This window comes from Pleurodeles waltl, chromosome 2_2 (assembly GCF_031143425.1).
Source record: "Pleurodeles waltl isolate 20211129_DDA chromosome 2_2, aPleWal1.hap1.20221129, whole genome shotgun sequence".
In the NCBI taxonomy this organism is placed as follows: Eukaryota; Metazoa; Chordata; class Amphibia; order Caudata; family Salamandridae; genus Pleurodeles; species Pleurodeles waltl.
The window spans coordinates 996,045,302-996,183,574 of record NC_090439.1 but is presented as its reverse complement, the minus strand read 5'-3'; the positions used below and the strand labels follow the sequence as shown (position 1 = coordinate 996,183,574).

Genomic DNA, 138,273 nt, shown 5'->3' with positions numbered 1-138,273 from the left:
ACTACTGCTATTTCACAGCATACCAGATCAGACTGTGTCAATTTGAAGCTGGTCTGTATTAAGTTATTATCTTTTTACTTTTCTTCTTTCTTTTTTCTTTTGCTTCTTTCTTTTTCTCTTAACTTTTTTCTTTCTTGTCTTCGTTCATTCTTTTTTCTTCCTTTCCTCTTTCCTTTCTTCTTTCTTTCCTTCTCTCTCTTGACTTCTCTCATTCCTTCTTTACTCCTCTATTTTTTTCTTTCTTTCTTTCTTTCGTTCTTTCGTTCTTTCTTTCCTTCCTTCTTTGTTTTCTTCTTTCCTTTATGTCCTTTGTCCCTTCTCCTTGTCTTTCCTTCTTTCTCCTTTCCTTCTCTTGTTTTTTCTCTTTCTTTTTGTTGCCTTTCATTCCTATTCTTCTTTTTCTCTCGTTCCATTTCTCTTTCGATCTTTTTTCTATTCTTACCTTCCTTTTTTCCTTCTCTTTCCTTCTCTTTGTTTCTCTATTCAGCTTTCTTTTACTCTCTCCTTACTCTTCTCATTTTTTTCTTTCTTCTTTCATGCCTTTCTCTCTTCCCTTTTTTCTTTCCTTCCTTTTTTCCTCCTTTCATTATTTCTCTTGCCCTCTATCATTCCTGTTTTCCTCCTTTCATTTTTCCATTCTCATTCCTTACTTCTTTCATTCCTTTTTTTTTTCTTATTATTGCCTTCTTTATCGCCTGCCTTCTTTCCTTCTTGCCTCCCTTCTTTCATTCTTGCCTGCTTTCTTTCTCAAATGACAGATTGATTGACTTTTTTAGGTCTGTGTCAGCCAAGACCTTTCAGTTTTTACTAAAATTATGTGTATGACATAGTTACTTATAGGAGTTTCAACCAGACTTCATTCATTCATAGGTATGTTGTTGGTGCTATTCACATTTTTCATCCACCCACTCGAGCATGATTTAAGAGGTATTGTATTAGCCAACTTCAGTCACTGGATGACTTCACAAGTTAAGACACGCTGCCCTTTCATGTGGAACACATCCACACTCCAAAGTAGTTATTTTCAGTGACAGAGAGTAGTATGAGAATGTGTGTGTGTTTGGGGGTATTGAGACAAAAAAACCCATTTTGCCTCTAGTAAATGATTGGTTTTTTCGATTGACGAGAGAACGTGTTTAGCAAAAAAACACGACAATGCATAAATTGCCAGTTTGTGTGCAATGTTTGACTAAGATTCTGAGCAGGAGCTGTCCTGACTGCTTAGAATGTAGAATTCTGAGATAACACTTTTCCAGCCGATCAGAAGACATGCAGTCTACTGATGGTGTGCTGCTGGAATAAAGACTTGTATATTATTGTGGATTTCTGTTATTTAACAATGATGATCTGAGAAAATGTCCCTACGTAAGGATGTGTATGTTTCTATGAATACCAGAGACAAAGCGTTACAACTTTTACCGGCAACCTATCTTGCTGCAGCCTTGAGAGAAGCACAGAGTGAAAGAAATGTCTTGTTAAAGAACGCATTGCTAGCCTAGGCAAAGAACAGCTAGATAGAGAGAAATAAAACAAGACCGCAAATGTGGCTATTGTTAAAATAATAAACAAAGCTGAATAAAATATATCTAGGTTAAAGTCCACAGTGGCAGGCCTAGTGTGCTAAATAACATGCATGGAGCTATAACTAAAATGGCTGCACACACCCTCCCCTTGCCGGTTTAAAGGTGGTTCAAAGCCTAATTATGTATAAAAGCTACTAAAATTCAACTTAAGGCATGTGTATAAAAATGACAAAATGACAAGTTAAAAAGACACTTGAGCATGTGTAAAAGGACAATTTAAAATGGTAACTTGTGGCGTACAAAAGGCTGAATTTCGAGAGTCCGAGTCATTTTGGAAGTTGCCAATCGAATCCGGGACAATTGAAGACAGGAAATCTTCCACTTCGGCAGGTGGTAAAGTAAGAAACTCATTGCCAAGAAGAACCAAGGAGCATTCGTGTTCCATAGCCTGAGCATCAGCCGAGGCAGCAGCATTCTGTGGTGTGCCCAATAATGAGTTCAGAGCTGCATCCTCCATGAAGAGCAACTCATAAGCAACTTCCCGTAGCAAACACATCCTCAACCCGCATGTCTAGTAATGAGCCCTCAGCGAGAACATCAACAGATCAGTGTCCAATGAAAGCAAGCGCTGCGTAGAAAGACAAACTTTCAATGCATGTTCAAATGAGCACCAGAGGCACCGAAACATGGGCAGCACACAATGCAAAGCCGGTCTGAATGACAGAGACCAGTCACACTCCAATTGCTCCAGGAGTGTTGCTCCGAAGTACTGCCTCATGCGTTCACGACACAGCTGCGCTGATGGGAGCGCTTTCATCCCTCCTTGTTGCTTCGGGACAGCCATAGCGCAGAAAAATTAGCAATAGCAAAATGCCACCTATAATAACCAAAGTTATTGGAAATCCCCCCAAATTGCTAGAGAATATTGAGTGGATGGCTGATGGTATAAACCGAATATAGAGGAGAAGGTGTGAACGAAACCAGAACCAACAGCCTTAAAGAATTTTGTGATTCCAGTAGTACTGGACGTATTAAATATTTGTCCAATGAGCTCATCAAAGTGTCTCGGAAAGTTAGTACTTAAAATGGACTGTGTCTCTGCTGATTGCCTTGCCACCTGAAGTGCGTAGATCTTGCGTGCAGATGTGAGCACCACATGTTTTGGGAAAAATAAAGCCTTGAGTCTGCTCAACTTGCCAAAATTCACATAAGAAGTAGCAATATGGGGCCAAATCTCAGCTACTTCTCTCTGTCCTGTAGGAGGAAAAAGTATGTTCCCGCAGCATGTAACAATCTTAGAGACTGAAACAACATAAACTATTCTGGCTCGCATCCCACAACAGTTTTCACTACTGAGGAGAACATAGCTGCCGTTTGAAAGCACCTGGAACGCAGGGATAATCAAGAGGACTGGAACTCCCTTCAAATAATAAGCCAAGTTTGCTGCTGAAGCGTTACACACCCCTTGCAAGGACAGCTGTTTACAAACCATCAAATGGCTGACAGAAGTCTTGCATTCACTACCACTAAGAAAGACCTCTTTAATGCCACTGAGACATTTGTATGAGAATGGCAGCTCCCACACCTCATGGATGTAACTATCTCCCATCCTTTCATATCTGCCTACTGGAAAGTGTTTTAAACAGGACGTGAATTGGAGTGTTGAAATAGGCAGATTAATGAGCCCGTGTATTAACCACTCAGCAGATGGTATATCAGTCACAGTAAAATGCTACTTTTCTAACTTTTCGATATTTACCATGACATAAGTCGCCTCTTTCTTAGCCATTAGTTGTTGTTGTTGCGTTAAATTAAATGTGGAAAATATGTCCCTTGCTCTTACATGTTGCCAGGCAACCCGACCTGCATTCATTGTTTGAAGTGTCCAACCCAACTGCATAATGGACCTTAGTTGACTCTGTCCATGGTGTAAAGAAGACATGTCACTTTGTATTATGTCTATTGTAGAAAAAACAATGTTATTTAAGGTGTATATCCGGTCGGACAGGATACTAATCCCATTATCTACAACAGCTAATGCCTTTTGTAAGTTTTCCTGGTCTATTTCCCTTAACCAGGCAGCAGCTTCTTGTTGGCTCCGTATAAGATGCGCTTTCTGCATTGTTTTTTGGGGCCTATCAGGAAGTCCTGTAAGTTAGTGTTATTAGACAGTAGACTGAGGTGTTCTCTAACAGCATCTGTGAGTGAGGAACTCTTCAACCATTGCTGGCATAGTTTCCCTACACTGTATGTTGTTACTATACCCGCATGTTAGGAGGACACATAGCGTGGGTCCGGCCTACTAGTTCTAACACCCCAAGTGGAGTTTATAAAATGTTTGAGACCCATTGGTATCTATTGGCCACCATAACCACCCACCAGGACGTGACAGTGAAGCATTAAACGTGCCATTCTGGACCCATTCATCGAGCTGATCTTCAGTTGCATTTATATATTTTTGCCATTTGTAAAATTTTGCAGGGGCAGGAATACTGGGCACATTCAATTACTTAATCTTTGCTAAGCCTAAACAACTAGCTTGTTGTACAGTTTCATGTAAAAATATTTGAACAGGTATCAGGCATGCTCTGAATAAAGCTTCCTTTGCCCTTATTTGCCAATTTCTAGTTCCCCACACCCTTTTTAAGGCAATCGACTTCAGCCAATATTCATAGCCTTTCTATTGCCAACCGGGAAACAAAGGAATTCGAATAAATGAATTTCGTGTCTGTCAATAATATATGTACATTTTCCATTGATGGCAATTTAAAATAATATGACTCAGCATTTTTAACATTGTGCCCAGAAAAATATGCAAACTTTTCCGAATATGTTTTAGAACTCCCCTGTGGTGGAGTTGGGTAATGTTCCCATTGTGTAATTAAAAATGCCCATAATAATTATAGCAAAATATATCACCATAATTCTCTTTAGATTGATAAACATCCACATTTCCAAATACAGTATACTACTGCAATTCAGTCATCATAGAATCAACTGTTTTCACATCCCAGTCATTGGAAACAACTCCGGGTATTATTACATCGTTCATTGTAAGTTTAAACACATGGTATTTGGATGAACTCTGTCGGGCCGTATATATCAAATGTTACTTTATCCCAAACAATCCCATCAGGAATTGGTACAGCGGAAATGTTCCCGAAAGACAAGTCTCTGCGGACCTTGTGAGAAGAAAAATGGGGTTTCGGGACCTCATCCACCAGTTCAACTGTTGATCTTTCAGGAAGAAAATTACCATGTATCAATAGAAAGAATGTTATAACAAAGCCAATCCAAAGGATAAAAGCGAATACAGTCAAGGAAAGCCACAGATAGTTCCATGGGAAAATAAGATAATTTTTTTAAGCCAGTTTATCGGCTTGTGTGTTTTTGACAATTCAGGTGTAGAAGAGGCAAATGAGTCTGAGAAAGTGTCGTTGACATCGGCAAAGTATCCAGAGGCAGTTTGTGCAAAAGCTGGAGGCATATTTGTAGGAGGAGAACTGGTAGGGGTCTCCCGCGGTGGTTCATAGTAAATGACGCCATCCGTCTGTGTGGAAGTTGTGTCAAATCGATCAGTACTTTCAGTATTGTTTGTTGTAACAGATGTTAGTGGAACTAATGCAAGATCTTTTTCCACCCTCCCCAAGCTCGGAGAGGTGTCAGCTTTGCTGCTCAAAACTTGTTGAGGGACTTCTTGACGAGTAGTGAGAGGGATTCGGGAACTTCTGGTTGTTCCTCTTTGTCTGCTGTGCAGGATCGGCCACATGGTGTAACTTGACATTGTCGACAGACACAAAAGTTTTTCTTTAGCACCAGCCAAAGGTGGTAGAACGACAGTTCTGGTACCATGTGTTCCCAAGACTGGTACTGGTACACGATAGGAAGGACCAAACTCCTTTTTCACAGCAACTTTTTTACGTACTAGGGGCCAGATGTACCAAAGGATTTTACCCATTCTGTGTCTATGGGAAAATGCTTTAGTACATATGGCCCTTGATCCCCAACTTTAGGAATTCAGCCGGTAGGTGTTATTGTTACATCCTTAATTCCTGTGGAGGGCGCATTGGCACAAGCGTTGTCGTCACAGAACTGTTGTAATTCCTGCAAGACAGTGACACGTTTATTTGTGTCAAAAGGTGTTTCTGCCACCGCCACGCCAGGACCATCAAGATCTGGAACATACATTTGAGTTCCAAACAGGCACTCTTATGGAGTACGACTCCCTTTGCCTGCCCCCCCCCCCGGGACCTTCTACGCAGATTAAGTGCTCTCTGGACTCTATACAGGTGATTAAGCCTACTACGACCTGTACCTAATACTCTGGCTGTTAAGGACTGCTTTAATTCACGGTTTTGTCGCTCCATGACACTATTTCCCTCGGGATGTAACAGAGACGAGTAATGGAGTTGGACTCCTAGCGAAGACATGACGTCCCTGAATGCCCTTGATGCGAAAGCAGGGCCTGTTCTGAGTGGAAAGCCAAAACTGCATATGTGCCGATAAAGACTTGCAAATCTTTAATAACAATCCGAGCGTCAGCTGAGCGTTGTGCACACACATAGAAATCTGGAGCAAGAGTCGACAGCGACTAAGATGTATTTGTATGCACTGTCCGGTGTTAGGGGACCACAGTGGTCCAAGTACACACATGGTAATGGTTCATTGGAAATTAGGAGGGGTGTCTGCGGTGGGCGTTTGACGGTGGAACTCTCAATTTGTTGGCAGATGTCACAACAAGGGACTTGGCCTGTTTGTATAGACCTGGTCACCAATAATGTGCTTGCAACAATGATATTGTATCCACCACACCAGAATGGGCAGATGCTACCCCCTCATGCGCTGCTTTAATCAACTCTGATCTTATGTCTTTGTTGGGAATCACTCGAACTCCCACACCTGGTATCTTTACTGCGGCGTCTAGTCAGCCTCCCATTCGGTAGGAATATTTAACAGGAAATGCTTTTGGATAGGGCGTGCCTACAGCCGTAGCTTTCACGGCAGCCCATATGTCATCGTCCAGTTTCATTCCTGAACGGGTTACTGCAGCAACAGCAGCCGTAGCTACTGCTGATTTTGCAGCTTCATCAGCCACTGTATTTCCAAAAATGTGTATTCTAACGCGCTGGTGTCCAAGTGTATGTACAACATGGACATTTGGTAGCGTTTCCTTCAGATCCTCTACTTTCCCCCACAGAAGTCTTTGTTGAATGGTAATCTCTGAACCCATTCTGGCGCCAGTAATGCAGGTATTCATTGAAGGGCTTGACACAGTAGTACGAATCACAAACAATCAGTGTTAACTGTGAAGGATCCGTATGTTCCAGTGCCATCACCAGAGCCTTTAGTTGGAGACAAAATTTATTTTCCTCCATACAGCCACTTACGACTGCGCAAGCAGCGGAGTATTGATGTTTTGTGCTACTTGCAGGTTGTGCTGAGCCATCGGTGTACATGACTCTTTGATATTGATCAGTAGGCAGTGTATTTGCTGGAGCTGGGTATTCTAGTTCATATTGCAAAAATTTGTGAGTTTGCAATTTTGGGTCAAAATGTAATCTGCATCAGTGACTGTCAAAGACTTTGCCCATTGAATCCAACGTGGATGTATTGCTTTGGTGTTAGGAACGCTGGCTTTGGTAACAGCCTCAAGGGCTGGGATTGGAGAGAGATCAATAATGCATTTGCCTTGGGCTAGAAGTCTTTAATGACGGCCATGTGAACGGCAGTGAGAATTTTCTCAGTGGGAGCAAAGCGTTGTTCTGCTGCTGAATACAAATGTGATTTGTATACAATTGGGACTCTCTCCCCCTCATTGAAAGTTACATAAGTGAAACCAATGGCACCAGCAATTACTCAGATGACCAGATGTTTTTTGTTGTCTCTTGTGTGTACGTGTTGTGCTGCAAGCATGTCTGTTTGCGAAGCTCTGAGAATGCGTGTGTTCGACTGTCCAAAATTGACTTGAAATGTCAGGACATATTAAGTCGTATAAAGGTTTTTATGCGTGATGCATAATTAGGAATGTAAGTTCTGCCAAAATTTAGGAAACCCAATAGGGGTTGCAGTTTAATTGTATTTGGAGGTTGTAACTGTGTGCATTTTTCCAGGAATTGTGGCGCTAGGCTATTTCCTTCACTCAATAACTCATATCCCAAAAACAGGAAGCTAAGGAAGGCTATTTAAAAAAAAAAATGTATTGAATTTTTAGCCCAACTCGGCAAATCCCGCAACAATGCGGACTACCCGTCTTAAATGTTGCAGCAATTCATCATCCGTAAGATAGATATCATCTACATTGGACAGTGCTTCAGGGTCAATGTCGAGCAATATTGAAGTCACACGAGCTGCGAACAGTCCTGGACTGTTCTTGTACCCCTGAGGTAAACGACAGAATTTATTCTGGTAGCCTAGTTAGCTGAAACTTGTTATGTCTCTACTCTCAGGCGCTATATTTTGGCAGAAGAAACCATTGAAAATGTCCAGTTTTGTTTTGTATTTTTTACACACTATGTTGTTCATGAGTGCTGTGCTATGTGAGTTTTGTATAGCGTATGTGCGTGTATGACTGTTTAAATGTCTATAGTATAAGACTATTCTGTAGAAATGGTCCTGTTTAGCTACTGGGAATAAGGGATTATTCATTGGTGAGACACAGGGTTAAATTAAGACCGGGTACTCCAGTTGTGTGAGGATTTCCCTCACAGGTGCTTTTGCATCATGTTTTATTGGATATTGGGATTGATTTTTATTAGGGATTACATGGTAGGGGGAGTCTTTATCCCATCCTATGTGGTTGCAATATAACGCGGGTGTCTGCACCAATGCCCAATCGATGGCGTAGGATTCTGCGAGTTCTTCAGGAACAAGGGGCGAGAAAGAAGGTTTGATAACATCTTCCCCATATGGGCAGGTACGGACAAATTCAGATGGCCAGTCCCTTTCACCAGTAGAATATCATATATGTTTACGACGGTTGTGCGCTCAATGTCTACTTCTAACTGTAGCGTTACTTTGTACACCCTATCAGGCGTGGAGACAGGCATGTCCGCAGTTTCTACTAATAGGAAGTTATCAGTTGCTTTCACCTCCAGATGCTCTAGAAGATGCCGGCGAACGATTGTGACTTCTGCTGCGCTGTCTAATAGCGCTAATGCCCACTTCTTGTTCTTTAATAGAGCCCTCTTCTTGAGTGGCATGTCAAACTGCAACTGCTGCCACGTTTTTCTTTTTTAATTGGTTTTTTTTTCGGGGAAGTTTCTCTTCTTTTTTAACAGAAACTTCTGTTGAGCGTTGTGATTCCTGTCTCGGTTTCACGTACTCAGTTCTTCACTCTGACCACCCACCTCTCTCACGTTTTTTCAGTGAGTCCTGAAAGGAACGAGATTGACGTGTATCAGTATATTGATATCTGTCAGGCGTTTTTATGCTATCTCTATTTCAGAGATTATATCTATTCTGTGGGGTCTCCGCATGCGGAGATTCTCCCCTTTCTTTTTTAGGTGTTTGTTACTTTTTATCCCTGCGTTTCTTAATACCCTCAGGAGCTTGCTTGGTAGAATCTTTATTAGATTTATCTTGGAATTGTGGTTTTGTTGGTCTGGCCCCCAGGCTATCTCGACCAATGCTAGAGTAGGTCTCTGCAATAATCTTTGGCAGCTCGCGTTCTTGATCCTATGGAGGAACATCCCGGAGCCGCATTTGCACCGCTAGTGCAACTGCTTCCCCTTTAAGGTTACTAAATATAATTGAGGCTACTGTGGCAAAGTTGCCCATTCAAGCTCAGGGCTGGGGCTGCCCTTTATTGATCTTGAATTTGTTTCAACACTTCCGGTAAATTGGCAAGTGTCGGTGTACTATGTGCGGTAGTATAGAACGTGGCAAATACTGTGCCCCATGTATTGCAGTTATCTATAGTGGGAACCATCCCAAATGGCAATCACATAATTAATATTCTGTGTTTATCCTGAGGTCCCATATGGGGAAATACTACTTCCAGTGCGTTTATTTTTTGAGCTAACCAAAACGTAATTTCTTCTCGTTTGGCGGGTACTTTACCCATGATCGAATGTACAGTCACAGGATTAATGCCTGACGTCACTATATGTGGTTGCTCAGGAGCAGCACGTGCTGGGTTTGTATTTAACGTTTGCATTACAAACTGTACTAATAGTCTGTATATTGCCTTCAGATCAGCATATAAGCGAGGGACTTCAGCTACCGGCCAATAAAGGCAAGGTTGGATCATCATTACTGAGAGGACCTAACCTAACATGTAAAATTGTGTGGGGTAGGGTGCCATCAAGCCAATTATTATGTTCTTGGTGAGATGGAGGTATTTCTAGATATGCATATGCTCTGTATTGTGCAGGTACGTTTGCAGGTGTATAGTGATGAAATGTATTAGTGTTCCCATCAACTGCTGGAAATGTGACCCAAGAATAAAAAAGTTCTGTTGTATAGGCTGGGTGAGCCTCAACGACAAATGTGACTGGACCCCCCCCTGGGCCGTTAGGCCATGTGCCAGTAAATGTGCAGTAGGGGATGGTGGCATATTGACTGCAGTTGCTACCTGTTGTGGATTCGCCATAATGAATGGTACATTTTGTTCAGAGTTATGCACACCAAATGTGGCTATTGTTAAAATAATAAACGAAGGTGAATAAAATATATCTAGGTTAAATTGCACAGCGGCAGGCCTAGTGTGCTAAAATAACGTGCATGGAGCTATAACTAAAATGGCTACACAACATCATATTGCTTCACTTGCCCATTGTCAAGTAGTGCAAAAAGTGTGGCGTGTTGGGCACTTTGCATGCATGTGTAAAGATTTAAAGAAAAATACTGCATCACAAAGAGGGAAAGTGCTAATGAGGGTATTGAGATAAGACACTTGTGTGAGTGCAATGAACTGTGCAAATATTTCAGATTATATCAGAATTAGGAAACACCAACAAAGCACATTTGTTTTGTAATTCTGAAGGGTGGTGGAAACAAATATTTTATTACGATCAAAACAATTCACTAGGTAATGCCATTTCTACACATTACTGTTTGTGTTCTGTCTAGGTTATCAGTAAAACTGTATGTGCAAATGTAATGGTCATTTCAACTGAAAATGTGTTGTCTGTAATGGCAGTGAGCTACCACACCCACTAATCCACAGCACTCTACTCACCACTATGCTATGCATCTCAACTCTACACCACTCTAATCTACTCCACTTTACTCTACACCAACTCTACTTCACTCTACTCAACACTACACCACTCTATGCCACTCCATTCCACACTACACAACTTTACTCTAGGCTACTCTATGCCACTCCACAATACTCTACTCTGCTCTATTACACTCCACCCCATGACACTCTACGACCTTCCACTCTCAGACACTCTATGCCACTTTACTCTAGGATATGACACTCCAATCGGATAGAGACCAGGAGAGCCCATAGAGAACGGAATCGGCATCAATCAATGTCGTTCTGGCTCCGGGTCGTCAGGTATGAGTATGGGATCGACGTCGATTGTGTGCCCAACCGGCGTCAGGAGCGGCGACGTCTGACCCGACGCCTGGGAAGGTCGCCTTGGCATGACCGGCATTGGGACGGTTCTGCAATTGATCCGGAGGGGCCCTCCGGAGCCGAAGGCCGAAGCTGACCGCTTTGAAACCAAAAGGACCCCAACCGACTCACCTGTGCCCGCAGGCTCCGAAGGTAGGTCGGACCGCCCAAAAATGAGGAATATGGCCTCCTAAAACTCTGAGTTGGGCGGGGGTGGCTCCAGCTTCCGGGAAGTTGGGGAATCGCAGAGCTGACCCAGAAGGAGGCTCCGTTGACGGAGGCCTAGAGCGTCGACGCTCTTCCCGCGTCGTATCATCCGATTGACGGGGTGAAGTAGAAGAACGCTTGTCTTTCTTCAACTTCTTCTTTTTGTGACCCGACTTTCCCGATGACTTGGAGGACGAAGAGTGGTGGTGACTCCGCGGCCGATCTCGAGACCTCCTCTCGAACGGGACCGTGAGCGCTGCGGAGTCGAGTGTCGATCCGCCATGCACTTTTAGGGACCGCTCCCTCAAAGCCTTCGGGTTCATGGCCCGACACTCGGAGCACAACTTCGGGTCGTGATCGTGCTCCAAACACCATAAGCACACGAGGTGCGGATCCGTCACCGACATAGTTCTGTGACCGGAGTCTAAAGACTTAAATCCAGTCTTGTGGGACATCCCTCGACGCATCCACAAACTCGACAAAAATGTCGACGTAGTCAAAAAATGACTGAGGTAGCTCTTCTCTAGATCTGCGCTTAGGCTGGTGCGGAAAGAAAATAACTGACGTCAGCGCGCCGGAGTAGCGCCTATATACAACCCCGCCGTCATAACATCGAGCACGACGCCAGTGACGCCCACGGAGTCGACCGATGCCACCTGACGGCACGCAGAGGTACTGCTCGAAGAAAAATTCTGCGGATCCAGTCTGACGCCTGGGGAAATTCAAAGGTAAGGAATCTGCACCTAGAATATGTCTCTACCAGATATTTTGTTACCAAAGGTAAGTAACTTGTACTTCTACGCCACTCTATGGCACTCCACTCTATGACACTTGACTTCTCTCTACACTATGCCACTCCATGCCCCTCCACTCTGACACTCTACACCACGCCAATCTTTGCCCCTCCAATATACATCCCTCCACTCTTCCACAACACTCTGACACTTCTCTCCATGACAATCTATGTTACTCTACTCCACGACACTCTACTTTATGCCACTCGATGACACTCCACGACCCTCTACTCCACGACTCTCCCTTCTACAACACTTTACTCTGACACTCTACGATGCTCCACTCTACACTGCACCACACCACTCCTCTCCACTCTATACCACTGTATGCCGCTCCACTCTGATACTGTACACCCCTCTACTTTGACACGCTACTCCACTCTACAGCACTCTGTGCCCCAACACTCTACTTTGCTGTCTCACTCTTTGCCACTCATTTCCCAACCCTCTACAGCAACTTACTCTACGACACTCCATAGCAATCTACTCCATTCATCATCTCTCCACTCCCCTCCACTTTGTAACTCTTCTCTATAAAACTCTACAACATTCTATTCCACTCTGTACCACAACACTCTACGACACTCTACACCACTCCACTCTACAGCAATGTACTCCACTAATAGCCTTGCTGACCAGCACCCACTCCGGTGTAAAACATGGGCAAAACACATTGGCAAAGCCAATTGCTCTTGCATTGGCTAGACCTGTTAGCTTTGCCAGTGCTTGTTGGATTAGCTTCCGAACCATTGGTTTTTCAAAGGGCAATGTTTCACATATTCAAGGATTTTGCTGGTTTTGTACAATTGTACCAGAATCATATACTTCTTTTTAAAAAAATAAACAAGAACTTTTGGCACTCATTAAAAAAGTATAAAAAAGATTAGACAAACATGGACTGACTTTGAAGGGACCTAGAGGCAAGTAGTTTTGTAGTTAAGTAGGGTATTTATATCACATTGTGTGGAGTTGCGGTGGTGCCCAAAAAGTTGCTTGTTGATGCTATCATCAAGGCACAGCATCAGACAATAAGGAAAAGCTCCTCTCTCGGTTGTGTGAGGAATATGGCAAATATATGAAGGATTTTGCAACCATAATGGAATCTTTGAGAAAACTGATGAGGAGAAATGCTGAATTTGAATGGTCAGCTACCTGACAAGTGTTCCAACACATTAAAATGAAAATTGTGGAAGGTCCTACGTTAAGACTATTCTGCATGAACAAGGGTGGGGGTCATCATCACTGTTGATGCAAGTTTGTATGGTATTGTAGGAGTGTTGTCATAAAAGGCTGGAAAGGAAGAGTGCAATACAGTGTTTGGTTCAAGGACCCTTAATGATACTAAGAGATGGCATATTATGATTGAGAAAGATGTAGGCATATATTTGGGATATTGAACATTTTCAGAACTATGTTTGGGGGATGTAGATTCACGTTGATAATTGGATTGCAATCCTCTTGTAAATATATTGTCACCAGGAGGTGGGTGGAATGTCACTGCATGCATTGCAATACTTACATTAAGGTTGCAGGAATATAGATTAAAGGTTTAATTTGTACCCAAGACTAATGTGACAGCAGATTGCTTATCCAGTCATTAAGGATAATGATACAGAAGATGTGGACACAACTGCCACAATAAAGGATTTTGGATCTGGTAAATTTGAAGAGATAACTGAAAAGAAGTGGTTGGGAGTGAAGCTAAGGATGATTTATGGCAAGGGGTAGCATAAGAAGGAGACAGTGACTCCTAATATGTTACTATTTTGGAAGGTGTTTAAAGTGAACTGGAGGTTAAAGGAGGATCACTATTTAAAGAAGGTAAGTGTGTTCCTTTGGTTATAATACAGGAAGTGGTTGTGTAACTGGCTCATGAAAAACATCCTGGTATGTCATACATGGAAAGATTTATTAGATCATGTTTTTGGTGGGCAGGTTTAGAGAGGATGGCGGACAGAGTTGTAAGGGAGCATGGAGTTTGTGATTACAGTGAGAAAATACTGAATTACACCTGCACCGTTGAAACTCGTTTTTTTCCATGGCCCTAAGTTCTAACACGTTAGGAGCAAAGCCATTGTCTGTGTCTGTTGCAACTCTGAGGAACTCATTCTCTACCCCTATTCATATGGAAACCAATCTGATGAAAATTAGGAAAGCCTTGAAATATTGGTTTTACCCTTACTAATCCTCTTGTCAACGGTTCAACAGTGACTTTAGGGGGCTATTCAAAAGTGTAAAGTTACCACAAAGTTCCGACCCCTTGGAAAAAGGGTCAAAGTCAAATTTACAAGGGTCAAGTTACTACTGCCAAAAAGGAGAATTAAGTCCAGGACCACACATGGTCAACCACTGATTCTGCAACATCCTCTTATAGAAAATATGATGGTAGGTACTTAAAGTAAAACCCCAAAGGAAATAATGTATTTTCTATCATGTTTATTTTTGTATTTACTTTGCAACATTCCATCAACAGTACAATAACATCTTCCTGCTTGGTTTTTGGGACTATGCCCAACAGGCACTGTCGGGCAGTTGTCTTGAGTTCAATATGTGTGACTATCAGTTGCTTGGTCACTCCAGAGCATGGCATTCTAAGGTTCTAGCCGGGTTAATATGTAATATAGCAGGCATCAAATAGGTGCAGTGGAGGTAGCTGAAGTATGCCAGTTTAAAGCGCATATTAGTCGCCATCTCCTGCACTTGTGCACAAGCTGTTGCCCACGCTGTATCTGTCAGTGGGGATGACAGATCTTCATCCGAGGCCCATCTAGCTTGTAGTGTGGTCAGGGATCTATCGTTTTTTAGTGCTGCATAGAGTTGTGACACTAATCTCTTTCCCCTTCCAGTAGTATTTCCAGGGTTGCAGAAGGGGCTAGTGTCTCCAGGAAGTTTGTTCACACATCCAGAGCTGTGCTCACCAGCTTAGCAAACTGTAGGAACTGCCCCAGACCAATCCCAAACACCTTGTGGGCCTCCTTGAACATTATGAACTTTGTCCCCGGGTAGAGGTCGCCCAGTTCAAGATATCCCCCATCTGCCCAGGCTGCTAATGACATTGTTTCCTGTATGCACGTAAACAGTTGTAGGCTGTCTATCAAAAGTGCTCTGTTGAAGGGTGGCCGTTTCATCACTCTCTTAACTGCTGCTTCCCAGACTGAGGCTGCTTTCTTTTATCAGTCGAGTTGTGTCAGTGGGCTTTTGAGCTCTACTCATCAGGTAGCTCGATAGGGCATCATCTGGGAGTGTGTCTTTCATTAGCGTGGCTTCCCAGTGTGGGTCCCCAGAACACCACTTCGCTGCCTGCTGTAATTGTGCAACAATGTAGTAGAACTCCAGGTCCGGAAGTCCTAGGCCCCCATCCACTCAATCCAACTTCAGTACTGGTTGGCCTACTCTACTTCTCTTGGCTGCCCAAACCAGGAGAGTTAGCAACCCATGCATCTTCCTGAGTACAGGCCGGTCAAAGGGGTACATTGAATTCTGCAACATATATAAGCAGCATGGTAGAAGAACCATTTTTGCCAGCGCCACACTGCCCATCACTGAGAGCAAGAGGGACATCCAAAACTGTATAGAGGCTCTAAGCCAGTGCAGTTGCTTAGCCAAATTGGGTGCATAATGTGCTGGTGCTGCCGTCGAGGTAACCTAGAACCCCAAGTATCTAATGGTTGCACTGTCCCATTGAAGGCCCAGATCAGGCATCTGCCATTGCTCCACTCCAGCAAATAATGTTAAGTAAAATTAGGTCATTTAAAATAGTTACAGATAGAAATAATTGAAAACAAAATCTAAAAATTAAAGAATTTCTATTTTAGCACCTTTTCGTAAAAAATAATGTAACACGTTGAAATAAAACACAGCCAAATTACTTTTATTTAATTCTGAGGTTTTAATAATTATTAATACATAATACAAAATATTTGTTATTTTTTTGCTGGGAATTATTTATTGAAACATCTACAATTTTTTTTATTTAATACATTTAAAAATAATTAAATATCTAATTAAAAATGAAGTGATATAGCATTTTTTTAAATTTGTTCTACACTTAAAATAAATAGTTTAATAATATTTTATAAAGTGCAATTTGTGACTAGGCCCCACAGTTTGCAATATCTAGACTTATAACTACCAAAAATACAGTTCAATTGTCTTTGTGGATAATAATGAGAAGTGGCAGGGTAGACGTTTCAAGGTGTAGAAGGGAGGTGACTCCTGGAAAGTTTGAGGGCTAGAAGAGTAGTGGACGGCTGCAAGTCCCCTACTGATTGGTTCAGCAGGCGGATGTGCTGAGTGTTGTAGCCTTGTATCTATCACTAGACTGTCAAGGATAGTTAAAGGCGGGGTGAGGGGCTGGGGTGGTAAGCCAGATGTCTGTGATAAAAAATGGTATCAAGTTGATTAGTGATGATGTTAGCAAAGTCTGCTTCATACATGACTGTAGCATGGGCAATAATTTGCATAAGGGGGAGTACATATTTAGTATAGCAGAGGGACGACAAATGTATTAGATGTGTCTGAGTGGAGTGCAGGTTTACGCAGGCATGTGATTGTACACACAGATGTGGAAGATAGGCACATAATTTCACTCTAGTGGAGTGTTGTGGTCTGGCTGGGAGGCAGTAGGCCCTTGTGAGGCCTTGTTACTTTTGAGTAGGAGATGCTTTGCCAGCCCTTGCCTGATGACCCATGGGCAAAGAGTTTGAGTGGCCATCGGAAGTAGGGATAGCTGGGATGGGATTGGCTGGAGCAACAGTGTGCAGTAAGTAACATGATGCCTTCTAGGGTTTTCTGGGAGCAGGCCAAGCCTCTAATTAGCTAATTTTGTCCTTTCAGGAAGAAAGGGCATTGGGCTGTGTTCACGTGGAGGAGTGATGCATGGAAGATCACGACTTGAGAGCCACGGGTCTTCTGAGGTATTCTGGCAGTCAGCCTACCTCTGATTGATGATTTTGTGTTTGCTGATGATAGAAAGAAGGGGCATATGGCTGGGATTGACTCAAGCAGTGGTGCACATTGTCCTCTCGGGCACTGAGGTAGTCTTAACGTATTGTGTATTTATCAAACCTCACATTCCTGGGTGCACATCGAATGTGTACTACATCTGTGGCAACAGTATTGTACTGAATACTGGCTCACCCTCACACCACCTGCCTTGCGGTAAGCCTTTACTGCTCAATCAGAATTACTGCAAGAGCCATAGGGGCTTCTGAGGCAAAGTTTCCATCACAGACTAAGGGCCTGATTTAGAATTTGGCGGATGGGTGACTCCTTCATAAACATGACAGCTATCCTGTACACTGTATTACGATTCCCATAGGATACATTGGGATCATAATACGGCAGACAGGATATCCAGTATGTTTGTGACAGAGTAACCCGTCCACCAAACTCTAAATCAGGCCCTAAGTACAGAGTGTCCTTAGTGGGGGAACACCTGCAATCTCACCTCAATGTTGCCAGATTGTTCATATGATTGCAGAGAATTGGGAAAATTCTGAAGTCCTATCTGAGAACATTCACTCACAGAGCTTCCGGAGGAAGAGAGCTCTTCAACGTGCAAATCCTGGGTCCATCAGATGGTATTTAACTTGAATTCACTGAGACACTCTAAAACATTTTTCTAAAACCATGTTGCCTTTTCCAGATCACCCAGCTGAATCATCTGAAATGATACGGGTAAAGTTAGCCATTTAAGGAAAGTGAGCCTTAGTTAAACATGATGACCCAAAAAACTATGGAGCACAAGAGTAAAAATATCAGCTACAGTGAACTTTGAAGCCCTTACACTCTGCAGACTACATCACAGATGCGAAAAGGAGAATGTGACCTGCAATTGTGCATGTCTTAAGACCCATATATCAAAAGAAGTTCAAAGGAGTGTAACTGTTATGAGTGCCCCCCACAAGCATATCCATATAAGTAGACATTATAAGGTTTCCTATTACTAATCTCAATGGTACACTATTTTGTGACTACCAAAGCATTGCTACCAGCCTGCTGGGAGTTTAACCTTTGCCCTGCATATGTGTGGGCATGCAGAGGTCCTTGCCAGTCTAGGCATTCGGAAATGGCTAGGTTACATGCTAGTAGTCTTTTATTACTCCTGGAGGTGGTTCACCTCATGAAGTAAGGAAGGGGACGAGCAAGCTGACCTCGGAGGTAATTGTATTCTTGACTGGTTTTCTTTGGAATTTAGCGCTAATGCACATTACATTAAAGCACTGGGAGTGGGGATCATCTGTTAAGGTCGAAGTACTAAGAATGATTCTTTGCGATCTATATAGCATTATGTACTCTCCAAGCAGTCAATGACCTGCTGTGCAAGGCCACAATCACACATGCAACACGATCGGGCAACTGTAGGGCCTATGCCGTATTGGGAGCCTACATGAAAGCCTTCATATTATAACCAGCACAGGAATTTCTGGAATGAATTGCTGAGACATACGGTGACAAGTGTGTCCTGCAAGACAACCCACTGACCACAATATCTTAGACTACATCACTAAGTGAAAGTAAAAACTATACGGCACCTAATGAAGCGCTTATGAAACACATTCAAACAAGTGAACTCAGCCACAAATAAGAATACAAAGCAGAAATAAAATAATATTCCGATGTACTGTGAAGACATTCGGAGTGACCAGAAACCAACTCCTCATCCTTGAGCTGTCAGCGTAGGCTAGAAAATGAGAGGGATTCTTGACATTTTAGAAGGCTGTACACAAGGAAAACCTAATTTGAGGATGACAATGGTCACGTTTCTTCGGCTTATATTTGCAAATAGATTTTCAAGAAAAATACTTTTCTGAAGGAAATTATTTAACGGGGAGCAAATGGTATGTATATAAATGGCTACTTTATTGTGTAAAACTTAAAAAAGTTGTCAACGGCAAAAATACCTAATGGACATTGCAAACACTGCATGCATGAACCAGTAATTTCAGTTTGATTACATTTTAATTACCAATGCTGTCATTTTTTATCTATTTATAATTATCCGAGTACTGTATTGACATTGACTGGCTATATACATCAAAATATTTTGGGACACCATGTACGACGTACAGAAAAACAGCATCCTTACTGACATATTGATGGGTGGAGAGATTTGAAAGGCCCCAGTATACAGCAACTTGAGCCTAGAGCTGCTAAAACAGAAACCTGGATGTTCTAAGTTTTCAATCTCTATTCGACATTGCACAAAATATAGTCTACAGAACCATAAAATGTAAACTCCTGAGCACCAATAGCAGCAAAGTGGTTTGAGCATATTTAAGTTATTTTTATTTACATTTCAGAAATGTGCCTCAGTGACGCCTCAGGTTCTTTGCTCCAGTACCTTGTGGCAAGTCTTCGCTTTAGTGGGATGTTTGAAAGCACAGACATATTAAGGTCACAAATCTGCCTGGTCAAGAGACAAAAACAGAATGCACAGCTTTTTTTCTTTCTTGCCCCTTTCACTTCTGATGCAGCATAGAACACTTAAAAACGCATAAGCATCCTCCCAAAGCAGCCCACGCGTGCGAAGGACCATACAGGCCTAGGACCATACAGGCATACTTCCATTAGTTTGAGATAAATCTTTTTATCCTTTGAAGATGAAGCGTACGCAGCTTAATGGCTTCTTAGTCCGCATTGCTGCTTTAAATACTAAGGGTCATATTTGTGGAAAAGTGGTTTATCATTCATGATGCATCGCTTTTCTAGTGCCCCACTGCGTCCCCAAAACGACACAATGTGTGCGCCGTAATCATGGCAGTCGTGTCCACATTAGCGTCATAATTTACGGCGCTAATGTGGCACTTTGCTGGATTAGTGCCAAAATAATGCAGCAAAGCACAGGGAGGTCCATTGTTTTCAATGGGAGCGTCATCTTAGCAGGCATTAATAATGACGCTAAAAATGCCGCAGTGAAATCTATTAAACTTCACTGCCCTATTTTTCTGGGCCTCCCTATGGGGGAACGCCTCCCTTGCATACATTATGCCTGCCGCAGGCATAATGTGGCGGAAGGGTTTTCAAAGTGGTGCCGTGCTTGCATTGCGCCACTTTGTAAATATGGTGCGTGGGAAATGCCACCTTAACGCCACATTTGCGTCAAAAAAATTACTCAAATGTGGCGCAAGATGGCACTAGGGGCATCATAAATATGCCCCAAAGGTTTTAAAAGCATCTTACAAAATTCCCTCTGTAGCAGAGATTGCATTATGCGCTGTGCTTTTGTTTCAAAGGCCTGTCCCCATAACACAACTTACAGGGCCGGTGATGTTTTCTTATTACAAAAAATTCACAGCTTAAATACTTTGAAAATATATATGAAGGCATAACAGAAAATGTGCATTGTTTAAAGTAGGCTAAACCAAAAATACAGTAGGCAAAACAAGTAGGACATAAATACCAAGAGCCCTGAAAGAGGAAAGTTGTCAGTTTGTAAAGCAAGTCGATTAGTAGTACTGCTTCAATGTATGTAATCCACGTAAACAGCACATTTTGCTCCCCAATAAGCATACCGAGTGATGGGTCACTCTTACTGTTTTAAATATTTACATATTTACAACACTGTTGAAAATACACTTATTCAGGCAACTGAAATACCTTCACTTTTGTATATTAAGAAGTTTTCGCTCAGTTAAAAATTTAGAAAATTGAACTGACAAGATGTTGAAGGCATGGGGGTCCTGTCTGTCACCTTTCATTTCCCCATCAAATTTAATAAATCAAGTACTTCATTTCCGAGTAGATGAGAGGAAACAAAACCGAGCAGGCCTTGTAGAGAACAGCACCACTTTTGTAAAAGGCTCGTGGTTTTGTCGGCCATGGTTCTGACTTAAAGCAGAAATACACAGCATACAATGCAACAGCGAAGAAATGTCCAATCAGCGCCAATGGTTTAGGAGACAACCTACAAGGGAACACAAACAGAACAATTATTCAACAAAAATGTGTTTCGTTCAATTGCTGTTCCATTTTAAATGCATGCACTGTCCTATAAGTATGGATCCCCCAGATTTGCACGGGGCCCTAGATAACACTCACAACTGATAGTTGGGACTCCACAGTAAAATGTCCCTCTTTTTTAACTCAAATATTTTAGTGAAATTTCAAAAAGATAGGACAGGTAACAACAGACACCGAGTGAGTGTCAACATGAATAGTACCTCCACTGCCCCTTCCCGCAGGACCTCCCAACAGACCGGTTTGTCATCTTCTCAGCTGCACATACATGCCTGTATATAATGTCCGTCCCTGGGTGGCCCTCTCCCATAACCCTCCCCCGAGTGCGCACAGACAGGGTCAATTGTGGTACACAGATCATCACTTTACATGAAGATTTACAAGTACCCTAAGCTTAGGCGGAGTGAAGCGTTGATGGTGCACTCTGGATAAATCCTGAATTAGCAGAGATCAAATTGTCCCTTTAATATTCATTGTGGTGACAGGTACATCTCACCTCACGCCCACTGCCGTTGTCTCTAACAGTTAACTCTTACCAGCCAGTGTGCCCATTGCGCAGTGGTCCCCTGAGTCAGGAATGTATCACAAATCCTGCTGGTCCACTAAGGAAGATATTTAGAAAATTATCAGGGGAAGCCAGAGTGGCAGTCTGCATAGGTCACACCCTTCATTACTTAAAGTGTCCTACCCATAAGACCAAAGACAGCCTATGGGTGTTGAGTTCCCCTTATCTATTGTTTTATTCACTTGGGAGTCAAAGACCAGCTTATTGTCAAATATAACCCCCAAATTCTTCTTAGTATCTGCTGGGATGGGGAGCTGACCACATGTCAGAGGGCACCACACACAGGACCATATGGAACTCTGTGTCCCGAACACTAAAATCTCAGTTTTTTCAACATTTAGCTTAAGGCAAGTTTCATGCATCCAAAAACCAATATTCACCATTCATCCCTTAAACCTTTCAGCAACAGCCTCAATATCATCAGTTCCTGAAACACTAATCAGAGTATTGTCAGCATACGACTGTACTTGAAAGCCAAAAACACCACACCAGGGATGCTAAAGGAGTCACATAGATGTTAAATAATGTAGGGCTTAATGAAGCCCACATGGAAGCCGAAAATGGGTGGGGCTGTAAAATTGCCAGAACTGACTATATGAGTTCTATTGGTAAGAAAATAACTCAATACTTTTAGTGCGGAGTCCCTTACCCTCAGAGGGTGCAACCTATGCAGCATGCAAGTTGGGGACACCGCGTCAAATGCTGCTGACAGATTAAGCATCAGCAGGATGGCGGTTCCACTCTGGTCCACTTGAGTCTGAATAAGATCTGTCGGAACCACCAAGGCCGAATCCGTACTGTGTTCACTATGGAAACCATTTTGAGACACATCTAAGATATTCCGTGTGGAAGAGAATTCCAATAAAGTCTGGTTCATATGGTTGTCATAAAGTTTTGTCTGGGTAGGAAAGAGTGAAAGGCGTCTTATATTTTTTAGATCATCCACTATGTTAGGCTTTTTCTTTAGAGGGATAACTATAGCCTCTTTCCATAACTGAGGAAAGGCCCCAGACCTGATCACCTGAATGAGAACTGTAAGTAAACATGTAGTAACCAGATCAGTGCAAGTTGGAATCTTGTTGGAGAAGTTGGAGCATTCAAAACATCAGCTATGATGGGCCTCCAAAATTCGATGCTCGATTTAAATAGGTCCATGGGGGACCCCTTCAGTTCCCAGGGCCTTAAAATATGGTTTAGCATTTATGGCATCCACAACAATCTCAAGTGAAAAATTTACGTTTGGTGGAGAGAGCATGGTGACCTCCTACATAGCAGCATCACCATCCACACCAAAAGGTACATGTGGCTAAGGAGCTCCACCTAGCTATTGGCGCTAATATTAGTGCCATGGCCATCTGATGTGTCACATCCTCTTTTGTTGGCATTCACAATTATCCAGGAAACACCAGGATCTTTGTCTTTACAGGCCTTAGTCAGGTTTTGCTAAATATGTTCCTTAACGTCTGTTTTCCATTCCCTAATAGATGACTTATAAGTGGCTCTAGCCCCAATACTATTTTCCAGGGTCCCCGCAGAGTGCGTTAACTCATTCAAAAGTTCTGGGAGAAAGACATAATCTATAATTGTACCCTGTCCCCAGCCTACAAAGTTTGCCCTCTAGCTTCTGCTGTATTCAAGAGGCCGAATTCTAGCAGATATCTTCATAGCCTGTTACCCCTGCTATCTGCTCCCGGTAATTTATTCCCTATCCCAGATAAAAAAGGGGTTAATATGGGTAGTGTTAATTCCAGTTTTGGCTTTGACTCCCGCCCCCCCCAAAAGAGAACATTAAAATCATTAAGCATTAAGGACAGCAAAGGGTCTATTTTTTTAAGGGAGCTAAAATACAAAATAGAGTATTGATGTCTAACTTGTGGTTCTGCATATTGAATGAATTATAAAAATGAATAAGGTAAAAATTAAAAATATTGTGGAGTATAACCAAAAGAACTGGGATTCCCATATATCTGAATGCAATTGGTTCAATTTTGCTGTCTAATGGGGCCTGTCCACTAGTAGATATTATAGATCGTAACGGGGATACTGAAGCTTTGATAACCGTTCTAAACAATATCTTCAGTAGACCACATTTCCTGGAACATCACAATATCATATCTCTCAACAACTGATAACCAATCATTTAGTTGCTTGGACTTCAATCCCGAGATGTTCCAGCATAGCAAATTGGTCACCAATTTTACCATATGTGTAACTAAGCTCATCTGCACCAGTTTGGTTTTCCGAGATCAAAGTTGGTCCTTCATGTCTAAAAGGATTGTAATTCAGGCAGTCTAGTTCATCCAGATTGGCAACCACAGAGTAAAGATTTGAAACTGTAATATGTGCAGATTCTATATGGTTGGGTCTTTGGGCAACAGGAATAGATAGTTGATTAGCAGCAGGTATATGGTGCATATGGAAAAAGCCAAGTGGAATCAGGTCAGTGTCAGAATAAGGATTAATATTTACTGTATTGCTCTGAAGTAGTTAGTGTTCCAGTTATGGAAACTTAAAGGTGATGCCACACATTCACCTCAAAATTGTTTGGTACTAGGGCGATCCTTTCAACCCTTCGAACAAACAGTTTTTTACTATAGTCACTAAGGGAAAGGTTTGTGTTCTTATATAACTAGGAGCTCACTTTGGTTCTTAACTGAGTGGTAGATTCTCCCTCTGTTGCCGGTAAAGGGGGAACGTTAGGCAGAACAACCATGTACAGGCAGCATTCATGGGGGAGACTGAACTGATGAGTAGAACGTGAATTGATTCTACCCTTTAATTCAGGTTGATTTGTTTGTATTTCAGTGTTGCCCATTGTGGCTTCAGGTCAAGCTGTTGTTGCCCACCACTGGCACGCCAAAGTTGAGCTGCTAGCTACCCCCTGGTCTTTACTAGTGTGAGAGGATGTAAGACCTCCTGAAATACTGGAATTTCCACTAGTTGGGGGCACTGTCTCTGCACCATCAGGTTGAACTTGTCTTTCCACCAGGGGAGCTGAGCAAGATTCCACTACTTCCTTAAGTTTACCTGCAAGCGTTTCCCAAGCTGAATTAATGGAGTCTCCCTCTAAGCACTGGGTCGAGATGTCTTGCAGATTTTTCATAAGTAGCTCACTAAGCTCCTGCATGGTTGCTTTTACAAGCCAGATGTTTGGACCTTTTTTATTTTAGCTATGGGGCCACCATCACTACAATTAGTTTTATTCATATAGCTAGATTCTTCCTACCCAGGCTAACATGGTTAGGATTAGACTCTCACTGGTGCAAGTGATAAACGTCTCTCAGCTAGGTCAATCTCCTTCGTAATGACTCCCATAGCCCTAACCAAAAAGGGAAACCAAAGTAGAGTTACAGGGTTTGCTGGTGGTTACGGTACTTGGGAGCCTTCTTTTTCCCATATTGACTGGATTGTTCTAATTGTAGTATGGATAGTATGGAGGCGGATATTGTAGTAGATGTGGGGAACAGATTTATTATAAATACGTCACAAATGCTTCTGTAAATTAATTTCATCTACAAGTGTCTGGCTAGGTAAAAGAGGTCTCAATTTCCACGGTCAAGACGGGGCCTAGCCCAGCCTTGTCTGGGCGCAGACAGGCCCTTCCCTTTGTCCGGTGTTCGTCTGTGCACATAGAGATGGGAGAACAAACTCAGCCCCTGGCGGCAAAACAGAGCAGTGGTGGCTATCCCAATGAAACTCGCAGGTGGCCTCAGAATAGCAGGAAGGAGAGGGCCTCACTGGAGCACATGGAGCGGTAAAGACGTGGCGAGGAGCTGAGGTGACATGGCCCACCCCCTAAAGTCGGGGTTAAAACTTCAGAGATGAAGATGCCCCGGCGAACCACCACCCTCCTCTTCAGACAATAGCTAGAAGAAACCTTCTGCACCATGGGGAGGCACTGGAGCAATTGGGGGCCATAAGACACCAGGGAGGCAGTAGATGACTGCACCAGGCCACAGGAGATCTTGGGCATAGTCTGCCTCATTTAAAGTGGGATGGAAATCCAAAAAGAACCTGATGCTCACAAGGGACAAACCTAGAGGAAAAGCACAGTGGGGCAGAGGGAAACACATTGGGTCGTGCAGCCCTGAAACAACCCTATTTTGCACACTGAAGATCTGGCAGCTTAAGAGGTCCTAAAACAAGAGCAGACATTAGAAGTTAGCCGGCGCCACGCTGGGGACATTGTATGGGACTGACGCCCCCACCTGCAACTGCCACTCTTACGCAGAACCAGTAGAAGACAGCAGAGAAGTGAGCACCTGATGGGACTGAGCCCTGTAGGGGTGATGTGTAGGATGGGGAGCAGCAAAGTAAGCCCTGAATCTCTGGCATTACTTCACAGCAGCAAATGCAGCAGCGTTGCAATCATGCCACTTAATCATGGGCAAGCATGACAAGCAAACAAAAGCCAAAGATACTGGTGCATCAGGCCTGAACCCGTGGTACAGCAGGGCGGTGAATAACCTTCTGTCCCCAGAAATAAGAATGCAACAAACTTAAATAATGGCCATTACACTGGCCTTCTTTGCTTCTACATGGAATCCCCAGTGCATAAAATAGATATAATAGCGTTAGATTTGAAATTACTGTGGGGCAGCCAGAGGAAAATGGCTGACAGATTGTCTAAAATGGAAGAAATGTTTAATAAACTAGCAACACACACAGGCAAGTTACATATGCATGTACAGCCATGACTGAATTCAAAGCAGAGGACCCCGAAGCGAGGGCCAGACTTAATAACATTGGGATAGTAAGCCTACCATATAAAATTGAGGACACTATGGGCCTGATTCCAACTTTGGAGGACGGTGTTAAACCGTCCCAAAAGTGGCGGATATACCACCTACCGTATTACGAGTCCATTATATCCTATGGAACTCGTAATACGGTAGGTGGTATATCCGTCACTTTTGGGACGGTTTAACACCGTCCTCCAAAGTTGGAATCAGGCCCTATGTATTAACATTCCCAGAGAATTGGCTCAACCAATCAGTGACGCAGGGAGGATTATCTTCAATCTTTGCACTGGACAGAACCCACAGAGTACCAGAAAGACCTCCATTGCCAAAAACAGGTAGTAGCAAGGCTGCTCCACTTCCGGGACAGAAACCATAGACTGAACAAAACATACAGCAAGGACAGCTTGCAGTGGAGTACAGTACGTTCAACAGCAAGATGCCTCATTCACTGTAGCGAAGAAGAAACTGTAAGCTGGGCGTTACGTATACTCCTGCCAAGCTCAAAATAATGTCAGCAGAAGGAACCCTGTTTTTCACTGATCCATAAGAAGTGTGTCGGGGAAGTGTAATAATAGATTGAAAAGCACTAACCTTCGAATGAGTGTAGACGCAAGAATACAACTCAGACGGCCATCACACCTGCAATACCAACAGAGAGATAGAGAGCTGAAGCATTAATAGCAGCACCTACCTTGAATTGTGGATCTCAACTGAACAACGAAACAGACACTGAGGGAAATGTAGTCTTCGAATTCCAGCTCTGAGCATTCCAAATTTTCAGACCTGGAATAAACTTTGCCTAAAGTGACCCTAGGGACAGTAGAGGTCATAATCTCACTACAACGGTCTGAACTGCGCTGGAGTGGGTCCTTATTGTAAAGATCAGATCTCTACACTGCTGTCTAATGGTAGACTGACTCGTGTGTTTGGGGCATGAGGAGTTAGGAGGTGAAGGGGGAAATTGAGTCACATTAACCCACTTTTCATGGACAGAGCCCGTTTGGCCATGATAGATGGGACGGGCTAGTAGATTGAGAATGGCAAGTTTTAAAACTTTGAACAGAGTGTTGCTCAATAGCCTAGTGAAGGATAATTTGGGGGATTGTTGCTTTTTTTTTCTTTCTCAAAGGTCCAAGTGGGGTGCAGAAACGGACTAAAATAGTTCTGATCACAGGGAAGAGGAGGAAGTGGGGAAACAATAGGTATAATGTGGGTGTAAAGCCCAGAAGGATAGACATGCACATAGTGAGGTGTGGCTAACTAAATCCTCAAGGATTTTAAAAGTGCTAAAATGGGTTTTAAGAGGGATTAACAATATGAATAAAAGATATAATATGCAGGTCTATAGAAGACGCAGAGGGGCACAAGTAGCAATGACATGCATGACAAAAGCAGAGAGACTGGCCCTACAGAAACACTGGGAAGGGGTATTTTCCTCACTACTCAGCCTATGCCAGAGGTGTCTTGATATGGACCAGGTAGGTGGTGCCATTTCAACCCAAAAACAAAGTGAAAAACAAGGAAGGTAGATACACGATATGTGTGGGAGACTAGCAGGAAAGGATATACCGTTGGTAAACATTTATGCCTGAACATAGATCAACTCACCTACTTTGAGAGGCTATCGAAGCTTATGGCAAATTTGACAAATTATCCTCAAATAATAGGAGACTTCAGTTGTATTGCTGATGTAAGCATACACAGATCTCATACCCCCCTCCCTAATAGGCAGTGTTCAGAACAGCTGAAGTCCTGAATGACTGATGGGAGCAGTGGAACCTAGTGGACTCTTGGAGAGTGCACCAACCAGGTCAAGACTATTCATTTTATTCTGGGATACACAATTTAAATGTGTGCTTAACAAGTTTTTCTGCACCCCCACAAATACCGCACGAGCCCCCTAATGCCCCTCCCCTCCAAATACATAGAGAGGTAACACAACCTACTGACTATCATGCTGAAGTGGAGTAAAAATAGGACTACAATATTGAAGGAACAAGCCTTGGAAGGCCAGGTATTACGAAACACCATCAGCGAGGAAATTCAGAACTATTTTAGAGAGAATCTAGGCAGCCTCATCCAATCTGGTGGAATGGGAGGTCTTTAAAGTGGTTCTTAGGCATCAGCAGTGATTCGACCTACATTACACAAGGAAGTAGAAAGACCAGAACAAGCTTTCAGGGAATTAGAGAAGCAAGCATTTGCAATGCAACAAGTCTCGCATTTGCTCCAGTTAGAGCTATTAGCATTGTAAACTCCTAACTGGAATTTTCTAGCCACATCAATTGAAAATTAAAAGTAATACAGTTTTACTCAAGCGAGCCAAATCAAAGCGCCATGCCATGAGCCTGAAGGAGACACACAAAAGGAAAGAGAAGTTTGCTTGCAGTCAAATCTATCGGCAAAAGTGCAATTAGCCACATAACAGGGTCGATGTCCAATGATAACAAAGGATTTTTGATGGGCAAGCCCACGAACGAGCAATAGTGATGGGCGTTAGGTGGGCCTGGTTAAAAGCCCATCTAGATAACAACACGTCGGAAAAGCAGTGCTTGTGCGCTGCTATGCTCAATCTAAAAAGGACCGGACCATTCTGAATTCAAAGAGAACTTATCTGAAGAACCGGAAAAATCAGCTTGGATACTTTATTTAAGGTCTCAGAAGAAACAGATGTGGAGATGATACATAGTTATAGAGGGTGATGGGCTACAAGCTTTAACACAAGATGGCAGGAAAGCACTGGGTAGGAAAATCACTGTAGGGAAAGAAAGGAAGGTGGTGAAGGAAATGGCAGAGGGCATAGTGTCAGGATCAGATTGCATTCTATGCCACATATCCAGATCTATTGGCACCTGTATTAACGGAAAAGTATAATACTGCAAGAAGGGAACACAGGCTACAGCCCTCCATATTGGAGGACATTATGGTGCCACTCCCTAACCAAGGGAGGGATGTGTTGGAGCCAGCTTCTTATAGGCCATTATGAATGCTTAACACGGACCAAAGTGATGAACAAGATGTCTCCCTCACATACCAACTTTAATACACAATGATCAAAATGGATTCATGTTAAGGCGGAATACACCACTTAACACAAAAAGAATGATACAAAGCCTAGACTCTCTTGTAGACTTGCACCCCACACCAGTGATACTTTCTTTTGATATTCAAAAGGACTTTGAATCATAGCGTCTAGGAAAGAATGGGACTGGGGGAAAAATACAGGTCCTAGACTCAATTATAACATACAAACCCAATGGCCAGAGTCAGAATGGGACAGTGTTTATCTAGATAATATGTGGCGGAGTGGAGAGCCAGACATGGACGGCCATTATCCACACCACTGTTTGTGATGGCTGTAGAAACCTTAGCAGCTTAGTCCACAGAGGAAGGGTGTTTAGGGTCATCACCACTAGAGAGGCAACACACCTCACCTCAACATATGTAGACCGCAAGAGACTGGGGGGGGCAATGGCAGCAGTAAAGAAATTTGGTCCAGTACCGGAGTGAAATGGAGTAAATATCGAGTGTCCCAGTGAAGCAAGACTGGTCCTGGGGTAAGGTCTAAAATGGGAATAAAATACCATAAAATATCAAGGAGTAGAAATGTATAGATCTGAGTCAGGTTTACTGGATGGGGACATTAAACCAGAAGTTTCAGCTACGAGGGAAACCGTGACATTCTGTTAGATGCTACCGCTGTGTGTACCATGAAGAATAGACATGGCAAAAATAGCATCCCTGCTGCGGTTGTCCTACTTTGCCAATATTCCGCTGAGGGTCAAGAACAGCCTCTTTCAAGAAATAGATGCTGTACTAGTAGCACTTATATGAGGAATGGAAAAACGTAGAGTAGCACTATCAAAACTGTGGCTACCAGCACACAAAGTGGGAAAGGAAGCTCCTGCCTTCAAACTACTGCACCTGGCGGCACATGTACGATGGTTTGTAAGACAGGTAAAAGAGAGGCTGCAGGATAGGTGTAGTAGTATAGCTGACATGCCACAACTCACAACAATATTAGAAATATTACTTAAACCTAAAGGAGGGAACAAAGAGGAGGATAGGCTACTAGAATTTTTTTTGCCACTACTGGGCTAAGGTTGATGTCAAGGAGATACACATGCATACCATGAGCTGCGTACCTACCACTCAGGGGAATATGGTCACAGCAGCACCAGGGAGGGATGAAAGTGTGGCTGGAAATGAGGATTGAGAACACTGGTGACCTCTATGACAGGGGAATCCTAAGAGAATTTGAAGTCCCACAGAAAGATTACAACATTCCAAGAGGGCATTTTCTGAAATAAGGGATGCTCAGAGTGACTATAAAGAGGTTGGGGAAAAATGGGAGCAACAAGCCCCCGAACACCAAAGTTGAAGGAGTTTCTACCACTAGTGGGAAAAGCAAAGCAGTAACATTAATAGCTGAAGCACTGCTGAACTAGATCAAATACTTAATAGATGCACTCAAGGAAACCTGAGAGAAAGATATTGAGAGGCCTATCAAAGAAGAAGAGTTCGGCAGAGTACTGAGGAACGTCCCCATAATCTCTAGAAATACTCAATTCTGACTTATCCAGCTGTATTATGGGCATAGAGCATATGTAATGCATAAAAAGCATTGACAGTATTTATTTGAAGACACTGATTAAATGCCCTAGTTGCGCTGAACCAGATGTAGCATTGGGAATGCCTTGCCTTAACAGGCTATTGGGAGTGACAGAACTGATTAGAATCAACAGATAGGCATGTACCTAGATCTCCAGACATGTATTTACTAGGCCTGTAGCTAAGCCAAAAGATTAAAAAAGTTACAACTAGATTCATAGATCCGGCTCTTGTGTTCGCTAAGCGACAGATCACAAGGAGCTGGAAGAGCCCCGGGGATCCTAGGCACTACCCTTAGCAAAAGAACAGACAAAATAGTCAGAGGGGTAACTTAGGCATTGGGGAACCAAAAGGGGATTGAGAAATATGGAATGGAATAGTGGCCTTCATACCAAAACATAAACCCAGATAAACACCCCCAGTAGGCTGTGAAGAGAACAATGTTATAAAATACAACATATGTAATATAATTTGTAGGGGGATAGAGAAAAAAACACATAAAGCACCATGTTAACTGTCGTTAAAATCAATTTAAAAAACAGACAGAGTAAAACAATGGAACAGACTCTAATGATGAAGGTGCATGGTAATTGTCTTGGTTGGATCACAGGATGTCTGGCATGAGACCTGAGATGACATTCATACAACTATAATAAGATTTCCTGATTCTGATGAAAAACGTGAGTGGAAACTGTAGTGAAAGAAATTAACTAAAAGTCAGTAAACATTTAGAGTTCCTGTCATCAGAATTTAAAATGGCTTTACTTAGAAAATCACTCACACTCTATGTCCTTCGTACATGGTCGGACAACGGAGGATGCTATACAGCCCTCATGGGGGAATGGTAGGGGGAAACCATGTTTCTCCTCAATCTGTACGCTTCACCAGGTCTTCAGAAACAGACAGTACAAAAAGTGTGACAGCTCCTGACTGGGTTTCCAAGGGCCTTCACTATTGTGGGAGGAGATTTCAGTCTGACACTTGACACACAAGTGGATATAATGAGCACCAAACCAGAGGGCGGGGCCACAGCTGGGAAACTAGAGGGCTTCATGCAAGCCATTGGTTTGGTCGATGTCTGGAGGTTTCTACATGGACAGGAACGAGGGTTCTCCTTCTAACAACACACGCATGACATGTCCTCTGGGCAGGGTTACATTTCTACACCTAGCAACACAGTGGAGAAGTTTGTGGAGGCCAAATAGGGATATCTGTCCATTATCCCCTGCAGGTTACTCCGTCCACCAATAGACACACAGGAACCGGGGTTGGCGAATGGCCACCTGGAGATTAACCAATAAACAAGCAGCAAAAGCAATTGATACAGCAACTAAACTGTACTTTCAGGAAAATTAGGGCACAGTAGGTAGTGCATGCACTGTCTGTGAAGCATATAAGGCCACAATACAAGGGGTACTAATAGTGAGGGCAGAGAGAGATAAGAGAAAACTCCTTAAACGACTGATGCCACTGGAACACGACATCAAGGCATTAAAAAGGGAATATGCAGCTCAACCTACAGCGCTCCACCAACAGAATCTGGAGCACAAGCGCAGCAGAAACGTATCTACGAAGTTAGAGATAAGGCTGGTAAGAAAATAAGTTACTTACCTGTAACTATAGTTCTCCAGTATTGGAATCTTTCATAGATTCACATGCTTGAATCATTCCCCGTCGTCGAGATGGGAGTCCCCGGTACCTTACAAAAGACAATGTCCCCAAAGACATAACAGCAATAACATTAAAATTCTACATTTTAGTAATCTATCCAAGTCCTTATGTAAAAAAGACCAAACTTGAGCCTCAGCCAAACAGAGTGCCCCACCCTCTAGAACCCTCCTGAGAGAAGCTCCAGTACCTCATATTTTCTAAGTGCGTAAGTTAAAGGTTGAACAAGAGATATTTGAAGGTGAGCTTCCCCCGGGAGGTGGGTGGGGCGCATGTAAATCTATGAAAGATTCCAATACTAGAGAACTATAGTTACAGGTAAGTAACTTATTTTCTTACTCCAGTTTTGGAACTTTCATAGATTCACATGCTTGAATCAGACTATAAAGCAGTATTCAGAGCACATTGCATTGACTCTACATCATTCAAATTATTGAGAGATCTTTGAGCTGTCTTCAATAATATGAAAGCAGTACTTTCTACAAATATAATATCATAGATCTGTGCACATATTTATATACTATAAAAGACATATGCAAATGAAACACATTAAGATTAAACCATGCAATGTGCGTAGTAGAAGAGAAGGATGGAGGGAGGCAAAGTGAGCTCACCGTTACTGGAACAGATGTCTCAGGACTGCTTGACCAACCGCTCCCCTAGGGATGGCATCCAGACAGTAGTGCTTCGTAAACGCGTGAGTAGTCTTCCAGGTGGCTGCTCTGCAAATGTCCTGCAGGGATACACCTGCAAACAGTGCCATGGACGCTGAGACAGATCTCGTAGGGTGTGCCCTTACCAAAGAATGTGAAGGCCTACCAGCTGCTTGGTGGCAAAAGTTTACAGCAGCTATTATCCACCTGGCTATACTCCGCTTGGAAATGGCCTGTCCCTTCCTAGGGGCACAATAAGCAACAAACAATTGAGTAGTCTTTCTAAAATGCTTGGTTCGTTCCAAGTAAAATTTGAGATTTCTGTTGATGTCCAACGGGTACAGAGCTCTCTCCGCTGGAGATGTTGGGCTCGGAAAGAAAGATTTCAAAACCAACGATTGGTTAATATTAAAGTCTGATGGCACCTTTGTAACAAAGTTGGGTTTCGTACGAAGTATCACTCTATCCTGTTTAAATTGAAGGAAAGGATCTTGAATGGTCAGTGACTAGATTTCACTGAACCGTCTAGAAGAAGTAAGGGCTAGCAAAAGAGCTACTTTCCACAATAAGGCCCGTATTTATACTTTTTTAGCGCCACATTTGCGTCACTTTTTCACGCAAAAGCGGCGCAAACTTGCAAAATACAATGGTATTTTGTAAGTTTGCGCTGTTTTTGCATCAAATAGCGGCGCAAATGCGGCGCTAAAAAAGTATAAATACGGGCCTAAGTGTTTTAAATCCGCTCTGTGTATCGGTTCAAATGGATGTTTCATAAGCTGAGAGAGAATCTTGTTGAGTTGCCAAGACGGCGGAGGAGGCCTTACTGGCAGAAAAACTGGAAAGAGTCCTTTGGGGAATTGTTTGATCAATCTAGAAGACCAGAGAGATGGTGACGTTGGTGAACGTCTGAAGCGAGATATAGCCGACAAGTGCACCCTGATGGATGCATGCGCCAAGCCTGTAGATGCCAGATGGAGGAGACAGAGCAATATTCGCTCCGGCGGTGATAGTAGTGGATCAATCTGCTCCTTTTGACACCACAAACAAAATCTCTTCCATTTTAAAGAATATGATTTGTTGGTGCTATCTGCTCTGGCTTTTGCCAGAATATCTTGACACTCAGGGTGAATGTTTAAATGGGTGAACTCACTGTGTTCAGGAGCCAGGCCGATAATTTGAGTGATCTGGGGTCCGGATGTAAAATCTGAACCTTGTTCCTTGTTAGGAACTGTGGTGAGACTTTCAGCGGAATGTGATCCGCCTCCGACAGCAGGAGGAGTTCCGAGAACCAGTGTTGGTAGGGCCAAAGCAGAGCTATCAGGATGAGTCTGCAATGCTCTTGTTTGATCTTTGCAAGTACTCTGGAGATTAGAGGAATGGGTGGAAAAGCGTAGGCAAATATTCTGCACAATGCCATCGAAAACACATTCCCCCAAGAGCCCGGATGGTGAATTCAACTTGCGTAATATCGACATTTGGTGTTCTGCGGAGTTGCAAAAAGATCTAGTTTGGGTTTCCCCCACCACCTGAATACCTGGTTGAGTACCTCCTGGTTCTGCTCACATTCATGACAGGAGGACGTCAGTCTGCTGAGAGTGTCTACTGTCTTGTTCTGCCTTACTGGTAGATGTTCTGCTCGTAGACTGATGCCATTGCGAATGGGCGAATTCCAAATAGCCTGCGATTCTCGAGATAGAAGAGATTTTGTTCCCCCTTGCTTGTTTAAATAATTGCATTGCTGCAGTACTGTCTGTTCTTATGAGTGTTTTATTCTCGGGAGGAAAGCCTGCAGGGTCAGGGAAATCGCTCTCAACTCCAGGAAATTGATGTGATATTTTCAGAAGGAGTTGCTCTACTTTCCGCTGATCTGAAGGTCTTGAAGATACGCTCCCCACCCCTCTAGGGAGGCATCTGTGGTGATAACTAATGGAGGGCGAGGAGGTAGGAAAGGAAGACCTACTGTGATGTTCCCCTGGTCTTTCCACCAGTGGAGCACTTGAACCATTCAAGGAGTTACTGTGATTAAATCATTGAATGAGCCCTCTCTCTGTATCCACTGAAGATCTAGTTCCTCCTGCAGAGGACGCATTCTCAGTCGACAAAAGGGGACTAACTGTATGCGAAAAGACATCATCTCCAGAAGCGATTTGTAGGTGCGCACAGAAAAATATTTTTTTCTTTGCACTCTGCTTGTAAGGCAAATGAGTTTTGCTTGCCTCTCCATTGAAGCAAAAGCCCTGTCTTTGATGGTGTTGATTTTTGCCCCTAAAAAGGTCATAACTATAGTTGGCAATATGTTTGATTTGTTCCGATTCAGAGTGAGGCCCAGCTCGTCGAATAATGCTATGCAAGCCCTTGTTGAGTCGTGAGCTGCCTGGGATGACCGTGCTTTTATTAGCCAATCGTCTTAAGTAGGGAAAAATCTGTAGTTTTTTCTTTCTCAGGGAAGCCGCTACCGGAGCTAGGCACTTTGTAAAGATTCTGGGGGCGGACTTCGGGCCAAATGGAAGAACCCTGAATTGGAAATGGCTGCCAGCTACTGCGAAACTGAGATATTTTCTGTGGGCAGGTGAAATCGGAATATGAAAGTAAGCGTCCTGTAGATCAAGGGACGGCATATGATATCAGTGATTCATGCGGAGAAGAATGTCTTGCAATGTGACCATTCGAAAGGTTTGGCATTTGAGGTATTTGTTTAGGTCCCTAAGATCCAGAATGGGACGCCAAGATTCCTCGTTTTTGCACACCAGAAAGAAACAGAAGTAAAAACCTTTGCCTTTTTCTGAAGAAGGAACCCTCTCTATCGCTCCCTTCCTGAGCATGGTCACGACCTCCACCCGGAGTTGTTTTAGATGCTTCTGAAAAAAGGTATGAGGAGGACGGGAAGGTGGGCATTGAATGCACTTTAAAGTATAGCCAAATCGAACAATGTTTAAAACCCACTGTTCTGATGTTATTTGTTCCCACTTCCGATAGAAGTGTGATATCCTTCCCCCTATCTTCTGGCTTTGTGGTAAGGTTGTAGCCGGAGCCTGGAACATGTCATTGACGTCTGACCGCCTCTTTGATCTGACGCGGTCTACCCCTAGGAGGGGTTCTGGAATAGGATGCCTGAGGCTGTTGCCTTTGGGAGTATTGCGGTCGGAACTGCTGTGTAGCATAGGAGGGGTAACGAAAGCTCTGGTAACCCCCTCGATATGTCGAAACTCCTCGACCTCTGGAGGCAAGAAAGGGCCTTGCAGTGTCTGTATCTGTTTTGATGGCTTGTAGGGCCTCATCAACATGCTTGCCGAAAAGAGCCTCCCCATCAAAAGGGAGGTCCAATACTTTTATTGTGAACCTCTGGACGAAAGGAAGACACTCTAAGCCAGCCCTGACGCCGCAGCACTGCCCCACCAGCTAGCTGCCAAAAAGCTGTGGTTGCTATATCCATGGCGCAGTCTATCACCTCAGCCGAGGTGCGCTCTCCATCCAAAAGGATTTTCTTCACCTCCACCTTAGAGTCTTTCAAAAGGTGGTCTAGATACGGGGCAATATCAGCCCACAGAATTGCCAATGAATTCACCCCTGTGAGGTCTTTTTGAAAGTTTTTGAGGGTTGTTTTGAACCCTTTTCAGAATTAGGTGATCTTTACCTCTTTTGTGACCTCTTAGAAGACCATGAAGACTCCTCACTGTCAGAGTCTGAGACCGTTTTTGTTTTTTTATTTAAGCTTCTGGAGCCATATCAACAATCTCCCCTCTCTATCCTTTAGAGTCTTTGAGGAAAAGGTACGACATACCTTACAGTCTGTAGCAGAATGATCAGGATAGAGGCAGTATATACAACTCGTATGAGGGTCTTCTGAATGGAGCCTTTTCGTCCCACACGTGCTGCAGGCACTAAAGAGACTTTTACTTTCTCTGTCAGACATTATGCTTGTATAACAGGCTCCAGAAAGTATGAGTGTAAATCAGAAACATTCAATAAGCAAATAGAAATTCAGATACAGTGACTAAATCTTCTTCCACAAGAACAAACTGAGCAGATCTCAGAGGAGACTCCCTAGCACGACGTGCGGTAGAAAATCTGAGGGACTGTAGCTTCTCTCAGGAGAGTTCTAGAGGGTAGGGCACTCTGATTGGCTGAGGCTCAAGTTTGGTCTTTTTTACATAAGGACTTGGATAGATTACTAAAATGTAGAGTTTTAATGTTATGGCTGTTTAAACTGTTTATGGAGGATGCTAGGAGAATTTTTTTGCATAGTGTTTCTCCTGCGACATTAAGCCTTTACAGGCACAGTTAGCTGACATATTGTTATTTGGCTTTCTTTAGCCTAGCAATGCCATGCTGTGGGAACAGTTAAAGGGTGCTTGTTGGCCCATTTATCCTTTTTATGTCTACCTCATCAGAAATCTCTTTTCAAATCACCTGCTGTGATGCGTTTCTTGAGAGGGCTGATTCATATATTCCCGTCAACACCATTTGTGATGATGCAGTGGGACCTTAAATGTAGTTCTCACATTCCTTGTGTACACTCAATTTGAACCAATGCTGTTCCCTACATCTCTTAACACTGACAATAACATTCCTCACCGTCATTCCTCATTGAAATCACCTCAGCTTGTCGTGTGAGTGAACTACAAGCTTTGACTCTGCAACAGAGTATACCAGCCTCTACCCAGACAGGATTGTTCTTCAGACAAAAGCTGCCATTTTATTGAAAGTGGTTACACCCTTTCTTATAGGAAAGTCTATTCCCCTACCAGCTTTCTTTGGCCTATCTCAACCCTCCAAGGAAGAAGAACTACTCTGTTGTCTCAACCTGAAGATGGCCCTTAGCTCCATATTGATTGACTGCACCAGGGAACATTGAGTGGATGATCAGCTTTTTGTGGGTTTCTCGGGAGCAAATAAGGGCAAAGCAGTACAGAAGAGGGCCGTCTCCAGGTGGATTGCCTTGTGCAAAAATATTTGTTAGGGCCTGGCCAAGAAACAACCTCTGCACGCTCATTCCAATATAATAAAAACTGCTACCACTATGTTGGTGCACAGTGTGCTAGTCTTGGACATCTCCCAGGCTGCAAAAAGGGTGTAAGTCCCTACGTTCCTGAAGCACTACTGCCTAGCTAGCCACATCGGCAGGAGCATATTGCCTGGTCTGTCCTGCAGGATTTTCTGGTCTAAGCCATTCTCAAACCTACTACATGGGGAGGTACTGCTTTGGAATCTATTAATAAGGTGAGGAATCTGTGGTTGGAAGTATCCATCAGATCATACGGATTCTTCACAGACCCTTCCTTCTCCCACTTCTGTGGAGTGGACTCATGTAGTCCATTTTAGTAAGATTCCAATATAGAGATCAGAACACTGGCACTATCTGATTGCTAAAGACTTTGCATCCAATAGCACATATAATAGAAAGAAACTAACATCAATGCGCAGAAGCGGCAGCACATCAAGGGGCCCAGACTTCACGTCCGAGACGGGACGAACCAGATGCGGAGCAGCACAACGCCACATACTGACGTGCTAGGGAGCTGCTATAAAAATCTAAAGATTCAGTCTGGCACATGGGAATATTCAAAAGGTGAGGAATCTGCGGTTAAATGTAGTATCCACATGAATGAGGAGCCACATTGGACTGAGCTATTACAAAATAGAACTCAAGTAGGATCAACCATCCTGGAATGGGAACCTGGAAAATTCGAGAAAAGGACTGGAAAGAGTGCAAACACAGGTGGACAAAAACTGCTGACTTCTTGTCCAAGCCTACTGCCCCCAGCAGTCAGGTTCTGAAAGCCCCATCTTGCCAAAAGGAAACGCCAGGTCCAAAGTGGCAGAGACGCACCAAGTCCTGGTCATAGGACATGCAAGTGTGAATCCAGGGCTTGAGGAGAAGACTCACTACTGGTACCAAAAGCTAAGAAGGCAGAGAGTGCGACCATGGCCTCTCGACAAGGCTTGATCACAGGAACAAGCTGAACTTGCACATGCAATCCATGCAGTAGATGTGATTCCTCTTGGCCCTGGGCACATGACAGTGGCACCTCTCCAGCCCATAATTCTCCTCTGCCCAGAAGTTACAACATAGTCAGGGGGAAAAGTTGTAGAAATACTTTTCTTAAAGCACCCCGTTTCCTTTAAGGAAATTGGGCTGCAAAATTTTAAAAAGTATTTTTAAGAGCAGTCACAGGGATGATGGTCTGCTGACCCTAGCAGGCCACCATCTCTGTGATTTTGCCCAGTCGGAGTAACAATGGGGAGTTGGTCATGCCAACAGCCACAATAAGTCTCTAAACATTATGGGCCAGATTTAAGAAAAGTGGTGCTACATTACATGTAGCGCCACTTTTCTTGAGCCCCTTGCGCCTCCCTACCGCCACCATGTGAGCGCCGTATTTAAATTGTAGCGCACCATCGCGCAGGGTAGGGGGCAATAGCTAATGATGTACTATTCAGGGTTAGTGTCAAATTTTTGGCGCTAACCCTGAACAGTACATCGGGGCCCACTGAAAACAATGGCATGCCCCCTTTTAACGCCTGCTCTGAGCAGGTTTAAAAATGCTGAAAGTAATGACGCAAATAAATCTTTTAGATTTGCGCCATTTTTTCGGACCCCTAACAGGGGAACAACCCCATTGCATACATTATGCATGGCACAGGCATAATGTGGCGCAAATGGTTACAAAGTGGGGCAAAGCATGCATTACGCCACTTTGTAAATATGGCGCAGAGATTTTAGCGTTGTTGGGCCACATTACCGTAAACAAAATGATGCCAATGTGGCGCAAAGAGGTGCTAAGGACTCTTAAATATGCCCCTACATGTAAGGCCTTCCTAGCAGCCACTTCTCAGGATACCTCTGTCACGTGCCACTGACCGTGATAAAATAATTGAGAAAACAACTTAGATGCAGAGCAAGACAGACTAGGCATAATAGAAGACAGGGTAAAATAATACATTATTTTAGAGACATTAATCAGAAAAAGGCAGTAACACAGTAACCGCAGATTCGCAGACAGCAGAACAAAAGCCTTCTGGCAAAAACTAGGATGTGGACGGAAGAGCGATAATACATGTCAGGGAGCTTTAGATTTTTAGGAAAAGGAAAACTGCATAATGCATAACATTTCACTAAGACCGTAACAAACGTGTCTTTGGCTGAAGCTGATGGACTGTGCTATTGCCACCCAGGTAAATACTGTTAGATCTCCTTCCCTTCATCTGATGTAATATTGTTTTTAAGACTTACACAGACAATAAGCCGATAGGGCCTGACACACACTCTCCTCCGAGTTTGAAGTACAAGAAACACGCCTTCCTTAGCTGGTGGAGAGAATCTGCGAAATAAAATAAAATGAATTCAATAAACCACTCAAATAATCAAGGCGAGGGCAGAAAGGGACATTCTACATACTGTCTGTATCCGGAAGCCTTCCGAATGGTATCTTTAGACAAGTCATTTGGTTCTGGCTATTATTGTTCTACTTAAGATTCGACAAATTAATTGTTTTAGGTTTGGTTCTACAGTGCAGCTGTCTCCAAACTTTATTGCTACCAATACTTTCAAATATTCATAAGTTGGGCTTTGGCTTGGCATGAAGCAGCACCTATGCCTCACCTCATGTTATTTATTAGCAGTTTAGTGTGTCATACCACCTTCTACGGAGTGCTTGCACTGTAGTAAAAAAGAGACTATTTTACGTCTATAAAATAGACTGATTAATTGCACACTAAAGTCATTTTTTTGCCGTCTGATTCACTCTTTATGATTGCAAAAAAGTTCTTGTGCATGCACCAAACCCATTTTAGGAGTTGCTAAAGCTTTACCAACACCTAAAATGGGTGTATGACTCAATACCGAATTGATGTGGAAGGAGGCGTGTTCTGGGCATTCCTTCCAAACAGCGATTCGGAATCTGAATTCCAGTTGCAAACCACTGCAGCTGACATCTCCCAACTTGGGGGTGGTAAAGTATTCGCAAAAGGAAGGGGTCCCTCTTGGAACCCTTGACGTTTGTGTTTTGCTGTAAAATTTTCAGTGCGACCAACGCAGCGTGCCTCAGTTCCCGAATTTGGCCTAGTATAAGTGGGAGGGTGATTTCTCTCCAACCTGTGGGTGTGGCGTAGTCTGGGTGAGCTGGAGGGTGGAGGAGGGCTTGTGCCACGGGTCTGTATTGTGCTATCAATTGACCCACTACATGTCAGTTGCACCGCATTATGGTGCTGTGTGCGAGTGTGTTCTATACGAACCTGCCTGATCTCCGGGGCACTGCATATCGGTGCTGAGTGATTGCGCGAGTGTGGGAGTGACTGCCTGAGGACTGCCGGTTAGCAATTACATTGGCCGGCGGTGTTGCCTTACACGTTGATTTCTTGCCAAAGGAATACTATGTTTGACATTGGTTTTACCTGTGCGGCCTTAGCCCATGGTGCTGCTTAAAAGTGATATCACTGTGATCTGGGATGCACCCTAAACTGTGTGGTATTGCACTGTAATAATTGCCAGGGTGGTCCCTGGGTTGACAATGTTACGCACTGCATAAAGGTGATGGGGGCATTACGTAGGATCTCTCCCCGGTGTGCATACTACTGATGTCATTTTAACCCGGTTTGAGCCTAGTATTGCTAGTAATATTTCTGAATGTGATATATGCCCAGAAATTCACGATATTCGTATTGTGTTAATTAATGTGTGTGTTGATTACAATCTTTATTTCTATACCAAAGGTGTGAAGTCTCTTTTGTGATGTTCAGCATATTTATTGTGGGAGTGCGGTGCCAATGCTTTACACATTGCCTCTGTAATAAGCCTGACTGCTCAGTGCCTAGCAACCCAGGGGTGAGTGCAGGTTATACAGTGAGTGTAATCACCCACCGCTGGTGGGAGTGGTAAGTTCTGCCTGGCTGGGGCACAGCCACACAGACCGAGCTGCTTCCAACATATGGTAATCAGGACGCAAAAATGCAAGACAGGCAAGCTGGATTTGCCAATGCTTGTTTTCTAAAATTAGTGACAGCTGTAATGGCGGCAGCAGGTATCATAAATTAGGACTGCCCATAAGAAATGCACTGGGTGCAGTGCAGCATTGCTCTCTCTGTTCCTGAGTGGTAGGCTGCCTGCACATAGCTCCATTCAGTTTAAGAATATGGGTCAGTAACGCAGATGAGCCCTCCACCAGCATGTCAATATCTTAAAAATAGAGGTGAAAGTTCCCTATTTTCGAAATTCATGAAGTCTGCAAAGTGTCCTGGTTAGGTCTGATTTGCCGCCATAATATAAAAAAGTCATTTTTATGTCTAACAAATGCACCCAAGATGCAAAATGGACGCAGACCATCGGTGATTCACAAAGCCCCCTCCCCAAAGAAGGAAGGAAACCCATGCATATACTCATACAGCCCTACACTCACTTCGGGAGACTGTCCACTGGAGAATGTCCACTCCATCCACGGGATTAAGCATGGCAGAACCTGCTGTGGCACATTTACCTGCTTTTTTTTTCTCTACATAGAAACTATCTGATCTAGAACTACCCATGTTCTAATCGCCCTATTCACCAACATAGTTTTATCTGCCTATCTGCAAATTTCTTGTGCAATTGTATTTGGTACCCGAGCGTCTATATGTTTTTAAAGCGCTGCCTAGAAGCACTTTCAAACACATACACAAGTATAAGGTAGCAGAAGCAAACTGTATGTGGAAAGGCTTCTAGGTAACAAGTGGTTTCGAAGTGCACTGTGGTAACTGCCAGCAGGACGCCCCGCTTTCTTACCAAATGTCTAAACCGCTACGCAATAACAGTCATACAGGTTGTCATAAAGGCTACAGGTAGCAATGCAAAGCCTGTATGGGCAGTGGCTGAGTGTTCGCAATCACAAATGCAGGAGAGGTGAGTTACTGCTGAAACAGAATATCTTGGGCTGTAACACGTGCGCTATACCAGGGTCTCCAGCATTTTTTGTTAAAATATCTACTTATGCTCAATGAGAATCCTCCCAAGCTAGTAATATGTGTTTAATAGTGACCACATCAGAAATGATTACATCAGTGGCCACCACGTGCAAGAATATCAGCGGTGATCATCTTGGTGTATCAGGCAGGGTTGCCAGCAGGACTGTAAAAAAGGCTCAATCAATATGGAATGACTCTGAAAAGTTAATACACAGCTTCCATGTACCAAGGTGATAATAAGTCTTCCCGACGCTGCACTGTTTATCAAAGATCAGCTTTAAGTAGAAGAAAACAAAATGTGCATTTATAAAGAGCATGTTCACCCTGAAGGATATCTTGTCTCTGAAATAATATATGTCTATCAAACCCAACTCCGTGGTTAGAATGGTTGAATTGGAAAGTCACCCATTTTTCTCCAAGCATCAGCTTATGAGTTCTGAAAATACACACATTTTAATCTCAAATAAATGCTTTTCAATTGTGGTATACATATATTTAATTCAAATAAGCAAAAGCTTCTAAATGATTAGGCTGGGCTGCACACAGTGGAGCTACTAACAGTTAGCCGGAGGGCTACAAGTAGCTCACAAGCTACTTGTTGGTGATGCCTGAGCTATGTTAATGTGCATGGATTTTTAGGTCTGACTTGAAAAGCTAGAGCCATTGACACCTGACCTTATGTGATTGAGAAAAAAGAGCTTTCAGAGTATTACTGAGAGACAGGCTGGAGCTCCATCCACTTGTTGGTTTTCCCTGAGTACAGGATTTGATTAGGCTGAATTTGTGTACTTCCACAAAAAAAGACGTCTTGCATCGCACTTCCTTGCTTGTGGAAAAACTTATACTCAGTACAGCAGGACTGAGTTGGTTATGGGGGCCAGCCAATGATCATGGTTGTAGGGCTGATCTGTTTTTTTTATCATGGAGCTTTCCTTCTCACTGGGCCTCCTTTGCTTCAACATAAACTACAACTCTTTATTCCACCTAGATCTTTATGCTCAGCTAATGCTAACCTCCTGAAGGCTCCCAAATTTAATAAAGCTCGAATGGGTGGCGGAGCCTTCTCTGGAATAGTCTGCAGATTGAGCTCCATGCGATGAGAAACCTTTACACCCACCTTGAACACCTGGCTTTATAAACTCTAGGTTTCGGCATGTGTCAGGATTTTGTTTCTGATAGCTAGCACCAGGATGATTTTACAAAGTGACAGTTTGCCCTATAGAAACCATATTTAATAACAGTTATGAAATGTTAAAGGAAATGATAAAGGCAAAAGGCCTGGCATATTTATTGCGAAAAGCTTATTTCAAAGTCAATAGCCTCCTTTGTTATATGGAATGTCTCAGAGTTCCACAGTACGGCAATAGTTTTAGTGTTGGTTACACTGTGTGACAAACCATTGATATAGAAATTTTGCTCTGTGAGAATCCTTGTTAAGCCCTCTTAGAAGAAACAGTATCTAGCTAAGCCAAATGTAATTTTGTATGCCTTTCTAATTTTACAATTAAGCTTACACTCAAAATTGTAGGTCTGAGTTGGTGTCGCGCTATAGGCCTTATTAGTATACTAGGAAACATTATGTCCAATGCAATAGATCTGGTATACTTATTATGAAACGTTATGACAAGGGCAGTTAGTCTAGCCTATTAATTGTGAGAAGTATTTGTTAAACTAGTAAGCAATTAACAGTTAGATGTTATCGCCTGGTGTTACAGGCTATAGACACATATTTTGTTATGTATAATCTCACAGATTACTACAGTAAGCAGGTGGTTATGCCTTGGCCACCCACTCTGACACATCTTGGGGGTTTTCACTGTGATGAGTTTTCTGAGGCCCTGTTGAGGCCCTGTTGAGAGGGATAGTGTAGTGTAACTGCATTTTTCTACATATTTATAATTTTACAACTCTATGCAAGATGTTTGCTAGTTTACAAACACTTGACTAGGTGGTGGTGGGTAAAGTGTAGAGCCAGAGGGTAAAGGCTTCACCAGGTCACTGGGAAAAGTAATGCCAAGTTTCAAAAGTTTAAAAGCATGCCCGAAAGATAATAGGCTTCTTAGGATGGATTGCTATTACACTGGCTAAAGTCTGGAACAGGTATTTTGTTACATGGAATTTCACAATTTACCATAGTAGGCAATGAGTTTGATAATTCACCTGAACAAACGGTGGGGGGTAGAAGATATGCACTACAATAGTCCTTGTTAAGGTCTCTTAGGAGAGATAGTATTTTACTTTACCAACTGTAATTTTGTACACATTTGTACTTTTATAACTGAATGGTGGATGGTTGCCTTTCACAAAGAGTATTCTCAGTACAGTAGGCTTGCCTTGGTTATGACAAGCGAATGATAAAGGTTGCAGGCCTGATTGTTTATTAAAAAAAGTTATGATAAAGGCAGTCAGCCTGGTAAATTGATTGTAAAAAGCATATTTTAAAGTCAACATGCATTTATGGGTGGACTGTTATTATTGTGTATTAAAACCTACAGATAGGTATTTGGTTACATAGCATCTCAAAGAATACCATAGTAAGCATCAGGATGGTGCTCGCTACCCCCACTTACAAACAGTAGGTGTAGAAGATTTGTACTGTTAAAATTCTCGTTTTCACTTTGCATTAAAATTCATTTTGCATCTTGTGTTTCACCTTGGTGTGAGTGAGAAACTGACCAAACGGGGTATTAGAGGTTTCCATGACTTCCATCAGGAGTCAGAGTGTCATGTTGAGGTTGCTGCAATCACCTTTTACCCGAACAGGCTTGGAGGTTCAGGTGAGGCATTGTGAGCTAGCCAGGAGTTATGCCGACAGTTCCCAGGTGGCATGGGTTGTACCAAGTCTCCTGTTTTTGGTGGTGCTGCTGTCCTAAACACACAGTCCTATTACCAAAAATGCATAACAAGAGGTTTGAGTGGTAAATCTAGTCAAGGCTCACTTGGTGAAGTTTATGCTTCTGGTGTTTTTTCAGAAGTAACTTTGGCAGTAATTTCACACTGACAAATGGGGCACACTTTTTTCTTCTGATAGTTGACTCTTTGACTCATTTTCAGCAGCGTCTTTTTTGTTTGCACCCTAAATATGCACCAGGAGAGGTTAGCAAGTATCCCACACTAAGCTGGCTCTCCTGTGAAAAGCTCAATTGTTGCAAGTGGCCAATCAATGGGACTTGTAGGGGTAGAAAAAGTTAACCACGGAACAGCAGAAAGAAGGATGCTGTCAAATTACAGCCCAATATTCAACCCTGTCTGACACTCATTACACACTCCATAACATTGGTTAATGAGGATTTACTCAGGAAACCAAGAGGTTTATCTAGAGTTTGGCAGATTGGATAATACATCGAAAACGTGGAGGATTACTTATCATCCATATTAAAAGTGCCATACTCGATAATGTACTTAAAATAAGGTGGACAGAATATCCACCATATGTGTGAAAGAATATCCCAAATGCCACACTTTAAATAAGGTCACAAGTCTAGTGCTTCTATGTATTGGTTTCTAGGATCCATGCAGCTACTGCAAAAAGAGAATTGGTCTTGAATTGTTTCCAAGCCCAGGTTTCTGCTGGAGTAAACATAAGCCCTGTGTTTGTTTAGTTTTACATAAAATATTCCAGCATGAGACCTTAAGTTCTTCTTCAGAAGTTTACTTTTTTTCTCTCTCCACTCCTATCTACGGTAGGTCATTTTCTGACTTGGGCTAAACAAAACTGATTTATTCAAATTTACAAAGCTGGTAATTTTGGGACCTGTAATACTCACAGCTTCTGTGACTACAAGTATAAAATGCTGCCACAGTTCTGAGCGTTATTCACTTAAACTCTTCCAATCAGTTATGGTAGAACTACATCAGAATTTAAGGCAAACTCATGTTATATTGGAAAGATGTAAAGAAACTCATTGTTCCTTGCTGTATCCCACACAGAAATAAATTTAGGCTTTTCCCATATTAAGTAGAGAAGGTATTTCTAAGTTATACCTACCGTCAGTAGCAGCAAAGAGTTCGTAAAGAGCCTGAGCAAGGACATTAACGACAAATGAATGAGATTTCTTTCTTGACCAATAGAATGCCTTTTTAGCCTGTGAAACAAAGCAGAGGTTTCAGTTTTTACTATAGACAAACTGGAATGTATTCTCATTAGTAGGCTGCAGAGAAGGTTTTCTTACACATAATCTCAATGGGCAGGACCATTCAATGGTTATGATTTCAATGGAGATCCCCAGTGAAGCAGAACTATAGATTTGCACTACTCTCGATAGATCCCTGGTATTACATATTAACACTATCTGAAAGGTTGGATTAAAAATGACAGCAACAGTACAATTTTCTCCTACATCTTCTTAGAGTACCTTATTCTTCTCTATTACTTTGCACATTTTTATACTATCTCATAATCATACATATAGGCATGCTCTTCTGATCTCTTTTGATCTCTTTTATGTTTTCCTGCTACAATAGTGAATCAGGCGCCCAATTAGAGACACTGTACCAAAGGGACATGCAATTATGAAATCAAAACAAATCCTGTGCACCATTTTATATTCCCTCCAGATATTGTATCCATCTGTAGGCAGGTAAAACAGTAGGTATCATAAGCAACCTGAGTAGACACTCAGGCACACTGGACTGCCAGCACACAACCCTTTGGTCTGCCCCAGAGTAATAAATCAGATTGTGTTTCTAGGGTGAACCAGTGTGAGTGACATGTAAGAAGAAATGGAGCCCCTGGTACCAGACCTGCACAACAAGAATTGCGCCAATTGTAAGGATTACTGGAAGAAGAGAAGATGTGCAAGAAATGCTTTCCTCCAAACAATGAAAAGGAAACAATACAGAAAACTTCAGTGACTGAAGCTGGATGCATTTTACTTTTTACACCTTAGTGAAAAATCATAATGCAATTTGTGAGGTTAGTCAGAAGCCATTTTATTTCCTGTAAACTTAAATCTTTGGAGGCTCTGAAGGGATAAATCACATGCTGCACATTCCAGAGAGAAGCCTATTTTTGTACACTGATCATTCTTTGACAACTGGGAAGAAGAAGTTACTTACCACCTGTAACAAGATTACTGATGGTTCCTCTATTTAACAGCAGATTCCTTATCTCCTGAATATTCCCCAGGGGTCAGACTGGGTCCAGAAACGTTTAAAGCAGAGCTCTTGCTCACCATAGGTGGTTTCATGTGGCTCTGCGCCAATGTGATTCCACTCCGAAAGTGACAAGCAGAACCGCATATAAGCACTACCCATACACTCTGATATCAGTTGCTTTTTAAGGCTAAGTCACCAGAAGCAGAGTCCATCGCCAACTTGGAATGACCAGCTTCCACATCTCTAGAGTGGGACCTTTTTAGATGGAAAAAGAGGCCAGTTCACAGACTGGGGAGGTGGGAGAGTGGGCAAGGATAGTGTAACCACCGGAAAGATTGTTACCGAAGGTAAGTATATTGTTCTTTTGATGGATACTTCTAGCTGAAGATTCTTCACCTTGTGAATAGATAACAGAAAGTTCTGCAGGACCAAGAGGGCAACATGCCCCTCTCGACACCTGACTGTGGAGGCAGTAGTACTTTGTGAAAGTATTACCTAGCACCCATGTAATCTTTTGACAAATGTCAAGGAAATGCATTCTGTCTGTAGCGGAGTGATAGCCACCTTAGCTCTGGCATTTAGAGATCCGATCAAGTGGTTTACCACCAGAGAAATTGTTTTGAGATCCATCCACTTCTAGAGGGGGAGAGCCTCCTGACACAGGAACCAAGACTCCACCTCGTCCTTCTTTTTGCAGTTCCACATAGCAGTCTTGTTGTATGGAAGCACCTGCACCAGCCTGTCTTTTATGGTAGGCAGGAAGGCCTTCAGTGCCAAGGGAATCATCCTCAACTCCAACAAATTGGTCTCTGGCAGAGACTTGACTCCACATCAGAGGCCTCTGATCTCCGCCTCTTCCAGATGGCCTTCCCTATCCGAAGTGATGCGTCTGTCACCATAGTTAAATCAGGTGGGGAAGGAAAAGGGATCTGCCACTGAAGATGATTTTTTGCAGTCTCCTCCAAAATCAGGACCCAATCCGACAGATTGCCCTGATGCTGTGCCCACTGAGACTTGAGGTCCCACATTAGAGCATGCATGTGCCATATAGTATGATTCACGAGCAGGATGCAGGAGGCCAACAATCCCATCATCCTCAGAGGCATTTGTACTAAGATCCATGGCAGAGGCTGAAACAACAGGATCATAGCCTGAATGATCTGGACTCTTCACTCTAGGGAAAAGACACAAGAATCTACTGTATCCAACATAGCTTTGATGCATTAGTGCATCTGTGGATTCAGGAGTGACTTTGGCACGTTGATAGTGAACCCTAGGACTATCGCCGTTAGGACGAGGTGGACAACTGCCTGGGGTAAGCCTGCATTTAGCAGCCATTCACCAAGGAATGGGAAGAGTGGTACCCCCTAATCTCTGAATGAGTGCTCATCTCGTTCATGAACACCCACTGGCCCTGTAGAGGCCAAAATGGAGAACTGCAAACTGAAAATGCTCCTGGTCCACTGTGAATCGTAGCTAGCACCTGTAGGCCTGCAGGCCCAGTCGGGGATATGGAAATAAGAATCCTGCAAGTCCAACACCACTATCTAGTCTCCGGAGTCTAGGACATACAGGACCTGACCTAGCATGATCATCCTGAACTTGTCCTTCCACACGAAAGCATTGAGATGGCAAGGATCTAAAACAGGACAAAGCCCTCCGTCAATTTTCGGCACAAGAAAGCAGCAGGGTAACACCCAGTTCCTATTTCTGAGGCCAGAACCCTCTCTATCGCCCCATTTGGAGAAAAGGAGACGTGCTTCCTACTGCAAGACAGAAAGGTGGTCCTCCGTCACCCGCCCTCATGGTGGTGGAAGATGTGGTGGGGTAAAGGAAATGGAAGGACGAAGCCCTCATGTACAATTTGGAAGACACACTTGTCTGAAGTCATGGACAGCCATCCCTGATGGAAATACTGGAACCTGCCTCGATCAGGGTGGCTGTGTGCTGGCAAGGACACAATGACGAGGTTTTGCATATCGGGATACAGGAAGGATGGTAGATTGAGCTCCACATTGTTCCTCCTATCCTAGGAGTTTTCTTTGTGATACACAACCTCTGCCACAAGAGGGCTGAAATGTCTGTTAGGCTGATTTAGGGGTCTGGAAATGACAAAATTGCTGAAAATGTTTCATGGGGATAGAAAGACCCAAGGATCGTGCTGTACCACTTCTTATCTTAAACCATTCAAGGGCCAAATCTGTTGTGTCACCAAAGAGGTGAGCGATATCAATTGGCATGTCCATTATGGGTGCCTGAGATAAGCAATGGCCCCTACAGGGTAAAAGGGGCAGGTCATAGAGTCACAATAGTTTGGACTACTCAATATATGTAATAACGGAATAAATACCTCTCAAAATTGTCACTAATACAAGTTACTTTAAACAATGATCGTCAAACATTCTTCATTATGAGCCTTTGCTAATCAACTTGAGGAATATTTTTCAAGACGTACTTTACAACAAACTCATACACATGGACATAATACATGGTAAAAGCAAAATAATGAATTACATAAAAGTGTAACGTGCATATTGGTTGTATTCTTTTACCAAACAAAGAAGGGAAACAATGCAGGAATTTTCAATAACTCAGAGAAACCTAGAGTTTTGGAAATGGAACAGCAGTCTATTTGTTTTGACTCACTGTCAGGTGGGATAGTAGAGAGGACGCTGGGAATTACCTTAACTGGTGGATGCTTGCACCACCAAGCTCTCTAATGTAGGGTGTTGCGTAAGAAAGGCCTGGTCTTCTGGCCAATGGCAGCAAGGGACCTGCCTATTAAATGGTGGTAGTGCCCAAAAGGATATCCGTGAGGGCCTCATTAAATGGTAATAGACACATTGAAGGTGATTGACCAGGCTCTAGTACCTCTGTAAGAACATTAGTCTTTAGTGCCATAGTTAGTAACATTCGACCTAATACTTCTGCTGCCCTGTGTATAACTATAGCAAAATAGGTGCTTTCCTTAGTGGGAGGGCCAGGAAGAGAAAGAAGGCCAGTATATGGAGACGTTTGTAAGCTACTGGCACCTTGCAGCTCCTCATACCAATTTTCCTCATCATATTTGGGTATAAAATCATCCCCTTCATCAAAGTCATTGCTATGTGAGTCAGAGATGAAAAGGTTATGCAAAGTTTGGGTCCTACAGTGTCGTAAGGGCAAGCAATCAGAATCGGAAGAATTACCAGTTGGTGTCCCCCCCTAGTAGAAGTTGACCTTGGTAGAAGTTGTGGAGCAATCTGCTTGGAGCCCGACAGCACAATAGGCTGCAAGTCCTCCTTCGGTGTCGGAATCTACATCGATGCAAGGGGACTGGTGCAGAGGACAGGGAAGGAACTGAAGTTGGCACTGGAACCAGTACTGAACTCGATGCAGATCTGAGGGGCACACACTGTTCTGACAGAGGCCTGACTGGAGGCCATTCGGATCCTTGCAGCCCAAAGGCACATCAGGGGAAATTGGTAAAGTGCCAAAAATGCACAGCATGGCCTCTCTGAAACACTCTACTTGCTGCAACCTCACCATTGGACAGGGAAACTCGGGTGGTAATGGGAATAGACTTGAAATTGGCTCAGATGGAGTTTGTGAACAAGATCATGTGGCATGTTGACACCCTCGGACCCTATCTCTGGAGTCTGAGAGTGGCAAAAGAGGGCCTACTCCCGCTTTAACTTCTTATGCTTTTTCTAGGGCTAAACTGAAGAGTTTGACCGCAGTGATGATCTGTTCTGATGATCTGCTGGAGGAATGACTTTAGGAGCAGAAACAGGACCTCCCTTTTGTCTTCATTCATGGTGTGGAGTCTTATGTTTGGTGACACAAAGCTTCACTTTCAGATTTATATTGGTGCATTCATAATAGGTTCTGAAATCGTGCTCTGACTCCAGGCACTAAAGACATGCTTTATGAGGATGCATCACAGATAGCTGTGTGCTATGGTCCCTACACAAATGGAACCTTACTGTTTTAAGGGCATCCGTTTTCCTTTGCACGCTGGAAAAGTTTGATGAAAAAGGTGGTCTTGAAGACCCAGGGTGCCAAGGACGTCAGCACATTGGTGGCACTTATATGCGACACAACTTACCAGCACACAGGAGTAATGCTTTAGAAATTTCTGGATCCATTCTGACACCTGGTGAATAGTCACAATGCAAGAATCTGAGGTTAGAAGTACCCATTAGAAACCCTTGTATGAAACAGTATCCTATAATTGCCAAATGGAGATTATTTACTGACATATGAACAGGCAGAATTAAAACCTGGGAGCAACCATTCTTAGTAGTAAAACATTAGTATGAATCAATGACTCATTCAGAGTCCAGAATTCTGACCTTGAAAAACTCCTACCTAAAGGACGTCAGCCTAGGAAGCTGGTGTGACTGAATCCCCTACAACTGGTGCCTTGTTTTTGTCACTGCTCTAATAAACAGAAACAGGAGTTTAAATAGACTCAATCAGGTTATTTTAGTTCCCTCATAGCAGCACCAACTGATTGTACAGATCCCTTGGTAACAATTTAATCCTATGCCAAGCCCAGTGTACAACAAGAATGAGGCCAACTAAGTGAAACCTAGAAGGTCAAACCACAGTGTGCAAGCATTCTGTTTGATGTACTAAATAATGATTGAGTACCGATGTCTTATAGATGCATCCTTTCAGAACGCATGATAGCTCTCACAATATGGAACCTGGCAGACAAAATCTACATTTTTGTAGATTAAAGAAAAACCTTACATGCTACTAAATTCAAAGAAGTTATATGTGGTTTCCAGTAGAAACCTTTGACATGGCTGAGAAGGATACACAATCAATGTTCTATATTTTCTTGCTTTTCATGTGTCAACTTGGTGGGTTGTTGTTTTGGGTCAGGTGATCCCCAAACTCATTTCATATATTTCAAAGGCAACCACCATCCAATGTAACTAAATGTCCTGTGGAACTAGAGGTACAAACACTTGAATCACAGTGCTAGGTTGCAATGAGTCATTGAGATTTCCTAGAGACCCTCTGCAGATCAAGAAGGTGAATGGTTTGTCTTTTAAACTCATCACCATTTTTTACAATAGCGTGGTTTGTTACCTGTAATGTTAGTTCTCTTTCAGGGGAATCTCCATTAAAGCCAAAAGCACTGAATAGTCCTACCCACCACGTTCAGAGATCCAGGAGCACTTCTTTATAATATGTCTTCGTAAGTGTAGATTTTCACCTTTCTTCAGTAAGGCCTGGAGAACACTTAAGACATGAATTTCTGCAGTCTACAGTCAAGGCAATATTGTCCAATTGCTTCAGAATGTATTTAAATAAGGGTAATAAATATGTACAAAATACAGGCAAAATAACTGAAATTGTGATGTTTACCTGTTTAAATCTTTCACTTTCACAAACCCTTTTTGTAAAACAAGAAGAGGATGAAGGTAGAGGTGACAATGTAGTCCTCTGTAGATGTGAGAATAGCGTCTGCGCCTTTAGGTACCCAGAGCCCTCTAGTATCCCATCATTCCCAGTTGCCTCACTTCTTTTTTACTGAGATAATGGAAGTATTAGAAAGGGAATTTGTCCAATAGTCGCCTTTGCTTCTTCCACCGGGAAGGAGAGAGGTGTGCTTATGACTTCAATAGAGATTCCCCTGAGATAGCACTAGAATTAAAGGTCAGAATCTATTCCTTCTCTCTCAAGGACCTCCATTGATAGTCATAAGCACTGAATAGAATAGCATGCCAATCCCCACAAACTGTGATGGAAAAGGAACAGAGACGATCAACAGACCAGATTAAGCACATACATTTCTCAGGGAGGCCTGCCCTACTTGAGCATCTGTTCCCACATCTGAATCCAAACAACAGTGTTTGGTAAAACTGTGAACAGGTCTCACCGTTGCCACTTTACAGATTTCTGTGATTGGTATATTTCTCATTAAAGCAGCTATAACCGCTTTCCCTCTAGTGGAATACACTTCAGGTCTACTGGACAGAACTTTACTAGCTTTCTGGTAGCATAACAGAATGCAAGAGACTATCCATCTAGATATAGACTGTTTAGCCATGGCTAAACCTGTACGGACTGGGTCATCATTTGGTCTGACTTGCGGATATCTTTTGTCTTGTCCAAATACAGTTTTAAGACTCATCTGACATCTAGAGCATGGAGAGTCTTTTCAGCTGGTGTAGGAGGGTGCTGAAAGAAGGAAGGCAGAGAAATGGTCTGATTATTGAGGAAATCTGAAATCAGTTTTGGTAAGCATTTTGGATGAGGTTTCATAACCACCTTTCTACTATAGAATACCTTGTATAGTTTGTGAGAATATAATGCCTGCATCTCACTAACCCAACGAGCTGATATGATGGCCACAAGGAAAGCAGCTTTCCAAGAAAGATGTTTGAAATGAGGATTTATGAATGGGCTCAAAAGGGGTCTTCGTAAGACATGAAAGGACTATGTTCAATTCCCAAGGAGAGGATGGACGCAGTATTGGAGGAAAAACCTTTTTCAAACCCACTAAAAATCATTAATAACTGGAATTTTTAAAAAAGGTTTGTGAAGGAGATTTCCTGTAGACAATATTTGCTGCCAAATGAACTTTGATAAAAGAGAACTGTAAGCCTGATCTGGCCAAGCCAGCATGTATGGAAGAATTGCTTCCTCCTCGCACTTAGTTGGATCAAAGTTCTTATCAGAACACCAGATAGAGAATCCCTTGCATTGAAATGAATAAGAAGAACATTATGATTTTTTTGATATGTTTTGCCTCTTTTAAAATGTTCTTGCAGTCCTGTGGCAGATTAAATTGCCCATATTATACTAGGTCAGGAGTCATGCTGCCAAATTTAAAGAGGAGAGATTAGGGTGAACCATTTGGCCCCCACATTTCGTTAGAAGATCCCGTCTGCACAGCAGCCTCATGTATGGATGCTCCGAAATGTGGGGACAGTCTGTGAACCACCATTGCTGGTGTTACACCAGAGCAATCAAGATCATTCTGGCCCTCGAGTAAGACAGTTTGATGAGAACTGATGGAATCAGGGGGATCGGAGGAAAAGCGTAGAGAAATCTGCTGGCCCAGTCAATCTATAAAGCATTCCCCAGCGTCCTTGCTTGTAGTATGTTGATGGTAGCCCCTAGATAATGCAGAAACGACTGAAGAAGATGTCACCTTGTTGTGATTGACATGCAGCCCTAGTTGGTGGAGAACACTGATCATCATTTGTTAATGGGCTTCGGCCTCTTGTTGAGCTGACGCCTTGATAAGCCAGTCGTCTAAGCATGGATAGACGAATATGTGGAATTTCCTGAGATTTGCTGCGACCACTGCCATACATTTGGAGAATGTTCTGGGGCTGATTTGAGGCGGAAGGGAAGTACCTTGCATTGATAGCGATTGTGACCCACTACAAATCTCAGGAACATGCAGTGTATTTTTGGCGATCGGAACATGAAAGTATGCATCCTGGAGGTCAATTGAGCAAAGCCAGTCTCCTTGATTTGGGTATACATTTGATAAAATAAAAGCTTTCGGAATTTTTCTTTTTGAATCCATTTGTTGGCAATTTTGAGATTCAATATGGCCTGAATTCGTATTTTGTGGCATTTCTTTTTCACTAAAAATAGGGAATACATACCTATTCCTTGTTCTTTGTGAGGAACAATCTCCACCCACTTGCTCGTGCAGTAGGATGTTGACTTCCGACCTTAACATGGAAGAGGGGAAGCAGAGATTCATTGTTTGGAGCCTGCTGGAGGCTTTCCTGCTTGGGCACGCTGATGGGCATATCTTTCCCTAGGGGGATGACGTTGCTGGTGTTGAAAAGGTTATTGCTGTTGTTGCAGATGTTGACCTTGTAATTAGTGAGGGGTTTGTGTGTAAAAACATCGATCAAACAGCCTATAGCGTGTCTGTATTGCTCCTTACGCTTTTCCAGGCCTACTAGTTTTAGAGACTCCATTTCTGACTTCACCCTTGCCATTTCATTGTCATTATAGCTACCAAATAAGGTGTTTCCATAAAAGGGCAGATTAAGGATTCGCTGCTGGCATTCTTGTTTCAAAGCTGTTAAATGAAGCCAAGAATGCCTTAAAAGGGGCAACCAAAGGCAGTATACATGTGCTTCTAGTAATGGAGCACCTACGACAGCGCTAATGACATGATTGGAGACCATCGTGCCCTCGTTGACTACTTCAAGAAAATCTTCCCTTCGATCTCCATGGAGATGTTCAGCAAACTACTATAACGAGTCCCGCAAGACTCTGTCATACCTGCCCAGCAGAGCAGATGTACTTGCTGCCTTTATTGTAGTGCCACTGTGCCACAGATATTGCGAACTACAGCCACGTTTTTACTCTCCATGCTCAGAGTAATTGTAGAGGACGAAGCAGTAGAATGCACCTTTTTTGCAGCTAAAGTGACTACAGAGTCAAGGGGAGGATTAGAGCAGAGGAACAATGGGTCCTGCTCTGGAGGCCTATATTTTTTTGGGACCCTCGGTGAAGCTGATTTGGTTGCACACACTGTAAGAAACCTTTCTATTGCTGGTTCCAATAACCCTGGAACTAGAGGTGGGAGAGGTCTAGAGGGCGCTAGTTGGTGCAGTGTCTCAAAAATCACTGATGTTGATGGCTGTGGGGCAGACAACGTAATATTCAGTTTTGAAGCTCCCCTTACAGGTACCACCTGAAAGCTGTTTATGTCGTCGATCGGAGAGACGCTTGGTTGAGGAGAATCAGACAAGGTAGGAGAATATTTTCCCATGCTGAAGGAGGAAGTTGAATATGGTGATGTTCCCAGTGACCATGCCCTAGACCAGGACGTATGAGGATAATGGCATGAATGTCGGGAAAATCGTCTTGAACAAGAGTGCCGAGACCGACGATGATGTCTTGAAGTTAATCTCACTCTGGATCTATGCCTAGATCTGGAATGAGGATCTCTAGATCTCAGGGATGTTATAACAGGTCTCAAAGGTGCTTCCACAGGTGTTTGCAATGAAAGAGGTGCAGGTGAAGTGGGTGGAGGAGGTGCTGGAAGAGGTCAGAAGTACTTTAGGTAACGATGGAGAATGCGCCCTGGAGTACTCAAAGTCTGAAGAAGATGGTAGAAGTCATGATCTTGACTTTCCTCCTCCTTTGGAATTTCTTGACGTAGACTATCCCCTCAACGTCATTCGTCGTTGACAAACTTCTTGATGTTAATGATCACCTTCGCCTCAACATCATGGTGTCTCTTAACGGCAACCTCCTATGCATCGAAGTTGAAAGTAGTCTTCTCTTCGACTTGAACAGATTAAATCTGTCGAGTGAAGTAGCTGTCAAATATTTCCTATGAGGTTTCTGAGGAAAAAAGCCAAAAAGAATGGTCTAAGATCTTGTCACCAGGGGCTGGAATAAAGAACTGAGGTAACTGCCACCTGCTGAGCATGATGGGATATTGGACAGCTCTGGGTCCTTAAAGGCGCAGGCGATCTTTTCACATCTACATAGGGGCATCCTATTGGGCTACACTGTTGTCTCTTCCTTCATACTTCTATTTTTTTAAAAAGCATTTGTGAAAGAGATTTAACCACGGAAACATCAGGTTCGATGGCATCTGTCGCTGTAGATACGCATGTTATGCAATAGCTCGCCATCTGGTGTTGGGCCGGAGTGTTACAAGTTGTTTTTCTTCGAAGAAGTCTTTCGAGTCACGGGACCGAGTGACTCCTTCTGTCTCCATTGCGCATGGGCGTCGACTCCATCTTCGATTGTTTTTTTTCCGCCATCGGGTTCGGACGTGTTTCTGTCGCTCCGAGTTTCGGAACGGAAAAATAGCTAAATTTCGGAAGATTTTCGTCGGTATTGTTGCGTTCGGGTTCGGCGTAGTTAGATTCAACACCGCGTCGAAGGATCGAAGAGCTCCGGTGCCCTTCGGGGTAGTTTTTTCGATCCCCCGTCGGGGCCTGGTCGGCCCGACCGCGTGCTGAAGAACGCCGATGGAACGGACCCCGTTCCGTTTCTGCCCCAAATGCCACAATAAATACCCCTACACAGACCAACACTTGGTCTGCAACCTGTGCCTGTCACCTGAGCACAGCGAAGACACCTGCGAGGCCTGTCGTGCGTTCCGGTCCCGAAAAACACTCCGAGACCGTCGAGCCAGAAGACTTCAGATGGCGTCCACGCCGACAGCCCAACGGGAGTTCGAGGAACAAGAAGAGGAAGGTACCTTCTCGATTCAAGACTCGGACTCCGAAGGATTCGACGATACACAAACCGTGAGTAAGACGTCGAAATCCACTCAGAGGAACATTTACAAGGCCCAGGGGACGCCACTGCCACCAGGCCATGGCTCGACCCATAAATTCGGTGACCGACCGTCGGCACCGAAAAAGGCCCAAACAGTGCCGAGATCGTCCGACTCCGGTCGAGACACCGGCACACAGCCTTCTCGGGACCGAGAAAGTGCTGGAGACAAGCGTCGACACCGAGATGCCGGTGCTGACACGGCTCGACGCCGAGACAGCGGGCCCGACGAAGATCGGCGCCGAGAGGTTTCGGCCCCGAAAAAGAAAAAAGTCACCTCGGAGCCGAAAAAGGACGCTCACAGGGTTTCGGTACCGAAACAAGCTGCAACCGACCCAGCTTCAGGCTCTTATACAGAAGAGCACTCGCTAACCTCACAAATGCAAAAGCATAGGTTTGAGGAAGAGCTACAATCAACGGATGTGGACCATACGCAAAAGCGTATTTTCATACAGCAGGGGACAGGAAAAATAAGCACCCTTCCCCCTATTAGAAGAAAGAGAAGGTTGGAGTTCCAGACTGAACAGACACCACAACCAAAAGTGGTGAAAAGAGTTACTCCACCACCCTCTCCACCGCCCGTGATTAACGTCTCACCAGCACAAACTCCATCACACTCCCCAGCTCACACCACCATGAGCCAGGGTGACCAAGATCAGGACGCATGGGACCTATACGACGCACCAGTGTCAGATAACAATCCGGAGGCATACCCTACCAAGCCATCTCCACCAGAGGACAGCACTGCGTACTCTCAAGTGGTGGCCAGAGCAGCACAATTTCACAACGTAAGCCTACACTCAGAACAGGTCGAGGATGATTTTTTATTCAACACACTCTCCTCCACCCACAGCTCATACCAAAGCCTGCCTATGCTCCCTGGTATGCTCCGGCACGCAAAAGAAATCTTTAAGGAGCCGGTCAAGAGTAGGGCAATCACACCAAGGGTGGAAAAAAAGTATAAGGCGCCTCCTACAGACCCGGTTTTCATCACTACACAGCTGCCACCAGACTCTGTTGTTGTAGGAGCAGCTAGAAAAAGGGCCAACTCCCACACATCTGGAGATGCACCACCCCCAGATAAAGAAAGCCGCAAGTTCGATGCAGCTGGTAAAAGAGTCGCAGCACAAGCTGCAAACCAGTGGCGCATCGCAAACTCCCAGGCCCTACTTGCGCGCTATGACAGAGCCCATTGGGATGAGATGCAACATCTCATGGAACATCTGCCCAAGGATCTACAAAATAGGGCAAAACAGGTGGTTGAAGAGGGACAGACCATTTCTAACAACCAGATCCGCTCCTCCATGGACGCTGCAGATACAGCTGCACGGACAATTAATACATCTGTAACTATCAGAAGGCATGCATGGCTCAGAACGTCTGGCTTTAAACCAGAGATTCAGCAAGCAGTTCTCAATATGCCTTTTAACGAAAAGGAACTGTTCGGCCCAGAAGTGGACACAGCGATTGAGAAACTCAAAAAAGACACAGACACTGCCAAAGCCATGGGCGCACTCTACTCCCCGCAGAGCAGAGGAAATTACAGCACGTTTCGTAAAACACCCTTTAGAGGGGGGTTTCGGGGTCAGAGCACACAAGCCAGCACCTCACAGACAACACCGTCCAGTTACCAGGGACAGTATAGAGGAGGTTTTCGGGGACAATATAGAGGAGGGCAATTCCCTAGAAATAGAGGAAGATTTCAGAGCCCCAAAACCCCTACTACTAAACAGTGACTCACATGTCACTCACCCCCTCCACACAACACCAGTGGGGGGAAGAATAAGTCAGTACTACAAAGCATGGGAGAAAATCACTACAGACACTTGGGTTCTAGCAATTATCCAACATGGTTATTGCATAGAATTTCTACAATTCCCTCCAAACATACCACCAAAAGCACAGAATTTGACAAAACATCATTCCAATTGCCTGGAGATAGAAGTGCAGGCACTATTGCAAAAGAACGCAATCGAACTAGTGCCAAACACACAAATAAACACAGGAGTTTACTCACTGTACTTTCTGATACCAAAGAAAGACAAAACACTGAGACCAATCCTAGACCTCAGAGTAGTGAATACTTTCGTCAAATCAGACCACTTTCACATGGTCACACTACAGGAAGTATTACCATTGCTAAAACTGCACGACTACATGGCAACTTTAGACCTCAAGGATGCTTATTTCCATATACCAATACACCCATCGCACAGGAAATACCTAAGGTTTGTATTCAAAGGAATACATTATCAATTCAAGGTACTGCCTTTCGGATTAACAACCGCACCAAGAGTCTTTACCAAATGTCTAGCGGTAGTCGCTGCACACATAAGAAGGCAGCAAATACATGTGTTCCCATATTTGGACGACTGGCTAATCAAGGCCCATTCGTTCATAGAGTGCTCAAATCACACAAATCAGATCATACAAACCCTCTTCAAACTCGGGTTCACCGTCAACTTCACAAAATCCAACATTCTGCCGCGCAAGGTACAACAATACCTAGGAGCCATAATAGACACATCAAAGGGAGTAGCCACTCCAAGTCCACAAAGAATTCTACATTTCAACACCATCATACAACGCATGTATCCAACACAAAGGATACAAGCAAGGATGGTGTTACAACTCCTAGGCATGATGTCTTCATGCATAGCCATTGTCCCAAACGCAAGACTGCACATGAGGCCCTTACAACAGTGCCTAGCATCACAGTGGTCTCAAGCACAGGGTCACCTTCTAGATCTGGTGTTAATAAACCGCCAAACTTACCTCTCGCTTCTGTGGTGGAACAACATAAATTTAAACAAAGGGCGGCCTTTCCAAGACCCAGTGCCACAATACGTAATAACAACAGATGCTTCCATGACAGGGTGGGGAGCACACCTCGATCAACACAGCATACAAGGACAATGGAACATACATCAAACAAAACTGCATATCAATCACCTAGAACTTCTAGCAGTTTTTCAAGCACTAAAAGCTTTCCAACCAATAATAGTTCACAAATACATTCTCGTCAAAACAGACAACATGACAACAATGTATTATTTAAACAAACAAGGGGGGACGCACTCCACGCAGTTAAGCCTGCTAGCACAAAAAATTTGGCGTTGGGCAATTCACAACCAAATTCGCCTAATAGCACAATTTATACCAGGGATCCAAAATCAACTCGCAGACAATCTCTCTCGAGATCACCAACAGGTCCACGAATGGGAAATTCACCCCCAAATTCTGAACACTTATTTCAAACTCTGGGGAACACCTCAGATAGACTTGTTTGCGACGAAGGAGAACGCAAAATGCCAAAACTTCGCATCCAGATACCCACACAAACAGTCCCAAGGCAATGCCCTATGGATGAACTGGTCAGGGATATTTGCTTACGCTTTTCCTCCTCTCCCTCTCCTTCCTTACCTGGTAAACAAACTCAGTCAAAACAAACTCAAACTCATATTAATAGCACCAACTTGGGCAAGGCAACCCTGTTACACAACGCTGCTAGACCTATCAGTAGTACCCTGCATCAAATTGCCCAACAGGCCAGATCTGCTGACACAACACAACCAAAAGATCAGACACCCAGATCCAGCATCGCTGAATCTAGCAATCTGGCTCCTGAAATCCTAGAATTCGGGCACTTACAACTTACCCAAGAATGTATGGAAGTCATAAAGCAAGCCAGAAGGCCATCCACCAGGCACTGCTATGCAAGTAAATGGAAGAGGTTTGTTTGCTACTGCCATATTAATCAAATACAACCATTACACACAACTCCAGAACATGTAGTGGGTTACTTGCTTCACTTACAGAAATCTAACTCTTCCATTAAAATACACCTTGCAGCAATATCTGCATACCTGCAGACTACCTATTCAACTTCCCTATATAAGATACCAGTCATTAAAGCATTCATGGAGGGACTTAGGAGAATTATACCACCAAGAACACCACCTGTTCCTTCATGGAACCTAAATGTGGTCCTAACTAGACTTATGGGTCCACCTTTTGAACCCATGCACTCCTGCGAAATACAGTTCCTAACCTGGAAGGTGGCATTTCTCATCGCCATTACTTCCCTAAGAAGAGTAAGCGAGATTCAGGCGTTTACTATACAAGAACCTTTTATACAACTTCACAAAAATAAGGTCGTCCTAAGGACCAATCCTAAATTTTTGCCAAAGGTTATTTCACCGTTCCATCTAAATCAAACAGTGGAACTTCCAGTGTTCTTTCCACAGCCAGATACCGTAGCTGAAAGGGCACTACATACGTTAGATGTCAAAAGAGCATTGATGTATTACATTGACAGAACAAAGAACATCAGAAAGACTAAACAACTATTTATTGCATTTCAAAAACCTCATGCAGGAAACCCAATATCAAAACAAGGTATAGCCAGATGGATAGTTAAATGCATCCAGATCTGCTACCTAAAAGCCAAACGACAGCTGCCCATTACACCAAGGGCACACTCAACCAGGAAAAAAGGTGCTACCATGGCCTTTCTAGGAAACATCCCAATGCAAGAAATATGTAAGGCAGCCACATGGTCTACGCCTCACACATTCACCAAGCACTACTGTGTAGACGTGTTATCCGCACAACAAGCCACAGTAGGTCAAGCCGTATTAAGAACATTATTTCAAACTACTTCCACTCCTACAGGCTGATCCACCGCTTTTGGGGAGATAACTGCTTACTAGTCTATGCATAACATGCGTATCTACAGCGACAGATGCCATCGAACTGAAAATGTCACTTACCCAGTGTAAATGGGTTCGTTATCGGAATGATGTAAGATATTGGAAGAATGCGACTGGCACCACTATTTGAGGGAATAATAACTGTTTTATTTAAAGTTGGCCAATTCTCTCTTGTTTCTTTCCACAAGATTAGCCCTATTTTCTATTTCCCCAAAACCCTGCTTGGGTTTTACAGTCTCTGGTGGTGTCTTGGTTCCGTCTTGAGGCGGTCTGGTTTTTCCGTCCTCCGATCTCCCGTATTCCCAAAAGAAAAAGAAAAATAAAAGTAATCAGGTAAGTGAATAAAGTAGGGGTAAGACAAGGGTTCAAACAGGGTTAGTAGGGTGGTGTGGACTAGGTAGGGCTGGTGCTGGTGGTGGGTATCACTCTGTGGTATTGTGCCCTTATTTCCTTTTTACTCCAAAAAAAAAAAACCCCTTTCTCTTCCTTTTCTTAGGGTTTCTTGGGTGGTGTCCCTGTCCGTGGGTTAAAGCAGTTTAGGTCCCCCTCTCCTTTTCTGGTAAGTCCCCTTCTTTCACGAGGTCTTCCCGTCCTCCCTTTCTTCCCCCCCCTTTCCCTCTTTTCCCTGTCAGCCAGCCTGACAGAGTCTGCCAGGCAGGGTATAGACGTACCTGGGAGGGCCACGTCCCTCCCGGGGCGCGGCCGGCACGTGGGTGATCTCCCGATTTCTCTTCGTCTGGGCCGGGAGTTGCCCAGTGGTTCCTCCTTCCTTCGAGGCGTCCTGACTTCTGGGTCTCTTCCTCCGTCCTGGGCACTCGGATGGCGGTGCTTCCCCTCGCTGCAACCGACTCTCCGACCTCGACGGTGTCCTTCTCTTCCTCCGGCCCCCTGGTGATGGCGGTTTCCCTTTCCGTTGTCGGCTCTCCGGTCACGGCGGTCTCTTTCTCTTCTTCCGATGCTCCGATGGCGATCTCCTCACTCCGGCTTCCCCGCGTTCTCGGCTCCTCCTTCTTTTCTCTCGATCTCTCCCGTCCGTCTTCTCTTCTGATGTTTATGACGCCCTCAGCGTCATACGTCATGGCAGGGAGGTTTCCTCTCGTGCCCCCGGGCCATTGTGTTCCTCCCCCGACAGGTGTTTGGGAGCTGCGTTCGGCGGCACTCCCGTTACACATCCCCTCCCTTGGATGGGGCTGTTCGAGCCCCCCAGGTCCCGGAAATCGAGACAAATAGTCTGCTTGTCCCATAAGGTCTCCAGGGAGATGGCAAACCTGGAAGGAGAAAGGTTGTAGCTCCATAAACCATCTTAAAATGCGAACGTTGGTGTCCTTATACCTCGAGAGCCAGGTAAGAGGGGCGTGGTCGGTATATAAAAGGAAGGACCTCCCTAGGAGATAATATTGAAGGCTTTCAACAGCCCATTTGATGGCCAGGCACTCACGCTCTATTATGGGATAGTTCTGTTCCCGTGGAAATAGCTTACGACTAATGAAGACCACCGGATGGCTTATCTCATTTTCATCTTTTTGGAACAGTACTGCACCCAGGCCTACGTCCGAGGCATCCGTTTGGAGATGGAAGGGACGACTGAATTCAGGGCATTTTAATACGGGTTGCGTGGTTAGGCACCGTTGCAAGGTACGGTAGCTATGTGATTGTGGAATGGTTAGACTTGTGATGTTCTTGGGTTGCCCCTTCCTCAAGAGGTCAGTGAGGGGGGCGGCCACTGTAGAGTAGTGGGGTATGAATCTTCGATAATACCCCACTAGTCCGAGGAAGGATCGGATCTCTTTCTTTGTGGTGGGTGCGCTTATACGTAAAATGGCTTCTATTTTACTCATTTGGGGCCTGATATTCCCCTTCCCAATATGATAACCCAGATAGGGAATTTCATTGAAAGCCAGACGGCTCTTGGAAGGATTGGCGGTCAATCCGGCCGCCGACAGTGCTTTAAAGATCTGTCCTACATGGTTTAAATGGTCTTCCCAGGTTTCGCTATGAATAACGATGTCATCCAGATAGGCGGCCGCGTATCTGGTATGTGGTCGTAATATAGTATCGATGAGTCTCTGAAAAGTGGCGGGGGCTCCATGCAGTCCAAAAGGGAGTACCTTAAAGTGATATAGACCGGAAGAGGTGGAGAACGCCGTTTTTTCTTTATCGGCTTTAGCTAAAGGAATCTGCCAGTATCCTTTTGTTAGGTCTAGGGTAGACATGTATTTGGCTTTACCGAGCCGTTCTATAAGTTCGTCTACCCTGGGAAGAGGATACGTATCAAATTGGGACACGGCATTGATTTGTCTAAAGTCGATACAAAAGCGTATGGATCCGTCCGGTTTTGGCACTAACACCACCGGGGAGCACCAGGGGCTTTGGGACGGCTCTATAATATCCAAATCTAACATCCTTTTTACCTCCTCTTCAACTATGACCTTCCTCGCTTCGGGAATGCGATAGGGACGTAACCGGATTATTTTACCCGGTTGGGTTATAATCTGGTGGTGGATTAGCTCTGTTTTACCTGGAACAGGGGAAAACACGTGGGGGTGCGCATTAAGGAGTTGGTTTAGTTGTTGGTTCTGTTGCACTGTTAACTCCGCATTTCGGAGGGGTATATCGCCCTTTGAGGGGGGGTCTGTGGGGCACCACCCTATTTCTAGTTCTTTTACTGTGTTAACTAAACAGTTTATATTTTGGTCTACTTGAGATTCCTCCCATCTTTTTAGTAAGTTAACATGAAAGATTTGAAATCGGTTGGGATTAGTCGCGAGTTGTAGTTTATAGGTAACCGGAGTTACTGCTTTTATTATTTTATATGGGCCTTGCCATTTTGCCAAAAGTTTATTGTCTGAACTGGGTAAAAGCACTAATACTTGGTCTCCCTCTACAAAAGATCTCATTTGAGTGTTCCTATCGTAATAACGCTTTTGTTTCTCCTGAGCTTTTTCCATGTGCCCCCTCACATCTTCCCATATCGTTTGTAGTCGGGACTTTAACTCACTGGTGTACTCTAGGAGAGGTTTTTCCCCGCTTTCGTCTTCCTCCCATAACTCGGCTGCCATGTCTAATAGGGTCCTAGGCTGTCGCCCAAACAGCAGTTCGAATGGACTATGTCCTGTAGATGCTTGTTCATGGGTTCTGACGGCATATAACACTAGGGGAAGTTTCTTGTCCCAATCTTTACCTGACTCGGAGATCGCTTTCCTCAGAAGGGTTTTCAGGGTGCGATTATACCTTTCTACTAGTCCGTCTGTCTGGGGATGATAAACCGCTGTCCTTATCTGTCGTATCCCTAATAATTGACAAATCTGAGCCATCAAGTTGGACATAAACTGGGTCCCTTGGTCCGTCAATATTTCTCGGGGAAACCCTATTCGTGAGAAGAAACCTATCATGGCGTTGGCGACACTTTTAGTGCTAATACTAGTTAGGGGGATAGCTTCCGGATACCTAGAGGCGTAATCGACCAATACTAGAATGTAACGGTATCCCTTGGAAGACGGTAGGAGGGGCCCGACTAGGTCCATTCCTACTCTAGAGAACGGTACGTCAATAATGGGAAGAGGATGTAGGGGTGCTTTTTTCCTGGGTCCGGGATCTATCAACTGACATCTAGGACATTGCTGACAGAACTTTCTGATATGGGAAAAAACCCCAGGCCAGTAGAATTTCCTTAATAGGTATTCCTCTGTTTTTTCTCTCCCGTAATGACCCCCCCCGGCTGATTATGGGCTAGATGCAACACCTGCTGCCTATAGGGTTCGGGAATCAGTAACTGTTTCTTTTCCCCTCTCTCGTTACTGGTGATTCGATATAACAGATTTTTATTGATCACAAAGGAGGGACCCTTATCATCTATGGTTCGAGGTTTGGCACTTCTCCAGGCGTGGATCAAACTGGGATCGTCCCTTTGACTACATCGGAAGGGCGGAAGACCAACGAGGGCGAATACCTGTGCGTTATCTCTGTCGTGGTTTGTATCCTCTCTTCTATAGGACTTCCTGGCTTCTCGTTTTTCTCTTTTAGTGGGTTTATAGCGGGTCACCGGGGCTGTTATGGGTAATTCAGAAAAAGGGGCGCTTCCCAACCAGGCATCCAGGTCTTTCTTGCTCTGTGTGCTGTCCAAAAGGATCGGAAAGTCTTTAAAGTCTGTTCCTATGATGGCCTCTTCCACCAACTGTTCAACTACCCCCAGCCTTATGGGGGTATTTGTTCCTTCCCAAAAAAAGGTTAGTCCATATTAGGGGATATTCTCTTGTTTCCCCGTGAATACAACATATGGATACTGTGAAACCTGGGTCAAGTGTATGCTCGGCAATCAGATCCGCTCTGATTACGGACTGACTACATCCGGAGTCGATGAGCGCTAGGGTGTCCCTCCCATTAATGGACAGTATCTTTTTGTATTGGGTATCTTTCCCCCCCGTGTAGAAAACCCGGCCTCTCGTAACCCCTATTTCCATGGGTTCGGGTTTGCCGGACTTCAGCGGGCAAAATCGGGCAATGTGTCCCCATTCCCCACAACTAAAACACTGGGGCTGCTGTCCAGAGGGCTTCTCTATCCCTCGTAACCTTCCCGGTTCCTCTATCGGCCTTTTCCCCGAGGCTGCGGATTGTCCCGTGTTTTGCCTAACTGGTTGAGGTAACAACCGCGGAAGGGGTGTTTTGAATTCGAGGGAGCGGTGGAAAGCACAGGCCAGCTCAATGGTAGTATTCGTGTCGGGGTTCGGGTGTTGCTTGATCCAATGGCGAGTATTGGCGGGTAGGGCGTCTAGATATTGTTCTAGGAGAACGGCCTCAATAACATCTTCCCTATTCGTCCCTATGGGTCCAAGCCACTTGAGACCTAAATCTTTGACCCTAAAATATAAAGCTCGAGGGTTCTCAGAGGGGCCCCACCTGGCCTTCCTGAAGCGAACCCGATAGTGTTCTGTATCAAAGCCGACCCTTTCTAGGATGCTCTTCTTGATATCCGGATAGGGTGTTGTCCCACCCGGGTTAACCGCTTGATATGCTGCTTGGAGGGTCCCGGTTAATAAGGGAGCGATATATTGACCCCATCTGTCCTGCGGCCAGGTGGCTGAAATGGCGACGCGTTCAAAGTTAGTAAAGAAGGCGTCGGGGTCTTCGCCTTCCTGATATCTCTGCAAAACGGAACTAGGTACATTTGGATGTACCCGAGTTGCTGCAATGGTATCCGTCAAAGTCTTTATCGCGTTGTCATGTACCAACTGATTGTTGGCCATGATAGTAGCCTGACTTTTAAGCGCGTTTTGCAGAGCCTCCCTTTCCACCTTGGCTGCCTTCTGTTGCTCCTCCCATACAATTTGCAGATGGCGTTGCCCCTCAGCTAGTTGCTGCATCATATCCGCCATTGTGGGCACCCCCTCCATTTTCTAGGGTTCTCCTGTCGCCTGTTCCAATATCCCACTTCTGACACCACTGTAAATGGGTTCGTTATCGGAATGATGTAAGATATTGGAAGAATGCGACTGGCACCACTATTTGAGGGAATAATAACTGTTTTATTTAAAGTTGGCCAATTCTCTCTTGTTTCTTTCCACAAGATTAGCCCTATTTTCTATTTCCCCAAAACCCTGCTTGGGTTTTACAGTCTCTGGTGGTGTCTTGGTTCCGTCTTGAGGCGGTCTGGTTTTTCCGTCCTCCGATCTCCCGTATTCCCAAAAGAAAAAGAAAAATAAAAGTAATCAGGTAAGTGAATAAAGTAGGGGTAAGACAAGGGTTCAAACAGGGTTAGTAGGGTGGTGTGGACTAGGTAGGGCTGGTGCTGGTGGTGGGTATCACTCTGTGGTATTGTGCCCTTATTTCCTTTTTACTCCAAAAAAAAAAAACCCCTTTCTCTTCCTTTTCTTAGGGTTTCTTGGGTGGTGTCCCTGTCCGTGGGTTAAAGCAGTTTAGGTCCCCCTCTCCTTTTCTGGTAAGTCCCCTTCTTTCACGAGGTCTTCCCGTCCTCCCTTTCTTCCCCCCCCTTTCCCTCTTTTCCCTGTCAGCCAGCCTGACAGAGTCTGCCAGGCAGGGTATAGACGTACCTGGGAGGGCCACGTCCCTCCCGGGGCGCGGCCGGCACGTGGGTGATCTCCCGATTTCTCTTCGTCTGGGCCGGGAGTTGCCCAGTGGTTCCTCCTTCCTTCGAGGCGTCCTGACTTCTGGGTCTCTTCCTCCGTCCTGGGCACTCGGATGGCGGTGCTTCCCCTCGCTGCAACCGACTCTCCGACCTCGACGGTGTCCTTCTCTTCCTCCGGCCCCCTGGTGATGGCGGTTTCCCTTTCCGTTGTCGGCTCTCCGGTCACGGCGGTCTCTTTCTCTTCTTCCGATGCTCCGATGGCGATCTCCTCACTCCGGCTTCCCCGCGTTCTCGGCTCCTCCTTCTTTTCTCTCGATCTCTCCCGTCCGTCTTCTCTTCTGATGTTTATGACGCCCTCAGCGTCATACGTCATGGCAGGGAGGTTTCCTCTCGTGCCCCCGGGCCATTGTGTTCCTCCCCCGACAGGTGTTTGGGAGCTGCGTTCGGCGGCACTCCCGTTACACCCAGTGTACATCTGTTCGTGGCATCAGTCGCAGTAGATTCGCATGTGCCCACCCGCCTCCCCGGGAGCCTGTAGCAGTTTGGAAGTTACCTTCAACTATTTGTATATGTATCATCTCAACCTTAAGTAGGTACATACTTAGTCACTCCATTGCATGGGCACTTTTACTACAATACAACTCCTACCTCACCCTCTGCGGGGAAAAATAATCGAAGATGGAGTCGACGCCCATGCGCAATGGAGACAGAAGGAGGAGTCACTCGGTCCCGTGACTCGAAAGACTTCTTCGAAGAAAAACAACTTGTAACACTCCGGCCCAACACCAGATGGCGAGCTATTGCATAACATGCGAATCTACTGCGACTGATGCCACGAACAGATGTACACTGGGTAAGTGACATTTTCATTATTTTGCCTGGTTCCTATATATCTTTGTTACCCTTTTCAAATACGTTCTTTAGCAATTGGCCAATACAGCCTTGACTACAGGCTGAAAAAAAATCAACCGAGGGCCTTAGTGTTTTCCATGCCTTACTAAAGAAAGGTGAAAATCTACACTTAAGAAGATATATTATAAAGAAATGCCCCAGGGACCACACACATGTGGAAGACTACTTAGTGCTTATGACTATCAATAGAGATCCCCTGAGAGAGAACTCTGGTATTGAATCCATTTGAAAATAAGCTGATACACGCACAATGAATTTGCTGCGTACTACTGAGGCAGATGTAAGCCTGATTGGAAGAACCAAGACTAAGTTCTTTGCCCAATACAAACCGCAGTAGTAAGTCTAACCATGGATAGAATTAACCTACTGTTACATGCCTTGATTCTCCACATATTTAAAATGCTCCAAGAACCATGGCTATCTTTGGATTTCGGCAGTAAATGACTACAACATTTCTGGCTTTCAAGGCAGCTTTCTCTCCAGACTATTGTTTTACCAAAAAACTAATATATAATATACGTACAGAGGGCTTTTGGCCAACATGCTTTATCCATTGGCTTCTCTGTCATTAATAGTTTGCATCCACCCACCATAACATACGGCATGGAGCAAAGGATCAACCAACTTTACCACCTAAAACTAGTTGTTTACATTCAGTGACAAATTTGGATCAGTGTACTTTTTCATTTGTTTCTTATTTTAGTATAGAATACTGGCTATTTTTTTTTGCATGCACTTCAGCTGTGTAGTTAGAAGGGGATATTTTGTACATCTGCTTTTTAAAAGTGTTTAAGTATCACTGTAACATTGTTGGAACCGGAAAGTTGAGTTCGTGGTTAGGATGCGATTTATTTTCCTCTCTGTGACAATAATACTTACAAAGAGGCTGGAAGGCTTGCTATTTAAAATACATCCCTAGCAAAAGAGCCACATCACTGAATGTTTTTTTTTAATTCTAAATCAGTATTGTAAGCGTATGGCAGTCGTGACTAGGTGGCAGCATATTTTCTTTTGTTTTCTTTTTGTTTTTGTGACACTTGCCAGTAATTAAGCAAGTAAATACATAAATAAATATACCCAAAATACCCACCACACCAGCGTGCCAAGTTCAGACCTGTTTGCTTGGCTAATTTTTGCTTTAGGAGGAAATGAACAAAGACATTTGGTTTCAAGAAACTTGACAAGCCTATTAATTGACAACTTAAAAGTTCCTAAAGGATTTGAAAATGTAGGCAAGAAAGACAATTTCTGTCACTCATTTGTTAGATACTGTAAAATGTATTGCTAGAGAATGCACAAGATATTTGCATTTGTATTCAATTCCTTTAAATCTAATGTTCTCATAGAGGGGGTTGTTTAACAGCGGTAGTATTTGGTACCTCACCTGGAGCAAAGCTGAATCCTCAGACAGATCTGGAATATCTTGCAGTAAGCTTCTCCATATTTTAACATCACTAAGAACAACACTCATTCCTCCACCTGTAAGTGGATGCCTCATATTGTATGCATCTCCCAAAAGAAGCACTCCTGCAAAAAAAAGACATTTATTGAAGACTTGAATTGTTTTCCCACTACGTGAGGGTGTGGGGTATTGGTCGGGCTAAATACTTAGGTCTGAAGTTACATTCACAGAAAGTGACATTGAAAGTATAATTCCAAATCTGCTCTATAGCAATAAACACAGAATAGCAGGAACACAGGTTAAAACAAAACACTGACAGTAAAAAAATGAAAAACAAATGGTAAAAAAATAATGCAAGAAACGGTAATAATAATGCTAATAATCTGTTATGTCTATTGAATTTTACATTGAACATTTTACATGCACTATTACTACACACTAGAACTTGATATTCATTTTAACAATCTAAGAACATTAAAAGACTGACTCATTCTTACAGGGATAGCCCAAAAAATGAATTAACTATATTATTTTAGGTGTGCATTCATTTTTGTGGCATTTAACAAAATAACATTTTCAGCATTAGAACAACAACTGAAGAAGTACGAAACTCACCAAACCTCAAACCCTATCCTTCCTCCCCACTATTATCTATTCCACTCTTCCGTCTATTTCCACCCACCACTTCCTAGCACCACCTCAGACCCTGACCACCATAATCAGTTGTTGTTTTGTATATGGTTGACTCTGGCAGTAAGTGACCTTGGGCCATATGTATGAACACATTTTCCCATAGACACAAAATGGGTAAAACCCTTTGATACATCTGGCCCCTTGTGTTTTATTCATCACCGAAGAATAATAATCATAAAGTTGATTTTTGTTTAATATCTTGAGGACCCTAAGGGCCTGATTTAGAATTTGGCAGAGAGGTTACACAATCACAATGGGGACGGATATCCGTCCACTGAAATGTAAATCCGATAGGATATAATGGGACTTATATTTCTGCGGAAGGGGTGTCGGTCACCATTGTCACGGAGTAACCCCTCCGCCAAACCCTAAATCAGTCTTTTAGGGTATGAGAAGTCCATGTAGTCCTTGCTAAAGAAGGCAAGGAGCTGACTCCATTACTTTGCAAAATGTTTTTCATCACCTCTCACTGTCCATGAGAGTTTTCTATGCCTAGTACCCACCAAAGTTTTACAATTCATTTAGGTTCAGAGGGGAGTGTTGTTTATTACAAAGCAAAAGGATCCTTTGTTTGGCAGCTAGAATTAAATGGGAAATTAGACGGCCTTGGTTGCCATACAAAGTGTAGATGTCAATTGCCAGTAGGCCTAGCTGTACCACTTCCGGCAATGGATTGATATAAGCTCTGCTCTATGTATGATAACACTGAGTTCAAAAATTGGTTAAGAATAGGCCAGGACCACAGGATATGCGTCAGGGTGCTTTTTTCTCCACACCCCCTTCAAACATTTAAAGTGGTTACCCTCTTTACAGGTCTATACCGGGTATAGTGGCAACAATATAATATTTTCAGAATAGTTTCTCTCCCTCCTGCGTGCGCTACAAAGTTACTAAGTTAACTTAATATGTCCTCCCACTGTTTCTGATGGATGATATCATGTTGTTCTAGCGCTCGCCCCCACTATGACCAAAGAAATAAACCTCCACTGATTGAAAAGGGGATGACGACTGAGCTTCGTAGCTGGACAAACAAAACACTATTGCTCTTGGTGGAGGTGTATAAAATGACAACACTACCCAGGATACTTTATATCTTTCATACATTAACCATCCCCTCCCAAAGGAGTATTTTCATGATGTTCAAACTTTATGCTAAGCATTGGAGTTCAAACTATGTGCTACACGTTTATCTGGTGGGGTGGGGAAGAGAGGATCACAAAACTGCAATGCTCACTAGGACCGCAACAGAGCAGGCTGGGAATTCCCGACCTATTTCAGTATTATGGGGGAGCGCATTTGCATTTCCTGATGCACTGGATAAGGAGAGGAACCGAGAAAAGAGTCATGCATGAAGGCACACAATGGCTGCAGGGCATCTCTGGGAAAGCCTGTGGTGGACTAAACCTAAATGCACAGTGAAGTCACGGTGAGGACAGTTCAGTCTCACAGCTTTGGGTGGGTGCAGTTATGCTACAGCCATTGGGATCACATCTCTTGATTCTTTCCAAGCGCTATCTGTCCTCGCTGTTTAGGGTCGTCAATGTGGCGCTCTCCAGATATGTGGCTCTGGCTGGGGGTCTGTAAGTATGTTTATATAGAGTTGTGAGTAGTAGCCATATAAACATTTAGTTTTGTCTTTATCTTGTGGGTATACCATCCTCTCCAGTGACTTGACTGCAGGCAAGCCTAGGAGAGGCAGGTGGCGCTGATGGGCCACGATAGGGAGCCTGTGACACGGGGAAACTGATTTCCTAAATATTTTATATGAGAGTGGCTTTAGTGCTCAAAGCATAGTTTAGTTAACTTGATCAAAGAAAGGACCTCATTTTTGTTTTTGATTTAGCCCAGATCTATGGCTTGGTTATGCTTAGGAACTGCCTGGAAAACAACAAACATCTGATTTCTACCATAAGCAGCAAATTTGATCTTATTGCCACAGGAAGTGTTAGCAAAACAGCACTTTATCCAACGGCCAAAATTCAACTCAATGGTCTGGCCACTGGAGAACCGATCAGGCACTATGAGCACTGTCTAGCTAGAAGAACATTTTCAGATGTAATCCACATTTTTGTAACAAGCAACCAAGGCAAAACTGTGAAGGAAAGTCCAGATTAACTACATAGTATGCCTCATCTTTGCAGCTATTATTCACTTTTTAAAAGTGTTGTGGCTGTTGCAACAAAACAAACAATAGTAAGCAAGAAACATAGGGATGTGGCCTGAGCGTTCAAAATGGCGCATAGATGCAGAGCTCCTCTGAATGATGGGATTCAAAGCAGTACAGATGGGTGGAAGACACACATGATCAGACTAAAAAAACCTGAGGCTGACTTACTGGGAAGGCCTGGAGCCTGTGCTGATGAAGAAACAATGGGGGGGGACTGATAATCCTCTGAATACACTGGCGTGGACCCAGGCTGCTCAAGATGGCTGATGAGACTCTGGAGACCCAGTGAGCGGGAATCAGCCGTATTGTGTCAGCCCGCTAGTGAGAGGTCCCAGTCAAGGTGAGAGAGGTCAGAAGGCGAAAGAAGCACCCAGGGATTGCAGCTGTTTGTTCCTGCACCCAGAAGACATATGAGTCCAGGAGAGGTGGGTGACGCTGGTGGACTGCAATAGGGGAGCCTGAGATGTGGCTAACCCACAGAACGTACAGGAGGGGCTGATTCCAGGAAGAGACCTGGAGATACCTTCAAACCTACTGGGGGTGTCAACCAATAAGGCTGGCACACACTTCAGGCTTGGGGGTGGACTCGGACAAATGGAAAGGCCCACAGGCAGCACGACTCTGTCTGAGAGAAGAAAGCATTTAACATAAGAAGTGTAAAACTCATGCATCGTTGGGCTGAAATGCACAAACATGTAGGCAGGAGACTGCTCTTGCCCCAGAAGATAAGTGTGGCAGAGGGTCTCAAAGATCGGTCACATATAAAAAACCTCAACACCAATCTATGATTGAGAGCCGCTTCTGCTGAGTGTGAGCTTTGCAGCAACGTTGCTGCATAAGCAGCGGGGTGTGGGAGCCGCAGACACCGCTGCCCTGAAACACACTACCCCTAGGGTAAACAGAGCACCAGCAGTAGAAGTGAGGCAGGCCTGCAGGTACAGACAGAAGACGAGAAGGGACCCCCACCAACGAGGCTTGGTGTGGTACACTGCTGAACGATTGCTGACGTAAGCCCTAAGGCGAGACCCCTATGAAATACTTTGGGCATCTGGATAAGCACAGATGCACAGGACATTATTAAGCTCAATCATTGCAGAGCCATTAGCCAACAGGACTGGGTCGATCATTGACTGAAACTGCCACTAACAATGTCAGGGAAAATGCGCTTAGTCTAAATGGTTATGCTCCCCAAATTCCTATATTACTTTGTTAGTATACCCATCACACTGCATAAACGTTTTTGTTCCAGACATTTAAGACGCTGTGTAATAGAGTGACCTGGAGAGAAAAGAAACCTAGTCTGTCCTGGGCCCCTTTTGCCCAACCATTGTGGCTGCTTCCCTTCACATAGAGCTCTACTACATGTGTGCGCAGTCACACATTGTGCACTATTGGATCCACTGACAGAACTATGCAGCCCATTCAGCAATACAGTGTGATGTGGCGCATCCCGGCCATTCCCTCAGGCACTGCAGCAAACTGGAGCAAGTCTGCGGTGTTCCTGCTCATTCCAGACACAGCCAGAGCTGACCTTGACTTTCCCTTGGAGTGGTGTGAGACCCTCACAGAGTACTTGGGCGTCTGGATAAGCACAGATGCAGAGGACATTATCAAGGTCAATCATGGCCAAACCATCAGCCAACTCGAGGATCAGGTCGATAACTGGCTAAAACCGCCACTAACAATGTGTGAGAAAATGGGCATAGTCTAAATGGTCATACTCTCCAAACTCCTGTATTACTTTGCTAGTACCCCCATCACACTGCACAAAAGTTTTTTTCAGACACTTAAGACCCTCTGTATTAGAGTTACATGGGAAGAAACGAAACCCAGTCTGTCCTGGGACACACTTGCCCAACCATACAAATGGGGAGTGGCTACGCAGCCCTTCACATAGAGCTCTACTGCTTGTGTGTGCAAGCACTCATTGTACACTATTGGATCCACCTACAGAACTGCGCAGCCCATACAGCGATACAGTGAGACGTGGGGCATTCCGCCCTCCTGGAGACACTGATGCTTTTGTGTGGGGCCCTGAGATTAACATGGTCCACTGCACAGGCAGAGCCTGGGATAGACTTTAGACACTGGCTGGTTCTCCCTCTTTCTACTCCGCATAGCCCCCGCTACTCCACCCTCGATTTTCTAAGATAATGGATGCAAAGGTCATGTCCCATCTTCATTGTCTGGGAATCACAAAATGGGGAGACATACGAGGAAGGCAACTACCCTAGATAAGTATGGAGCTCAGGATGAGATCACCCCGCTGGGTGCATTTCTCTGCCACAGTTTAAAACTCATTTGTAAACTGATCACTCCTCACTTCTCATGTGAGCCAGCATTCTTTACAACACCATAACGCATCATAGACACCCACTCCCTAAGCAACACATTACTAAGTTGTACAGGAAGATGTAGGAGGGGATGCCTATTTGGACAACTCTTGACAGGACAGGGTGGGAGGAGGACATTTACATCCCCATTTAAGACGCAGAGTGGGAGTACTGCTATGCCTATATAAGGAGCTCCTCCCCAGCAGCCGACTCAGACTGATACATTTTTGATTTATACATCAAATATACTACACCCAGGCAAAGCTGTTTAAATTGGATCTGAGGGAGGATGATAAATGTGAACGATATGGAGCACCTGGGGTGAGATTTCTTAAGCCCGCATGGGAATGCTCAGCTGTTTGTGGGTATTAGAACTCAGTAGCACTCACCTTGCAGCAGATGCTGGACCTGTCCATCGAGATGACCCTGTATGCGGCACTTATGAGCAGGGTAAAGGACATTCCTGCATCAGTAGCAAATCTACTGCTCAGGCGCTGCTGTTGGCTACGCGCTTAGTAGCAAAGCATTGGCACAGAGGGCACACCACAACTAAAAAACAACAGCTGACTGATCTGATCACCTGCAACTGCCAACTGTAAATTTACATTGAACTGTTCCTGGTAGCCACAGACCTATGAGAAATATAGGCACCATTCTGAGGATTCCTGCTGCAGAAGGAGTTGAAAAGAATGACTAACTTAGTCGTAGAAATATCAATACTGGGGTGCTTAATAGATCAGAGGGGTCTTTGCATTCCAAGGCTGAAAATCATTAGGGCTGGGTTTCAAATCTGTCAAATGATATGGTAAACTGTTATTATGGCTGTTTGTATGTTCACTTATGCAAAACTGGACAAAAAAACTAAAAAAAAGAAAACGAGAAACAGTTCTGTGAAAGGACAGCACTGGACACACACAATGTAGGCAGGACCAAACAAGATGTAGAAGAGTGACTTGGAGCACATGATTCAATGGTAGTACAGTCATCTTCATATGATCCAGGTGACGTGGAATCATCAAGATCAGATCAGTTTTCCCTGTATTCATGGTTCCAGTCTTTAATATGTTTTTCTGGGCTCACTCTGGGTGTAATGCTGCCCCTCGAAGACCACTGTCAAGACCAATCCATACCCTTGCATCAGGTGTCAGCTGTATGAGTAGTAATGCTTCCCACATTTTAGCTATGTCAAAATGGGCTATCATGAGTCAGAGTAGGAATTGAGTTGATGCTAAATAGTGTCATGTCCCACAGAAATCTGGGGATTATTTTCTAGTATCGGCAACAATTCAGTCACTCCTCCTACCAAAAAGTATTAGCTCAAATGCCCTGATAATGTGAACTACCATCCTCTTAGCCACATCTTTGACAAATTTGATTATGGACAAGCCCTACAGAGTGGAGCCTCGTCCTATATTAGTAGGTTATAACGGATGACATTAATGTCCACTTCCTTCATTTGGTGAATGCCTCACCTCAGGCAGCATCATTGAGTTCCCCAAAATCAATCTCTCATTTCATTTACAGGTTCCCAAAAGTGGCATGAAGTATTTGTCAAGGCCTTGTAGATTTGGAATGTTGTTTCCTTCAACAATTCAACACTCAATGTCCTAATTACAATATTGTTAAACTCCACATTTTGTCACACTAATGCATTTCAAAACCTTTAGGTACCAGAATGCCTCTCCTTCCATGAATATTTTTAGTAATAGTCAAACAATATTACTGGACAGATGACTGAAGAGTCCAACAGGAATGCCACTGCATGTAGGCATCTTCCAGAACTATAGTTGGTTAATGGGATTTCCAATTTCACAAGATATGAAATAGCTCTCAAGCCCGAGTTTGCCACACTTTTACACTCTGATAGGACAGACAGAAAGAGCTCACTGCGAAACGCTTCCTTTGCACATCATCCTGATCACCTGAAGACGGATATATGGTTTAGTAGTAGCCCATGAATGACCGAGCAGTTGTATCATCCAAAGAAGCTACTGGTGGAGTCTATCTAACCAACCGCACCTGTCTTCACCTGACATACCTGACAAATAAGTTGCCCAATTAACTTACCAGGCGTATTTCTGGTCTTGTACAACTTTTGAGTACTGATATAATAGGCCTTGTGAGCACTGTTCATCACATTGCTGTATTCCTTTCTCATGCTTGTAAGCTGAACCACCTCCTCCATGGCTGGAGAACCTACGACTGACTCTCAGCAACCATCCCAGAATACTAGACTGCACCTAGCCCCTAGAAGCCATTTTATGTACCTCCCCAGAAACTGACATCAGTATGGACGTAGCCCTAGTTTTTCTGACGTGTGCCACAGTCTTCAAACCGTCACAGCTTTTGGTACAATGCATTGTCCCTCCATGTAGCATGGCATTGAAAATGTCACTTACCCAGTGTACATCTGTTCGTGGCATTAGTCGCTGCAGATTCACATGTTTGGCACAGTCCGCTGCCTGGTGTTGGGCTCGGAGTATTACAAGTTGTTTTTCTTCGAAGAAGTCTTTTTGGTCACGGGACCGAAGGACTCCTCCCTCTTTGGCTCCATTGCGCATGGGCGTCGACTCCATCTTAGATTGTTTTCCCCGCAGAGGGTGAGGATGGAGTTGTTTGGTATAAATAGTGCCCATGCAATGGAGTGAATATGTATGTATGATAAGAGTTTCTAAAAATTATTTACAAATGTTCAGATGTTTAAGGTTTATGATCTACTTCTAAACGGCTACAGGCTTCCCGGGGAGGTGGGAGGGTACATGTGAATCTGCAGCGACTAATGCCACGAACAGATGTACACTGGGTAAGTGACATTTTCAGTTCGATGGCATATGTTGCTGCAGATACACATGTTTGGCATAGACTGTAAAGCAGTTACCTCCCCTAAAAGCGGTGGTTTAGCCTGTAGGAGTTGAAGTAGTTTGGAATAATGTTCTTAGTACAGCTTGGCCCACTGTAGCTTGTTGTGCATTTAGTACGTCTACACAGTAGTGTTTAGTAAACGTATGAGGCGTAGACCAGGTTGCAGCCTTACATATTTCGCTCATAGGAATGTTTCCTAGAAAGGCCATTGTAGCACCTTTCTTTCTGGTTGAGTGTGCCTTTGGTGTAATAGGCAATTCTCTTTTGGCTTTAAGATAGCATGTTTGAATGCACCTGACTATCCATCTAGCAATGCCTTGTTTAGAGATTGGATTTCCTATGTGTGGTTTTTGAAAAGCTATGAACAGTTGTTTTGTTTTCCTGATTAGCTTTGTTCTGTCGATGTAATACATTAGTGCTCTTTTGATGTCCAATGTATGTAGTGCCCTTTCAGCCACAGAATTTGGTTGTGGGAAGAACACTGGCAATTCTACTGTTTGATTTAAATGGAATGGTGAGATTACTTTTGGCAGAAATTTAGGATTTGTTCTTAGAACTATTTTATTGTTGTGTATTTGAATAAATGGTTCTTGTATGGTAAATGCCTGTATTTCACTTACTCTTCTGAGGGATGTGATTGCAATGAGAAATGCGACCTTCCAGGTTAGATATTGCATTTCACAGGAATGCATGGGTTCGAAAGGGGGACCCATGAGTCTTGTTAAGACGATGTTAAGGTTCCATGAAGGAACTGGTGGTGTTCTTGGTGGTATAATTCTTTTTAGCCCTTCCATGAATGCTTTAATAACTGGTATTCTAAATAGAGACGATGAATGAGTAGTTTGTAGGTAAGCAGATATAGCTGCGAGGTGTATTTTTATAGATGAAAAGGCGAGATTCGCTTTTTGCAAATGTAGTAAGTATCCTACTATGTCTTTAGTAGAGGCATGTACTGGTTGTATTTGATTGGCATGGCAGTAGTAAACAAATCTTTTCCACTTAGATGCATAGCAGTGTCTAGTGGAAGGTTTTCTAGCTTGTTTTATGACCTCCATGCATTCTTGTGTGAGGTCCAAGTGTCCAAATTCTAGGATTTCAGGAGCCAAATTGCCAGATTCAATGATGCTGGGTTTGGATGTCTGATCTGTTGTTTGTGTTGTGTTAACAGATCTGGCCTGTTGGGTAGTTTGACATGCGGTACTAGTGAAAGGTCTAGTAGAGTTGTATACCAAGGTTGTCTTGCCCATGTGGGTGCTATCAGTATGAGTTTGAGTTGGTTTTGACTCAACTTGTTTACTAGATATGGAAGGAGAGGGAGAGGGGGAAAAGCGTACGCAAATATCCCTGACCAATTCATCCATAGAGCATTGCCTTGTGATTCGCGGTGTGGGTACCTGGATGCGAAGTTTTGGCATTTTGAGTTTTCTCTTGTTGCGAACAAATCTATCTGGGGTGTTCCCCAAATTTGAAAGTACTTGTTCAGAACTTGGGGGTGAATTTCCCATTCGTGGACTTGTTGGTGGTCTCGCGAAAGGTTGTCTGCTAGTTGGTTTTGTATTCCTGGAATAAATTGTGCTATTAGGCGAATGTTGTTGTGAATCGCCCACTGCCAAATTTTTTGTGTTAGGAGGCACAATTGTGTTGAGTGTGTTCCTCCTTGTTTGTTTAGATAATACATTGTTGTCATGTTGTCTGTTTTGACAAGAATGTATTTGTGTGTTATTATGGGTTGGAAGGCTTTTAACGCTAGAAATACTGCCAACAGTTCTAGGTAATTGATATGAAGTTTTGTTTCGTGTATATCCCATTGTCCTTGAATGCTGTGGTGATTGAGGTGTGCTCCCCACCCTGTCATGGAAGCATCTGTTGTTATAACGTACTGAGGCACTGGGTCCTGAAATGTCCGCCCTTTGTTTAAATTTTTGCTGTTCCACCATAGAAGCGAGAGGTATGTTTGGCGGTCTACCAACACCAGATTTTGAAGTTGACCCTGTGCCTGTGACCATTGTGATGCTAGACACTGTTGTAAGGGTCGCATGTGTAGTCTTGCGTTTGGGACAATGGCTATGCATGATGACATCATGCCTAGAAGTTTTAGCACAAGTTTTGCTTGTATCTTTTGGTTTGGAAACATAGCACTTATTAGCTTGTGGAATGCTTGCACTCTTTGTGGACTTGGAGTGGCAATTCCTTTTGATGTGTTGATGGTTGCTCCTAGATATTGTTGTGTTTGACACGGTTCTAGGTGTGATTTTGTGTAGTTGATGGAAAACCCCAGTTTGTGAAGGGTTTGTATGACAAAGGTGGTGTCGTTTGCGCATTTTTTTACTGTGTTGGTTTTGATTAGCCAGTCGTCTAGGTAAGGGAACACATGTATCTGTTGTCTCCTGATGTGTGCTGCTACTACTGCTAGACATTTTGTGAACACTCTTGGTGCAGTTGTTATTCCGAATGGCAACACCTTGAATTGGTAATGTATTCCTTTGAATACGAACCGTAGGTACTTTCTGTGAGAAGGGTGTATTGGTATATGAAAGTACGCATCCTTTAGGTCTAATGTGGTCATGTAATCTTGCTTTTTGAGCAGTGGAATGATGTCTTGTAGTGTGACCATGTGAAAATGGTCCGATATGATGTAGGTATTTAGTGTCCTGAGATCTAATATTGGTCTTAATGTTTCGTCTCTTTTTGGAATTAGAAAGTACAGGGAGTAAACTCCTGTGTTTTTTTGTTGTACTGGTACTAATTCTATTGCATCCTTTTGCAGTAGTGCTTGAACTTCTAGTCCTAAAAGGTCTAAATGATGTTGTGACATTTTGCGTGTTTTGGGGGGGATGTTTGGTGGGAAGTTGTGGAATTCTATGCAATAGCCATGTTGGATTATTGCTAATACCCAATTGTCTGTTGTAATCTGTTGCCAAGCTTGGTAGAATTGGCTTAGTCTTCCCCCCACTGGTGTTGAGTGAAGGGGTTGCGTGACTTGAAAGTCACTGTTTAGGTGGAGGTGTTTTTGGAGTCTGGAATCTTCCCCTACTCCTTGGGAATTGACCCCCCCGATATCCCCTGAAACCACCCCTTTGGAAGGAACCCTGATATGGTGTGGTTCTTGATTGTTGGCTGGTGGTGTCTGTGGGTTGGCCACGAAACCCCCCTCTAAATGGAGTTTTTCTGAAAGAGCCTCTGCTCTGCGGGGAGTAGAGTGCGCCCATGGCTTTGGCCGTGTCTGTGTCCTTTTTAAGTTTTTCAATGGCTGTATCCACTTCGGAGCCAAACAGTTGTTTCTCGTTGAAGGGCATATTAAGGACAGCCTGCTGGATTTCAGGTTTGAAGCCTGAAGTGCGTAGCCAAGCGTGTCTCCTTATGGTGACAGCAGTGTTGACTGTTCTTGCTGCAGTATCGGCTGCGTCTAGTGAAGAGCGGATTTGATTGTTTGAGATCGTTTGTCCCTCTTCCACTATTTGCTGCGCCCTTTTTTGGTATTCCTGGGGAAGATGGTCTACGAGAAGTTGCATCTCGTCCCAGTGTGCACGGTCATATCTGGCCAGCAGCGCTTGTGAATTTGCGATGCGCCACTGGTTGGCTGCCTGTGACGCCACTCTTTTCCCTGCCGCGTCAAATTTTCTGCTTTCTTTGTCCGGAGGTGGGGCGTCGCCAGATGTATGTGAATTTGCTCTTTTGCGAGCTGCCCCTACTACCACAGAGTCGGGTGGTAACTGTGAAGTAATAAACACTGGGTCTGTGGGTGGTGGTTTGTATTTCTTATCCACCCTTGGGGTGATGGCTCTTGATTTTACGGGCTCCTCAAAAATTTGTTTTGCGTGCCGTAACATCCCTGGTAGCATTGGGAGACATTGATATTGGCTATGTGTAGCCGAGAGGGTGTTAAATAAGAAATCATCCGCTATAGGATCGGAATGCAGTTGGACATTGTGGAAGTCTGCAGCCCTAGCCACCAGTTGCGAGTATGAGGTACTGTCCTCTGGCGGTGACGGCTTTGTGGGGTATGACTCGGGATCATTGTCCGGCACTGGGGTGTCATACAGGTCCCAAGCGTCTTGATCCTGATCGTCATGACTTATGGTAGTTTGCGCTGGTGAGTGCATTTGTGGCGGTGTTTGTGCCGGCGATGCCTGTGGAGGAGAGGGCGGAGGCGTGACTTTTTTAACCACTTTGGCTTGTGGTTGTGTGTCATCCTTTGGAAGTCCGATCTTTCTTTTCCTCATGATTGGGGGAAGGGTTGATATCTTCCCTGTATCTTGCTGGATGCACAGTCTCTTTTGTGTGTAGTCCGATTCTACACTTTGGAGCTCTTGTCCAAATTTGTGCATTTGACCACTTAGTCCTTGTTCCTCTGAGTAGGATGAAGGTGTGGTATTTTTCGGCGCCGAGAGAGAATGTTTTTTCGGTTTCGGCACCGACAGTATTTTTGTTCCTTTCGGCACGGATTCTCGGTGCCGATGTCTTTCGGTGCCGGTATCTTGTTTTTGTCTCTCGGAGCCGCTTTCTCGGCTCCGAGGTTGCTCCATGGCGGTCCCTCGACCGGAGTCGGGTGTCTTCGCTATGGGCGTGCCCTTTTTCGGCCCCTTCGACGGGTCGCCTGATTTATGGGTCGAGCCATGGCCTGTTGGCAGTGGCGTCCCCTGGGCTTTTGGTTTGTGGATGTATTTACTTTTCGACGTCTTACTCACAGTTTGTTGCTGTTGTTCGACGTCGGAGTCTCCGGATTCTGATTCCGGAACCGAGAATGTTTCCTCTTCGTCGTCGAAACGTTGTTTTGTCGACGTGGACGCCATTTGGTGACGCCTGGCTCTTCGGTCCCGGAGTGTTTTTCTGGACCGGAAGGCTCGACAGGCTTCACAGGTATCCTCCTTGTGCTCGGGGGACAAGCACAAGTTACAGACCAAGTGCTGATCTGTATAAGGATACTTACTGTGACATTTTGGGCAGAAACGAAACGGGGTCCTTTCCATCGGCTTCGATGTCGCACGCGGTCGGGCCGACCAGGCCCCGATGGGGGATCGAAACTGCCCCAAAGTCTTCCGATGATCGGTGTCGATGTACCTAACTATCCCGATACCGAACGGAACAATACCGACGCTTTCTTCCGAGATTCTGACTAACTTTCCGAACCGAAACACGGAGCGAAAAGGAATACGTCCGAACCCGACAGCGGAAAAAAACAATCTAAGATGGAGTCGACGCCCATGCGCAATGGAGCCAAAGAGGGAGGAGTCCTTCGGTCCCGTGACCAAAAAGACTTCTTCGAAGAAAAACAACTTGTAATACTCCGAGCCCAACACCAGGCAGCGGACTGTGCCAAACATGTGTATCTGCAGCAACATATGCCATCGAACGCATGGATTTCCCTGCCTTCACATACCTTGTTTATTCACTGATGATGGTGGTAAGAAACTTGCTGGCATGGTTCTCAAACGATCATTCTGAATTGCTATTAGGAATGGTTCCTGTAGGTGCACTGCAATAAACAAAAGTTGTTTTAAGCATACTATTACAAGTGTCTTTCTATTTAGATAAAGAATGACAGTAAGCTGGGGCATTAACAAATGCATATATGCTCTATCTTTAACACACTATTGCTAGTAACAAAAGGAAACAGGATGTTAGTTTAACACTACAATTAAAGATGGAGTCTGAAGCAAGATAAGGGAACCATGTTTGTGGCCAGACTGCTTTTTTGGATGACTGGGCTGCATACACCGTTCTCACCTTGAGAAATTAAACCACTGCGTGAGGTCCACTTATTTTGATTGCATTTTAATGTTCATTTTCAGGCATTTTTGGTAAAATAACATCGGGAATCTGAGCCATACTTCACATTTACTTACTGTGGATTGAAAACAAATCATATCTCTACCTCCGTGTACAATAAACGCTGCCCCTGGATTTATAACAAACATCTACCATTAGCACTGATCTCTAAACCGGCGCATGAGATATGATATTTTGAACAAGAGGCTTCCTACCCTATTTATTTTGCCAGGAAGCAGCTCTGAACGTAATATGTTTCTCGCTTTTTTCTTCCAATCCCTTAAATTATCACATACTGCTGAATAGAATATGTTATAGTCTGTTATGAAGCACACTAATTCTGGGGCACTAGACGTCAGTCCTGTAAAACGTGTGACAAACTGTTAAGCAGTTGGATCAACTATGTTTAAATGATATATACTTTAGCAAACTGCTCAACACAAACTATTTGATTTTACACAGCTCTAGTGGAGCACTTTTCCACAAGGATTGTGTGTGAATGACAAAAGCTCTGCCACACATTCTTTTTTATCAAAAACAGCGCACTTAAAGGAACAGCAATTTGGATGATCAGAACTTCTTGTGGGGATGTACGGGTGCAACTCGATGAGTGAAAAAGTGTCTTTAATTTACTCATCCTTATCACTGGAACCTAACAGAGGCTCTTCAGAGACAAAGCAATATATTCTCTACAAATGTTTTTTCTTATAAGGTGTGCTGCTTAATTCTGAAGCCTAGGCAGACCCTTAACCAAAGGGTTTAAGACACCAAAGTACAAAGTAAATTCCATTGAAATTGTAGATGAACTACCACCATGATCGCATGGATGCATAGTAGGAAAACCTAGTATGGGAATATTTTTTTAAAGAGTTGACAATTGGTAGAAATCTGCCTTGCCTATCGCAAAACTATAGGGATAAGATCTCCTCATCCAAGAAGATATTTTAGCACTTGGATGGGCCTGAGACATTTTCACAGCAAGGAGGGCAATAAGGCTCACTCATTTGCAGAGGAGTATAAATCCGTTACCATCAACACTTAACTTGTGTAAAGTGTTTATGCAGCGCAAAAACAGTAATTGGGAAATTATGTCAAATGCAATAAACAAAATGACACCTAAGTTAAGCTTGTCCGCTCTGTGCCATACTTACAAGGCGTTGAGCTCAGCTTCATTTTGTTACTTTGAAAGGTCACCCTGACATGGGCTGTGATTATTCAGTAAGGTGGGTAGTTAACCACCCTAAATAAAAATCTAATTTCTTACATATGTCACACAAGGACTTTAAGAGGACATACAATCCTTAAATGTTATTCAAACACAATGAAGATGATAAACTGCTGGCAAGTTAAAGTGCAGTTTTAAAGGAGTTGTTCAGTAAAGGTTGAAAACTGAAGTTATCTTTACTCAACAATCGTCAATAACAAGGATTCTAGAATATCTTTTTGTGACAATCCTATAGGTGTGGCACCTGTTCTTTTTATTTACATTCACTGTTTTGTTAATTTTATCTGTTTTAAGAAGCAGAAGGAGGCAGTTTCCTTATCATGCAACACTTTTAAATCCTCTTAGGTGCCATCCTTGTCAATTCAGGGATTAAAAGTTTCCAAAAGATTTAAACAGTAACATGTTATATGCATCTAATTTTATTACAGCCCATAAACAGTAGTTAAAAATTAAAATGAGAGCTACACACTGTTTTCATAACAGGCAGGTGACTAATGTAAACATTGACTCAATCTCACAGCCACAGAAGAATGTAGTGCTCACTTATTATTATCCGATCTGCTCAAGTCTCCTGAGAATGCAGTTATGGAATAAATAAAGGAATTTTATCAGTGTCCCTTTACCACGAGGCAGTATGCAGAAATGTATCTGTCTCTGTATCATTATATATTATTAACAAGTCTTTAAACCACCCTGGGAAAACTGTGGTTTTACAATGAATATATATTTACCTGGTAATTGTGGATGAATGTGTTCTATCATGTAATCCTTTATATTCCTTGGCATGTCCCCTCTAATGTCCACAAGCACCCTTGTCTCTTTGGAAGATATCTGGTAGATTAGCACTGGGCTTGGGTTGCCTAAAACTAGCTCAGCATGATTGGCTTTAAACTGTGGAGAGTCCTAAAAAAGAACAAGAATTCAAAAATAAAATATCAGAACACAACCTTGACATACTTAACATAATAGTATTTGGACCCCACCTACAGATTCATACACCAGCACTTAGTGACACATCTTTATCTGAAAATAGAAGTAGGTTAATCAGTAATGCATTCCAAATGAATAATAAAACAAGCACTGGCATAGCTAATTGGTTGGCCATGGCAAACTGGTGCAATTGCTATTTGTAGTCTCCCTGCAGGCAGCTTTAGCACTCTCCCGCTGACAGTATGGTAATCATTACTTGTATCTTTTTTAGATTTGGTTTCATGATTGCTCCTGATTGGATGGCTTCTTAATTCATTTCACCCTGACTAGATGGGTTTGCTCCCTGTTCTTGTGTTGATCTTACCTCTGGGTCAATTACACTTTGTAGGAGGCTGGCCTGGCTTGTAGTGGGTAACAGAGGTACTTACACCTTGTGCCAGGTCCAGTTATCCCTTATTAGTGTAGAAGGGGTGTTTCTAGCAGCATAGGCTGATGGAAGGTAGCTATGGCAAAGCAGCTTAGGCTGAACTAGGAGACATGTAAAGCTCCTACTATACCACTGGTGTCATATGCACAATATCATAAGAAAACACAATACACAGAAGTACTAAAAATAAAGGTACTTTATTTTTATGACAATATGCCAAACGTATCTCAGTGAGTACCCTCAGTATGAGGATAAGTTATATACACAAGATATATGTACACAAACCAAACTTAGGTAAGTAATAGCAAGAAACGTAATGCAAACAGTGTAGAATCACAATAGAGTGCAATAGGAACACATAGGTATAAGGGCAACACAAACCATATACTCCAGAAGTGGAATGCGAACCACAAATGGAACCCAAACCTATGTGAGCTTGTAGAGGGTCGCTGGGACTGTAAGAAAACAGTGAGGGTTAGAAAAATAGTCCACCCCAAGACCCTGAAAGGTAGGGGTAAAGTGCACCTGCTACCCCCAGAGAGCACCAAAGTCGTGATAAGAGGATTCTGCAGGAAGAACAAACACCAGCAATGCAACAACAGTGGATTTCCGGACCTGAGTACCTGTAAGACAAGGGGACCAAGTCCAATAGTCGCGGCAGTGTCGAGAGTGGGCAGGAGCCAAGGAAATGCCAGCTGAGGGAGCAAGGAAGCTGCCACCAGTTGGAAGAAGCTTGGAGTTCTGCAAGAAAGAAGAGAGCTAGGGACTTCTCCTTTGGAAGACGTATATCCCATGTCGCGATGAAGCTTGCAGAGGTGTTCCCATGCAGAAAGACCACAAACAAGCCTTGCTAACTGCAAGGGTCGCAGTAGAGGTTTTTGGGTGCTGCTGTGACCCAGGAGGGACCAGGATGTCGCCACTTGGAGGAGGAGACAGAAGGGGCGCCCAGCAACTCAGGGAGCCCTCACAGAAGCAGGCAGCACCAGCAGAAGTACCTGAACAGGCCCTTGGAAGAAAATTGAACCGGAGTCCACCTGAAGTCACAAAAGGGAGTCCCACGACGCCGGAGGACAACTCAGAAGGTTGTGCACTGCAGGAAGGAGTGTCGGGGACCCAGGCTTGGCTGAGCACAAGGGAAATCCTGGAAGAGTGCACAGCAGCTGCAAATCACGCGGTACCCAGCAATGCAGTCTAGCGTGGGGAGGCAAGGACTTACCTCCACCAAACTTGGACTGAAGAGTCACTGGTCTGTGGGAGTCACTTGAACAGAGTTGCTGAGTTCCAGGGACCACGCTCGTCAGGATGAGAGGGGACCCAGAAGACCAGTGTTGCAGTCTTTTGGTGCCTGCGTTAGCAGGGGGAAGATTCCGTCGACCCACAGGAGATTTCTTCTGAGCTTCTGGTGCAGTGTGAAGGCAGGTTACCCCCATGCACTACCTGGAAACAGTCGAGAAAGCCGGCAGGATGAGGCGATACAAGGTTGCTAGTAGTCGTCTTGCTACTTTGTTGCGGTTTTGCAGGCGTCCTGAGCAGTCAGCGGTCGATCCTTTGGTAGAAGGTGAAGAGGGAGATGCAGAGGAACTCTGATGAGCTCTTGCATTCGTTATCTGGTGAATTCCCAAAAGCAGAGACCCTAAATAGCCAGAAAAGGAGGTTTGGCTACCTAGGAAGGAGGATTGGCTACCAAGAGAGGTAAGAGCCTATCAGAAGGAGCCTCTGACGTCACCTGCTGGCACTGGCCACTCAGAGCAGTCCAGTGTGCCACATACACCTCTGTTTCCAAGATGGCAGAGGTCTGGGACACACTGGAGGTGCTCTGGGCACCTCCCCTGGGAGGTGCAGGTCAGGGGAGTGGTCACTCCCCTTTCCTTTGTCCAGTTTCATGCCAGAGCAGGGCTGGGGGATCCCTGAACCGGTGTAGACTGGCTTATACAGAGATGGGCACCATCTGTGCCCATCAAAGCATTTCCAGAGGCTGGGGGAGGCTACTCCTCCCCAGCCCTCACACCTATTTCCAAAGGGAGAGGGTATAACACCCTCTCTCAGAGGAAGTCCTTTGTTCTGCCTTCCTGGGCCAGGGCTGCATGGACCCCAGGAGCGCAGAAACCTGTCTGAGGGGTTGGCAGCAGCAGCAGCTGCAGTGGAGACCCTGGAAAGGCAGTTTGGCAGTACCCGGGTACTGTGCTAGAGACCCGGGGGATCATGGAATTGTCACCCCAATACCAGAATGGTATTGGGGGGACAATTCCATGATCCTAGACATGTTACATGGCCATGTTCGGAGTTACCATTGTGATGCTATACATAGGTAGTGACCTATGTATAGTGCACGCGTGTAATGGTGTCCCTGCACTCACAAAGTCCGGGGAATTTGCCCTGAACGATGTGGGGGCACCTTGGCTAGTGCCAGCGTGCCCACACACTAAGTAACTTTGTACCCAACATTCACCAGGTGAAGGTTAGACATATAGGAGTTACTTAAGTGCAGTGGTAAATGGTTATGAAATAACATGGACGTTATTTCACGCAGGCTGCACTGGCAGGCCTTTGTAAGAATTGTCAGAGCTCCCTATGGGTGGCAAAAGAAATGCTGCAGCCCATAGGGATCTCCTGGAACCCCAATACCCTGGGTACCTCAGTACCATATACTAGGGAATTATATGGGTGTACCAGTATGCCAATGGGAATTGGTAAATTTAGTCACTAGCCTTTTATTGACAAATTTGGAAAGCAGGGAGAGCATAACCACTGAGGTTTTGGTTAGCAGAGCCTCAGTGAGACAGTTAGGCATCACACAGGGAACACATACAGGGCACATACTTATGAGCACTGGGGCCCTGCCTGGCAGGGTCCCAGTGACACATAGACTAAAACAACATATATACAGTGAAATATGGGGGTAACATGCCAGGCAAGATGGTACTTTCCTACAGGGAGCACCAGTCTTGCAACCAATGTGCACTTTTTGGGAAGATGTGCACTTACGATCAGGAAAAATGCTGTAGCTCAAAGTGCAAGAGGGTCAGTGGCTGAAGTGGGCAGACCAATTGCCAAATGCTGTAAGCGTTGGTGCATGAAAGCAAAATGTGATGACAATTTGAAAAGACCAATAGATGAAGAAGTCTAACTCACATCATGCATGTACTTTTTATGTATGTATTTTCTTTTATTACTTGTGTAAGGCAAAAACGTTAAAGCTATATATCTACGTCAGACCTAAAAATGAGTGCTATCACAGGAAACATATAAACCACAGAGAATGCACTGCACTAGTTCGCATTTCAGCTTAATGATCGGGAAAAGCTTCAGGTATAATATTCTATGCACTCCAAAAGGTTCAAATAATAATCCTGAAAAGTGTTTCAATCTTACATAAACCTTTTATTCAAGATAAGTGATTGTGCAGCTGAAATATGATATGCCTAATGTATGTATTTGAATCAAACATTAATAGATCTCCAACTTCTGCTTTCCGTTTAAATATATCTGGGAGTACCTTTGAGTGTCCATCAAATGTTTTAATTTGTAAAAGATGTCTTTTGTCAGATCCTGTTTATTGATATATGCATTCCCAACATACCTATCTGGTAGTCAACTCTCCAAAAACTTTGCTGTTACACACCCCAATGCTACAAACCAACTAACAGTTAAATCATTTCAGTATAGTGAGCACAACAAAGTACAGCACAACAGCAATAACCGTAGTTTACAGTGAAATAAGAAATCCCAGTGTGATATAAGGATGTTAAACACACTTCCTTCTCATCAATGTAGTGTCACTCAGCTACGATGGCTTAACATACTGTACCTTTTTTTAGGTATGGGGTTAGCCAACACCTTTTCCTTTTTTACAAAGAAATGCATATAAGCAGAGCTTTCAGTCATCCTTCTCAATCCATTGTTCTCTTGTAGTGTCATTCACATTTTACTTCCACCTACCACAGGGTACCACATGGAATAATGGGTCAGCCCCCTTCAGCCACTGATTTCTTTCTACATGAGTGATGGTGCTCTACCCAAAGACAGTGTTGTCAGAATAAACTGCCTTTTAGTGCAGGGTGTGAATGACTAATGTGTCGTTTTTTAAACACACATTCTTTTTCCATTTTTGTAATCATTTTGCATTCTTTTCCAAGGGCGCGACAGCTTCCAGACACTGCTACTGGATCCTCACAGCTCTTTGGAGTGTTTTACATACCGCAAGTGCACATCTCAGCCGCCATCTTGGAAACAGCTCTTGTATCCATTCTTAGATGACTCCCATTAATGTGTACCCATGTGCATGCATGAGTGGTCATTTTTTAATGTTTTTTGTTTTCCTTCCCCAAACATCATTCCACTTGGCCTTTCATTAATGCACTTAGATGCATGTATGGCCCTCTTTGAATGTTTTTTGTAAAACTTAGTACGAAAAGCTTATTACAAAAAATATTCAGAGATGGCCATACATATAAGGTTTAGTAATAAAGTTTTCCAAAAACATTTCCACAGGAATCATGTGCTGGCAAAATCAACACATTTGTAGCCAACACCAGACCAACTTGCTTTGCCAATGCTTGCTTCTCCCTTCCAGTGACTAGGATACCCCGGAATCGCCCAACACGCTCAAAAGCCACAATGGATCTGTACTACGCACCATGGCCATCACATCCTACTTCTGACACTGATCCACCATAAGGATTTCAGTTTAATACAATCAGCGTATTGTTATGATGATTTTGAAAACTGATGAACAGGGAGTCTGTATGTTTATTATTTTTTGTAGGTTTCCATAGTTAGCAGCTGAGCTTCTGACTTATATCACACACTACAGATGATGCACAGGTGTGGTTGGCTTACTGCAGTAGCAGTTAAGCCTACAATCTACGTTGTTGCCTTTTCACACAACTGCTCTAGATTTTATAGAAATCGAATTGTGAGAAGCAGGAATACTGAGTACTAAATGATCTAATGTAATAGATCATACCATACTGAATGATATTAATGTGTTAGCTCTTGGGAAAACCCATATGTCACATGTAACAGTATCAACAGCATTCTTTCATAACAATATGAAATTGTTTGTCATAGTGTGCAGGAACAGATAAGCATGTAGCAAGCTAACTCTGATAAAAAATCACTCCTACCTTTAGAATGCAGCCCACAAAATGGGATGAAACTGTGGCCTTGGCAGAGACCAAATTCTTTCTAAATTTCGAAAAAAGTCCATCGGCTACTACAGTTAGTGGTGCATGAAGTTCCTGCAACAGAAGAAGACAGACCTCAGTACAACAGTCTAAAAACAAGAAACAGCACACTTGTGTCAATGCTTTGTTACTGCAATCAAATACTATCTTGGTAGTTCATCTTTTTAACAAAAAAAATGTTTTATCATCAAGAATAGTACTTACATTGCATAGGTAGTTGGTGCCAAGTGAAAGAGCACAATTTTATAGGGGACTGAGACTTAATGCAGCAACATGTACAAAATATATGTACCTCAATTCTCAAACTCCAAGGGCAGGGCCAGAGCTGGACAGAACCGGTGAGGCAAAGTAGTTCTGCTAGGCACAATGTGGTGGGTCAGGGTGGGTACGGGGCTGACTGTGGCCAACTGCTAAAGTGCCATAGTTGGAGAAGGGGTAGTGGACTCTGGTAGGTGGGAGGATCATTGTTGGTGCCACTCAGCAAGGCAGCTTCAGGGAAGCTGTAGTCTCTGCTAAAGTGGAAGAATATAATCTCTCACTATACTTTTGAGTTGGGAGAGCATGTCACCCCACTTGTTGCCTTATAACAGGGTGCTTATGGCCTCTCGCCGCTTTGCACCTTCCTCTCAGCCTTCACCAACCTAAGCATGGACTGCCACCAGTTAGTCACCAAGGGAAGTATGTTCGCCCTCCATCTCACTTTAAAGCTTCGCTTAACTATTATTAAGGCCAAATCTGTGAAGTCTGCAGTCACCTAATTCAATCTGGTGTGTTTTTATAGAAGCCTAACACGTATACCTCCCAAGGCGCAAAACCATGGCCACTGTTGACAGAGGCGAGGGTGCCAATCAGTAGATAGTTAGAGAGGGACGATTACATAATATACACTGAAAGATAATACAACAGGACAGGAGAAGTTGGTTTCAGAGAAAATTTGGTTTAGTTTCTCAGGGGTGAGATTGGCTCTATGAAAGACACTAAAATGGAAGTTTATGAACTGGTCATCGCGGGAGATCAAGTCAAGTCAAGTCAAGTAAATTTGTATTGTTATATTAATTAAAATCATTACAATATTCAAACAAAACTATTTCAACTGGTCAAAGAGATAGTGTGGGAATGCAAAAACTCCTTCACACTCTGTTTCATGCAGTACTCTCCCTATTTCAGTCTCCCAGTCCTCATGGCGTCTACTTAGCATAAATAACAGAAAACTAGATGCTATTGTGAATAGAGCTTGCACAAAGGAATGAGTTTGTCTGATGCAATACCCCAAGTAATGTGACAAACATTAGTCAAAACTCTGTAAGCCACGAACTGAGCATTGATAACGTTATACAAACGAATGGAATGTAAGGAATTGTACATCTTGAAATAAGTCACCTGACACTAGGCCCACCGCGATTTACTATCATAATTTACTCCTAGACAGGTAGAATTCGTCCTTCTGCAAGCCCAAAAGAAATATAGCAAGAGGGTAGGGTGTAATAAGCTGTGCAATGAGTAAACTTCTTTGGAAGCATTTTTGGCCCACTGACAGTAGCCAAGGCAACTCCGGTACGGACAGTACATGGAAGAAAGAAATGAAGTAAGTGTTCAGTTGTTCAAGAATTATTTTACATTACACTAAAGACCAGTGTCTTCAAAGGCTGTTCATCAAGGCTGTCTAAATCCCTCACCTTCATGAAGACCATGAACAACGTGTGATTCATCATTTTCTGCAGGATCTATATGAACCACTTCAGCAGCATAGGCTAAAGAGTGGTTGAATGAGATGCATTTAGTTGGTTAGTACTCGCATATAATGGTTATAAAAAGCTATCCTCCATACAGGCTGGACTGAACTTCTTATTGGAGTTCAGTGACTTTATATGGTTATACCGTGTTTGGTCACAAATTTTTCTTTCCAAATATCATCAGATTGAATCTAACTTCTTTGGATCACACGGTTCACCATTTTATGTTTACTGTGCGTGGGCGCTCTATACACAGCTTTTTTCCCTTTCTTCTATTTACTTTCCAGACCGTTGGCGCTCTATTCACTAATATTTTCCATCCTCCCCTCGCCTGTGTCCCGCTTTTCTGGTTTTTCTGTGTAGGGATCTTCGATTCCTGAGAGGGTCCAAGAAGGCCAGAGGTGTGGGAGATGCTACATATCAAACCTTGTGCGGCCATCGGTATCATCCCTTCCACCCCCATAGCTTGCAGTGAAGGATCCCACTTGTCTCTGTCTCTGTCTACATAGGGGAATGCTGACCTCCATTTGAAAGATGCAATTTATGTCTGGATAAACAAATGCTCTCACAATGAACTGCTGATAGGGACATTTAAGAATAAAGGTTGTCACTTTTCTCAAAGAGAAATACTACCCATTTGTGCATGGTTTGGGGTTCTGGAAAGGTCATGAGCTGGTACTGAAATGACAGTTTGTCTAAGATATGCTGTATTATTTCGTTTATACAGCAATTCTCCGGGTATTTGCATTAAAATGTTTAGAAATTGAGTAGATCGCATTAACATTCTATTGACATACAATCACCTTGCATTTGTTTCTTTCAGATTAAATAAAAAGGGGAAAACATGCAGGATCTTAAGGCTTTTCTTTTTTTTATGTTGTAGTGCATGAAAATACCAGTAAGGCTGGCCCAATACTGTTATGGTGTCAACTCTCTTAGGAAATCTGCACAAGCACAGTTAGGAAGCTCAGAACCAAATAATACACTTTCTTCTGCCTTTCTTGATTATCCTCCTTCTCTCTGTGGCTTGTTTCTGTACTGAGAGCTGATGTACTGAGAGCAAACGTCTTTTAGTCCCAGTTGTACTCCCCTTCCTTTAAATCCCCCAGAAGTATTTATCCTGCTTTACCAGGGCAAAACAAGATTTTCCCATGTCTCTGTTAGCATTTTAAAAGGATACGTTTCTTAGGTGCAGTCGTAAACTGAGGATGAGGCTCTCTTTGTTTTTCATTTTTTCTCTTTGAAATATCTCTGAATAACACCTCTATATCCTGCAAGACCTTTATTTTGATCCTTCTTTTATGTAAAGTTGCACTTCTTCTGTGGCTGTTGCACTCGTACTAAGATTGTATTTTAAGGACTTATTTAATGAATAGACAAGTCTTCGAAAACCATGAGAGGTTTTTGGTGGTTCTGAAGAGGCTTCAAGAGTAATTGACAATCAGTATGCTCAGTATTTATTTTCAGTGACCAGAAACGTAGATTGGCTGTCAAACAAAACTGACAAAAACTTTGCCCATGGGTTAAATTCTCGGCTCAGTGAAAAATTAATTCATACTCGTAGATATATCTATTAGAAAGTGGATTATTGGTAAAGGCAGTTAAGTACCTACACTTAGCAATAGGCCATTAACCCCCACTAGGTTCAGTTAGGTCTCACCAGCTCAACCCTTGGTAGCTTGGCAATGAGCAACAAGGCTCAACTTAGGAAACAAAGGGGGTCATTTTGACCTTGGCGGACGGCGGAGGCCGTCCGCCAAGGTACCGCCGCTGAATGACCGCACCGCGGTCAAAAGACCGCGGCGGCCATTCAGACATTTCCTCTGGGCCGGCGGGCGCTTTCCAAAAGAGCGCCCGCCGGCCCAGAGGAAATGCCCCTGCAACGAGGACGCCGGCTCAGAATTGAGCCGGCGTAGTTGCAGGGGTGCGACGGGTGCAGTTGCACCCGTCGCGTATTTCAGTGTCTGCTTAGCAGACACTGAAATACTTTGCGGGGCCCTCTTACGGGGGCCCCTGCAGTGCCCATGCCATGGGCATGGGCACTGCAGGGGCCCCCAGGGGCCCCGCGGCACCCCCTACCGCCATCCTGTTCCTGGCGGGAGACCCGCCAGGAACAGGATGGCGGTAGGGGGTGTCAGAATCCCCATGGCTGCGGAGCGCGCTCCGCAGCCATGGAGGATTCACAAGGGCAGTGGTAAACCGGCGGGAGACCGCCGGTTTACCCTTTCTGGCCGCGGCTGAACCGCCGCGGTCAGAATGCCCTCGGGAGCACCGCCAGCCTGTTGGCGGTGCTCCCGTGGTCGGTGACCCTGGCGGTCACCCGCCGCCAGGGTCAGAATGACCCCCAAAGTGTGTAAAGCATTCAAGTATCACGAAACAGTAAGAAAATAAAATAAAAACAGGAAACAGTTTAAAAATCCAAAACCAATTTATACAAATAGGAAATATTTTTATCTTTAATTTGGCACCAAAGGAAATAAAATCAGATACGGGGAAGAATTAAGAATTCATGTTATTTAGCGCTTAGAAACTAAAAGTGCCACTCAGCCTATTTGGTCGCACCTCTACGAGTGCAAAGTCAAACTTTAAGGCTGACCATGATGGAGCTACAGCAAGCTGGAGGCCTCAGTCAAAAGTTTACCTTCGGTCTTAGGCACTCATTATGACATCAGCGGTCTTTTCCCAAGACTGCCGATGCCACGGGTGCCAGAAGACCATCTTCCACCCTCGATAATATGAACACTGCCGGATTTCTGCCACAGTTAGGGTGGAAATCCAGCAGTAGCCATGCTGGCAAGTGAGGCGCCTGGGCGGTGCTACCACCTGCACCGCTCCACCAGAAAGACACCGCCAGCCCTATTATGGCCATTCATATGGCCTGGCGGTGTCCTGCTGGCATGGCAGGGCGCGGCTGGCGGCAGCAGCCCCCCTTCCCTGCCGGACGACCTAATCACCGGACAAGTTAAGTCGGGTGTCCGCCAGGGGATGGGGGGGTGGAGGGTGTTGTGTGTGAGTGTGTGGTGTCTGTGTGTGTGTGCTTGTGTGTCTGTGTCTGTGAGTGTTGGGGTGTATGCGTGGTTGTATGCATATAAGTGAATGCGTGTATGAATGTTAAAGCGAGTTTGTGCCCGCATGTCAGTGTGTAAGCGTGTGAGGATGTGTGAGTGAATGCATGTATGGATGAGTGTGAATGAATGCATGTATAGAAGTGGCGGTGCATGGGTGCATGCGTCATGTGTGTGGGTGTGTGTGTGCATGATTGCGAGGAGAGGGTGCGGGGAGTTTAGGTGATTGCTGGGGGGGGGGGGGCCTTCTACTGGTGACAGGGAAGGAATTCCCTGTCACCGGTAGCCCTACCGCCATGGTTTTCGTGAAATCCATGGCGGTAGGCTGGCTCATTATACCGCTGGCAGGTCATGTGTGGACCGCAGGGTTGGAGATGTACATCTACGGCTGGCAGTTCATACCGCCATGGCGGTATGAGTGGTGATGTGGTGGGTTGGCAGCAGCACACTCATAATGTGGACGAAGTCACCAATTCGATCTCCCTAGAGCCCTCTTTGGATACGCGTCACAGGAGACCTTGGTGGAGAATTCTACGTTCTGACTTAAATGATTTTTCGGGATGAAAATCTTTGTCCAGGCCACAGCTGAATCTTAATCCAATGTCCTTGGAGCCCTTCTCAGATACGCTGCACAGGAAGTCCCGGTCAACTTTTTACCTTCGAACGTAGTCACTTTTTGTCTTTTGAAGCTTTTTCTCTCCGACGTCAGACGACCCTCCACAGCAAACCAATTTCGAGTTGACGTCATCGGATTGCCTTTCCAGGAGACCCCGGTGAAATCCTGGAAGTTTGGGGCTCCGGAGCTTTTCAGCGGGACAAACCTGCAAGTCAGGACAGGTCGAGGTCGACGTAAGCTGGCTTGACTCTCGACGACTGGTCGGTCCTTTACGGAGCTTTTTACCAAAAGTTCTCCAATCTTCTCCAAACTTCTGGATCTTCTTCCAGAAGGTCTTTGAAGGTCCTTTGGAAGTCCACAGCTCACTCCAAGGTTCCGCAAGCATGAGTTGCTCCTTGAGGGCTAGGACTCCAACTCCCAGAATGCACCTGGCTCAAACTCCAGAATGGCCAGTGGACAGTGGTCAGCTAGTCGGTTCCTTCAAGATTCGATGCAGAGGACTCTGGTTAGCTATTTATTACCTGTAGCAAACAGGGAGTCCCTTCGTAAACTAGTTGAAGCCAGGCAAAGTCTTTCTTGCGTTGAAGCCAAGTGTGCAGCTGGTGCAGTACCTCAGAGTGCAGTGTCCAGTTGCAGGTCAGGGGTCCAGCAGGGTAGTCCTTCTTATTCTTGTCTTGTTCCTGGTAGGGATCTTGGGTATGGATGCAACTCTGCCATATTTATCCTTGCTCCTGGGGTGAAAAGCGGGGGGCAACTGTCCAATTACAGGCAGGCCACTTCCCCCTTGGATGACCACTTCCTGGGAAGTGTGGCAAAACTAAATCCCAGGGAGCAACATTCTTCAAAAATCCAACATGGCTGAAAAAGATTTTTAGAGGTTGGATCTGGGTGAGGCTACCCATTGGTGTGGCTACAAATCCTAAACACACCTCTCTCCTGCCCTCTCCCAATCTAATTAAGAGAGCACCTAACTGTCTGAGGTTGTCGGAAATGGGGGAGGTCCTGAGCTGCTTCAAATGTCCTTCCCTCCTTTGAAGACCGGTTTGGCTACTCTTCTCCCATCCTGTTTCACCATCTGCTGGGGCAGATCTCCTCCCCCAGGCACATCCTTTGTGTTCAGCCCAGGCCACTTCACACCTCAGCAATGTAGCCTGGCCAGGCTGCCAGAGGCTGGACAATCAGAGAAGGGCACTACAAAGCTGAAGATGGCAACTTTCAGGTAGAGTTTTAAAACTCTTTACCTGAACTAGTTATATTAAATCCAACAATGTTAAGTTGAGGGATTTATTATAACAATTAATTTGATAACAAACTCAAAGTATCTGGCTCTTGTGGGGACTTTATTAATTTATTAATTAAAATAAAGTCTCCCTATTTAGCCTATGAAGGGCATTCACTACAGTGAGGGAAAGCGAGTTTGGCTATTTTATCGTATCAGGGCTTATAAAACAATCTGTATAAGGTCCCTTTTTATAGTTACATGGCACCCTACCCTGGGGGCACTTAGGGCACACCTTAGGGGTGACTTGTATGTAAAAATAAGGGGGTTTAAGACTTTGGAAGTACTTTTAATTCTATGGTCTAATTTGCATATATCTTTCATTTAAAAGCAGCCAGCAAGGCAGGCCTGCCTTTAAAATGACACTGAGCACCTCAGCAGTGCACCGAACTACCTATGCTGGCGTCCCTAACCATACATGCCCTACCATTTACTAGGGACTTATAGATAAGTTGATACTAATAAGTTATAATTAGCCGAATTTGCATATCTGCTTTTCACAAAGCACTGGCCCTGGGACTTGTAAGGCACAGCCAAGAGTCAGTAACCACCAGTAACTGTCCAATATGTTTGAGGGTGGCCAGTGCAAAAAGGAAGACTTTCCTACACTTTCTAATTGTGAATAGCTGCACTTCATCAGCCTTTCACTGGGAAATGTTTGTTTTTTCAGGAACAAATGGCCATACATCCCATGCAGATTGGTGTTATACAGAGGGCTGATTTTGGTACACTACCAAGACAATTACCTTTCAAAACAGCCATCTAGACACAATACAATGCATTTAAAAAATGGTTAAGTATAAATAATCGTTCCTTTTGTCATTTTTAATGAATAATTACGATCTAATCAGTAATTTATTGTAATTTTAAAAATATTTGTTATTTGTGTTTCACAGTATCAATGGATTTTGTAATTTGCATTATATCTCAAGCATGTATGTAATTTTCCACAGGTCATGCCACAAGAAAGCCAACTACTACAACTGTACCTTGATATCCCCAGTTTCTTTATCTTTATACTGGACTCCAATAACACTGTCATTTTCCTCAAGTAATTGTGTCACTGTTCCTTCAATGAAATTTGTACTGAAAAATAAGTAAGAAACCCTTAATATTGCACATCAGTAGCCATTTCAATACAAGTAAAATGTTACAAAGTATACTTAGATAACTGAAAGATGTATCTCTTTGACTTTGGTAGCAATTTACTGGCACTAGATTACAGCCCAAATTTCTGCTACACATCCCTGTACTGGGTTAGCCATGCATATTATGCAGTCATACCCCTCATTAAAAAAGCATTTGTAAACCAATAGGTGTAGCGCTGGGAAGTCTGCATTTTGATTATTTATTACAAACATATGCAATAAACACTTAAAGTGTAGAAGTGATAAAAAATATGTTCCAAAAAAAGCAACTAAAAATAATAAATTAAATTAAAGGGGAAATGAAAGGACAGATTGGATCCCCAGCCCTGGCACTAAAGTGGACTTCTTTCTAGACTGATGTGCACAAGTGCAAAAGCTGAAGTCAGCTACTTTCAAGGTGGATGTGTCTCGTATGGTGGCAAAACAGTCTCTAAGCCAGACCTAAAAATATTGCCTTCAATTCTGGAAGCAGTGTAGAACAGAAACCTTTAACAACATTTCACCAGCTGCTATATGTTTCTGTATAAGGATCTTTAATCCCTGAAAGGATCCAAGAAGCCACATGTGAGGTACAATCTAGAGGCCAAACCTTGTGGGGTCGCTAACACCCCCACTACGGCTTAAAGTAAAGGGTCCCAGGTGTCACTGTCCATATACTGGGACCACTGACCTCCATTTGAAAGATGCAATCTATGACTGGACCCCCGGCCAGGGGTTCTCAGAACAAACATGTTTCCTCACAAAGACCTGCTGATGGGAACATCAAAGAGTGCCCCATCTCTTTTAATGATTTCCCTCAGGGCCACTAGATAGGTCTGCAAGTCGACGCTACAGAGTGTGCTGCTGAATAGTCACTAAATGGTAAAAGCTGATCAGAAAGCATTACATGTATTCAGTGTAATAAACTATTCTGCGCAAACATGCACATGCTGAATCTCCTGTTAGAATTGTCTGTTTCCTTTGTATCATCTTCTGTTGACATGTTCTCTTACAAAGTTGTGGCATTCACAATAAAGCTAGACCTAACTAGTGTATGACTCTCTACCTGGGTCACCCCTATATGCTCATCAGACATCTCCAAAGTGTTCAGAATGCAGCAACATAACGGCTTTCTCCCTCAGCATGAAAATACCACATTTCACCTATCCTTAAACCTCTAACTTGTTACCAGCCGTTTTGAGTTCTGAGTCGGCTTAAACACATCCACTGAGGTATCACTGCAGTAGTCTTTGCCACTGATAAACAAGGACAATAGTGACTGTTAAGCTGGGCTAGGAAACATTATATGGCACACTTGATGCACTGAGAGTAGAGACTGATCTTAGTAATTTTTATGAATTTAACTAAACTATAAGTAGACTTTTGCTAAATACTAAAGTAGGTTTGCTTTGTGACTAAGAATTGATTTTTATAAAGCACAATAAATGCAGCCTTACTTGGGTTCTGCCATTGCAACTCTCCTGAGTCCCATGATAAAACGCCCATGATGAAATGCTCTCCCACACTGAATCTGGTTATCCTCAGACATAGGATAAGGGATTTCCACCTGCGAATTGGTCTCTAGATCATGTATGACATACCCATGTACAACATGCGCATCAAGTCCTTCTACTGCATCTGCAAAACAATTGTTTCAGATTAAGTAATCACAAACTATGCAATATTAAGGGCCTTTACTGAAATGAAACATCCTTTTACAAATATTTATTTCAGTGCTGGTGCAATTCTTCTTGGCACATATGCACAGGGAAATGTTACTGCCATCTCCTCATGCAATTTTACTTCATTGTATTGTAGCATTTATATAGAGCTCCAAACCCTTGACAGGGTTGAAAAGTGCTTCAGCTTGCATCGAGTTCCTGGGGGGCCCTTTTAGAGCGTGTGATAGAAAGGGTGTTGATTATAGAGTGTCCTATATAGGAGGGTGTTGATGAGGTCTATGAGAATTAGAGCCATGCATCAATGAGTTTAAGTAGGAAGTATATAACTAAAATAAAAATACTAAACTAACTAACTAAACATAACTAAATAAACATATACAAAATGAAAATGTATCATTGCAGCATAAAATAATTACAATACATTAGCATCATAAAAAATGAATCATGAAGAGTTGCTCTTGTTATAACTGCCTCAGGTATGAAACTAAACCACCCACAACACAATGTATAAACAGACAGGATAACAACTGTTGGTATCAAAATGCCACTTGAGAGATTGTGAAATTTTCCCAGTTGAGTGATAGAACACAATACTTCGAATGGAGGGATTAATAAACCTCATAAGAAAATATAAAGTGAATCATGGTTTTTATAGAGACAGTGTGACGAGGACATAAGTCTCCTTGTAGCGCTGAGCCCCACCATTTCGGTAAAGATAGATGCTGATAGGCAATGCCAAACCTGAATCAACAGATTCTTTTCATATACATTATGCACCAAATTGAAATATGGTTTCAAGCCCAGGGGTAGTTTAATTGCAATAGACAATCTAGCATCTGCTTTGCTGAACTCTATGGCCTTCCTGAGTATACTTTGCCTTTCCATTAATCTTTTTTTCATCCAACTCCTATTGGCTCTTATTATATCCTAGGGAGCAGTAAACAACTCAGGGCGACCTAACTCAATACATATCTTGTTTATGTAGCAAAACCATGGCATGTTATGGCTAGCATTCAGCATTAGACAGTTCATTTTAACTTCATGATTTAGGTTAGACAAAGCGTTAGACAATACAAAGATCTATAAAAGTATAGCGGTCAATTAATATTCTCCTCCATAACATGTATAAGTATTCTACTTTTGCAGATTCCACATGGATGATCATTAAAAGTCATATTATCTTGAATCTCCAAGTTGTGAATACATATTCTTTCCAGGGTTAACTATAGCATGGTGGTTATAAACATAAGAGCCATGTGTTTGTTCTCTTCGGTAATCAACATGGTTACAAATTACTCTTATTTTGTAGCTGGTGAGTGCCATCTTTTAGCCATTTGGACTGAGGAGGAGTTTCCTCCAGTATAAAATTTATGAAAGGAAGCAACAGATAGGAATAACGCCAGCCCAGATCGACAAGCTATGAGCTGGTGCAAAGCAGAGAGTTTTTACTGAAGGAAGCGGGGACCTGTACAATGATTGGTGTGATGAGTTATGTATATTGCTTTTAATGTGATACCTCTAGCCATCGGCTACCAGTGTAGTTACTAAAGTAATATGATAGTTAATAAATTATTTCACAGCTGCATTCTTGATTCTCTGTAGCATCTGAATCACTTGCTGGGGTGCTTCAACGTACTGCTGGTGTAATCTGGATGGTGGCATATTAGGTGGATGGTGGTTTGTAACTTTTGAGTGAACCTTAGATAAGTAAAGATTTAGCATTAGAATCTCATCATGTAAAACAAACCCTTTATAACTTTGATTCACTTGAGGAATCAGAAAGAGGCTGATTTCCATGATCACATTTCCATGGTCAAACCTATTTGAAGTTATTGGTTAGGAGAAGGGCCAAGCTCTTTTGAGCATATCTAGGAAAGATGGTAAGTGGTCCAATTACTACAGGCTAGTGTCTCCATCTTTGATATGTTTAATTGCAGTGATTTGTTAACATCCAATAATCAACTACTGGGAGGCATTGGGCAATGGCTCAGGAATATAATTAGGTGAGCTTTGAGGTTTTAGTACAGTGGGTGTGTGTTGTCCACATAGCTGCAACAATTGAGTACATTAAGAGGATCAGTTAAAGGGAGGAAAGGGTGACGGTGTATCTTTCAGGGACTCCTGCAGTCAAGGGAAAAAGGTTAGACCAGAAAGTAGGGGGAAGTAGGTCTCTAGGACAGAAAGGGATGGTGAATTGTACAAAAGGCACCAGATAGGTCCAATAAAAAGAAGTACAGTGAATTAATACGAGTCCAGTGTACCCTTGAGTTCAAACAAATTTTAAAGAAGTGAGTTGCTTTGCCATTTTCTAAAAGGCATTTCCACTCATGGATTACTTGATACCTCGTGTTAATGGGAAAAATAAGATGCCAAAAGACAGCAAACTTGATGAACAGTAGTGTTTTGTGTAATTTGTGAAAACAATATTGCAGTGTAACAGGGAATTAATTCTAATGATTATACCATGTCAGAGAAAGTATTCCATTGAAGGTAGAGATAGAATTTAGCATCACAAGTAGTACCTAGAGGAAGAGCACAAAGTGTGAAAAGAACTACAAGAATCAAACCTGGTCCTAAGGTAACGGGGACCTACTCGATGTACTGCATAGAGGATCAGGGAAGCATTGCGCCACTTTGTAAATATGGTGCAGCGTTTTTGCCACACTATCACCACATTAGCGTTAAAAATAATGACGCTAATGTGGCAATAGCTGGCTCTAGGCCCTCTTAAATTTGGGCCTGGTTTTCTTATAAGTAGTTTAGACTTCTTCAGGAATAAGTCAGACTCCAAGGAGTGGTTGATGATAGTTTTGGCCCTGATAGCCACAGACCTTTTGTTGAGAATGTCCTTGATTGCATGGGCTGTATAATGGTTCACTGGTGATTGTGATGTGCCACTGGTTTTGTGGGATTACTAAAATTATCAGTGGACAGGGGCTTAAAAGAGAGTAGATTGTGTCACAGCATGAGTTGAGAGGCTGAAGTGATGTGCGAGGTGAGCTGTATGTCCTCTTTGTTTTTAGGTGCAATAATTCATTCAAGGTCTTTGGAGATGGACTGAAGGTGTCACATAGCTCTTGGATGTGGGAAGTAGAGCATTCTGGTTTCAGGAGTTTGGTCAAAACCTGGTTAAGTTCCTTGGCTGCGAACGTAGCTTCATAAATGTGGAGGTAGTGATGATTTTTGCCTTTCTAACTGCAGTTTTATAAAACCTAAACGATAATCCTGTATTCTAGATTCAGTTTGTCACTAGGGTTGTGTTTTTTCTGATGTCTTTTCTGAGCTCTCTAAATGGAAGATAGGCAGGGGTTCAACTAAATTATACCATGACCGGTTCAGGTTACACAATAGTTACTGGTAAAGGTGATAAGGTTCTGAGGAGCAACAAATGCACCAAGGGCAGCTGTGTGATTTGAGCCAGAGATCATTTAAACTAGGTTCAGGGAGTCCATGTTGAAAAGCAGACATTTAGTTCAAGGCAACCCAGGTACGGAAGTCCCCTAGTAGGCTGTTACTGGGGAATTTTAAGTGCTCTCACAGCAAAATCTTTGAAGAGGTCAGGGAATGTGGAATTGTGAGGAGGTCTGTAGATATAGAGAAATTAGGAGGTAAAGCGTGGTGTAGGAGAACTTCAGATGAGCAGTTTACTGTATATTTTGGAGCTTTGTTGAACAATGCTATTCCTCCTTAAGGTTTCTTCATTGTGTGACTTTTCAGGGTGATTATGTAGCCACCATGTATGGCTTTATGGATGGACCTTGAGGCATTGTTTAAACACGTTTCAGCAATAGTAGGCACGGCAATTTTCAAGTCTGACAGATTTTATTGCAGCTCTTGTTCAAAGATCCTGCATTAATTAGACTCTGGAAAGTTGGCGAGTCAAGTTCACTGTATGGTGTTCGGTTAGGATGAAATGAAAAATGAGTGAGGGTACTTCTATTTTTCCATTTTAGCAGAGTAAGGAAGGGCAGCACAAGGGAAGGAGAACAGGGTGAAATGGAGATTGTTGGGTTGTACAGGTGGGTGCTTCAGAGAGAAAGAGGATGTGCAAGGTGAGGAATGATAGGTTGCAGCAGCTCGGAGGGGTGAGCTAAAAAGCAGAATAGATAAAGGGAAAATGGTATGTGGGAGTGAGCACCGAAATTGACTTGATATAAGATATGGGGGCTGATAAGATGTGAGAAGGGGGACAAAGTGAATAAAAGTTGAAGAGAGGATATACAGGTGAGAATACAGTGAAAGGCAGAAAACTGGACAGAAGAGAAATTATCGAGTAAGTAAGTGAAGAAGACACAACAGGTGAGTGGAGTCAGGCTGGGAAAGAATGTAATGTGTGTGCTGATGCGAGAAGTCACCAGGAAGTGAGCGAACTGTCAATGGAGATGGAGGGTTGATGTGGAAGAAGAAGACAGTGAAAGGAAAAATGTGGGATGTAGAGATCAGTTAGGGTAAAAGGGTGCAGGATTAGCAGGGAGAGAAGATAAGAAGTGAAGAATGTAGTTCTGAAGTAGATTAACTGACCTATGCGTTGTCAGGGCATTAACATGTGTTAATTTCCTGTCTCCTCATTGTGCACCTCATCATCAACTCTGACAGAGTAAGCAATTAACAGCAGTCAACACTCTAAGCAGCAGGCAGCCACCATCAGTTGTGTATGTGTGGCCACAATATCATAATAGAAGATCACCAAACAATATGAGAGGGTAAAAAATGTCCCAGATCAGTCAAACACTAAAAGACTAACTGCAAAGCGCATGTTGAATGGGGCCTTGTCCGGACACTCCAGAATCCAACTGGTGATCTTGCTGGTGAAGGGAATCAATCAGCTCTTTGTTAAGCAACAAGTCCATTACACTGTATACTGATTTTTTCCCTCAGTTGAGAGGTTTGGCCTGTGACTTTATTTCAAATCTTCATATGTCTCATTATGTAGTAATGATCTGTCAGATACACGTGTTTGAATTAAATGCATTATCACTCTTACAACTAACAAGTATGTATAAGAAACTGATGATTAATACCAAAAGGTATAATTCAAAAGTAGGATTTTCCAAGAGCTCCTCAAATCAAGGGGGTTGCATATTTAGAGTAATTATTTTTCTAGACCTCTTTCTTACATTAACTTTGTTGAAGAAGAACGTGTTACAGTTTTAAATATGTTTTGTGAATTGGAAAGGTCTGGAAAATGCATTACAGATGCAATCACGAACCTTTGAAATTCTTCAGAACCCACCTTTGTGTCCTTCACAGAAAGGGGATAATGGCTCCACACCTTTGTGAAATTGAGCTTTATTTTGCAAGCATATTTAGCCTCAGACCATAACTAACAAGTGCACTTCTGCTATTCCGATGCATGCAGGTGTCCAGTTCCTTAATTAACCACCAGGAAGCAGCAAATAAGAAAGAACATTTTATCACGTAGGTCTATCAGAGGCCATCTCAGCAGAAAAGGGGTTCCTGAGATTTTCTGTTCCATAGGCAACACTTATTCCCATTCCGCTGGAGAAAAGGTAATGTGGCACAAATAGGGAGGTTTCACATTAGTTAGAAATGGACTGTAGAAATCCCACTAGACATGGTTTATGAAACGGGGGACCACTTCACTGGTTGTATCCAATGGCTACGATTCTTTGGGAGTAAGTATCTCTATCCTTGGATGTAGAGTAAGAGTGCTTTAGATTTCAGAGTATGGGTGTCCTGCAGAAGACCTGCCTAAATACACCTGCAGGCCTGCTGCCAGAAGGAAGTAGTGTGGATCTTGCCCAGGTGTTGCATACCCACGGCCCCCCAAAGACATGACCAGGATATATCAGACTCAGATCTCATGGCCCTATGGGTGAGCAAACTACAAGCTTGAAGCACACAATAACTTTCTCAGCACAAGCCTCTGACATGGACAGGCTGTACTTCAAGACCTCAGTGAAGGACAGAAAACATCTTCAAAGGGATCCGGAATTCATCTTAGTACCTTAGGCCTCTGTTTCTGATTTGACAGTCCTCAGTAGTGCTAGGAGGTCTGCTGGGATATTCTGGAGGAAACCAAGGCTTTTGAAATACTACTTGAGCACTAGGGTTCCACAACAAAGAGCCAGGGGTACTGACAGAATGGGTTGGCTAACTTCTAACTAGCCGGATTTCAGATTTTGTGAAAACTCAGCAGATGGCAGTTAAACCCAAGTTAATCTCCTACCTCTGTTCTGCCAGGCATTTCTACATTGTAGGAAATGCTTTCAATGTTACCCAACAACTATAAACTACGTGTATCTATTGAGAATACACACAAGTAAATGCAAACTAAACCTTTACCTTGAATAGTGCAGGCCTGAAACTGTAACCTCATCAAATTTTCTGAAACCAAACGCTATTGCAATTTATCATACTATACAGATGCAATACACATATGTGCATTTCGTAAATGTGACTTTGGTCTACTCACCTCCAAGATCGAGCTCCTTGAGAACGTGATAGCCACCGGGCTGCAATAATTCTCCAACTATCCGGTCTGGCTCTTTCATATCCCTCTCTATCACTGTCACCTTCCTTCCATCCCTTGACAACACTGCAGCGAAGGCAGAGCCTAGTACACCAGAACCAACAATGATAATGTCAGGATTGTGCTGGGATGGCGAGATTGTGGGTGAGGTAGTATCAGCTTGGGTTGAATCATAGACATCCTTTTCTATTTTGCTCTGTGGACAGAATGATGTATGAAAATTACAATCAACATACAACTTTACATTCAGCACATATCTATTAACATAATAATTAACCTTTGAAGCAGCGTATTTTAATATCATATCAGTATTAGTATGTAGTTGTCAGAAAACTCAACTGCAACAGCCTACTCTTGTAACCCACCCCCCACTTTTTCTGCCCACCGGACAAAGTCCTAATCCTCAAGACCCCTATGTAATCCTCTTAAGAACACTCACAACAAATAACATAAAATATCACCAGGCCGGCTGGCTTTCAAACAGAAACATGGCTCAATGCATATTGCTGACATAGTTCCTCAAAGCTTTCAATGACACCAATAGTATATGCTAACCAGATCCACTCCCGCCCAACAGAAGACCTGACAATCAAAACCTTCTAACTTGACACAACCCTTCATGCATCCCGGCAAGTTTACAGCCCTTTTACTTGTTGGGATCACTACAATGGAATTCACTTTCTATTGCAGGGGTCTCTAACCTGTTCAGTACTAGGAACTACTTATGCTTAGTTAAAATCATCCTGAGCTACCAACATTATTAGTAATATAATAGTGATAATTTCAGTCAAGATTACATCCATGGCTACCCTGTGAAAAATTACCTGCAGTGATCACCTCGGGATATCAAGCAGGGTTGTCTGCAGGAACATAAAAAAGGCTTTGCCAATTTGGAATGTCTTGACGTGGGTAATAGGTAACAGGTGTAGCTGCAGTGCTCCTGGCACCAAGCTATATTATTAGTCATAAATCTCGTCAACAACACCATTTATCATCAAATATCAGCTTTAAATATATTTTGGAAATCCAATCATTTGTCTCCAAACATAAGCTCTTACGTTCTAAAAATACATATATTTCTCTCCAGAATACGCATTTTTCGATTTTGGTACTCATATATTAATTCAGCAAATAAAATGCTTCTAATTTAGTAGTCTGTGTGTACACAGGAGAGCTACTTACAGGTTGCTGGAGACCTACCAGTAGCTTACGAGCTACTGGTTGGGAAAGCATGTTCTACTGCCATCACTTTTTAGTGCTAGTACCTCCTCACACAATTTCTTAAAACTCCTATTGCCACGTGGTCCAAGTGACTCCCATGACCTTAACCATGCAGTTAAAATATGTAAGTTAAATGATACATGCATTCATGTGTAACTCAGATAGGTACTTTACTTTGAATGGTAATATATTTGCCATGCTGTTAATGGAACTCTACAGTGCTGGTGCTGTTCCACACCACTTACAAACTGCTTTTTGGTTTATGTAAACCACCATCTCTGCCTTTTGTTCTAAGCACCACTGGAAATGTTAATTCATTTCTGCTCAACATTCTGACAGAAATGTTTGGATCTTTGTTACAATACCTTCGGTATTTCCCATGATGCAGTTTCAACAATGCAACATGGTACCTTATTTAGGGTTTATTTATGTCATATGACGTGTTCCGGTTTTTGCAAGTTAACTTTCAGCAGAATGTTTTTGGCCTATTGGACCACCCTTCTTTAGTTATTCCTTGGAAAATTGATTCCTTTACTACATATCTAATTTGGCTTTTTCGGGTTTATATAGTACCTGGAACAGCAACATTGGTACCTCTGGTGCTGGGGAACCTTCTGGAATACACTCTGCTAATACTCACATATTTGAGAGGGGGAGTGAAGGGGGGGTTGTGGATGGACAGGTGGTGGTTGTCTTCGAGATGGTAAATCTTCGAAATGTACAATTTGCAAGCTCCACTGGTCTGATGTTATCTCTACCCACCTCAGACGAAAACGTGCCACCCACACCCACATGTCCATCTACCTCAGCCTTGCATTCCTTGGAGTGGTAGTATTCAGCAATTTTGGTTTTTTTGGAGCAGAGGAAGGTGAACAGAAAGATTGTGCCTGTCTTGCCCTGCCTGCATCCTTAAGCAGATAGGGCTGAAATAAATGCTGTAGAGGAATTGGCTGGTGAGATCTGTAGGCCTGGTGACTAAAACCTCGAAAATCGAGATACTGCGTGTGAAATTTATTTGAAGGGGAAAGAGAGTCCCAGAACCCTCGTCATAGCTCTAGTTTGTTTGCCATATCACTTTAAAGGCATACACCTTCAAACATCATGTCTCCCCTTAGGGTCTGTACATCCTCAGACAATTCTGTGAATTATGTCTGTTACTAGTATCATAGTAGCCTTGCACCGGCCCACAGTGTTAGTGATGTCCTAGCTCAATTCCACGAACTCTTCTCTATCCATGCCATCATGTACAAGGTACCAGAGTAAGCCCTCCATATGTTTTCGCAAGCTGTAAATCGCCAGCACTACCTTGCCTCCTTGCTGAAATAACAAGCAAGAACACATGACTTCCTCAGGCAAAAACCTTTATTTAATCATCCACATTTTTGGATTGCCTGTCAGTAAGGACCAATGGAAAAGTGTTGGCTTCCAGTTTTGTGGATGATGCCAAACTTTCTGCTAATAGATGAAAAGCTGCCAGAGAGGACAAGAAGGCGCTCGCAACTTTTTTTTTTAGGTCATCCGAGACGCAGCTATACAGGAGTCTAGAAAGCTCTGCTGCTCTTGAAAAGTGTTCATTAGGGCATTGTTTAAACAAAATGGCCAAATTAACAAACATTATAAGGAAGATTTATCACATCTCGGGGTGATGAGTTGGGCTGGGGCATAAGGACCACCCTCCACACCCCACTTGGGTATATTAACATTTAACATTTTCTGTTCCCTGGGGGTGTGCGATGGGACCCACAGCCATCTCGAATAGTTCCCCTGAGGGCAAGGAAGATATTGACACTCATTTTTTTACTACATTCATGCTCGGGGCTTTGTTCCCCACCTCCCCCTTGCCAGCCACCATTTTGAAAGGGAGAGGCACTGTTGGAGAGGGTAGAGTCTACCGTTTCCAGTGGTGCCTTACCCTGATGTATTTCTGCTCAGAGATTGTGACTGCTCTACAATAAATTTGTTTTGGGGTGGGCATCTCCCCAGCATGGAGGCTAACCTTTCCACTGGGGACATTTTAACATCTTCCCTTTCCTGGAAGGGGCAAACAGGCCCCACTGCTGTCCCCAACCATTTCCCCAGAGAATGAACAACAGCAGCAGCCATTTTTTTCCAGAGTTTGCTCACGGGAGCTTTGTACTACTCTATAAGCACCAATTTGAATGGGAGTAGCAGTGCTGGAAAGGATAGAGTCTACCCAGTGGTCTATCTCCCGGGTGTATTCCTTGAAATGGACTGCAGTTGTTCAGCGATCCCAGAGCAGAAATACACCACTAGGCCACCAGATATTTGTCTGCGGGAGGTTTAGCACCCCCTTTTCTGGCATAGTGGCTCAAACCCCCCAAAGCAAATCAGAATTGTTGCACTTGGAAGGATATTAGTAAGGGAGAGCAACTGCTACAAACTTCAGCAGAGTGATTCCTTGGAAGTCAGTTTCTGCAATACCTAAAGGGGCTGGGAGAGACGACTACGACTTCACTGGTGTAACCAGTGCCTTGGTAACGACAGAAGATGCAATTGGTTGTGCTCACGATGTGGGGATCAGTAACCCATTTGAGAAGTTAGTGGGTAGGGGGGACCTGTCACTGTCAAGGGTTCTTGAAAGTAAATAAGTGAACCACTTGGGTCACTAATACACCTTTCCTCTCCTCCCTGACACAGCTACCCTTTGCTTTCTAAGCAGCAGGTCTCCCGCTTCTGCTGCTGCATTCTCTGCCATTTTGTTTGCTTCCTGGTTTCCTTTTCCACATTCTATAATGAGTGTATTGTGTTATACAGCTTGCTTGTTTTGTGTCCTGCTTCTCAACGTTTTGACTGCCAGTTCTCAGCATTTTTACCTGCTTTCCTTTTTCACAGTCTGTCATTTTGTTTTTGGTATTGCTTGCTTCTTTGTTTGTGCCCTGCGTCTCACTCTTTATCTCACTATACCAGGGGTCTTCAAACTGGGGGGGCAGGCCCCCCTAGGGGGGCCTCAAGTGATCCCAGGCGGGCACCAGGCTCTGACCAAAAGAAGAATTGTAGAGATAATGTATTTGCATTTTTAAAAAGGTAACAGTAACTAACTGCAATGTTTAAATAGGTCTAGACATATTAAAAACATTGTCAGCTTAAAAAAAATAATTGTGAAAAAATCAGAGGGGGGACAATGATTTTTACTCTTCAACTGGGGGGCGGGTCATTAAAGAGTTTGAAGACCACTGCACTATACCCTTATCAAGAGGCGTCATCACATTGGAATCTAAGAATATACCTTCAGATGGATCGCATCCTTCCTCACTGGAAAACCCAGATAATCCGCCTACCATTGTTCACGTAAGAGCATCACTTGCGGCATTCCTCAAGACTTGTCCCTCAGCCTCAAACTGTCCAACACCTACATGACCCATGTGTCCAAAATTATCAGAACCCATGGACTAAACATCATATCCTACACAGACGACACTCAGCTCATCCTCTCACAATCCAAAGACCCCCCCCCCCACCTCAAGAGTCAACTTCTACAGGTGCATGACAAGCAATGCCGACTGGATGAAGTACAACTGCCTCAAACTCAACACCGACAAAACAGGTGTGCTGATCTTCAGGAAAAAACACCTGCCTGTGGAGCAACTCATGGTGGCCTCTCGAACTAGGACCCTCTCCGACACTGACAGATCATGACCACAACCTTGGCAATATCCAGGACAACACGCTCATTATGAAGAACCAGATCAATGCAGTTTTCTCCGCCTGCTTCCTCACTCTTTGCAAGTTCCGTAAGAGCGTCATATTGCTCTCCGTCAACACCAGTCACTCAAGCCCTTATTACCAGCCAGCTGGACCACAAAAATGCACTATACTATGTGTACCTTCTGAAAACCCTGCAGATCATACAGAAGTCAGCAGCCAGAATCATCTTCAACCTCCCCAGAGGAACCGACATCACCCCCCATCTCGTGAAACTTGACTGGCTGCCCATTCAGAAGAGATGTCAATTCAAGATGCTGTTCCACACCTAGAAAGCCCTCCACAATCAAGGACCAGCTCACATCAACCACCGCATGAACTTTCACCAGCCCTCCAGACTCCTGTGCTCTGGCTCCCTCACATGCACACCCCTCATTTGCCTAAGAAACAGTGGAGGACGCTCCTTCTCCCACCTTACCGCAAAGTCCTGGAACAACCTCCCCTCCACCTCAGGACCTCAACCTCTTTTCAGGAATTAGGGAAAGGACCAGGAGCAGCTCCTTTGCTATGGCAAAGGAGCGTCACCCCCTGGCCAAGAGCCAGGATATGAAAAATGAAACGATAGTTCCACTATTGTTTCATTTTTCATCTGCTGGCTGAGCAAGCAGTACAGGGGAAGGGTGGGGCTGGGCCACGGGAGGTGGAAGAGAAGAGATAGGGAGAGTGCACTAAGTGTGCATGTGTGTTTGATCAGCCGTCTGGGGTGGGCCAAACACACATGCGTACTTAGTTTTCTTCCACCCTGCTGTGTTTAACAGTCGGGCTGGAGAAATTGCACAGACCCCAGACTTGTGTCTGAGCAGCAGTGACTGCTGTTCAGACCAATCCTGACGCTGCTTACATGCTATGTTTAGCATGTAAGCAGAGCCAGGGTTGCTGGGGAGCCTGTTCTGGTGTCCCAGTGAATGCTGGGACATCACATAGAGAGAAGAGGGGTGCGAGGCGGCAGGAGACAGCGATACGGTAATTCTTTTCCCGTCCTGCCGCACACCCACCCCTCGAGATCTGCAGCAGCCGCCGCTGGAAAAGACTCAAAACCTGGCTGTTCAACTGAAACACCCGGAAGCAGCATAGCTCTCAGGGCCTGGATACTCTCTCGGGTGAGTAGCCATGCCTTACAAATCTGATTGATCGATTGATTTAGGCAGCCTCATTAAGGAAAGCAGACTGCCAATGAAAAATTGCTATAGCATTATCTTAAGAGGACGACTAATTGGTTATTAAATGAGTGTTCTTAGCCATGGCCTCATGAAAAAGGGGACTGGTAAAGCCCATAAAATAGAAAACCAAAAGACCTTAAATACAGACAGAACTCTCAAAGCCGTTGCAGACAGCAACCACACACTCACATCTTTTAGAGAATACTAGTCATACACTACAGTAAGCATTCTCACACCCCTCATGTACGAGCTGTCTAGCACTACACACTTCAGTCAAATAGTCACACGCTACCAACACCACTCACATCACTCAAAGAGTAACAGTATCACACTACCAACAACACGCTCACACCCCTCGTAGGCTAGCAGGCACGCACAAATGTCACCACTCTTGCATCTCTCAAAGAGTATCATTCTCACAACGACTGCACTCACACACCACCACAGACAAGCAGTCACTACCTGAAAAACTCTTCACCATGTGCACACACTAGCATTCACATGCTAACAACAGCATCATCACACTCCTCACAGAGTAGCTGTCTTAAATTGTTTTTTCGGGGCTTCTATTTTGCCCGCTAATAATGATGATGTTTATTAATGCTTTATTTTTATTAAAGCACCATTTTAGACAAGATGGATGCCATCACAGTCACTCACTCCTGCTTCCCCCTGCACACATCGTATCCACTAAGGCTCTGCAGAGCAGTCAAGCTGACCTGCAGTAGTTTATTTCCAATGTTATGATTACTTTGCTTCCGATGAACTTTTCCGGTTCTCTGTAACTTGCAGCGTCTGCAAGGACTCTTTCGCTGCCTTCCGCGGTGATCACTAGTCAATTCATTTGACTTAGAATAATTTCTGATTTTTACATAATTTTGCATTTGAGAGCCTTCATAGCATTGACTATGTATCACTTATATATTTTTTTTAAAATCATTAAACCCCTTTAACTTTAATTGATCTACAGCTCAATTATCGAATGGGGCTCATTACTTATTTGAACTGTTTTACTTCGCTCATTGATTTGTTTAGGGGGTGCCTTGACACGCAATTTAATCTATGCGCGAACTAAAGACGGTACATTTTTGGTGTGTCTACATTTTGGCGTAAGATTTGGCTCCCACAACAAGCACGAGAATTTACACCTCAACTCTTCCCACACACACGTGCGCGCACTTTCACTTGTAAGCCAGACCGTATGGCTTTGCCAGTGTTTAACTAGCGATCTGCATTTTCGATGGGGCAATACAAGTATTCCAGGTAGCAGAATCGTGCAAAGTTACATTGTCATGTTATTTTTCTTAAACAATTCTGCAGTACATGTAGTAGGACAGTGCACGAGCTTTCGGTGAGTTATTCGCACACTTAAATGTACTGGACAAATATTTTCAGTAGGCGGACATATGCCAAATTGGGTATAATAAACACTTTGCAACAGGGCAGCGGTACATTTTGTTGGCGATGGCTGGTGCTTTCAGTAGGATATCCATGCACTTAGGGAGTCCGTGTCAGCTCTTCTGGGTCAGGTTTAAACTACATTTAAGAGGACAGTAGCATGGCTTTTCAGGGGGAGAGATGGTCAATCAATAGAACAGAAGGAGCACATCTCAAATACATTTGACGTTTCGGTACTATAGTTTTTAGCAGAACTGTAATACATTCGAAGGGGCAGTACCATCACTTTTCAAAAACAGAGCATATATTCAACAGGCTGTTTACTTTAATCTTACTGGTAAATTCACTGTTTACCATTCAGTTAGCACGCGCGTTCTGCTTTCCACCCCTGAAGGAGGAAGGCTGAACAGGGCTAAACCTACCTTCATGGCGCGTGCACTCTGACACCTCTGCGCCCCGGCCGCGGGTTTGGAGCTGAAGAGACCCCCGAAGGGAAAAGCACCAAACACCTGGGACAGCCACCCGGGCTGCGAGGGCTTCTGCGGACCCGTTGCTCCTCGGTAGCGGTAGGACAGCAGCAGCCCCAGCGAGCAGAAGACCCCGGCGGCCAGCAGCACCTCGGGGTGGGCATAGCCCAGCAGGAGGTCGCACTTCTTGTACACGTAGGTGAAGGTGGCGATGCCGAGGAAGGTCCACATGTTGCGGGCACACACCGCCGCCTCACCAAGGACCGGCAACGGGACTGCGGCGAGCTCAGTTACCGCGGGACACAAGGCGCCTCCCTGCACGTCAAGCGCCGATGCGCGGAGAAAGCGCCTTCCTTCCTTCCCGGTGCAGCGGATTTCTCCTTTCCACCTAGTGCAAGCGATCTCGCAGGCTGCAGGCACTGGGAGTCTATGTCGGAGCTTTCGCGCTATGTGCGGACGATCTCCCCTTTTTCCTCGTGCTTGGAGCTTTCTTTCGTGATTGATTGTAATTGATAAATTGTGCATATGGTATCGCTCGAGATCCCTATTGGGCGTGCTCCGGGCCCCCGCCGTCTGTGTTTTCTTGACTGAGTAGAAATGCTTGTTTTAGGAATAATTGTGGCGATAAAGCTACTTAGTAGTTGAGGCGGCTTTTTCTTTCTATTTGACGGGACAGTTATCTATTCCCGATAGAGATGAACGGAGCCTCCCCGTGCGCTAGTGACGAATACTATTCTCTGCTGCTAATTGGCATATTTTTGACGAGAGGCTATGCCACCGATGCCGAATGTTGCTGCCCCTTTTGGTGGAGTGATGGAGAGGGATGCTGCAGGTTACAAGGCAGCCTGCGTGTGTCTAGAGGATGAGGCCGCCCTCTGGGAGCGACACGGGAGCTCATAGGCCCTCCTCTGGTACTCATCAACGCCGTCCTACTAGCGTTAGCAGGTAAAGAGGCGGGGCCAAGCGCCATACTCATTACCATACAAGAAGCAGAGGCCAGTTATTTTCTTTAACGAAACGCGCGTCCTCGGCCCATCGCGAGCGCTATGCAAATCCTAAAAGTCCGTCATCTTTCTTAAGATCCGCCCTCTCCTCATTGATTCAATTTGTCCGACCAATGGGAGGTGGGCCTACCGTGTGAGTAGAGCTCACGCTATCTGGACATCAGCCAATGAGGTGTTCGAGCTGGACAACGGGGGCTGGTCGTGCGATGTGACGTAAGCTCGGGGCGGCGACGGCGGACGTTAAACGGGTTGGTTGCTTATCGTCCGCGTTCTTTTCGTGGCTTTTTATGCGAGGGCCTCTGTGTGAAATAGATTTTGTACCTTACTTTAATATCTCAGGTTGTCCTAAATTTTAATATGGTTCTTTCCTTTGTAAAAAAAAAAAAAAAAGTCACCTGACGGCGTGACTGCATGGGAGACTGGGTCCCAGCCGGTGCTGTTTCATGAAAGAAGGAACAGAGTAGAAAAAAAACACAGAAGAGGAACAAGCATTGGCAAAACCAATAGGTCTCGCCTGTGCAAGCGATATTGGCTGTGCCAATGTATTTTGCAGTGGCGTAAAAAAACGTGAAACCCCCTGCAAAGTACCTGGAGGTGGGGCCCTTCCCACCTGACCCAGTCAGAGGCCTGCTGCTTGTGCACAGTGTACTGTGCTGAGGGGGCCACCTGGAGCTCAGGCGCTGCCAGGGCCTCAGTTATGCAACTGGTGTTTTGGCCATGTTGTTCACCAGAGTGGCTGCTGTTCAGCATGGCTAAAAGTTCGTGGCATAGAGGAGAGTGGTTTGGAGTGAAATGGAATAAAGTGGTGCAGTGCTTAATTTGTAAATAAAAACGTGCCGGTGGTCAGAGCTCTCCTCTGAAACGCGGCTGCTGCAGTTAAGTGTGCGAGCACGGAATACTGAGCCAGCGTAATCCTGAAGCCATCTCGGGCCACTTTAATCCATTTAAAGTCACTCCCTGTGTTTCAGCTCACTCTTGCAGCTTTCTGCTTTCTCCCATTGTGACGCTTTTTCATTTTTCTCTTCCCCCGTCATTCCCAAATGTGTCTTTTGTTCGCAGCAAATGGTTGAGGCAGTAGAATAAGCGCTGGCCCTCTAAAATAAGTGCCGGTGCTCAGTGCCGGAAACAAGAAGCACAATTTAAGCACTGAAGTGGTGTAGAATGGAGTGGCAGTGTCGTGTATTGGGGTGGCATAGTGTCAAATCGCGTAGAGTGGCATACATGGGTGGAGTAGAGTGGACTGGTGTAGAATGTATTGGTGTAGAGTGTTGCAAAGTATAGTGGCTTAGAGTGCAGTGTTACTGAGTGCAGTGGTATTGAATTCAGCGGCGTACAATGCAGTGTTGTAGAATTCAATGGTGTAGATTAGAGTAGTGCATAGTAGAGTGCAATGGTGCAGAAGTGGAGTAGCGCAGAGTAGAGTGCAGTGGTGCAGAGTGGAATGGCGTAGATTTGAGTGAGGCAGAGGGCAGTGGCACAGAGTAGAGTTGTGTGGCATAAAGTGCAGAGTAGAGTCAAGTGGCATAGTGTACAGTGGTATAGAAGAGCAGAGTAGACTACAGTGGTGCATAGTAGAGCATAGTGTCATAGAGTGGAGTAGTGCAGTGTAGAGTGGTGTAGACTTCAGTGGCGGAGAGTGCAGTGTTGCAGGGTAGAGTGTCAGAGTGCAATGGTGTAGAGTGGTGAAGAGTGCAATGAGAGTGCAGTTGTGTAGAATGCTGTGGTTAAGAGTAGAGAGGTGCAGAGTGGCATGGAGTGGTGCAGAGTGGAGTGCAATGGTGTAGAGTAGACTGTTTCAGAGTAGAGTGAAGTTGCATAGAGTGGAGTGGTGCAGGCTAGAGTGCAGTTGCATAGAGAGGTCTAGAGTGTAATGGTGTATAGTAAAGTGGTATAGAGTGCAGAGGTGCAGAGTAGATTAGAGTGGCTTACAGTGATTGGCGTAAAGTGCAGGGGCATAGAATTGAGTGTTACATAGTGAAGTGGATTGGCATAGAGTGCGTTGTTGCAGAGTGCCATACAGTGGAGTTGTGCAGAGTAGATTGGTGTGGTGTAGAGTGCATTGGCAAAGAGTGCAGTGGTGTAGTATAGAGTGGCAAAGAGTGCATGGCATAGAGTGGAGTGGCACAGGGTAGAATAGAGAGACATAGCGTAAAATGGTGTAGAGTGAAGTGGGGCAGAGTGCAGTTGAGTGGTGTAAAGTAGAGTGGCACAGAGTAGAGTGGTGTGGAGTGGTGCAGAGTAGAATGGAGTGGCGTATTCATGGTGTGGTAGCACACTCCCATTACAGACAACATATTTTCAATTGAAATGACAATTACATTTGCACAGACATACAGTATCACTAACAAAACTATACAGCTCGCCAGGGGGATCTCTGAGTCCTGAAGCAACCTGAAGCAGCCAGCTCCGGCACCTGCAACCCGTACCGTGTCCACCCGGACCGTAGGAGCCACCGCAGCGGGAACTGCAGCTCTCCCTCAGGTGAGCGGCCCGCTGCAGTGCGCCGGAGCTTGCTGGCTCCTTACCAACCGCTAGTGGTAGCAGTAATCGGCAAGCAAATGGCACCCCCTGCAGCCCCCCGCGGACCCCTGCGGAAGCGGCCCGACCGCGGGTGCGGCTTGCGGGGGGCGAGGGGCCCCATCTTAAGACCTCTCCAGCTCCTTCCAGCTGGGGAGCAACTAGGAGCAACTTGGAGGGACAGACGCACTGAAACCTGCACCAAGCCCGCGCCAAAAAGTTGGCCTGCGCCAAATTCGCCATCCCTCAGCAGCCCCCCAGTTCCCAAGGGAGGCTGGTGAGCAGTAGGGGTGGGAAAGAGCGACACTTTCAGGCACCTGGCCTCCAAACTCTGCCTGTCCTCCTGCAACCCCACCTGCAATCATCTGCAACCCACTGCCCCTGCCCCTGGCCTCAACCCCACTAGACCCTACACAACCCAAGATCCAGGACCCAGCACCACCAGGGGGCATCACCTTGACCACAACCACGACCACTGCTTCCTGAAGGACCAGGCAGGCGCCGCAACCTGGTCTGCACCGGTCCTTGAATTTTGATCCCTGGACTTCAGCCCTCAGTATTCTGAAGAAGCCTAAGGAAGTGAAAGCCACAGGGCAGCACGTGGGTAGCACGTGGCAGCGCGTGGAAGGGCGCCAGCTCAGCAAATGGCAACAGAGAGCAGTGGAGCCGGAGTTCGAATCTAAACAGAATCTAAACTGACGAACCGACAGACAGACCACGCACAAACTACGGTCACAATCTCAAACCTACCAGGTACAGAAAGCAGTAAGAGGCGGCCTGGCTAACCTTTGTAAATACCAGTACTGGAACCTCCGCATACCAGCATCACAGGCTAGCGGTTCTACACCGGCCCGTCCCTCAATAACGCAAGGAGTAATCAAGCAAAGAGGGGTGCCGCCCACAATCTAAAGCAGGTTGCGCCAGTCAGCAGTTGGAGTGTCCCAGGGGCAACTCAGTGGCGCAGGAAAAGAGCTAGCGAACACTTCCAAGGGTCGGCCCGTGACCACACCAAACTGAAGTCCAATCGAAGACCCCTCGAGTAGATCACTATATCACTAGCAAATCGGCAATCAGATTGACTAATCAGGGAAGGAGTATGAGATCAAGTAAAGCACAAAGCAATGTCACTAGACAACCCATAGATCAAGCAAAGAGGAAAAGGAAAAGAGATCCGGCTTCGGATGGAGTAGCTGTAAAAAGGAGAGCAAGCAGTGACTTGAATCGCCCCATTCCATGCAGGAGTCTCCCCCCAGCCAATGGATCAGGCAGGGGACTGGCTGAACAACTCTCTAGCATGGAAGAACCAAACTGGGGAGAAGCGGACCCTCAGAAAGCTGGGAGCCCCCTACCCATTCATCGCAAGATAACTGACTACTTTGCTGCTGTAACAACTCATGGTGCCAGAAAAAGGACTAGATCACCGGCACAAAGCAACTGACCCCCAGGGAGTGGCCCATCACCCATTTACGATCTGCAATTTCAAAGAAGCTTCGGAGAGAGTCCTAGAGTGAACTCACCTGTCCCTTCCCCTCTTTCTCTTTCTCCAACAATAGTGATCATGAGAAAGCAGCCTCTGGAAGCTGTGTCCAAGTTCCCCGTACTCATGTACCGGGTGTGCCCCCACTCCCGGGCAAGAGAAAACCATAAGGAGCGCCAGCACAGACCCCATCAAGCAAGACCAGACATCCAGCTTAGTAAACCTATCGATTCTTGATTCAGAGATGGTAGCAACTGCGGAAATCTTAGAACAAGACCCCCGGCAAGGCGTCCCTCTAAGCCAAAGCCACAAACTCCATTCCTTCCCGACGTTTGGATGTGAAAGTGAGGAACTGGAGCTCTGGGACACGGAACAGGATTGTCCAACCAGATCACCCAAAGAAAAACAATGACAGCCGCACAGTATCATGTCCACAAAGCAACAAAAATCGAAGGAGCTCTAAGTGGGGATTACAAGTCCAACCCGCAACCATCATCACAACCACAACCATCAGATGCTATAGGGGCAGATGATATGTGGGCTGCAATCCTAAACTCAATGCAAGCAACGGTCATGGCCCTGCAGTTTCAATCAAATAAAATGGATATCCAAGTAGATTTGTTAAATGCAATGGCGGTGTTTGTCTCCGGTATCGACAACAAGCTGGAAGAATTAAACGCTTTAGTAACAAGGGCTCAAGCTAAACAAGCTAATGACTTCACTATCTGCTCCTGCAAGGAGGTGGTAGACAAACTGTCTCAACTACCGCAAATCTTAGAAGGCATACTAAAAGAAATCAGCTCCACCTGGAATGATGAACACACACATACTTCTCCCCTTGCTACCATGCTAACATCTTCCCCGCTTGTGCAAAATCAAGAGGAGAAGCCCTGCCCCCCTCAAACAGCCTCTCCGTCGACCATAAGAGAGAATAGAATTCTGGCAGAAACTAATGCTTCAGGAAGCTTCAGTATGGATATTATGGAGAGTCATGTTTCGTCGCAAGCTACCGCCAAGCCTGGGAACTCTGAGAAACCTTCAACTCGGGTTCTATCGAAAAGAGACTGAAAACGGGCAAGAAAAGGAAGGAGGTCTGCAAAATCGCTCCAATTGTCCATCTTGAAAACCACCAAAATCATTCCAAATGAACAAAGCCAAGAGCACATGGTACCAAGTGGAAGGCACAACAGAGACACCTCTGTTCCAGCAAGTACTAGCACTGACACAAAAGTAGAAGTAAGGACCCTTTTTGACTCAATAGGTGCAGTCCAACCAATAAGGTCTCCTCTGAGGCTCCCCGCAGCACTTTGCACATTTTCAGACAATTGTACAAGTCCCCAAAGGGACCAGCAGAGCACAAAGTTAACTACTACTACGCTTGGACAATTCGGCCAACCATCACAGGCAAACTCAAGTAGCAAGAGGAAAGCACAAGGCTGGGAGTAACGGGCCACAAGGATCATAACAAGCATACAGAGCAAATCCAGGCCTCTCAAACAGGTAAACAAAAAGATGAACCAAATTTTCAGCTGCTTTGAATTCTGGAATTCATCTCAAGGTCCTCCACACATGTTCTCAATCGTTCTACTATTTTAAGACTCATAAAAGCACTCCCAGGCCTACAGCACGTGGCCTCGGATGACATTGCTGCAATCATATTTATTCAAGCAAGAGGCAGCCAACACACGAACCCAACGCTTACTATTTTTGCAGAGCCGGTCCTACCCAAACAGATTATGGAGAGAAGGGACCTTTAGAAAGCCTGGGGTATTGAGGTGGTCTTCTACAAAGGTGAACGATATCCACTCCCACTACTAGTCCCTCAACATCTGGAAACGCCTAAAGGCACGTGGTCCGTCTTGCATGGAACATGCGCAGCAAACTCTCTGAAGAAACGACTAACGAGAGAAGACCTCCCAAGTCCCTGTTGAAAGTTCAAATATGGAAAGAAGAAGGCAGGAAAAGACTGCTTCTGGGTCAAAGACCCCACCATGAAAGGGTTTGGGCAGCATTGGCTTCTCATCCTGGAGCGATGGGTAACAGCTGAAGAACCATTCCCACAAGGCATACTGAACATCTGCTTGTGGAATATAGGTGGCCTGCGGGCAAAGACGGAGGATCCAGCAGTAACTAAGTTTTTTAGCCCCTTTGATATTATACTCCTACAGGAATCCTGGGCGATGGAATTAATGCCGTTAGTAGGATTTATAGACTATCTCAGCCCAGCCACAAAGACAAACAGGCCAGGCCGGCCGAAGGGAGGCCTAGCGATATATATTAGCATGAGCATCCTAGCAAGGATCTCGGAGTACAAGGAGGAAGTTCTACCCCTTCAACTAGTCAGGCTCGATGGATGGGGAAACAATATACAGGAAACACTGATCTTAGTCAATATATATATCAATCCAAAAAACAAAACACTGAAGCAAATAAATTATTAAACCAACTGATAAGGATGAAAAGTAAGGTGCAATCGGCATATTGGCTAATTTCGGGTGATTTCAACCTCAACCTTTTTCACAATCCCGGTGAAGACGAAACCCAAACAGTGGCAACAGTGCACACCCAAATCCTCCCAATAAAAGGAAGGAAAGACAAGTTAGGTGAGAGTTTTATACGCACCTGTGAAGCGATAGGCCTTTTCGCACTTAATGGTCGAAAGTCGCCTGACATCCCACCAGTGTGGACTAGATCCTCTGGGAAAACAGTCTCCCACCTTGACTACCCATTGGTAACTCCCGCCCTGTTTACGTTAGTGAGTGGCTTCAGTATCTTGGAACGCGTGGAAGGTGATCATAAGCCACAGGTAATCAGGATACGTTCATCACCATATAAGCCAGACACCATTGAAAGCCAAGCAGATGGGGCTTTACAAAGGCTAGAATCAATGGCCACGAGCGGGGTGAATCTGACAACGGTCTGGGAGAATTTTGCCACTGACCTTATAAATAAAGACTCCGTAGGAAACACAAGAAAAGGAGCACAATTGAACCATCAAAAATGTTCACATCTACCATAGCCACTCCGTAGAAGGAAAGCGGCTGTAGGTAAACTGCTAAGGCAAATGCTTAAATCCCCAGACAATGGATCATTATTGGCTGCCTTGCAAGAGCAAAGGAAACTACTAAAAGGGGAACTATGGTCCATTAAAAAACATCAGCAGGAGACGCTTTGGGCCAAACTACACTTTGCGTGTAAAACATCTGACCCCAAAAGATTCTGGAAAATCATTAATACAATGGATAAGGGTCCAAAGGCAGCTAATAATGCAGATATATCAGAGGAAGCATGGATGTGCCATTTAAAGTTGCATCTAAAGGAGTTGGCCACCAAAAATGAGCCGCAAACTCAGGGGCTTCTAAAAACCAAGAACCCGATGCTGTATAAAGCTTGAAGATCTCAGCACCAGAATTAATAAAAATCATTGGGGAGTCGCGAACTGATTGTGCACCAGGACCAAACGGTTTTCAGCAAACAGAAAGATGGGCCAAGTTCCTGGCTGCAATGTTTAACTGTGTGCTTGCAACAGGAATTGTCCCGGTAACCTGGAGAGGCTCAGTAATTCACCCCATCTACAAAGGAGGGAACGCGGCTTCCCCAAGTAATTACAGACTTATTGCTCTCCTAGATGTCGACCTCAAGTATTTTTCTTCATGTTTGTTGAATCACTTAGAGACTTGGATTACTGATAACAACATTCTGCCGTTAAATCAAAGTGGTTTCACTAAACATCAAGGAAGTCTAACAAACCTCATGGCACTAGGACTTATTACCAACAGAGCAAAAGCAACCAGGACTCCCACCTATTTGTGCTTTGTTGACTTTAAAGCTGCCTTTGATTGGGTCCCTCGTGGCAAACTGTGGGCCAAACTACAGCTTTGGGGGCTACCAGTTACTATCTTAAAGTCTATTGAAATGATTTACTCTGATACATGGTGAAGGTAAAACTAGGGGGAGGGTCATATCTTTCCAGGGCGGTTAAAACAACAGTTGGTGTTAAACAAGGCTGTGTATTGGCCCCAGCACTCTTTAAGCCGTATATAGCGGATCTGTCTGCCAAGTTAAACGTTGAATCATCCCATTCCCCCTCTCTGGGCGGTCAGCAACTATCTAATATGCGACATGCAGATGACCTACTACTAATCAGTAACACCAGAATAGGCATGCAAAAACGGTTAAACAAATTAGAAGAGTTTGCAATGATAAACGAATTAGAAACCAACCATAACAAATCTAATCTGATTACTATAAATCGTAGTCCCACCAGACGGAGTAAATGGTGCCTGAATGGAAAGACTTTGGAAGAAGTAAGCTCCTATAGATATCTAGGAGTCGTGGTTGATGCCAGGTGCAACTCTGCGTAACAAAAAAAAGGAATAAAAAATAAGGCGCAGACACTTGCTTACGCCTTTTGCAAGCTCTCAAATTCAATTTGCGGCCAAGTACTGAACCCCTTGACAGCCAGAATGAGAGCAAAATTATTGCTAACCCTCTCATATGGGGCCGAAATGATGAGGGGGATGGAGGTAGCTGTCCTGGAGAAGCTTCTGATAAAGGCTTATAAGCGTGTCTTTCAGGTTACCAAGGCATGCCCCTGCAGCCCAGGTCAGACTAGACTTCATGTTGGTTAAGCAGTCGCTGGCTCGTCCTGCGGCATTTATCAAATGCTGTTACAAACTGAGACGCGCCCAAAAAGGGTCCTTAGCCAATCTAGTCTGGCAGGAAATTACTTTAGAAAGAGGGAATAGCAACTACAAAAGGTATCTGGAAAAAGAGTATAAACCTCTTGAACCTAGGTGAGGTATGGGACCAGTCACTTCCCACTCCGTCTTTTAACAAAGTAGTCAATAAATCAAGTAAACTACTCAGCTGGTTAGAAGACAGGCGGGCTCTGACTAAAAGGTCGCATGGCTGGTTGATTCTTAACTCAAATAAAAAACTCAAAGAATCATCACTTATGGCTGCCCCCTACTCATGGAAAATTAAGCAATGCTTTCTAAGGCTCAGGCTGGGTGAAGTACCAACACTAGACCTCATGCCAAAATAGAAGAACGGGCATGCATGAGTGCCGCCTATGCCATCTGGCAGTAGAAAACCTGGTGCATGTCGTCTGCATTTGCCCAGCCCTGGCTGTTGAAAGAAAATGTCTACTGAAAAAAGAATTAAATGGCTTAGGGATTAGATCCTGTAGACAAGCACTAATTGAAGCATTCAATCCACAAAACACCATACTGAATGTTACATTAGTTCAATTTTTAGAATTTTTTTCTGGTAAAGTAACATCTGCCGAAACAAGCCTGTGATAGGGAGGGAGAAAATAGAGATAAAATCCATCTACCTTGAGCAACCACGTCAAAGATAGGAAGGTCCTTTGGTGACATCGCTGGTCACACAGCCAGACCACTATGTAGTCTTGTACCAGTAACTGGACTCAAGTAGGAGCAAATCAATTTTGTAGAATTTATTTACCTCAACCAAGTTTTATAATTTAATGTAATGCAAATGTTTTAGTGCATTAATACTGTTCTGTTAATTTTATGTTGAAGGAATATTTTTATGGTTTTAAATAACTAATAAAATAAACATTCTCTCGCTACAGTGCACAGACGAAATTGTGTGGGAATTGCATCACATAGTTTAGTGATTCGTTTTAATCATATTAAAGTATTTGTTTTCTGCACACTTCAGAATTAACACAAAAGTGCTTCATTTGTGCGCTTATAATCCTGATATATTCTGAAATACTTACACAGTTCATTTATATGTTGTCATGTGCTAAGAAAAAACTCTCTCAAACTCCCCAGTATCCAGCACTATTGTCACATAAATCCTCTCACTTTGAAGAAAAGTAAACAAGCGTCCTTGGAAGACACCGCCTGACATTTGACCTCAGTCTTTGAATGAACCACAAATGTGATGAGATAAGAACAAGATTTAAAGGCCTGTCAACAGAAAGCGAGTTAGTGGAAAGAGTCAGTAAACACAGCTTCAGCAAAGGGAGCGACAATCTGAACTTTGAGAGCCTAAAGCAAATAAAGCCAGCAAATGGAAAGCCAGAAAATGTGAGTTACAAACCACAAACCCAGTGGTAATCAACGAACGGAATGCATTCTTAAGTCGACTTTGTGAAAGTCCCCAAGATGTCTTTAGCACGCCAGACAGCTATGCTGTCTGATGGGCTGCGACCTAAAGGGGTAACTATAGGGTAGAAGGAGTAAATGGTGAGGGAAAGCCAATGAAAGAAATCAAGCAAAGACTAACAAGAAAGAAAACATTTTGGTTTTCTTAGATTGAACATTTTTACTAAGCTTTATTATGAAACACTGCACTGGTACAGCAAAGACAGTAACAGCACCTTTTTCAGGAAATGGTGAGGCCCAGGATACATTCCTATTTATTGGTTGAATTATGTCATATGGACAAAGAATACAGTAGGAGAGTATACATGTCAACATTTTTAACTGATAAAGAGGGATGTTCTGAAAAAACAAATCCTGAGATTTAATTTTCTCCATTGACTTGCATTGAATGGGAGTAATTTCGGGCAGTAGAAAACTATAGTAGAACAATTTTTGGCTATAGAAACGTTGAGTCTCCGGACTAAATTGGGTGTTTTGGCTTGTGTGGGTGAAGGAAATTAGACTTAACCCTAGTTCAGTGATGTGCATGCACAAAGCTGCAGCTTGCCACGTGACCAGTATTTGGCACATTACAAAAGAATACTGAGGACTTTACACAAATGATTTTGCACCTATCAGCTCATGGCCCTTCCAAAAGAGCAAAATGTAAACAAACAATATTCACTATATATTCACTGAAAAAAAAACCTTAAAGGGGCGTTATATACCTGGGTGCATAGATGCCAAGTTTTCAGATGGCTTATTGGTGACATTTGCATGTCATTTCATTGTACTTATGAGTGACATTCACTGACAAAATGAGTGACACCTAGAGTGGTACTTTCTCATTAGCAAAACCAAGCAATAAATTCTGTGGAAACAGATAAATGTCTTAATTACACTCATTTGAGCCACACTAAACTCTTAAATGCTTACAGTGGCAGAGTGGGACCTCATAACACTGCATTATTACATTATTATTATTATTATATATATATATATATATAATATATTTTATATATATACATACATACATCATATATATATATATATACATATATATTATTATGTAGTGCTATTAGGCCCCACTCTGCCACTGTAAGCATTTATTTTATATATATATATAAATCCGGATCCCAAAGGATACAATGAGTCACAAGAAAATGTAATATCCAAGAAAGAAGTGACTCAAACAGATGGTCTCACCATATATATATATATCATGTGCCATCTCCATAAGCTTAGCCGTGGCATAACTTCTGCCTGTGTTGACGATGGCACGAATATGTTCAAGGATCCTTTTCTTTGTTCAGGGACAATCTTTGAAATGCTTGCAGACAAATCGGCGTGAGCAGCCACCATTCCAAGTAAGCACATTTTGACTAACTACCAGAGTTGTATAAACACTGAGGAAAGCATTTCCTTGAATGAAAAGCCAGTGAATGTTTGCTTTATACTTGGCATGGTTTTAAAGCGGCACTGTGAAACTAAATGGTTACAATGTTTGATCAAATAGTTTCCCTCGGTCGGGGAATCTCACTGCAATAAAACAGGAGAGAAAGGCTTATGTTCTTTGAATTACGTCCTTAAAGCAATTTGAATTTAGCATGCAATGGATTCTAGAACAGAAAAACAGCATTTAATGGCACAGGAAGCTTTCAAGGACATTGCAACTAATCCCAAAACTGATAATGGGTGCACAGGTCAAGGCCCTTCAAATGTTAAAGCTAAATTAATTAATGGGAGAAATTGTCTCGGAAGGAAATAAATAAATGGTGGGAAGTGGTGACTTTGAAAAAATACATTGAAGTAAAACGTATACCTAGAGGTTTGAGAATAAGAATTATGCCAAGTTACCAAGATGCCAACAGTGCCCTATTGGAAGAATGGGGAACATATATTTTGGAGTCATCGAGAGGTTTGGTTGAAATTCTTATTAAGCATGCAGAGATAGCATTGGATAAAATTCAAAATTAGCTAAAAAATCTTGAACAAGATTTGGACTCTCTAACTCTGACTGAGGAAGAAAAGAAAATTAATAATGATTTAGGTTTGAAAGTACAGCAACATGAAGAAACTGTTATAGCGTGCAAGCAATTTAAATTTCAGAGAGATAAACAGGATTATGCAGAAGGAAAAATATTCACATTTTCGAGCAAATTTCAGAGTGCAAAACATGGAGCTCAACTTGATTCACCACAATCTCAAAGATCGGAAAATTCAAGTATTGAATCTCTTTCTGTGCATAGTGACAGCAGTGCAAGTGAGGATGGAAGTGCAACATCATATGAATCGAATCCGACACTTTTAAACTAAATGCGCCTCGCCCTCCAACAACAATCCAAGGACCAACAGAGCAGCAGACGTGGAAAAGGACGAGGACGGGGTGAAAGAAAAACAAACGCACAAGAAGGGGACAGAGGGGGAATTCAAAGAAACACCGGAGCGAACACCGCAACATTATTCAAGAATTAAATGTGATAAATCTCTCTGATAGAGTAATGTCATCACAAGAAGAGTCCCTATTGAAAAAAGGCCTCAATTTTTGTCCTTCCATCGACATTGACTTAGTACAGACACGGATTGACGCATACAAATACGTACGGAAAATCAAATTGGCAAAGTTTCAGAGAGATGCAAATCTGATTAGTAAAACAAGTATCACCACGCCAACTTATGAATTAACAGTACAAGATAAAGATACCTTAATGACTTTAATAAATCTGGATTGCACGCAAGAGGAAGAGCCGATTAGCGAATCACAGGCGATAATACCATTAGGAGCAGGCCTAACTAAAAAAAGACCTAGGTCCAAGTTTTGCCCAGCATTACCAGCAGGAAATAAAATTTATTTATTTGCTGAAATTGTTGTTGATGACTTGTATAAAACAGAATGGATTTGTGGCAAAAACAACTTGACAAAAACAAGTACAAATTTTGCGTGATTTACAAAAAGATGAAACTTTAATAATTAAACCCGCAGATAAAGGCGGGAATATTGTAATTCAAGATAAAAACAGATATGTATAGGAGGCAATGTGACAACTATCGGATGAAACTTATTATCAACCTATAAATAGCAATCCTACGAAACATGTGGCAGTTCAGATTCAAACATATTTACAAAATTGGATAGAACATGGCCTCATTAATCAAGAGGAGGCTAAATACCTGATAGTTGAACATCCAGTCACTCCCACAATTTATTTTCTTCCCAAAATTCACAAAGATCCCAAAAATCCACCTGGGAGGCCAATAGATTCAGCGAATCAATCTTTATTGGAACCTATATCAAATTATATTGATTTCTTTTTAGCACCAGTGGCATGTAACTCAAATTCATATTTGAAAGACACAGGGGATTTATTGAGACATTTGGATAGCATTCCGTGGCAGGACTCATATAAGTTGATAACAATGGATGTCATTTCACTATACACCAATATTGAACATCAGATTGGCATCCAGGCATGTAGTCACTTTCTGAGCCAAAGAAATATTAAATTTGCCCAACATAATGAAATGCTTTTAGAAATGATCCATCTCTGCCTTACCAATAATTTCTTTCAGTTTGACCAGTAGTTATTTTTACAGATAAAAGGAACAGCCATGGGCTTTTCCTTTTCTCCAAATTTTGCAAACTTAACAATGGGCTGGTTTGAACAGAGAATAGCATGGGCAGAAGAAAATGAAAGATTCCAGCAGAAAGTCATTAGCTGGTTAAGATTCATTGATGATTTATTTCTAATTTGGGATGGCACAGAAATTGAATTTAAGGAATATTTTAACGTTTTGAACAATACTGTTGCTAAACTGCAATTCACTTATGAAATCAGTGACACACGAGTGACGTTTCTGGATACAGAAATCTATATAAGAGAAGGAGAAATACATACCACATTACACAGAAAATCTACTGCCACAAATTCAGTGTAACATGCCAATAGTTTTCACCTACCCAATACTAAATGGAACATACCATATGGCGAATTCTTACGGATAAAAATAATTTGTTCAGAATCTGGAGAATTTGCTAAACATATGAAGGCCTCAGAAGAAAGATTTATCTCCAGACAATATCCCAGGAAATGTATTAATAAGGCAAAACAGCGAGTGGAAAAGATTTTGAGAACAGAATTAGTTCATAAAAAAACTTCTGTGTTGGAAGGTCAATCGGAGGATCCTATACGTTTCATCACAACATACTCCAATAATGTCTCCCAGTTACGGAAGATTCTAACTAAACACTGGTCTATTCTCCAATTGGATCCTATAGTAAAGGAGATTATGGGAGACTATCCTCGAATGACTTTTAGAAGAGCACCAAATTTGCGGGACAGAATCATGAAAAGTCACTTTAGCTCTCAGAAAAGGGGCAACTGGCTCAAAAAAACAGGTTTTTGGAAATGTGGCAATTGCAAGGCTTGCAAAATTGCGAAAAACACTAAGGAATACACCATTGGTAATGGTGTCATAAAAAGCATTAAACAACATATCACTTGTAAGAGCCGGTTCACAGTATATGTTATTGAATGCCCCTGCGGTTTAAAGTATGTTGGGAGCACCATATGTGAAACAAAGAAAAGGAACCTTGAACATATTCGTGCCATCGTCAACACAGACAGAAGTTATGCCACGGCTAAGCATATGGAGTTGGCACATGATAACCAATGGGAAACAATGACTTTTTATGCGATTGACCATGTCCCCATAAGTGAACGAGGAGGGGACAGAGAAAAGAGACTACTACAATTGGAGTCTAAACACATCTTGGAGATTTGAACCTTGACCCCTCTGGAGATGAATCCGGATGAGGAGTTATTTGTACATTTGTAATTTTACATGGCAGCCATTGCAAATAATCATAAAACACAGTTTTTTCTATTTTCTATTTTCTATTCAGTTTGGTTAATATTTTAGTTTTTTTATTATGGGGGGAGACACGGACATTTATGAGGTATATCAACATATTGGTTAAATTGGTTTTGTTTTGCAGTAACTACAACTCCCAGAATGCAGCATTATAAGTTTATAGTGCACTAGTTAATAATTGAATTTATTTGGAAATTATGGGTGAGTTTTAGTTGTGCAGACCGCAGTTATTAAACTTAACAAGCAGAGAGAAGTAGTTTCTAAGTGCATTTAGAAATATGTTGAGTCTTAATGAATTGTTATCTGTAGATATAAATGTGGAAACAGAAACCCCCTACCGGAAATGCCCGTGATCAAGGTCTCTCAGACCGAAACGCGTAGGGCAGGTGATTGTTGAGCTGTAAACGAAGTTAACGGAGCCTGAATAAATGAATTTTGTGAAATAAGAGATCCCGGAGTGCGGTCGTTCGTGAAGTATTTCATATATGTGTGTGTGTGTATATATCGCCAAGGATATTGCCAAGGATTTCTTCCCTTCCTTTAGTGAGAAGAAGAGACAAGCCACTCCAACCGATCGTAATGCTGTGCAAAAAACACTTTATTCCAGCAAAGAAACTGACACTTTTTTGACCCTGTCTGTGTCTTGATCACATGATTTGTCACAAGTGAGTCCCTTCATAAATGCAAAATAGTTACATCAACAAATACTCTCCTTCCCCATACACCCAAGTTTATACAAAGACATGCATGCATTATAAAAAACTAAACACAACAATAATACTTGTGCCGTGGACAATTATCTCTTGAAATTGATGATATCTTCTCAAATTGTGGCCATTAGAATCTTTCTTTGGCTTAGTTAATTAATTGCCACCGTCACCACATTGATGATTCTGTCATCAAAGCGAGTCCTTAATGCAGATACCTTGCCTTAAAAAGCCAGCTTAAAAAATTACCTTACTAAGATGCATGATCTGGAAGAATAAAAATCTTCACACAAATACATATGTTTTTTCCACCGGCATCTCAACACTATAGATAACCCATTAAAACATAATTATTTACATCATGGTCATAAGGGCTTGGCTGCAACTAAACTAAAAGAAAGAAGGCTAAAAGCAAGTGATTGAAATAGATAAAATATTAAAATTATGAATGGAAACAGGCATAAGATTTATGACATTCCTGGAATAATTTTTAAGCTAAATAGTCACCAAATTATCACTGAATGTGTTATTGATTGATCTTTCTTATCATACATATTCATTATAGATTTACAGAATAACAACATGCCAGAAGCGTGCATTTGATGAAACAGCAATTGACCCCTTGTTACATGTTCAATAAAACCTCTTCAAATTGAAATGAAAAGACATGATACTTACAACAGGTCAGAACGCCTAAATATAAAGAGCGGGCCTATTAACTTTTTTTGAGGAGTCAGTACATCGACATATATGAAGCAGACCTTTTGTCTTTGTCAAATAGTCACCAATAACCATAATCAAATGTGTATTTTATAAATCCACATATAGCAATGTTTAATAAAAGTGATTGTCAAAATATTTTCAATTAAGCCTTTAAAAAAAAAAAAAAAAAACATTAACATAGCTTTGAATCTCTTTTCAAAAAAATGTATGGCCACAAAGTGCATTCATAGAACCAGCTACAAAGGATCCCTGCACTCTAGCGGAAAAGCATACAGTTGCAACTCAGAATGCTTTAAAAAAAAATGAGAAGATCTCCTCGGGCCATGTATTCATTGATTTAGGAGAATTACTGTGTCTTTTTTAAGTTGCCGGAGGACTGCTACACTCCCTTCAACGTTCCACCCATAAACAAAATACTTGGAAGAGCCCCTGCCTCTTCTAGGGCAGCACAGGATCCCAAAAATAATTTTTAAAAAGCTGTTGCAGGACATTATGGGGTGCTCCTGAGCTGGAGCAATGAATATGAAATTAGTAGCTACTCCACTCATTTCACATTCACTTTTGTTTTTCTTAGTTGTTTTTTTTGGGAAGAGGGGCATAAAGCCTCCTTCTCAAGCCATTTTATGGCCCCAGGGACCATATACCCCAGGGCCAATTTATTTTTTTTAATGAGGAGGGGGGTGTGTGTCTCCCCCATTCTAAGCTTTCTATAGGCCCCGGGGACCCTATCCTCTGGGACTAATATTTTTTAAGGAAAGGGAGGTATGCAGGTATGCCTCTCCAAGTCACCTAATGGTCATGGGTAACCCATCCCCTGGGCTGAATTTGTTTTTATGTGGGAGGTGGGGAGGGGGCATCGTGCTCCTCTTTCCCAGCTTGACCCTGGGGATAGGGTACCCAGGGCCTATAAAAGGCTCCGGGGATAGGGGGTCTGCGCACCTTCTTCACCTTCAGTTCATTTTTCAACCCCTGGGTTTGGAGTCCCTGGGGACACATGATTGCCCAGGGTGAGGGGCTCCAAGCCCCCATTCAATTAAGTGTTTAAGTGTTTGGCCACAGGAAAGGGTTCCCAGGGTCCAGTAATTAAATAGATCACTGAAAAAGCAAAGGTTAAAGTGACATTATAGTTGGGTGACAATGCCTGCAGCAATATTACATTTTAAATGAAAAAACACTAAAATTCATCAGTTAATGTTAACTCGTGCCCTTAAGTAACTGTTACTCGCGCCCACGGCATGCACAGATTTTAGAAATGGGGTCTTTGGTTGGCAGTCCGGTTACCCCCTGTCCAAGCAATCAGCCACACTCTAATCAGGGTAAAAGAGAATCACCCTTGGCTAACCCCTGCTTACCCCCATGGTAGCTTGGCACGAGCAGTAGGCTTAACTTCAGAGTGCTAGGTGTGAAGTATTTGTACCAACACACACAGTAACTTAATGAAAACACTACAAAATGATACAACACCAGTTTAGAAAAATAGAAAATATGTATCTAAACAAAACAAGACCAAAATGACAAAAATCCACAATACACAAGTTAAGTTATCAATTAAAAAGCAAAAAGAGTCTTCATGTAGTGAAGCGTGAAAATGTACTTTGGGTGCGTCCAAAAAAAACCTGCACGGGTCGACTGTGCGTCAAAAAAGGGCTTGCGATGCGTCGATTTCACTCACTCACGAGACCTTGCATCGTTTCTCCTTTCATCGGGTTGGGGCGCGTCGTTTCTTCTCTCTGCAGGAGAGCGATGCATCAATCCGGTCAGCACTCTCGGGTCCGGGCAGGCCTTGCGTCGTTTTCATTCACCCAGCGGTGTTTGCGTCGGAAATCCTGCCTCACGATGATGCGAAAACCACGCAGCGCAGGTTGCAATCTCACCAGTCTCCATCAGCGATGCTGCGCGGCATTTCTCCAGCTTCGTGCGTCGATTCTTTGGTCGCGTTGCAGACGAGCGTTGATTTTCAGCTGCGAAGCCAGCGGCGCATCGATTTTCCAGCCTCAGATCAGCGTTGCGTCGATCTTTTCCCCGCACAGTGTTCTGTCCGTGGATTTCTTCCTCTTAGGCTGACAGTTTCTCCTTTCAGGGTCCCAGGAACTGGATGGGCACCACAGGGCAGAGTAGGAGTCTCTCCAGAGACTCCAGGTGCTGGTAGAGAGAAGTCTTTGCTGTCCCTAGGACTTCAAACAACAGGAGGCAAACTCTAAATCAAACCCTTGGAGATCTTCAGAAGATGGAAGGCACACAAAGTCCAGTCTTTGCCCTCTTACTCTGGCAGAAGCAGCAACTGCAGGATAGCTCCAAAAAGCACAGTCACACACAGGCAGGGCAGCTCTTCTTCCTCAGCTCTTCAGCTCTTCTGCAGGCAGAGGTTCCTCTAAGTTTCCAGAAGTGTTCTAAAGTCTGTTGTTTTGGGTGCCCTACTTATACCCAATTTCTCCTTTGAAGTAGGCCTACTTCAAAGCAAAGTCTCTTTTGAATGTGAAATCCTACCTTGCCTAGGCCAGCCCCCAGACACTCACCAAGGGGTTGGAGACTGCTTTGTGTTAGGGCAGGCACAGCCCTTTCAGGTGTGAGTGACCACTCCTCCCTTCCCTCCTCGCACAGATGGCTCATCAGTAAATGAAGACTACACCCCAGCTCCCTTTGTGTCACTGTCTAGTGTGTGGTGCAACCAGCCCAACTGTGAAACTGACCAAGTCAGGGAATCCACAAACAGGCAGAGTCACAGAAATGGTATAAGCAAGAAAAGTTTCACTTTCTTAAAGTGGCATTTTCAAACACACAATCTCAAAATTAACTTTAGTAAAAGATGTTTTTTTTAAATTGTGAGCTCAGAGACCCCAAACTCCACATGTCCATCCGCTCCCAAAGGGAATCTACACTTTAATCAGATTTAAAGGTAGCCCCCATGTTAAACTATGAGAGGGACAGGCCTTGCAACAGTGAAAAACAGATTTAGCAATATTTCACTGTTAGGACATATAAAACACATTAGTATATGTCCTACCTTAACCATACAACGCACACTGCCCTTGGGGCTACCTAGGGCCTACCTTAGGGGTGCCTTACATGTAAGAAAAGGTAAGGTTCAGGCCTGGCAAGTGGGTACACTTGCCAAGTTGAATTTACAGTTAAAACTGCACATACAGAGACTGCAGTGGTTGGTCTTGGACTAGATTACAGAGCTACTTATGTGGGTGGCACAACCATTGCTGCAGGCCCACTAGTAGCATTTGATTTACAGGCCCTGGGCACCTCTAGTGCACTGTACTAGGGACTTACTAATAAATCAAATATGCCAATCATGGATAAACCAACTACATACACGTTTTGTAAAGGAGCACTTGCACTTTAGCACTGGTTTGCAGTGGTAAAGTGCCCAGCGTAACAAAAACAGCGAAATCAGAGTCCAGCACACATCAAAAACCTGGGAAACAGAGGCAAAAAGTTAAGGGAGACCACGCCAAGGATGAAAAGGCTAACACCTGTCCCCCCCAGCTAAAAGTGGGAAGCAACTACCCAACCTCATGGGAGTTCTCATCACTAAGGCGGAAGAACCTGGACAGACCATCAGTATTGGCGTGCTCTGTACCAGGGCA

General features: G+C 43.7%; 1 protein-coding gene across 2 annotated transcripts; it reads right to left on the bottom strand.

Moving 5' to 3' along the window:
* Positions 1-18,932: 18,932 nt before the first annotated feature.
* SQLE (squalene epoxidase) lies at positions 18,933-118,341 on the bottom strand. 2 transcript variants are annotated; one of them, XM_069220731.1, is made up of 12 exons: positions 117,214-118,115; positions 109,233-109,485; positions 102,572-102,752; positions 100,977-101,073; positions 93,235-93,348; positions 87,483-87,654; positions 85,138-85,233; positions 71,685-71,827; positions 47,214-47,310; positions 40,524-40,611; positions 26,949-26,996; positions 18,933-20,997 (listed from the first exon to the last, which is right to left on the bottom strand). In XM_069220731.1, exons 1-12 carry the CDS (start codon positions 117,781-117,783, stop codon positions 20,805-20,807), a joined length of 2,052 nt encoding a protein of 683 aa, XP_069076832.1. In that variant the 5' UTR covers positions 117,784-118,115; the 3' UTR covers positions 18,933-20,804. The 2 variants fall into 2 exon arrangements, with proteins under 2 accessions (XP_069076832.1, XP_069076833.1); XM_069220732.1 differs by lacking the exon at positions 26,949-26,996 and having other exon boundaries at positions 117,214-118,341.
* Positions 118,342-138,273: the final 19,932 nt, after the last annotated feature.

Coding starts and splice junctions, on each gene's coding strand:
- SQLE (XM_069220731.1), bottom strand. CDS start 117,783: ATGCACAATTTATCAATTACAATCAATCACGAAAGAAAGCTCCAAGCA. Junction 109,486..117,213: donor AGAGTGCACGCGCCATGAAG/GTAGGTTTAGCC, acceptor TTCTGTCCACAG/AGCAAAATAGAAAAGGATGT. Junction 102,753..109,232: donor CAAGGAGCTCGATCTTGGAG/GTGAGTAGACCA, acceptor ATTGTTTTGCAG/ATGCAGTAGAAGGACTTGAT.